Below are 107,439 nucleotides of genomic sequence, written 5' to 3' on the forward strand. Positions count from 1 at the left end.
TAATTGCCACGAAAGACAGAATACTCAGAGTTTTTGAATTTCAGAAGGTTTGGGTAGAGAGAAAGTTAAGTGCTGCCGGTTGTTTACAAATGAATACTTAATCACATTTTTGTGTATCAAAGCTATCTTAAGAGAATGTTTCCTTAATCTGGAAGAGCAAGCAATACTTTAAAATAAGAGTGCCAAAAACTGTAATTTTCCTCATTCATTTCGTCCCATGTTCCTAATTCTTGTTCAGTTTGAATCCAGCTTTTTAGTTTTGGAAATTCTTACCCATTTTAGTTTTAGGAGTTTAAAGATGTTAAATACCTGTATTTGTCATAAAGGTCCTTTTTAAAGTTTTTTGTTTTGTTTTGTTTGAGACAGAGACAGTGTGAGTTGGGAGGGGCAGAGAGAGAGAGAGAGAGAGAGAGATCGAGAGAGAGAGAGAGAGAGAGAGAGAATCCCAAGCAGGCTCCACGCTGCCAGCACAGAGCCTGATGTGGGGTTCAAACCTACAAACTATGAGATCATGACCTGAGCTGAAACCAAGCGTCCACGGCTTAACCAACTGAGCCACCCAGGCGCCCCCTAAAGGCCCTTTGTAAATCTCCTTGAAAATGAAACATGTTTTGTTAAGAGCATCAGAATAATTATAAATGACAAAATCTCAGAAATAGACATGGCGAGAGTTCATTATGATGCAATTGATGAGGTAATGCAGTTATTTCTGTGATACATAATACTTGAATAAATCAGAATGTCAAGTGAGGACCTTATACCAAAACACTAGAACTTTAGGAATCGCATATATATATGAGTAGTGACAACACTTACCCCTGCAATACAACCTAAGGTTTATCATTATTTGATGGTGCTTTTTCAAGTAACTTAGCATACCAATAAAAAGGCCTAATTGGTCCAAAACACTTCATTTACAATTTAAATCTTGGGAAGCTTGTTAAAACCTTGGTTAAAACCTTAGAAATTAAATAGGAGTACAGACCACTACAAAACTTAAAACTAAATTATTTATTCAATCAAGATGGCAATAAGAAATTGAGAAGGCAAATGTGTAGGGTTATATAGTTGTTAGCAAACCTAAGCTCCTTCAACACATCGAGAAGTTTTACTTAAGTAATCAAAGACCTGAAAGAGACAAAATATACGCTTTGGTGTTCCTGGCAGACAAAAGAGAAAGGACCTTTGTTTATGTTTTTCTTATCAGGACCAGCACAATCCAAGAAAACTTTGTATTTTGAATAGAGAGAAAAGCAGAATTTTAACCTTATACCGGGGTACTTTTAAAACCCATCCATTTCAGGGGCGCCTGGGTGGCACAGTCGGTTAAGCGTCTGACTTCAGCCAGGTCACGATCTCGCGGTCCGTGAGTTCGAGCCCCGCGTCGGGCTCTGGGCTGATGGCTCGGAGCCTGGAGCCTGTTTCCGATTCTGTGTCTCCCTCTCTCCCTGCCCCTCCCCCGTTCATGCTCTGTCTCTCTCTGTCCCAAAAATAAATAAAACGTTGAAAAAAAATTTTTTTTAAACCCATCCATTTCAACCTTAGTCCGTCCTGATCACACAGACAATTCCTTTCCAAAGATTTCCCTTCATGAACCTTCTACAACTTTCCTTTGGATTCAGATTTTGTCCCAAGCCATTGCGCTCCAACCAACCAGTCTCGTTTAGGACAAAATTACTTTCTTTTACTTTTAGTAAAAATGTATTTCCATTCCTTCTATCTTTCTCACACATCTCCTACTTTTTTACATACAAAGTTGCTTTCCTTATTTCCATCACTCTTAACTACATTTAGCAGAATTTTAACTCTTAGAAACCTTAGTCTCCAGTGAGAACTAAGTAGTAACCAGGTGTGAACTGTTACGCCAGAATTTTTTTTTTTTACACCAGAATTTTTTGATGGCAAATTTATGAGTTAAGCACAGAGCATGTTTTTCCAAAAGATCCAAATAGCCTTCGTTTCTCTACGATAAGAAGTAATAGTGCATATCTATGTTCAGTAATCAATGTTTTAGCACTCCATTTGATTTCAAAAAAGACCCAGATGTCCAACAAATTCAATCCCATTTATCATGCAAGCAAAACTTTAAAGTTTTAGTTTACCAAAGACTGGAAGGTATCTTAACAGTTACCCATGAAAACTTTGAGACAGACAAAATTAACCATTGTTTTAAGTCATCATTTTGCTCCCAAATTGGAACAGAGATAACATGAGCTTATTCGACCTTCAGCAAACCTAGATAGAATAAAAAGTGTTTTATTTAATGGTGATAAACAGGCCTATCTCAAACCAACAAACTTAAATTAGCTTAAACATCGAGTACATTCTGTGTCCACTTAAAAGTCAATCAATTTGGGGCGCCTGGGTGGCTCGGCCGGTTGAGCGTCCGACTCTTGGTTTGGGCTCAGGTCATGATCTCGTGGCTTCCTGGGCTCGAGCCCCGCAGCATCAGGCTGTGCTCTGACAGTGCGGAGCCTGCTTGGGATTCATTCTCTCTCTCTCTCTCTCTCTCTCTCTCTCTCTCTCTCTCTCTGCCCCTCCCCTTGTGCTGTCTCTGTCCTTCTCAAAATAAAATAAGTAAACTTAAAAAAAAAGTCGGGGCGCCTGGGTGGCTCAGTCAGTTAGGCATCCGACTTCAGCTCAGGCCATGGTCTCATGGCTTGTGGGTTCAAGCCCTGCATTGGGCTCTGTGCTGACAGCTCATAGCTTCAAGCTTGCTTCAGATTCTGTGTCTCCCTCTCTCTCTGCTCCTCCCCCACTCATCTCTGTCTCTCTCTCTCTCAAAAATAAATAAAAAACATTTTTAAAAAGTCAATTTGTTCCCCATTATTAGTTTTTACCTGGGATGCCAGCGGGGAGCCTGAAGTGGGCAGTCTAAGGGGGTGCCCTTTGCTCCTTGACACAGACAGTGGGAGAAGGAGCAAATAGTGCCTGAGACAGCGAGGAGGGTACAGAAACCAGTGACGGAGGCGGAACCCAAAGTGGTGCAGAACCAGAGGGGGAGGGGAAGGCAGGAGAGGCAGGCCAGGTGCCAGCAGAAGGCAGAGAAAAGAGGATTCCTGGTTCTAAACCTTGCAGCTTGGACAGAGGTGCAAACACCGTGTTTTATTTTCTGATTTTTTTTTTTTTCCACCAAAGTGGAAATATGGAGCCCATGTCAGGCCGGAGAAGACAGGAAATTTTCCCCCAAGCAAAGGGCGTTTTGGCAGCTGCTTGGGAATATTCCTTAAAGTCCCCGTCCTGAGGCAGTCTAAGCCACAGTTGGCTCCGATTATCATAGCCATTAACCCCGGGAAATGAATGAGGGAGAGGCCCTCAGATCCATTAGGAGGAACAGCGAGAAAAAGCCAGCGTCCCCTTTGTCAAGGATGGCCTGTGTTTCCTCCAGCGATGGGGTTCTACCAGGAGGAGGACTGTTTAGACATTTTTGTCAGGAGGGAGTTTACTAGCCAAACACATCTGGGCAAACGCATTCTGCAAGAGGCTCTTAAGTCCTTAAGATCCTGATTTAGAGCCGTGAAGGCCTGGACCTAGGCGGGGTACCTCCGCCCAATCGCCCTGTTTTCTGCAGAAGAGATCTGCTAGCTCTGTTTCAGGAGGTCAGTCCTTTCCTGAACTTTGTAATGCGAATTGTCTCCAGTGGGTTAAAAAGGCGTCCCAAGGGAGAGTCCTTGGGGACTGAAGAGAAGTTCCAAGCTCCTCCCAGAGAGAGAAGAGTAGAGAGGGTTTAGCACCACGAAAATCCCGCCCCCGACTCCTGGGTGGGGTCCCACGCACAGGCTATGTCAGAGGTTCCCGAGCTGTCAAAGTGACCCGAGGCGTCTTCCTACTACCTTACTACTTGGAGGCAGGTCTGCCCAAGGAAGGTGCCATAAAGGGCCCCTGTAGAAGGGATGCCCATGTCCCTCCGCTTCCGCATTGCATCCTCGGCTACAAACGGGGGCCAGGTGTATGGACCGAAATACTGTACCTTGAAAACCATGCCATAAAAGGCCATGCCTTGGTTTACCCAGACTTTGAAGAGCATGCCGTGAAGGCCATGCTTTAGTTTCTTGAAGAACTTGCCGTTTTTAACCCATGGAAAACACTAGAAAAGTTTTACAAGGGGGAGTTCCCCAATTTTGTAATTTAAGTAGTTAGTAGAGGACATTGACCGAAAACCGTAAAGACAGAAATATCATGATCTGAGTGACATTCCAACATATGTAGTCCTTACATCCAGCTTCCTAGGAAATGGTCCCCAGTTGGGTTTTAATTCAATCGGGTACTGGCTTCAGCCGGCCCCCAGTGGAGGTCCTGTGGCCAGAAGGGGCTAGACCAGAGATGTGGAGGGGATTGACTCAGACCAACGAAGGGGAAATTTCACACGGGAGTCTTAAGATGGGAAGCCATGCCAGTCACTTAGGTGGCTGCCCCCTGCCCGACACAGACAACTTTGTGTAAGGACAGGAATAAAGACAGGGCATCGAGTTTCTGGATCTTACTACCATTGTGGCCAAGGTCCTAACATCCAGCCAAAAGGCAGGCTTTCTCCTCCTGGTAGAATGGCCACAGGCTAGAGGATGGCAGCCTGAGCAACCCACAGGAAAGTGTCCCAATAAGGCCACGCTTCTCAAAAAAAGCCCCTGAAATGAGAGTCAAGGAGGAAGGAGAAAGCATACTCACCAAATTTGCCCCGAAGCACAGAGTCCAGATGAAAATGAAAAGATTCGAGGCCCCACATTCAGGCGCCAAATGGTGCAGTTTTGGGGCGATGATGGGGTGGTCTTGGGCAGCCGGGAGTACCTGAGGAATGTCACATGTGTCCCACCTGGGGAACATCTGGTACTCTTCCCTCAGCTTGCCTTATGCGCCCTCGTCAGCTCTACCACATTTTAGCCCGTATGGTTTCTCCGTCCACCCGTTAACAGACATCTGTTTGTTCCTAGCGTTTGGCCATTATTAGTAAAGCTCGTACAAGCATTTTTATGGACGTAAGTTCGCTTCTCTAGGGCAAATGCCTAGAAACGGAATGGTAGACTGCAGGTCATGTGTATGTTCTATTTTAGTAGATTGTGACCGTATTCCTAAATTGTTCCATTCCCACTAGCACTCTGGGAAAGTTCCAGTTACTCCCAATCCTTGCTTATACCTGGTGGTGTCAGTCTTTCTCAGCTATGTTTTGATTGGGGGATTTGGGGTGGTGGGGGAAAGAGAGGGGAGATAAGCTGGTGAAACATGATAATCCTGCCACCGAATTCCAATGTCCCTAAGCCCCTGACACAGTTAAACCTTCCTCCACAGTTCTCCAGGAAGGTCCTAGCCTTTCGTCTTTTTTTTTTTTTTAAGTTTATTTATTTATTTTGAGAGAGGGTATGAGTGTGAGCGGGGGAGGGGAAGAGACGGAGGCAATGAGAGAGAATCCCAAGCAGGCTCCGCACTGTCACCACAGAGCCCCAAGTGGGGCTTGAACCCATGAACTGTGAGATCATGCCCCGAGCCGCAATCAAACGTCAGATGCTCAACCAACCAAGCCACCCAGGGCGCCCCAGGTTCTAGCTTTTCAATTTCATTTAGTGTAAGCTGTCTTGGGGTCCATGTCCTAGACAACAAATTCAGAGCTGATGTTGCCAGGGGTGTAACTTCAGCCAAAAAGCCCAAAGGAGAGAAGCCAGTCAACGGAGAAGGAAGCTTTATATAATATGAGGTAGATATTTTAGGTGGTAAATATACCATAACACTTACTGAGCACCTCCCATGTGCCCAGCAGGGTGAGGCATGCAAAATCTAAGGGGGCACCAAAAACTGTCATCAAGATAAATAATGTAAAATGTTTTTTAATGTGTATTTATTTTTGAGAGAGAGAGACACACACACACACAGAGCACGAGCAGGGGAGGGGCAGAGAGAGAGGGAGATAGAATCCGAAGCAGGTTCCAGGCTCTGAGCTGTCAGCACAGAGCCTGATGCAGGACCTGTGAGATCATGACCTGAGCCCAAGTCGGATGCTTAACCGACTGAGCCACCCAGGTGCCCCAAGATAAACAATTTTAATGCGCTATTTTTTTTTCCCCATTTTTTCAAGTAATCTCTGCACCCAACATGGGGCTCGGAACTCATGACCCCGAGATCAAGAGTCACATGTTCCTCCCAACTGAGCCAGGCGACCTTTAATGCACCATTTTAAAATCAAAATTGGGGAGCACCTGGGTGGCTCAGTCGGTTGGGCGGCCGACTTCGGCTCAGGTCATGATCTCACAGTCTGTGAGTTCGAGCCCCGCGTCGGGTTCTGTGCTGACAGCTCAGAGCCTGGAGCCTGTTTCAGATTCTGTGTCTCCCTCTCTCTCTGCTCCTCCCCTGTTCATGCTCTATCTCTGTCTCAAAAATAAATAAATGTTAAAAAAAAATTTAAATAAATAAAATCAAAATTGGAGCACCTGGGTGGCTTAGTTGGTTAAACCAACTCTTAATTTCAGCCCAGGTCATGACCTCACAGCTGTGAGATAGAGCCCCATGTCAGGCTCCGCACTGCGTGTGGATCATGCTTATATTCTCTCCCTCTGTCTCTCCCTCTCTCCCTCTCTCTCTCTCTCTCTCTCTCTCTCTGTCTCTCCCTCTCTGCCCCTCCCCTGCTCACACACATGCTCTCTCTCTCTCAAAAAGAAAAACATTATTGCATTAAAGCATTGTGTATCTTGAATGTTGTCTCTGAAGCCAATGCCACACCCTCACCCTAGCTCCCACCCTGGTGCTCAGGCTTGTTCTGAGAAATCTAAGTGTATCGACTAACTGAATCCCCCACCTGGAGCAGATTAGTGCGTGTATTAGCGTATCCATTGTCAGGATGACAATGTGGGTGACCTGAGGTCCAGAGAGGGTTAGTCCCAGTCCCAAAGTCACACAGCTGGCAGGGATCCAAGCCCAAGCCATCTTCCTGCCTTAGACCTGGCCACCTCCTACAAAGGTGGAGAGGCCCACGCCAGGTAGTGTAGAAGCCCAGAGAAATCCTGGAGGTGCCCTAGGAAAGCAGTTTAGAGGCAAGCTTGGCATAATCAAATCATCTGAGGTGAGTTATCGAGGAGACAGCCAAAGCCAGTTGAGTCCTGTTGACAAGTGTGAAAATTAGAAAAGGGAAACCTCGGGGCGCCTGGGTGGCTCAGTCAGTTGGGCGTCCAACTTTGGCCCGGGTCGTGATCTCACCGTTTGTGAGTTCGAGCCCCGCATCGGGCTCCGTGCTGACAGCTCGGAGCCTGGAGCCTGCTTCGGATTCTGTGTCTCCCACTCTCTCTGCCCCTCCCCAGCTCATGCTTGCACTGTCTCTGTCAAAAATAAATAAACTTTAAAAAGGGAAAAAAGAAAAGGGAAACCTCACTACAACGGTGTTGGGAGGCCAGAAGGGGGAGCTCTCACACAATACAACTCCTTGTCAGCCCCTTCCGTTCTCAACTGGAAGAAGCTGGTACTTTACTGCCCAGCAGGAGGAAGATTTTCTTCTGAGCCAGCAACAGCCCAGCCAATGACTCAGCCAATGAAAAGCCACCACACTCTTTGAGGGATGTCCTGCTGGCTCAGTCCCTGAAGCACGGGGCTCTTGATCTTGGGGCTGTGAGTTCCAGCTGCACATTGGGTGTAGAGATTACTTAAAAAATTAGGGGTACTTGAGTGGCTCAGTCGGTTGGGCATCTGACCTCAGCTCAGGTCATGATCTCACTGTTGGTGGGTTCGAGCCCCACATGGGGCTCTGTGCTGACAGCTCAGAGCCTGGGGCCTGCTTCAGATTCTGGGTCTCCCTCTCTCTCTGCCCCTTCCCCACTCGCACTCTGTCTCTCTCTGTCTCTTGAAAATAAATAAATGTTAAAAAAAAGAAAAGAAAAAAGGTAAATTGTATGGTATGTGACTTTTATTTCAATAGAAAACAAAAAACATGTTGAGTGAAAGAATCCAGACATTAAAAATCCAGATATATAAAAAATACATTATAAAATGATCCCATGAGGTCTGAAGTTCAAGAACAGGCAAAATTAATCTATGTTGATAGAATTTCCATAAGGTTGCCTGGCCAAGGGAACGGTAAAATCCACGCAGCCGGGGAGCAGACTGGCTGGCAGAGGCAGGAATGTATATGCATATAAAAATTGACAGAGCGGGGCGCCTGGGTGGCTCAGTCGGTTGAGCGTCCGACTTCGGCTCAGGTCATGATCTCGCGGTCCGTGAGTTCAAGCCCCGCGTCGGGCTCTGGGCTGATGGCTCGGAGCCTGGAGCCTGTTTCAGATTCTGTGTCTCCCTCTCTCTCTGCCCCTCCCCCGTTCATGCTCTGTCTCTCTCTGTCTCAAAAATAAATAAACGTTAAAAAAAATTAAAAAAAATTCACAGAGCTGCACACCAAAGGATCTGTGTACTTGACCATATGTAAGTTGTGCCTCCATCAAAATAATTAACAATGAAAAATAAAAAGACATAGGGGCACCTGGGTGGCTCAGTCAGTTAAGCATCTGACTCTTGATTTTAGCTCAGGTCATGATCCCACGGGTTTGTGGGTTTGAGCCCCACATGGGGTTCCTCACGCTGACAGTGCGGAGCCTGCTTGGAATTCTCTCTCTCCCTCTCTGTCTCTCCTGCGCATGTGTTCTCTCTCAAAATAAATAAACTTAATTAAAAAAAATTTTTAAATAAAAAGACATACCTCATAGTTAAAATGGAGGTCACGTGTGTTTACCTTCCCACGTTCACTCCCCTCTCCCGCTACAGAAACAACAACCTAAAAAAAAAAGATACTGAACAATTACCGACCCCTTGCTCTGTGCTTTACAAGAATTAACTTGGGGCACCAGGGTGGCTCCGTCAGTTAAGCGCCTGACTTCCTTCCGCTCAGGTCACGGATCTCGCAGTTCAGTTTGTGAGTTTCAGCCCCATGTTGGGCTCTGCGCTGACAGCTGCAGAGCCTGCTTGGGATTCTCTGTCTCCCTCTCTCTCTGCCCCTGCCCTAATCGCTGTCTCTGGAAAATAAGTGAACACTAAAAAAACAAAAGAATGGACTCATTTAAGCTTCCCAGTAACCCTATGAAGCTGCGTGGATTATCATCCCCTTTTACAGACGAAGAAACTGAAGCACAGGGCAGTGAAGTCACTTGCTCAGAATTTTACTGTTGGTCTGGGGCACTGCCAGGATTTGAGCCCAGGGAGCCTCACTCACCTGAGCCAGGATGCCTGGCACACCACAGGACACTAGCCCCTATGTTTGTTACAAACTTGATTCATAGTTTCACTTTCTGTTCTTCAGTAACGGATATAAGCACTATCAAATTGTATCATTTTTTTTCTGCTTGCTTTTTTTTTTTTTTTTTTTTTAATTCCCCCTCCAACCCAATGGTTTTTTGAGTTTAGCCTTGTTGATACGTTTATTCTTTCTGGTGCCAGACGAATCTACTCCCCTCTCTTTTTCTGGCCCCTGCTGGAGGAGACTTGGTTTGCAAAGAGCCTTATCTTTTGAGAAACGATCCTTAGTCCCTCCCCTGCTAAGAATCCGTCAGTCGCTCCCACAATCCTCAGGGTCAAGCTTGAACTCCAGAGACGTGCTGGAACCCCTCCATCCCCACCATCTGCAGCATCTGGAGACTGCCCCCCACTTCAGGTTCGTCAGCGTGAAAAACTCCAGCCATACCCCATCATGCTCTGTTTGTTCAACCATCTGTTCACCCAGCAGCTACTTACTGAGCCCTTTCCACACGCTAGACACTGTTGTAGGAGCCAGGGACTCAGCAGAGGACAAGACAGACAATGATCCTTAGGGAGCTGACATCCTGGTTGAGACAGACAAGTAAAAAAAAAATAGAGTTGTATTTACTAAAATTTGCAAGGAAGAAAAATTGAGCTGTTTGAGGATAAGAATTTGGTAGAGATGGGGTGGGGCCTGTTTTAGGCAGAGATGCAATCAGGGAGGATTTCTCTAAGAAGGCAACATTTGAGGGGCGCCTGGGTGGCTCGGTCGGTTGAGCATCCGACTTCGGCTCAGGTCATGATCTCACGGTCCGTAAGTTCGAGCCCCGTGTCGGGCTCTGTGCTGACAGCTCAGAGTCTGGAGCCTGTTTCAGATTCTGGGTCTCCCTCTCTCTCTGCTCCTCCCCTGTTCATGCTCTGTCTCTCTCTGTCTCAAAAATAAATAAATGTTAAAAAAATTAAAAAAAAAAAAGAAGGCAACATTTGAGCGAAAATGGAAATGAAGTGAAGAAGAGAGAATGCGGAGAAGGGAAAGCATTGCAGGCAGAGAAGACAACAAGTACAAAGGCCCTGAGGTTGGAATAGGCGGGTTTTTTTTTTTTTTTGAGGAGCGGTGAGGAGGCCACATGGCCAGAGGGGCAGGAGCGAGGGGAGCAGAGTGGGAGATCGGGGGAGAAGTCAGGATGTGCCAGGTTCTCCCTCGCCCACCTCTAGGGCTTTGTCCTTGCTGTTCCTTCAATCAGACACCCTTTTCCTCTCTATCCACTTTGCAGTTTCCTAATTGGTCCCTCAATGTCAGCCCTTCTGCCTCTTCCACAGTAGTCCTGGGATACCTTTCTCCTGACACCCGACACCCTGTCCACTCACTCATTCGGCAAAGACTCATTGAGAATAGGCCAACTGCTGGGCAATTTCAGAGGAGTGACAGTTAAATAAAATAGGGCTGTATTTGATAATAAATACAACAGGGCTTGGAAAGGTCTCTCAAGGAGGTGGCATTTCAACAGAGACCTAAATGATCAGAAGAGGCCCGTCTTGGGGAGATATGATGAAAGGGCACTCCAGACACCGGCTAGTGCAAAGGCCCTGCAGTTGGAAGTAAAGTGAGAATATCTGAGGAACAGAGGGAAAGCCAGCGTTGTTGGATGGGGATGAGGGGAGTGGAGGAGGTACCTCTGGACAGGTGGGCAGAGGCCAAACAAGACTGCCTTGTAGACCAGGTGAGGGGCGGATGTGTTTCCTAAGGCCTCCAAAGAACCAGGAACAGGTTGTCCAGCAGGCAGAGGTGGGGAATGGGGTGTGATTTAGGGTTCCTGAGGCCCCGGAGAAGACTGGAGAGGGGCCAAGAGCAGCTGCGGGGACGTGCCAGTACAGTTATCGTATTCGATTGAGATTGCACAGTAAGTCCCTCGGTCTCCTTGTTTCAAGCCTGCATGCGACTCTGTTTACAGTGCCACCAAAGTCCCCAGCGGGCATCGATAAATACTCACTGAATAAATGAATGCTGGGAGTTTGGAGTAAGAATTTGGCAGGGTTCCCCAGCTCTATCCAGGGAGGGAGTCTGGGACCTGGCAGGCAGCAGAAAGCCCATCCCTGGACACAGTAGCCCAGTCCCTGAGCCAGCCTGGAGCCTAGCTTTGCCACATCCTCTCCATCTGTGAAATAGTTGGGCTGAAGAATTAGAAGAAGACAGGGCAAAGTCTATAGACATCCCAGCTCCAGAGCTGGGGACTTTCCTGACACCCCACACTGTGTCCACCCACTCTTTCCACAAAGATGGAGTGCACCTAGGCCAAATGCTGGGCAATTTCGGAGAGGAGTGACAGTTTAAATAAAGAAAACAGGGCCATGTTTATATATGACAGGGCATGGAAAGGTCTCTCAGAGGAGGTGACATTTAAATGGACACCTAAATGATCAGAAAAGCCTTGGGGAGATGTGTGCCTCAGTTTCCTCATCTGTAAATTGGGAGCAAAAGAACTACCTCAAAGCATTCTTTAAAAATTTTTTTTTTAATTTTTTTTTAACGTTTATTTATTTTTGAGACAGAGAGAGACAGAGCATGAACGGGGGAGGGTCAGAGAGAGAGGGAGACACAGAATCCGAAACAGGCTCCAGGCTCCGAGCCATCAGCACAGAGCCCGACGCGGGGCTTGAACTCACGAACCGCGAGATCGTGACCTGAGCCGAAGTCGGACGCTTAACCGACTAAGCCATCCAGGCGCCCCCCAAAAAAATTTTTTTTAAACAATATTTATTTGGGAGAGAGAGAAAGAGAGAGAGTGGGGGAGGGGCAGAGAGAGAGAGGGAGACACAGAATCCAAAGCAGGCTCCAGGATCCGAGCTGTCAGCACAGAGCCTGACATGGGGCTCAAATTCACAAACAGGGAGATCGTGACCTGAGCCGAATTGGGATGCTTAACCAAATGAGCCACCCAGGCGCCCCTCAAAACGCTCTTTAATTCAATTGACAAATGAACGAGGGACAGCCAGGAGGCTGGTATGGATGGACTAGTGCGCAAGGGGAAGAGATACAGGGAGAGAGAAAAAGGAAGGTGAAGGAGGTGAATCGTGTAGGGCCTGTGGTCTTTGGGTAGGACTTAGGCTTCTACTATAAAGACAGTGGGAGCCATGGAGGGATCTAGGCAGAGGAGGGAGGTGACCACACTCAGGTGTTCACAGGCGTTCTTAGACTGTTGTTTAGGCTGTGGTGGGGAAAATAGACTAGGAGGTAAAGGGTGGAGCTGGGAGACCTGAGAGGAGGCTACCGCGCTGGTCCAGATGAGCAATGAGACCGGACCAGGTAGGTGGGGGCCGAGGAAGGGGTGAGAAGTGGGCGGATTCTGGATCGGTGTCATTCTCCTCCTCTTCCTTCTTTTTCTTTCTCCGTTAAAACACCCCAAATTAAAAAAAAAAAAAAAAAAAGAGGAAAGAAAACATCTCTCCCTGGTCTCTAGGTAACCAAAGTATCCTCAGCCCTCGGCGTTTTGGCTGATCCCCGGAGGGCGCTAATGTTCAGGCTCAGTCGCCAGGGAGCGCTCCCCGCCCTGAGCCCCAAGGGACCAAGGTTTGGCTCACTCACCGGGTTTCCAAGGGAGTGCGGGGTCGGCCTCGAGCCAAGCTGCGCGCTCTAGAGACTCCAGAGACCCTGGAGAAGCTCCGAAGAGACCTCCACTCTCCTCCGCTTGGGCACGGGCCTGCTGCATTTATGGAACGCCACCTGCATGCAACAGCTCTGAAGAAGAGTACGGTCTACATTTTACAGCGGGGAAGATTGAGGCTCAGCAGCCACAGGATCCTTCGGGCCCACAGCGAGTCAGTTGTAACAACGGCAATAACATTAAGCATGACAGCCGCTAACATTTATTAAGCGCTTACTGTGTTCTCAACACTTGGCACGCACGGTCTCAATTTCATCAACACCGAGGGGTGGGTAGGGTAAATCCCACTTCACAGATGAGGCGCTCTTTGGACGTGGGGCTCCCCCAAGGCATGAGATGCTGGGATTTGAACCCAAATCTGTCCAGAGATTGTCTCCAGGCAAAGATGGTCCTTCCCAGCAGCCCCGAGCTTGCGAACGAGGGGGGAGATGAATTGTTTTTGTGTTTAGAGGGGTCCCGGGAGGCCCAAAGGCCTCTGCCAACCCCCGCCTTAACGTGGCTCAGTCTTTTCTTCGGGTTCCCGCGCGCTCAGATGGGGGACACCTGGGCAGGGTGAGGATGCAGAAAGAGGCAAGGGCGGGGGGAGCAGACGGGGTGAATTCGGCCGGGAAAGCGGACGGCCCTGCAGCGGAGACCCCGCAGCCCCGGGGGCCGCCGGGAGCCGCGCCCCCTCGGCCCCGCCCCCTCCCCGGGCGCCGACCTCGGCGGTCACGTGACCCGGCCCGGCGGCCGCTGGGGCCGGAGGGCGCGGCGCGCGGACGCGGCGGCCTGGCCAGGCGGGGCCCGAGCGGAGCAGGCCGGAGCGGGCCGCGCGCTGGCGGGGGCTCGCGCCGCGCCCGCCCCTTCCCCGCCCCGCGCGGGGCGCACGCGCGCTCCTCCTGTTGCCCCTCCCTCCGCGCGGGGACCCCTGGCGGGCGGCGCGAGGACATGGCCAGCGACGCCGTGCAGGTAGGCGCACCTGCGTCCGCAGCCGCCGGGCGGCCGGCCAGCGCTGGGGACCCCCCGCCCGCGCGTTGCCGGGGCTCCCCGGGGCCCGGGAGGCCAAGGTGGGGGCCTCCCGAGGGCCCGGCGCCCTCTCCCTGGGACGACACCGTGGAACCAGCACGGTCCCCCTTTCGGCAGGTGAAGGTACGCACCGAGGGGAACGGGGAGGTCCGGAAGGCCCCCGCCGCACCCCTAAGCTCCTCCCCTCCCTGAGCATTAGAAGGGGCGCGGCGGAGGCTCTCGTTCGAACGTCTGTGGCTGGCTGTGCGTCCCGGTGCCTGTCGCCCCCGTCACTCAACTAGGCACTCCCCCCCCCCCCCCCCCCCAGCATTCAGTTCCCGGCAGGTGCGGCTCCACCTGGGGCAGGTGCCTGGCGCAGTGGCCCGGAGGGGAGGAGGCCGTTCGGTCGGTGCCCCTCCCCCAGCACAACAAAGCTCTGGCGGCCCCCCGCCTCCAGACGGAGCTTTATGATGGTCCCGACGCCACCCAGATTGGCACCTGTTGGCGGAAGTGCCCGAGTCACCTCATTAGATTGAGGAATGGGGGATCCACATGGCCACCCTCAAGGCTGCCTGGTGGAACCTCATCCCCAGCTGGGGATTCTCTTGCACCTAGAACCCAACCTGGGCATGGGTGGCAGGGCTGGGTCACCCTTCCCGCACATGCAAACACACACAGATTGGCACCAACCTGCCACCCAGCCAGGTTCTCCATGTGCCACCTTGTGAATATCACAGCCTTGGACTCACCTTCCACATCTGTGACAAGCGAGGCCAGGGTGACTTCTGACTTTGGTTCAGAATCTGAGGCACATCCTGTGCCTCTGGCACCCTCGTTAGTGCCTCAAAATCCCTCTTTTGTCCTGTGGTTGCTGTGTAACTGGGTTTTCGTCTCCTTCTGCACCTGCCCCCATCCCCTCTGTGTCTCCCCCATGATCCCCTGTCCCCCACCCCAGTCCTGCTGATGGCCTGTCAGCCTTGCCGCGGAGCTGGGCGTATCTGGTGTTGCCGATCACATAAGGTCAGACCTTGGGGCCGGGGTGGGCCGGGGTTTCTGCCTCTACCCGCAGCCCTGGGAGGGCTGTGTAGGAACCCCCTGGCGCATGCATGCACTTGGCATGTAGCAAACACGACCTGAGAGGAGGCTGTGAGTCCTGGAATGAGGCTGGGCCTGTGCTGTGGTCCCCCCTGCCATCTCTTGCCCAGTTTCTTACCCCCTCCTGGTCACCCCTTTCTTGTGCCTGCTTGGGCCTGCCACCCTGTCACTGTCTGTCTGTCCCGACGTATGCCTGTCTGTCCTGTGTCCGGCAAACGGATGTCCTGTCCAGATTCCGGAAACGCCCAAAGCATTGAAATCTCCGGATGTGAGGGTCTAGGTCCCTGGCTGCTCTGGGAAGGCGGGGCAGGGTGGGAGGATTCTGGGAAGTGGACCCTCTGGACCTGGGTGTCCTGTGCCTTGGTGGGAGGCGGGGGAGCAGGGCTTCTCCAAGGCTGGGCCAGGCTTCTGATTCATGGGTTTGCCTTGCTGGCCCACAGGTGACCTCTGCCCTCTGGGTAGGAGTGAGTCACCCAAGGGAAGAGAACCCAGGAGGCTGGACCTCCCTCCCTCCTTCCCTCCCTGCTCTGCGTACTCTCAGGCCTCAGCTTCTGTTCCTCTGTGCCTGGGCTTTCCCCATTTGAGCTGGCCTGGATCTTCGCAGTACCCTGCTCTGCCTGCTAGGGATGGGATGGGGCTGGGTGGTGGGCGGGGACTGGTAGCCAGCCGGTAGTATTAGGTGAACTGGGGTTTAAATTCCAGGGCTGTCACTTTCTCACTGTATGTCCTGGATCCACTGCCTTTGCCTCTCTGAGCTGTGGTTTTGCCACCAGAAACAATGGGCCTAAAAGGGCATTCATTGTCCAAAGGGAGAGGTGTAGATGAGCCTGTGCTCTGCAGGTGGGGCTGCTGGGAAAGCCTTACTGGGGAACATGGTCAGCAGCCCAGGGTGTGAGTCTGTGTCCTTTAACGCAGGGTTTCTCAGTCTCAGCACTATTGACGTTTGGCGCTGAATCATTCTTTGAGGTGGGGGCTGCCCTGTGCAGGGAAGGATATGGAGCAGGCTCCCTGGTCTCAACCCAGTAGATGCCAGGAGCACACCCTCCCCACCCCCAGCTGGGACAACCCAGAATGTTTCTGGATGTCGCCCAACGCCCCTGGAGATGTGTGTGGGGATAACCCCCCGCCCCCCCATCTGCTGCTGTCATCTCTCTGAGCCTCAGTTTCCTCAGGATTAATGTGAGGGATGGGTAGGCTGGCGAGAGTGATACTCAGCTGCCTCCCTGGGGGCAGCTGCCCTCCAGGTTGGCTGGGAGCCAAGGAAGACTTTGCTCATCTGTGAAATGGGTTCTCCTGGTGGGGGTTCTCACATATTGCGAGGCCTGCCACTTAGCTGGTGATCAGATTCTGGGCACTCCCGTTTTAAATCCCAGCCCTTACTCCTGCTGGCTGTGGGACCTTGGGGACAAGTTATGTCACCACTCCAGGCCTCAGTTTCCTTGTCTTGAAATGGGGTGATAATAGCACCCCACTCGTGGACTCACATTAGTTGACCTAGGTGGAGCTTGTAATAACTGCTCTTATTATTAAGTCGTACTTGGCCTTCAGTGGGCTGCCGGTTTGTGGGTACCATCACCCCAGAGCTCCAGCACTGGCTTCTCATGATGTGGGTTTCAGGGAGGTGGCATGGCCGGGCCCTAGCTGTGGTCACAGCAATTGGCAACCAAATTGAGAGGAAGCCGGAAGTCGGGACAGCCTGCATCTGCAGGAAGGGGGCTGGCCCATAGAAGCACTCGTATATCGGGCATGTGCACATCAGCGTCCGTGGGGTAGGCACAGGGGTGTGCACACACTTGCCTGCCTGTGTTCCGTGTACACTCCTGTAGGTACATGAGAGGGTGTATACACCCCAGTCGGCCCCTGGAGCCTGTATACACCCAAGGGAGCTTGGTCTCCATGTCTACACTAATGGGCATGTGAGGTGCATGCACACCTTTGCAAGTCCTAGGACAAAGAGTGAGGGCCCTCCCTGGTTGTCTCCTGAGAAGCAGGCTTAGTCCTAGAGGAGGCGATGAGGAAAAGGTCCTCTACATGCCCCAGAGCCCCGGAGCTGGCCCCACGCAGGGGATGCTGGGAGCTGGCAGGAAAGAGGAAGTGGCGGTCAGGAGGCCCTAGCAGGGCTGAGGTTCAGGAAGAGGGCGGGGCCCTCAGCCCGGACCCAGGATGGCGCAGGCCAGTCCCCCTTTGGACCAGGAGCTGGAGGTGGGGGCTGGGGTTGGGGTGGGGGGCAAAGAGGACCCCAGTGACACCGGCCGGAGGCCCTGCCCTTGGGACCTCTTGATTTTGGACCAAGAGGAGGAGACGGGTCCCTAGCCTGGGAGTTTTCTGTTTTGAAGATGAAAATATGTGGGGCTTTTTGAGGCTCCCAGGCCAGGATAGAGGAGGAAGGAGCCGGGGCGCTGCTCTTTGGGGTCCAGGTGTAGAGGACGAGAGGAAGGGAGACAGGGCTTGTCCCAGGACCTCCCAGTTTGAGGACACAGCAGGGGAAAGATGGGGTTTGTCCCCAGGATGTCGTTTGGAAGGAGGGAAGAGGAGGCCTGCCCTTGGCACTTCCCAGTTTGAGGGCATCCCAGAGAGGAAAAGGGGCCTGCTCTCCAGATCTCAAGGCCATTTTTTTGGGGGGCGGGGGAGCGAAAGCAGAGGCCTGCCCTTGATACTTGTTTGAGGAGCAGCAGAGGGAAGATGGGGCCTGCCCTGGGGACCTAGTTTTAGGGACAGCAGAGGGGAGTTGGGGTCTACCCTTGGAACCTCCTAGTTTAGGGGGGCAGCAGAAGGGAGAAGGGGTCTGCCCTCCGGACCTTGTTTTGTGGGGGGGCAGTGGGAGGTAAGGCCTGAACCTGGGGACCTTCAAGTTGGGGGGGAACGCACTGGTGGGGTAATGGGGCCTGTGCTCCCGAATCCCAGTGCATAAGGAATAGATGAAAGGAGATAAGACTGTACTTACTTATGGGGCCCCCTAGTCCGAGGGGACAGAGAAGGAAGAAGGCCCTGCCCTTGGGACCTCACAGTTTGGGGGAATCGGGAAGCCGGGACAGGGCCTTGTCTCACCTCCCAGTTTGGGGTCTCAGAGTATGCGGAGCAGGCCGGGTCTCGGAAGTCCCAGGCCCAGCTGGCCACGTGCGGCGTGCACCGTGGGGTGGGGTCCCCCCTCCCCCCACTGACCACGCTCCGTCTCCTGCAGAGCGAGCCGCGCAGCTGGTCCCTGCTGGAGCAGCTGGGCCTGGCAGGTGCGGACCTGGCGGCCCCGGGGGTGCAGCAGCAGCTGGAGCTGGAGCGGGAGCGGCTGCGGAAAGAGATCCGCAAGGAGCTGAAGCTGAAGGAGGGCGCCGAGAACCTGCGGCGGGCCACCACCGACCTGGGCCGCAGCCTGGGCCCCGTGGAGCTGCTGCTGCGCGGCTCCTCGCGCCGCCTGGACCTGCTGCACCAGCAGCTGCAGGAGCTGCACGCCCACGTGGTGCTGCCCGACCCTGCGGCCGCCGCCCGAGGTGAGCTGGGGGCTTCTCCGGAGGGGGCGGGCCTGCGGGGGGTGGGGTGGGGGTGGGGGGCTCCGCTGCCAGGGGCCCGCCCCGGGTCTCCCAGAGCCAGGCTGGCCCGGTGTGCACGGAGCCCCGGGGAGACGCACCGGCGCGTGACAGCCTCCGGCCTTGGCCTCCGATCCCAACCAACACCCAAACCGGCCCCCAGGGCAGGGTCCTGCGCAGGCGCACCGCCACCCGACCCACACCGGGTCACGTGAATATCTGAAGACTCACACAGTTGTACCAACATCCGGACAACACCCAGAGATGCTTTAAAAATTTTCTTTAGTTTTTGTTTCTTTAAACAATTCTCGGGGCTCCTGGGTGGCTCAGTCAGTTAGGCTTCTGACTTGGGCTCAGGTCACGATCTCACAGTTCGTGAGTCGGAGCCCCGCGGTCGCTTGGGGCTCTGTGCTGACAGCTGGGAGCCTGGAGCCGCTTGGATCCTGTGTCTCCCTCTGTCTTTCTGTCCTTCCCCTGCTCGCACTCTCTCTCTCTCTCAAAAATAAACATAAATAAAATAAAATAAAATAAAAATTTATTTGTGGTCAGAAAACACACAACATAAAATTTATCGGTTTTTAAAAAAGCGTTATTTATTTGTTTTGAGAGAGAAACAGAGCCTGCGAGTGGGGGAGGGGCTGAGAAGAGAGGCAGGGAGAGGATCCCAAGCAGGCTCAGCACGGTCAGTGCAGATCCCAACACGGGGCTCGAACCCATGAGCCATGAGAGCATGACCTGAGCTGAAATCTAGAGTCAGACGCTTCACCGATTGAGCCACCCAGATGCCCCTAAAAGTTACCATTTTTAAGCATACAGTAGATTCACATTGTCGTGCAAGGCATTACAGAACTTTTTCTCTTGCAGCCAAAGACTTCTTCCACATCACATCAGTAGCCAGAGACCCTCACACACAGTCAACACCAGCACCCAGATGACACCCAAGGACCCAGGCATTATCATGCGAACACCCAGAAACTTCCATACCTCTGCCCAAAGAAGCACACACACAGTCACAGCCACACACAGACAGTATCTAGAGCCTCTTGCCCATGGTTACACCAACCCCCAGAGATTGACACACACAGCCGTCCAACCCTTACAGATGTACATTGTCCCGTCCACAGCTGGAGACATACACGCACAGTCAGACCAGGCCCGCAGACTCCCCTGACACCCGTACCCTGCCTCGGCCTGTCAGCAGCTGGGGACCGACGTTGTTATGGCAGTGCTCGGAGATAGCTCATCTAACACCCGGCGTCTCCTACGGTAGCATCTGCACCGAAATTCCCCCACCCCCACTCCCAAGTTACACCACCCTCCGGGACTCACACAGAGCCATGCCGGCATCTAGGGACACACGGGTCTGACTGTACCCACAGGCAGAGAGAGCCAGTGCAGGCACACCGGCTGGAGATCTGAATGCACCGTTGGGCCAACAGTTAGAAACGCGTGCATTGGGTCACCCCAGCACCCAGACCTCACGCCTGGCGTTTCGCCTAGGTACGGGAGCACGTGAGGAGACGCATACTCAGTCATGCCAACACCCTGTGGGCACAGACATAACCACACCTGAGCCCACAGACTCTCACACAGCTGCGTGAGGAGTGGGGGGCTTCTGTACATAGTTACACCAACACCAAGGACATATGTACACGTGGACGTTTGCCCACACTTGTTCACACCGGTCTCGTCCCAGTGCCGAGGGGGTTTCTCTGGGCAGGCCGGAGTGGAGGGACCTTCTGGGCCCTGGCCCCCTTTTCCTCTTTCCCCTGGCCTTGGGGGCAGAACCCAGGCTGGGCAAAAGGTGGATCCTCTCAGCTGGGCAAAGCCTCTTAGGCAGATGGAGGTGAGGGCCGTTGTGACTTTGTCCTCCCCCCCCCACCTCTTAGATGCCCCTCAGTCTCCTGGTGCAGGTAGCCAGGCCTGCTCGGCCACCAACCTGAGCCGTGTGGCTGGCCTGGAGAAGCAGCTGGCCATCGAGCTGAAGGTGAAGCAGGGGGCAGAAAACATGATCCAGACATACAGCAACGGCAGCACCAAGGTAGGGGCAGCATGCATGCGCACACCCCACGTGCGTGTGCACAACCCCCACGTGCGTGCACACCGGTGAGCAGATCCCAGGCTGGGGGGTGGGAACCGCCGTGCCACCTACGTCTATCTGCCCCGTGGGAGGCTGGGACCCTCTGGGTTGGGGACAGAGGGACTGATGGGGGACTTGGAGGCTGGACTGCGGTGTGAGCAGCTTGTAGGGGGCATCTGAGAAACAGGATGACCATCTGAGATGTCAGACACACGGCAGAGGCCGTGCCCCACGCTCAGTCACGCCAGAGACTCGAGGGATGTCCACATCTGGTGGTGTCACTGCTGGTGGCATCTCTGAAACGTACACACATGGTCAGGTCAATACTAACACCTGGAGACACACAGGGTCATGTCAACACTTGGGCACACGTCGGCACTGCCATAACATCTAGAGATGCAGCCATAATGACACTTGGAGACCCGTGGAGGAGGCCCACCACGGCCACCTCTAGACGTAGAGACCTACGCCATCACTTAATCCCCTAGGACACACGCACAGGCCAACAGGGCGCCTTGGACACACAGACCCACAGACCATTACATTCACACCCAGAGACTGGAGGTGTCACACAGATTGGAGGTATCACACCCAGTCCTGGTGTCCCTGGAGTCCCCTTACTGCAGCCTGTCAAACACACCCACCCAGCGACCCTTGGACTCACCCATGTGGCTGTAGTCAGGGCTATGCCCGCCTCAGGGAACACTCACCCACGTGTCTGCTGTGGTGACAGCTGACTCTAATACGGTGCGGCCCTGAGCCCCGCACACAGATGGGCTCCCTCAGTCCTCAGCCCCGTGGTAGTCGCTACTCCCCTCCCTGCAGGGGAGGAAACAGGCCCGGGAGGCTGAGTGGCTTGCCAGCAGTTACGTGTGTTGGGGGGCAGAGCCAGGATTCAGACGCCACGGGCCACATCTCCCCTCTCCTCCTGGGAGTGCGTGGATGCGCGTGCTGTCTACACATCGCCTCTGTGACACAGTCACCACAGCCCGCACGGGGTGCACGGAGGGCCTGTGGGCAGACCCCCGCTTGCCCAGCCTTCCCCTTACAGCCCGTCCCCACCTCCAGGACCGGAAGCTGCTGCTGACGGCCCAGCAGATGCTGCAGGACAGCAAGACCAAGATCGACATCATCCGAATGCAGCTTCGCCGGGCGGGCCAGCTGGAGAGCCAGGCAGCCCCCGATGATGCCCAAGGTGAGCCCCTCGCCCCGAGGCACACTAGCCCGCATCCCACCTTGCAAGAGCTCAGCTCCCGGCCCCGTCAGGGGACCCTTTCTGAGGCAGGGAGGTGGCTGTGGTTACTCACGGTATGACCGGAACCCATTCCTGACCGTCTCTGGGCCGGTTTCCCATTGTGTCCTACGTAGGGTCTGCCCTAGACCAGCTATTAGCAGACTACAGCCCGAGGACTAAATCTGCCACTGCCGTCTTATTTTTGTAAATAAAGTTTTACTGACACACAGCCATGTGCATTCGTTTACTATCTCGTGAGGCTGCTTTCGCTCCGCAGGAGCAGAGCTGAGCGGTGGCAACAGAGGCTGTGTGCTCCGCAGAGCTGAAAAGACGGACTCTCTGGCCCTTCGTGAAAAGAAATGGCGGACCCCCGGACTAGGTGGCCGCCTCGTCACGTTGGCCCCCGCTGTGTAGCACTGGGGGTGTCCACAGCGTGTGTCTGTGTCCACGAATGGGTCTGTGTGTGGATTCCCGGGGGTGACTTGAGCTGACTGCCAACCTGAATTTGTGACAGGGTCTTGATGTGTGCAGGGTGGTAGCTGGGTCTGCGCCACAGATGTGTGTCAGTATTAATGTGACATTGTGGGGACCAGGGTCCGTGTGTGTGTCCCGGTAGCCATGACAGTTTGTGTGTCCCCCGTGTAACAGTGTTAGCTGTTAGTGGGGATTAGAGTGTTCGGGCCGCTGGAACAGAATGCCGTAGACTAGGTGCCTCACAAACAACAGAGATCTGTTGCTCACAGTCCCGGAGGCCCAGAAGTCCAGGATCAAGGTGTCTCGTGAGAGCCCTCTTCTGGGTTCACAGACCGCTGCCTTCCTGCTGTGTGTGTCCTCCCATGGTGGAGGGGTGGAGGAGCTCTCTGAGGGCCTCTCTTAAGAGCCCACTGCTCCCATTCACGAGGGCTCCGTCCTCATGACCTAATCACTTGCCAAAGGCCCCACCTCCTAACACATAATACCATCACATTATGGGTTAGGTTTGTTTCTTTTCTTTTCTTTTCTTTTCTTTTTTTTTTTCTTTTCTTTTCTTTTCTTTTCTTTTCTTTTCCTTTCCTTTTTCTTTTCTTTTCTTTTCTTTTCTTTTCTTTTCTTTCTTTCTTTCTTTCTTTCTTTCTTTCTTTCTTTCTTTCTTTCTTTCTTTCTTTCTTTCTTTCTTTCTTTCTTTCTTTCTCCTCTCTCTCCCTTTCCCTTTTTCTTCCTTCCTTCCTTCCTTTCATTTTTATGAAAGACAGAGGCAGCTTGAGTGGGGAAGGAACAGAGAGAGAGGGAGAAAGAGAATCCCAAGCAGGCTCCGCACCGCCAGCACAGAGCCTGATGTGAGGCTTGAACCCATGAAACTGTAAGATGACGACCTGAGTCAAAACCAAGAGTTGGTTGCTCAATCAACTGAGCCGCCCAGGCACCCGGGGTAGGGTTTCAATATATGAATTTCAGGGGAACAGAAACATCCAGTCCATAGCAATGGGAATAGATAACTCAGATGACAGAGTGTGGGTGTCGTGTGTGTGTCTTTGAGGTAGGGGAGGTGTTAGTGTGATTGCTCATCTGTACTGGGAATACCTACATGGGCTCTCGGTGACAGTGAATGATGGTATGGTCATGTCCCTGTGCCTCTGGGTGGTATTGTAGCCTCGGGTAATGGTACGATCTTGTCCCTGTAAGTGTAAAAGCCCTGGTGACTCTCTGGACATGTGTGACAGCAGGCCTGGGGGCAAGAGTGCGGCTGTGTTTGTCAGACAGTGTGCCTGTGACTGCTATGTCTGTGTGGTTGGTGTCTGAGTGAGTGCCTGTGAGTGATAGCATGACTCTCTCTGAGTGCCAGGGTCTGAGTCTGGGTCAATATACAAGATAGTGGGACTGTCCTTGGAACCTACACCCATGGAGAGTGTGGTCTTGTGCCTCTGGTGACAGTGTGTCCTTATTGTGCCTGTCCCTGTGCCATTGGGTAACTGTGACCGTCCTTTATTGGGCCATGGCTGTGTCCCTACGACTTCATACTGGGTGTGATACCCAGTCTGTTTCCCTGCAACATTTGTGCCTGTGGGTATTGGTGATGCTGTCCTGCCTGTGTGACAGTGTGATGGCATTTCTTTGCCGTCCCTGTGCCTTACCCATGTGGCAGTGTGATTATGGTTCTCCCTGGGCTGGAGTTAGGGGGCCCCAGGGGTTTTGCCACAGTGTAAATGTGTCCCGTGAGGATGTTTGTGTCTTGTGATCATGTCTCTCTGCCCTGTGACAATATCCCTGTGTGGTGGTGTGGCTGAATCTTTGTGAGAGTGTGTTCTCTGCCTGTGGGTGACCGTGTGCCTACGCTGGTGACAAAGCAATAATGCCACTGTTCCCCTGTGAGTGACAGTGTGGCGATGTCTGTGTGACAGTGCCCTTGCTCTCCCAACTGCATTGTATTTCACCACGTGGATGGTCACATTCGTTTACCCAGACTCCTACTGGAAGAAACGGGGTTATTTCCGATCTTTTGCTCTTAGAAAGAAGGCTTCGGTGAGTAGCGATGTACGTATGTCAAGTGCAGAGGTGTTTCTATGGGATAAAGTTCCTGAACTGGGTTTGCTGGATCAAAGGGCCATTACATTTGCAATTTTGATAGGTGTGGGCAAACTGCCGACCTTGGAAGGCAGTTAGTAAAAGTTACTTTTTTTTTTTTTTTTTTTTTAAGTGTCCCTGGGCCTGTGTGATTATCTCCTTCTGGCTATCTTTTTTTTTTTTTTCTTCTGGCTATCTAAATGGCCACAGTGTCCCTGTGACCGTCCCTGGGATGCAAGGGGACCCTGCCAACACGTCTGTCCTTTAAGCCTTTGTTGATCGTGTCCCTGTGTACATGACTGTTCCTGTATGACAGCCTAACTCTGTCCCTGGGAAGGTGCCTGTGGGTGACCATGTTTGGATGAAAGAGTGATTGCATTTGGGTGGAAGTCTGACTGCCTGCAGGTGACAGCGCGACTGTGGCACCGTCACCCCTTGCTTGGGAAAAACCTGACGCATCTTGGCGGTGGTGCGTCTGTGGCCAGTGCCCGTTCCTGCGGACACCTGCGCATCCGGGGCTGGGGTGGTCGGACCTGGGTCCTAAGCTGGCCTCACCACCCGGCGTCCCACGCCCACAGGGAGTGCAGACCTGGGGTCCGTGGAGCTGCGCATTGAGGAGCTGAGGCACCACTTCCGAGTGGAGCACGCGGTGGCCGAGGGTGCCAAGAACGTGCTGCGCCTGCTCAGCGCCGCCAAGGCCCCGGACCGCAAGGCGGTCTGCGAGGTGAGGGGCGGGACTTTGGGGGGGCGGGGCCCCAGCGAAGGGGCGGGAATTGACCCCGTAGGGCCTCCTGCGGTGAGGCTTCAGCGAGGGGCGGGACCTTGGCCAGGGGTGGGGCCTCAGCCGGGGGTGGGGCCTCGTTTTCCCGGAGCCCAGGGGTAGGACCCAGGTGGTTTGAAGGCTAGGGCCAGGTAAGACTTAACCAGGCTTGGGGAGGCGCATGCCAGGCCCCACCCCTAGTCCCACTCTCTCCCTCCCATTACAGGCCCAGGAGAAGCTGACCGAGTCCAACCAGAAGCTGGGGCTGCTGCGGGAGGCTCTGGAGCGGCGACTCGGGGAGTTGCCCGCGGACCATCCGAAGGGGCGTCTGCTGCGCGAGGAGCTTGCTGTGGCCTCGTCGGCAGCCTTCAGTGCCCGCCTGGCGGGGCCCTTCCCTCCCACGCACTACAACACCCTGTGCAAGCCCGCGCCACTCACAGGTGGGTCCAGACCTCCCCCACCCAGACCCCGCCACCGCGGCTCTGTATCCTCGACTTCTCCCCAAGCCCTGAGAACCTCAACCTAGATCTCCGCTTTCCCCACGCCTGTACCCCATCCTACTTCATCCTCCATGCATCCCAGCTCTGTAGCCCGGGTCCCCACTTCCCTAGGCCCCACAGCTCAGTGCAGTCGACTTCCGGGCCCAGCTTGTCCTCTGATTCTGGACTCTTGCCCCCATGCCCACCATGTCCCCATCACTACCCCTTCTTACCCGGCCCTGTTTTTCCCTCCAGCCCATAGCCCCCCAGCCCAAGTCCCGCAACCCCTCATTCTCAGAACCCTCAGCCCTGAGTCTGCCCCCACCCTGCAAGGCCAGCTAGCTCCTCCCTCCCTAGACCCCTCAGCGGTTACTTCCCCCTTAGATCAGCCCTACCCTAGACCCCTGACCCCTTCTGGGACCTCTGGTCAGCTCCCTGAGTCCTACCCTCGACGCCCTAGTCCAATCTGGCTCCCATTGCCTCGTCGGCCCGTGCCCTAAACCCGTCTTCTGTCGATAACCCCCAGCATCCAGAGCCCCTCCCCAGCCTGGCCTACTCCAGCCTCAGCCCTGCCCCTTCTCCCATATTTCTCACTTGTGGGCATCCCTGCATCAGACCCCCTGCCCCACCCCCCGCCCCGGTTGTCCCTCACCGACTTCCACCTGTGTGCTGGCCACTTCTGGATATGCCCACTTCGCCTTTGGCCTGTGCCAGATATGGGCGCCTCCTGAGCCTACCCTCCCTCAGGGACCCTGGAGGTGCGTGTGGTAGGCTGCAGGGACCTTCCAGAGACCGTCCCCTGGAGCTCCTCACCCTCGGTGGGGGTGCCTGGCACCCCCGACAGCCGCACCACCTTCCTGAGCCGCCCAGCCCGGGGCCTTTACAGCCGAAGCGGAAGCCTCAGTGGCCGGGGCAGCCTCAAAGTGGAAGCCGAGAACACCAGTGAGTGGGCACTGAGCCTTGGAGGGATGAGATGGGGCGGGGATCCTGGGATGTCACACGCTTGTAACACTTTATTTATTTATTTTGAGAAAGAGACAGAGCATGAGCAGGGGAGGGGCAGAGAGAGAGGGAGACACAGAATCCGAAGCAGGCTCCAGGCTCTGAGCTGTCAGCACAGAGCCCGACGCGGGGCTCGACCCCATGAGCTGTGAGATCATGACCTGAGCCGAAGTCGGCGCCTAACCGACTAAGCCACCCAGGCGCCCCTAGAACTAGTACGTTACCTTCATTAGGGTGGATATTGTTTTAAGAAAAAAAAAAGAAAATACAAGTGCTGGGGAGGATGTAGAGAAACCGGAACCCTCGCGCACTACCGTTGGGACTATAAAGTGCTGCAGGCTCCGTGGAAAGCAGGATGGCAGGTCCTCAAAAAATTAAACATGGCATTACCGTATGACCAGCAACCCCTCTTCTGAGTACACACCCCAAAGAGTTGATCTGTGGACGCTCATGTCCACAGCGGCATTATTCCCGACAGCCAAGTTGTAGAAGCGACACAGGTGTCTGCTGACGGATGAACAGATAAGCAGAATGCGCTGTGTATGTGCCGCGGGGTGGTATTCCACCCCCAAAAAGCAGCCTCAATACTGACATGGGCTACAGCATCGGCGAACCTGAGGGCGTTAAGCTAAGTGAAACAAGCCCGTCACAAAAAGACACGTTCTGTACGATTCCACTTCTCTGAGGTGTCGAGACTAGTCCAGGTCACGGAAATGAAAGAAGGGTGGTTGCCAGTGGCTGGGCAGGAGGGGAGAGCAGAGAATTGTTGTTTCACGGGGACAGAGTTTCAGTAGAGGGAGACGAAAAACGTTCTGGAGATGGATGGTGGTGGTAGTCGCACAACAGTGTGAACGGAACGCTTCAAAGTGATTACAGAGATATATTTTATGTTACGTGAATTTTACCCCAGTTAAAAAAAAAAAAGGCATCCAAGAAAGTAGGTACAAAAGAAGAAGAATAATGGAGCAAACACCCATGATACCACCACCTAGGTCAAGTCAAGCAATAGAACTTTCTGGAAACCCCCCTTCCCTCTCCCCTCCCATTCTAGCCCCTTCCTCTGTCCAGAGGTAGCTACTCTCCTGACGTGTGGTTATCATTTCCCTGCTTTTCTTTGTAGTTTTAGCACCTATGTACACATCTCAAAACAACATAGTTTAAATTGCCTGGTGTTTGAACTTTACATACACAGAATCATACAGAACGTATTCCATGGTAATGGCTTCTTCCACTTAACATTGTTTGGGAGATTTAGCCATATCATAGCATGAAGCTATAGTTTATTCATTCATTTTAACTCCTGTTTAATAGCCTGTTGTCTTAGACTGAGCCGTAACAAACTGCTGGGGCTTTTTAAAGTAAAAAATAGTAAGAGTTGAATATCAGCTAATAAGACTATACTATAGTTTATATGTTAATTCTCCTCTTAATAGATATTTCTAGTCTGGGGCCAATGTAAGCGTTACATATGTGCATTTCCCAATGTAAACTGCATGCATTTTTTTAGGGTGAATTCTCAGGAGTACATTGCTGGAAGTTGCATATAGAGTAAAAGCGAATTTGGGTCCCTACCTCACACCATACACAGACATCAACTGGAAGTATATTAAACGCCTTAACGTGAAAGGCAGAACCATAAAGCTTTGTCACGATAGCACGGTGAACATGATGGGGGGAGGAGAGATTTCTTTACTAGGATAGGAGATATGATCCCCCCTACACACACCCCAAACATTTTCTGACACCCTCCCCCACCCCTCATTCCAGGCGAGGTTAGCACTGTGCTCAAGCTGGATAACACAGTGGTGGGGCAGACCTCCTGGAAGCCGTGTGGCCCCAACGCCTGGGACCAGAGCTTCACCCTGGAGCTGGAAAGGGTGAGCTAGGTGGGGGGGATGGCAGGGCCTGGAGGAGAAGGGTTCTGGACCTCAGGCACCCCAAGTGATGGCTCAATTCCTCTCCCTCAATTGAGGCCCGGGAACTGGAGTTGGCTGTGTTCTGGCGGGACCAACGGGGCCTGTGTGCCCTCAAATTCCTGAAGTTGGAGGATTTCTTGGACAACGAGAGGCATGAAGTGCAGCTGGACATGGAACCCCAGGGCTGCCTGGTGGCCGAGGTACAGCCCGACCCCTGAGCACGAGAAACTACTTTCCCACATGCTCCCACTGTCCAGAAGGGAAGAGAGGTTTGGGATTAATCTCTGAACCTTGATAGAAAAATGTATGTAATTAGTGACATCAGTGACACAACGTAAGCTGGGGTTGGTTTTGTTCTGAGGGGAAAAGATTGACCAAAAAAAAAAAAAATTGCAAAATTTTGCCAAGCCCGAAAAGAAAAGAAAAACCTGGTGATGTGTCAAGGAGATTGCTATCAGAGCCACAGCAGACTAGAGAGAAATCCCTTCTGCAGTGCTGTTAGGGTTAGGGTCTCAGTCGGGGTACCCCACCCTTGGTGCTGTGGCCAAGTGCGCCCCAGTGGGCCAGATCCTTCTCGGTTTGCGCGGTCGGGTGTTGAGCAGCACCCCTGGTTTGCACCCACAGGAAGCCAGCACCCACCCCCACCCCCAGTTGTGACAATCAAAGATGTCTCCAGACATTGCCAGTGTCCCCTGGGTGAGGGCCCGAGGTCTAATAAATGACATTCCTAGCTGACCCCTTGAGGTGTGAGCCACACCCTGTCCTAAGTGCTTTGCCGGCTTTAACTTGTTAATCCTCACAAAGACCCACTTCAACCCAGTTCAGAAGCGATCCTCCTTAGTCACATCTGAGCAGGGAGAAAACAGAGGCACCGAGTAGGAAAGCCCCTGGCCCTCTCATCAGCCAAAAGCTTCCTCAAAAGTGCTTTAAATGTGCCCCTGACACATATACATGTGCCCTGTGTGTGTGGGAATCCGTGCCTCGGTGTGGGAATTCTGCCGTGATCTCATAATCGAGGACCGCTGGTGGAAAAGAGCAGGGACCAGGGCTGACTCGAGCGGCAGGGCAGTGAAATTGTTCTTCCGTTAGGGAGACCGGCCAAAACCCAGCGGGTGGCTGGGTGGGTAGCGGGGGTGCGAATTCTGAAGCAGTCCTGCTCGCCCTCGAGGTCTACTTATAGCGTTCTGTTTTGTTTCTCTGCCTCCCCAAAAGCACCAGCCGATAGAACTTTCTACAGTTCTGTGGTCTATGAGCCTACAATAGTCGCATTGTGTGGTAGATGGAAATGCTGTATCCGAGCCCCGTCCAACACAGCAGCCGCCAGCCACGTGAAGCGTGGCTAGCCGGACCAGGGAACTCAAGTTTTAATGTTCCTTTACATTTTTCCTGAATTTAAATAGCCCTTCATGGCTAGTGGTGACCATATCGGACACGCATAAGGTCACACGGTTCTGTGACTTTTAGCGCCTTACTAGAAGATGCAACCAGAGTTGGGAGAATGGCGCCAGACCGGCGGCTCCCCCACATGGGTGGCACCGGCATCCCCTGGAGAGCTTGTTGACACATGGACTGCTGGGCCCCTCCCCCGTATTTCTGATTCAGTGGGTCCAGGTGGGGGGCCCAAGAATCTGCATTTCCGGCAGATTCCCCAGGTGATGCTGCTGGTCCGGGACCACACTTGGGGAATCAGGACACTCGAGGACGTAGGACCTTGCTGGAGCTGAGTGTGCGTCTTGTTGGGTCAGACCCCCCCCTCTGCACCCCTGGAGGAGGGTTTGGTTGCCTGCTTCTTGCCTTTCCAAGATGGGGTTTCAGGAGGTAGCCCTGCCAGGCCATGGATTGTTTTTTTAGCCCCTTGGTACCTTATAACTTCTTAATAATCTGTGTTTGGATATGGGGCCGCAGTGATCAGAACCCCCAAAACATATGGGTGTGCACACCTCCTCTCCTAAGGGCTTCCCCCTGTGCCTAGAGGTGGGGGCAGGTTCTCACCCACTGGCGCCTCTCCCCAGGTTACCTTCCGCAACCCTGTCATTGAGAGGATACCCCGGCTCCGAAGGCAGAAGAAAATTTTCTCCAAGCAACAAGGTGAGGAGGGGGTGAGCAAGGCAGAGGAGAGGCCAGGGGTCCCGGGAGTATCATGAAGGGTGACGCCTGCCCCCATCCCTCCAGGGAAAACATTTCAGCGCGCTAGGCAGATGAACATCGATGTTGCCACCTGGGTGCGGCTGCTTCGAAGGCTCATTCCCAATGCCACGGCCACGGGTACCTTCAGCCCTGGAGCCTCTCCGGGACCTGAGGCCCGGTCCACAGGGTAAGGAGGGAGGTCCCTGGGGTCTAGGCTGTCCCTGGTTGCTTGGCAGGGTGCTGGGTCCCAGACAAACCCTCCTCCCGTGTTCTACAGCGATATATCTGTGGAGAAGCTGAACCTTGGGGCTGACTTGGATAGTTTGCCCCAGAAGAGTCCTCTGGGCCCTCCTTCCAGCCCATCGAGCCTGGTGAGTATCCCACTCATTTCCCCCTGGGCCTGGCTCAGGCAGCTTCAAAGATTCCTCCTCCGGGCCTCTTTCCCAGCTCAAGGCCCAGAGACCACTGGGAACTTCCCTGGGTCACACACCTCTTCTAGAAGCAGGGTCCCACTCTCTATTCCTGAATAAAAACATGAGCTCAGGAGCCAGGCCACCTGGGTCCTTGTCCCTGCTCTGCTATTTATCAGCTGTGTGACCCACAGCAAGTTGTTTCGCCTTGCTCTGCTCTGTGCACTGGCCTGTAAACCAAGCACGTTTAAGACTCAAGTCAAGGACAGAAGTCAAGATAGAGGTTTTCTCTGGTTGTGGGGGGGAGGCGGTTATTGATAGGCGGGAGACACAAGGGAGCCCGTCAGGGTCATGGCGATGTTGTGGGTCTTAATCTCGGGCAGAGATCAGCACAGTTTTTCCATAAAGGGCCATTGCAGAAAGCAGCCACACATGATACATCCATACACCAACGGCGTGGCCGGATCCTGGCACAACCTCGCTGACGGACACTGAAGCTTGAATGTCATATCACTTCCACAGATCATAAAATGTCACTCTCCTTTTGATTCCGCCCCCCCCCCCCCCCTTTAAAAACGTCAAAGCTATTCTTAGCTCACAGATGGTGCAAAACATGATTTACCCACCCCCGGTCTGGGTGCCACGCACCCAGGTGGACACGTGTGTGTAAGAGCTGGCTCCCTTGAGTGCATTTTACACGTCGCCTAAAAAAAAGAAGAATAACATATGCTTCTGGGTTATATTTATAATAATAATATAATGACAGGCACCATGAGATGAGTTTGGCAAAACAAAATCCAAAAGTTTCATACCACCAAATGCTGGGCAGGAGGCGGGGGAACAGGCAGTCAGTGGGAGGCTCGCAAATTGTTGCACCTCGGGAGGGCATAGCCGGCTGAGCTAAAAATGGGACATCGTCTCGACCCAGGAGTTCCAATCCTGGACGTGCACACATGTGCGCATCCCGGAAGTTCACTGCGGCAGCTTTGTGTGGGCAGAAGTGAAAACGTCAGAGTCCGTTCGTAGGAGCCAGTGCTAAATAAATGACAGGTTGGAATAGTACGTGGCTGTGACATATGCGCAGTGGCGTAGAATAGCTTCTAAGACAGGTTGTCCGGTAGGAACGTCCGGATTAGGATATTGTCAGTCGTGGGAGCCAGGAAAATGGAGCCTCTACCATCAACGTTTGCTTGTAGAAAATCTATCTAGAAAGGCACTCAGGAAATCCTTCATGGTGGCTGGTTCCGGGGAGGGGGGCTGGGGCACGAGAGGCCGGTGTTTCCCACCACACACCTATCCGTCTGATTGGATTTTTACAGCCGTGTCTGCAGTGGAGGATGATGAACCGGTAGTAACATATTCCCGTTTGCAATATTGATCTTGACTCTTTCCAAAGTTCCATGCACACGTGGGGTAAAGAATTAAGTGGCTCCCAGGGCACCTACCCATCAAGGCAATAAGTAGGCAAAATGATAAAATGTATTTACAGCATGAAAAAAAGCAACGAAAGGGGACGGGGAGTATGTGTGTCTTGGGGAGGGGGGTTCTGTGAGTTGTCTGATATGCTGACCAGCTGACCATCTGCGAAGGTGACATCCCGATAAATGCCCGGAGGCAAGGGAGGAGCTGTGCAGATGCTGGTGGGGAAGAGAGGACTCCCCACCCTGGGTGGAGGGAATAGTCTGGGCAAAGGACTTGAGCTGGTGTGTGCACAGGACAGTGTGGCAGGAGGGGAGTGAGCATGGGGGCGAGCGGGAGGAGAGGCTACGTCAGAGAGGTGACTAGAGTGCAGTTATATTATGGGGTGCCTCTGACCCCCTGTCTCTGCTGCAGAGCTCCCCGATCCAGGAAGCTACCACTACTCCCGAGCTGCCTTCGGAGACCCAGGAGACCCCAGGCCCCGCCCTGTGCAGGTGACGCCCCTCCCCCACTCCCCACCTGCCACCCCTGCCTGCCATCCTTGTCCCCACCACTGTCTTCTCTCCGCAGCCCTCTGAGGAAGTCACCCCTGACCCTCGAGGATTTCAAATTCCTGGCGGTGCTGGGCCGGGGTCACTTTGGGAAGGTGAGGCAGGGGGCAAGGAGTTGAGGGAACTGGGGGTTCCCAGGCTGGCCACGAAGGTCCTCGCTGTCCACTGTGGTTCCAGGTGCTGCTCTCTGAGTTCCGGCCCAGCGGGGAGCTGTTCGCCATCAAGGCTTTGAAGAAAGGCGACATTGTGGCCCGAGATGAGGTGGAGAGGTGGGGAACCAGCTGGGGCCCTCTGAGAACCTTGGTCTCTTCTTCTGGGGAGTGGGAGACAGAGCAGTCCCCTCTTTGGAGCTGCTGTGACAGTGATTTATAACAGCCACTTATTACTAAGCCAGCACTTAAGATGTTAACAACTCTTAGAAAGTGCCCACCGTGCGCTTTATGTCCAGTAACTCATGACAGTCCTATGCGGTAAATATTACTGTTCCCCTTCTGCCGATAACACAGAGAGGTCGAGCAAGCTTCCCAAGGTCACAAAGCCAGTAAGCAGCAGGTCAGGGATTCAAACCTAGGGACTCGGACTCTTAAGCCTGCACTCCTTTTTTTTTTTTTTTTAAATGTTTGTTTCTTTATTTTGAGAGACATTGGGAGAGAAAGAGGGGAATTCCCAGCAGGCTCCACACTCAGTGTGAAGGCCCAATGCGAGGCTCGATCTCACGACCATGAGATCATGACCTGAGCAGAAATCAAGAGTCAGACGCTTAACTGACTGAGTCACCCAAGCACCCTTGAAGGCTGCACTCTTAATGGCACCATTACACTGCCCCTGCTTTGGGGTTAGGGCCCTGGGTCCAAATCCCACCTCTGCCACCAATTTGCTTAGAGGCCCGGGAGAAGTCACTTTGCTCTTCTGATCCCCAGCCTCCCCATGTATAAAAGGGGGGTAATGATGCCTTTCTTGCAGGGTTGTCAGGTAGATTAAGTGAGGGGATGCATCTAGAGCATTCTACACAGTATCTGCCCCCCCCCCCCCGTAAAAATGCCCGAGAGAGACCCTGATTGTCCCTAATCTTCCTGACATTTTTTTTTTTGTTAATCAGGAACCCAACTCAGACAGCCTTAAGCAAAAGAGGAATTTATTGCTCTGGATCAGAAAAGTGTAGGGGTGCGTTGCCTTCAGGCATGGCTGTATCCAGTTGCTCAGATGACGTCTCGCTGTCCTCTTTCCTCTTTGTGGGCTTTGCTTGCAGTCATTTCACTGGGGGCAGAGAGAGCCCCCTACCACAGCAATTTAAGGTTCATCTACCAGTTTTAGCCCTTCTTCCTTAATAATTCCAGCAGAAATCCTGAGGTTGAGCCCCACTAGCTTGGCTCGACCATTCCCGAACCAATTCCTGGCCAGGAAAATGGGGTGCTCCAATTAGCCCACCCTGGCTGTTCCCTAAAGGGATGTCTGGCGGGGCGGGGGGGGCGCTGTTACTAGGATGATAGATGGATTCTGGGTGCTTGTTTGGCCGCTGAGGTTCAGAAATATTAAGCAACTTGCCTCAGGCTGCACAGCCATTCGAGGCCCCCAGCAAATAGGTGATGGCTGAGGACTCCGGGGAGTGTGGGGCTTGGGGGTGGGGGGCTGCTGTGGTCTCTGACCCCTGCCTGCAACCCTGCCCAGCCTGATGTGCGAGAAGCGGATCTTGGCGGCGGTGACCAGAGCAGCACATCCCTTCCTGGTGAACCTGTTCGGCTGTTTCCAGACGCCAGAGCACGTGTGCTTCGTGATGGAGTACTCAGCCGGCGGGGATCTGATGCTGCACATCCACAGTGACGTGTTCTCTGAGCCCCGCGCTGTGTGAGCCCCCCGCCCCCGCCCCGCGCCCCGCCCCCGGAGAGGCTGTGGTGGCCCTCTTCCTACCCTCCACCCTTTGGCCCCTGCCTTCTTCCCCCAACCTCCTGGAGTTCTGGGGAGCTGGGGGGCTTTGGGGGACGTGAGAGCCGGGTTTCTGTGGCCTGCCTTCCTTGCCGGGAGGCCTGGCCCTGTCACACGAGCTTCTCTCTGCAGCTTTTATTCGGCCTGTGTGGTGCTGGGGCTGCAGTTCCTGCACGAACACAAGATCGTCTACAGGTGTGTGCCCGTGTGTGCGTGTGCTCCTGTACACACGCTCTGCCCGCGGGGGGCCCTCAGGCTTCAGGCAGGGCCCAGACCCCCACTCATCCCTCTTTACATCCCCCCAACCCATCACAGGGACCTGAAGTTGGACAATTTGCTCCTGGACACCGAGGGCTATGTCAAGATCGCAGACTTTGGCCTCTGCAAGGAGGGTGAGGGGCGGGGCTGGGATGTGAAGGGCTGGCCTTTGGGGATTAGACAGAGTGGGGAGGGAATGGAGTCCCCAACCCCACCTGGGCCGCCCCCAACCCTAACCCTGGGGCGGGGCTGACTGGCTAGGCCACCCCATGCTGGGCTGGGCTGGGCTACTGCTGGGACCCCCACCCGTAGCTGGGACCCCCCACCCGAAACCTCACGTGGCCCTACTGCCCCCAGGGATGGGCTATGGGGACCGGACCAGCACATTTTGTGGGACCCCGGAGTTCCTGGCACCTGAGGTGCTGACAGACACATCTTACACGAGGGCTGTGGACTGGTGGGGGCTGGGTGTGCTGCTCTACGAGATGCTGGTTGGAGAGGTGAGGCCCCAGGCTGCTCCCACCCTGCCTGACCCTGGGATCACACTGGGAACTGCTTAAGCCTGGGGGAGGGGGGGGAGGAGGGGGGAATGGGGAAAAGGGAGGAGCGGGGGAGAGGGGAGAGGGGGAGGGGGGAGCAGGGGAGGGCCGGTGGGGAATCATAGTGTGCCTCCATGTACTGTGTGATGGGGGCAGCTGGTTTTGCCTCCCTAGCCTCAATTTTTGCGTCTCTAAAATGGGGTAAAATGCTGCACATCCACAGTGACGTGTTCTCTGAGCCCCGCGCTGTGTGAGCCCCCCGCCCCCGCCCCGCGCCCCGCCCCCGGAGAGGCTGTGGTGGCCCTCTTCCTACCCTCCACCCTTTGGCCCCTGCCTTCTTCCCCCAACCTCCTGGAGTTCTGGGGAGCTGGGGGGCTTTGGGGGACGTGAGAGCCGGCTTACCTTCCCACATCAGTCAGCCCCCAGAAGTAGCTGGGAGTAGATGGCTCAGGTGGGGCTGGGAGGGGAGTGGCCAGAGGAGGGGCCTAATTCACCCTGGCTCTTCCTGTCCCCAGTCCCCGTTCCCAGGGGACGACGAGGAGGAGGTATTTGACAGCATAGTCAATGATGAGGTTCGCTACCCACGCTTCCTGTCGGCCGAAGCCATTGGCATCATGCGCAGGGTGAGGAGCCCCCGACTTGGGCCTCGGGAGGGGCTCTGGGGCCGGGACGGGGAGGACTGACACCTCTCCTCCCCCCAGCTGCTGCGGAGGAATCCAGAGCGGAGGTTGGGGTCCAGCGAGAGGGACGCAGAGGATGTGAAAAAGCAGCCCTTCTTTCGGGTAAGGTCCCCCCAAGTGCCTGGCCAACCCTCCCCCCACCAGAGACCTGGTCAACCTGGTCACCCTGTCCCCCAGGGCCTAGTCATTTCTCCCCTACCAAGACCTAGTCACTTCACCTCCAACATTGTCACCTCCGTCCCCCACCTCACTCCCACTGACCCTCCTACACGCACATCTGCGTGAACCCAGGCTTCCTCTCCCCCACCCCTGGGCTCCCCATGCTCACACTGTGATCCTTATTGGGCTGCCAGTAAGGATCACATTTTATCCCTCTATCTTATGACTCCTTATGTCAATCCCCCAGATGCAGGGCTGGTCAGGGCACAGGGGCTGGTCGCTCGGGCAGCCTGCTCCCCAGCCTCTCCTGCTGACTTCTGTCTCTCCTCCGCCCCTGCAGACACTGGGCTGGGACACTCTGCTGGCCCGGCGCTTGCCACCTCCCTTCGTGCCCACGCTGTCAGGCCGCACGGATGTCAGCAACTTCGATGAGGAATTCACAGGGGAGGCCCCCACGCTGAGCCCGCCCCGCGACGCGCGGCCCCTCACGGCCACTGAGCAGGCAGCCTTCCGGGACTTCGACTTCGTGGCCGGGGGCTGCTAGCCCTCTCCCCTGCCCCTGCCCCTGCCCTGACCAAGCTCTTAGTAGTTTTTAAAAAGGCCTTTGGGGTTTGCCCCACCCACGCATCCTCTGGCTCCTAATGTGTGCAGTAATGTTGGCATGGGGCGGGGGTAGGGGAGAGGGGTGTGCTTGGAAGCGGCCAGAGTTGTGGGGGGCAGATCCGATGGGTGGCCAGGGGCATAAAGAGTGACGGGGAGATGCCCTGAGTTTGCATGGGGCTCGCTTGATGAGGGTTAAGGGAAGGTGGGGACTCTGGGCTATTATAGTGGGGATCGTGCGTTGGCCGGGATGGGACAGACATGGCTCGGAGCTGTGTTTAGGGATTTTGGAGTTTGGAGGCCCTGATGGGGTGTGGATTGGGGGTAGGGCCTTGAGGATGTGTTGGGGGAGCTCAGGGTCACAATGAGAGAATTGTTGCTGGGGTCAGTCTGGGCGGTGGCAGGACAAAAAGCGCCCCTGGCGGCTCTGGGACGGCCAGCCGCTCTGCTCCAGACGGGAGCCCGGGCCCTCGGGCTGCGGCCGTGGCTTTCTGCGCATGCTCCGGCAGCTCTAACTCCGCGTCTGGCGTGTCTGCGCCTCTGCCTGGCAGGTCCCAGAACTGCACATCCCGAAGGTTCATGCGGCGCCTCTGTCACCCCCGCGCGGTCACAGGGGCGCTGCAGCCCCGACCGGACACATGCCCTGCGCATGTCCGCAACATGGCTTTATTCCCCCGAGGGCTCAGCGCTGCGGCCCCACCTGGGCCCGGCCCGGGATGGTCTGACTCAGCCGCTGGGGCTGTTGGCGCGCCTAGAGGTGGCTGAGGCTACTGTGCCTGGAGCTGCGCAGCGAGCTGGCCTCCCAGGCGCTCTTGGTTAGGCCCAGCCCTGCAGGGCTGCCCTTGGCGCCGGCCCTCGGGGGCAGGAGGCGAAGCAGTTGGCGCAGCACGGCCTGGCGCAGCAGGATGTACACCCAGGGGTCCAGGATCTGGTTCCACGAAGCGAGGCGCACAGCCAAAAACAGCGGCCGCTGCAGGGAGCCGGAGCCCCAGCCCCCGACAGCCAGCACCACTAACACCTGCGGGAGAAGCGGGTGTGAGCAGTGGGGCAGGTGTGAGAGAAGGGGGCTGGCCAAGGGTGGGGCTGGGATGGATGAAGCGTGGCTGGAAAGTAAGGGGGCTGTGAAGAGGAGCAGAGGCTCACCGGGAGGGTAAATGGGAGTCCTGGTGGGAAGGAGCTCCGGAAGGAGGGAGAAGGTGTGGCGGAAGCAAAGGCCTTCAGCGAGTGGCGGCTCGAGCAAAAAAAAAGGAGAGAAGTCCCAGGTATCCCGAAAGACAGGGGACCGAAGGGGGAGAGAAACGGGGCAGCGTGGTGACGGAAGGGGGCTGGGGAGGAGGCTCGAGTGGGTAGGGTGAACTGCAAAGACCCCAGGCAGGAGAAAGACAAGGGGACTGGGTGGAGGGGTGGGAGATGAGAGGGAGGGACGAAAGGGCGGGCTGCGTGACAGGTGGAGCCTCGAGGGGGTGGGACCGTGGTTGGAAAACGCAGAGAGAACCCAGGGATCCTAGGATGGAAAAGGGTGGGACGGATGGGGGGGAGGGGGGGAGACAGGAAGGAGCCCGGCCGGAGGGGCGTGTGCGCCCCTCACCAGCAGCGGGCTCCAGCAGATGCACGACACCGCCATGATGCCCACGAGCTGGCCCACCATCTCCACATCGTGAGCGCGGGCTCTGCGCGCTGAGCCGCGGCCCGGGGAGCCGCCGGCGGCCGAAGCTACGGACGAGGCGGACGAGGCGGAGGCCGAGCGGGGCGCGCGCGCCCCCCAGCGACGGCGGCTGTCGGGGCCGCTCGCCGGAGGACGCCGTCGAGAGCGGCGGCGCCAGCGGGCGCGCAGCAAGGCCAGGCCGCTGAGCGTGTTGCACACGAGCGCGGCGAGCAGAGCGGCCAGACCGAGGCCGGCGAAGAGGCCGGGGAGCAGCGCCTGGCGCCAGCCGCCCGCCGGGCCCAGGCCGATGAAGCACCACGTGCCCGGGTACTGCAGCTCGTAGCGGCCCACTCGCGCCAGCGGCAGCAGCGCCACCGCCAAAGCCACGGCGGCCAGCGCGGCCAGCGCCAGGCGCGCGCGAGCCGCCGAGACGCGCGCCGCGTGCAGTAGCGGCCGCGTGACGCCCACGCAGCGCTCCACGGCCATGCCGCAGCCCAGCAGCAGCGGGCACAGGCCGAAGAACACCATGCAGCCGCCCAGGAAGTGGCAGGCGCCGCCGGCCGGCGAGCGGCCCGCCGCGTACAGGCGCAGCACCAGGGCTCCGGGGATGACGTGGCCCGCCAGGTCGGTGGCCAGAAGGCTGGCGACGAACAGCAGGAAGGTGGCAGCCGAGCGGCGGCGCCGCAGGCGGCCCGCGGCCTGCGCCAGCAGCGCCAGCGCCAGCACGTTGGACACGGCGCCCAGCGTCATGGAGAAGATGGGCAGCGCCGGCGAGGCGCCCGCCCGCCCGGCCGGCGGCCCGGCCGACGCGTTGGGGGCCCCGGGCTCCGCACACATGGTCGCCTCGCCTGCCAGGCTCAGGTTGAGGGGCCCGCAGAGACTCATGTCAGGTGCCGGGGGTGGGGCTGGGGAGAGGAGAGGAGGGCACGGTGAGGCCGGCCAGGAGCGCAACGGCCATCCCAGGCCATCCCATCGTCAAGCTGAGCCTAGCGGGTGGCTGCCTCCACCTCAGATCGTCGGGACCCATTTGAGGCCACTGGCATTTTCCCGTCCACCTGCTGCCCGTGGCAACTCCAGGTGACCACGACTGCCCCATTCCCGACCCTTTCTCCTCCTCTGCCCCATCAGCCCGTCTCTTGCTCCCCGCCTGCTCTGTCCACCCCGGTTCCTCCGGCTCCAGCCTTCCTCCGGGTCCGTGTCCCCACCTCTGGGCCTCACAGATCCACCGCTGGCACCCACCTCCCGTTTTTACACCACGGCCAATTCCCGGCCTCTGGCTCTGTCCGATGCCCACTGACCCACTTCTGACCCCAGGGCCCACCTGCCCTCACTGCCCTTTCCTGACGATCACCAGGTCACCTTTGGTCCAGTCCCACGTTTGATGCTCACAGCCCCACCTCTGCCGCCAGGCGCACATCTCTCCCCACCGCGTTGTCCTTTTCCCCAAGGCCACGTCTCTGTCCCTACAGTCCCTGTCCCCCCACACTGCAACCTCAGAGACCTGTTACTGGGTCACCCTGGCCCTACCCCCGACCACAGCCGCCCGGATGCCCCACGGTGCCGTTCCTGCCAGCTCCACGTCCCTGCCCCAAAGGCCTCAAGGCGGACCCAGCACCACCCATCTCTGGATGCCCTGGTGGTGAGGGCTGAGAGGGCAGAACTGCCTGCTGGCCAGGTGGGAAGGGCGGATGGACAGATGGTAAGACGGACAGGGACAGACCGACGGGGCTGAGAGTCAAGAACATGGGACAGAGAGACTGAGGTAGCCACGGCCCCATCCTTCCAAGCCCCCCTCCCCCACCAGGGACACTCTTGCCCCCCTTTTCTTACCCACTCGGCTTGGGGCTCCAGGCCCCCATAGCCTGCTGCCGGCTGCACGCGCCGCCCCAGAGCTCTGCGCACCAGAGCTCTCCGGCAAGCAGGCAGGAAGGCAGGCCGCTCCCTCTCCCTCCCTCCTAGGGCGGCTCCTCAGCTCCTGGCCTCCTCCCGCTGCCCTCTCCGGCCTCCAGGGGCCTCTCCGACCACCCCATCTCCCCAGCTCAGCCATCCCATCTCGTGCCCGCAGGGAGCCTGGGGTGACAGTGACCTCTCTCTCTGCTCCTGGCAACGGGCAGCGGCCACTCAGAACCCCAGCTGCCCCACCAGGAAGGGGGCTCCCGGGGAGCTGGCCTGGTCCCCCATGACTCCCTCCCCCTGGCAGGGCGGGAATAGCCCTCTCCACCCTCCCCCCCCCCCCGCCCCCAGGCGCGGGCCTTTTGCCTGCCTCATTAATAAAGTGGATAAAATCTAAACACTGGAAAATGTGAGCATCGCCCAGGGCGGGCTGGGGCGGCTGCAGGGGGTGCCACTGCCTCCGTGGAGACGGCCAGGTTGTGGGGGCTAGCCCTGCTGGGAGGCAGCAACACCCTCCTGTCTTGCCAAAGCCTTCATGGATGCTGGGGCGGTGGGGGTGGGGGTGGGGGTGGCGGTGGCAGGCAATGCCTCGGCAGACCAGCTTGGATCAGGCCCAGCCTGGCCTGGAGACCCGCCCACTATTTACACAGGGGCTTAAAGCCCAAGCCAGGGCCAGCGGGCGAGTCATGGGAGGGGGAGTGGGGGAGGCTGAAGGCGGGCTGGGGAACCAAGATGCCTGGTGACCAGGGGACCATCTCCTGGGACTCACAAGTCCCAAGCCACCTGTGGACACATGACGGCGACCTCCCCTCCTGCCCTGAGAAGCAGGGGACACACACACACACACACACAGTCTCCCATCCTAAAACAACACAATCATACCCCTTAACACCCTGAGATCAGATACTGTCAACTCTGTCCCCAGCACAGCAGCAGCCACGTTCCTCAAAGCCTTGGGGTCACCTGTCGTCCTACCCGTGAACTCACTGAGACAGTGTCCCCCCCAGAGATGCCCCGACAGTCACTGGCTCAGACTTCTCCCAACGCGCTGAAACGCAGGCCCCTTAGCGCTGCGGGACCCAGTCTCAGCACTGAGACAGCCACAGTCTGTATCACCCGGAGACACCCCCTCACAGTCCGAGACGGGCCCACCGGTACACTGCATGCACCCAAGACACAATGGGTTGCACCTCCTGGACATCCTGGGATCTAGCTGGTCAACACCTACCCCGCAAACAGAAAAGCGCAGGGACACCCTCGCTCGCGGCCTCGGCCACGTCGAGACGCGCCTCCTCGGCCGCCCTCCACACAGAGGTGCCGCCAGTTACACCCACAGACACCCGGGAACACGGAGACAGTCACGTTCTTCCCTCAGCAGAGTCACAGACGGCCAACTCCCCGAGAGACACAGACGTACTCTCGAAACACGGAGGCGCGACCCAAGCTGTTTACCAGCACGGACACAGGGGGCACCCGTGGGTGTTGGGACCCCAACATCAGCCGTCTCCGTCCCACCCCAAGAACACAACTGCGGGCCGCGCGCACACCCCAGGCCCAGCCGGTCCTCCCAGCTGCCCTTTCCTGGGCAGGCCCCTCACCCTCTTGTTGGAAATAGGGATGGAAGAGGGGAGCGGGCTGAGCTCACACATTCCTGCCGGGACCTCTGGCCTGGCCCCCCTTGCTTCAATTCCTGCCCTTCCCTCCAGGTCTGGCCAGGGTCCCACCCCCCTTCCTCGATCCCCACTCAAATCCTTGAGGATGAAGTGGGTTGTCAAAACAAGCACGCGGGGTTTATGTCCAGTGCAAAACATGGTGCACCGTGGACGCCAGCGGACCCCACACGTCCAGAGCGGGCAGGAGCGGGGGCTCCGTCATGACTGCTCCCCTCGGTCTTGGGGGGCAGGGCTCCTGCCCACAGCATTTGCCCTGGCAGGCCTCCATCTTGGGCCCGCCATCTTTCTTTTCCCAAGCCAGGCTTCCACACCCCTCCGGGCCCTGGTGCTCCCCACGGCCCCGGGGCTGGGACGGGCTGTAGCCCACAGTCTTGCGCCCACGGCTCGCCTCAGGCTTGAGGTGGCGGGAGCTTCGTTCAAGAGGGAGCAAGACTTGAACCCCAGTAGGCCGAGAAGCTCCAGCCTTTGACAGGAAGCCTGGTGGCCCACGGCCAGAAACCTCGTCAGGCAGAACGGGTGTGGGGGGCGGGGGGAGGGTGGCCCAGGCAGGCTCCTAATTCAATTTGGAGCCTGAAGGGGATGGATTTCAGCTGCTACATTCTTTCCCAGCCTTGGCTCACCCCCTTCTCCCACCCCGAAGCCGCCACACAGGTCCAACGGCAGATAGATTCTTTATGTTCAAGACAGCAAATTCAGATACAAAAGCCCACCGCCATCCTCCCTCCTGCCCCTTCTGTCCGGGGCCCGGGCTGAGGGAGACACAGGGGGCAGGGGAGGGAGAGAGGTTGGGGGGTTCACAGCAGACTAGTATTTCAAATGCAGAGGTAACAGACTCCACAGCGAGGGGGTTCCTCTGGGGGGGGGGGGGCGCGGAGGGGGAGGGCGTTATTGCATTTGCTGAGGGGGGATGCCCCCCTTCTGCATTCCCTGCAGCAGGAAACTAGGGAGGTCACGACCCCCAAAACAGGCCCCAGGGAGACAGAGGGACCAGTTTGGCAGCTGATGCGGAAAGTGTTGCGGGCGGGGGTGGACGCCCAATCTGGCTGGTCCCTCCCCGCGCCCGGCCCGGCTGAGGTAGGTGGGGAACAGGGCAAGGGGGGACCGGGGACCCCACCCAGGGCGGGAGCTGGGGAGGGGTGGTACCGATTGGAGTGGGGCAGGGGCCTGGCGCCACCTCCACTCTGCATCATCCTCGGGCTGCTGAGCCAGGTCCAAGCCGGATGCTGGGGTCCAGGCCACGGTGTCCCTCCCATAGGGGGCTCCCACCAAGCGGAGCCAGGTCACTGAGAGGTCTGGAGGGAGGCCTAGAAGCGGCCAACCTTGGCATCCCCAATGGCACCCCAGACGTCAAAGACAAACTCATCAGGGAAGGCAAAGTCACCAAGCCGTTCGTCCAGGGCCTCCGCCAGCTCATCCGGGTTCCTCTTGTCCTTTCCGAGCTCCACCATGGTGGCCGCTGGACAAGGGTAGGGGGCGGAATGGAAGCACAGATGGCAGAGGTACCCAGGAGACACCCAGCCCCGCAGGACCTAGAAGCCCCTCCCCCAAACTCGCACCCATCCCCAGATCCAGGTGTCCCCACTCACCCAACTCCGTGTCCCGGATGCCCATGTAACTCTCCAGAAGGTCATCTACCTTCTCAATGGCCTTCTCCTCAAAGGCTGAGGGCTGGGGGGTGGGTAGGAGGGACAGCGACACCACAGTGATGTGAATACGTTTGCCATCGTACTTACTGAGTGCCGCACGATCTTTTCACCACTTCCTGTGTATTAAGCCACGGCTCATCCTCACCACAACCCTGGGTGTTATCGTCCCATTTTACACGCAAGGAAACTGAGGCCCACTTGCCCAGCAAAAGTCCCAGAGCTGGGATGTGGCAGAGGTAGATGATACATCTAGTGCTCCGAGGTCCTCAGCTAACAAAGGATGCGGCCACCTATGGGTACGCAGGGAAGGAGGGATCGGGCTGGGCTAGAGCACTCACCACATCCTCTACTGTGGCGGGGCCGCGGGATCTGAGCCGGAGGGTCCCTCGGCCAGTGCCCAGCTGGGGGCCAGAGCCAGGGCGGCCACCCCCTGAGCGTACGCTGATCATGTCTGTGGGAGGCAGGCGAGGGGTGAGTGAGGGTCGGGGAAGCCCAATCCCAGCATGCCCTGGGCAGGACCCCAGGCATCCTGGCCTCAGTTACCCTCTTCTACCTTCTCGAAGCTTCTGCAGGCTCTGGGGAGATGGGGCCTGAGGTGACCCCAGGAGGGCAGGACTCCCGACTCAGGCTTGGCATGGACTGGGGAGGGACAGCCAGGGGCTGAGAATGGAAAAGGCTGGAGGGGAGACAGAAGGGGGCCCTGTTCCCAGGGCAAGAGGGACAGGAAGGGGGTGGGGCCTGGGTCTTGAGCTGCTCTCCCCAAGGCCAAGGAGATATAGCTGCTGGGCCAAGGATCAGTCCTGTCTGCCGGGGGAAGCATTTGAGAGTCCCCCACCCCCAACCTCGGGGGCCTCAGGCCCATTCCAGAGAGTTAGTGAAGCCAGACGGAAAAGAGGGGGTACTGGCACAGGGCAGCCAACCCTGGCCTCTCCAGGCTGGGGGGGCTCGCCAGGGTTGGGGGCGCTTGGCTGGGCTAATGGTTCCGGGAAGCTGGGTGCGGGGGGGGGGGGGGGGGGGGGGGGGGGGGGGGGGGGGGGGGGGGGGGGGGGGGGGGGGGGGGGGGGGGGGGCAACTTCCTCCTTGCTCTGGCCCTCCGGGGCTGGGCAGAGAGCCAGCACCCCTCCCCAGGGCAGGGCGGGGCTACCCCTCCATTGCACCGCAGCTGGCTGGGTTTGGGCGCCACCTGCTGGTGGCTCCCTGCCACTGTAGCCTGAACCCAAGAGAATAGGGCGACGACAGGGGTTCCGGGGGGCAGCCCCCTCACCAAAAGCTTTGCGGGGCTCTGTGAGCTTCAGCGTGAAGGTGCGGCCTCGGGGTAACTCCTTGAGCAGACGGGCCACCTCGTAGTGGCGGCAGCCCAGCAGGCTCTGCCCGTTGATGGCCTCAATCATGTCCCCCACGCTGATGAGCTGGATGTGGTCGATCACGCTTCCCTCCTTAATGCGCTGTGGGGAAAGGAGCCGTGAGTCCCCTTGGCTCGGCCCTTGGGTCCTACGGCCAATCTTTACCCTTAGGACCCGGGTGTCCCCATCCACCCCAGGCACCTTGATGAAGGCATAGCCGGCCCCGTTGTCGGTAATGGTGAGTCCCAGCGCCTCCTCGGACTTGAACACCTCTACCTCCTTGCGCTGCCCCTTGATGTGGGCGAAGATGAAGTCCTCCAGTCCGATCTGGCCCCCCAAGAGTTTGTCCATGTCCACTTTGTGGGTGTTGAGGGTACAGAACATCACCTGCATGGGGGGAGACACTCAACCCTCACCTTCATCCCTCGCCCTTTGCTAACCATAACCCGGGGGGATAAAGGGAGCTGGGAAAGGGCTGGGGGTCCCCACCCCGGGGCCTGACCACCCCCAGACTGGCCTCCACTGGGATGCAGCTCTTCTAGAGCCAGATTTCTGTCCTAGCAAAAACTCTGTGCTGGTTCCAGGGCACAGAGCCTGACACACAGTGGGTGCTCAGTAAAGGGCTTGTGGAATGAATGAAGGGGCACAGAATACCCGCCACCCCTATCGAGACCCCTGCATCTACTTCCTGCTCAATCCCACCGCGGCCCTTCTTGTCCCCCTGCCTTCAGCCCCCCAAGTCCTTGGGGTCAGGCCTCCCAATGCATCCCAGAGAAACGAACCTCACATCTGACCGCCAGACCCCATAATCAACTGGGGCACAAGCCTCCCGATGCATCATGGGAAGGTAGCATCCAGCCCTGGCCATCCATCTCCGCAGTCCACTGGGGCACAGGCCTCCCAATGCTTAATGGGAACTCAGCACCCAGCCCTACTCTCCAGTTCCCCACAGTTTGCTGGGGTGCAGGCGCCCTAATGACTGATGGGAACTCAGCACCCAGTGTGACCCCACCAGTTCCTCCAGTAGGGAGCTGGTGTCGGCGTCTGCACCTTCAGCAACTGAGCCGCAGCTCATGGACAGGACGCACGCCCAGGCCTCAGCCCGCCGTCAGGGACCCTGGTGCCCGGCTCCCCGGTGGGTACCTCGGCAGCCGGCAGCCGGAAGGCCTCGGCGATCTTGCCATACAGCTCCTTGACGTTGGTGAAACCCTCGATGCGGCCAGTGGGACTGCCGTGGGCCAGCTGGGTGTGGAACACGAGGCGGGGCCGCAGGGCCGGGGGAGGGGGGGGCAACCCCATTTGGGGCCCCCCCGCCCCACCCCCACCCAGGGGCCCCGGCTCCCCCACGCCCAGCCCCCCACGGCCTGGCTCGGCCTCCTCATTCTCCACCAGAGGCGGCGCCTTTTTCCGCCGCCCCAGTCCCAGCGGCATGAGCGGTGAGCAGCAGGGGGCACACTCAGGAGACCTGCAGGGCGGGAAGGCGGGCTCAGGGCCTGGGCGGTGGCCTCGGGTCGCCCCTCCCCCACTAGGAGCACACTGCTGACCCGGTGAACAGACCGGCCTCGGCTCAAAACCCGGTCCAGCGTTTCTGTACCGGTTCAGAAGTAACCACAGCATATAACAGCTACTACGACCCCGTGCAAAGTGCTCTGTGACCTTACTTAACCCTCACACGACGTCGTGATATGGGGACAATGTTTTGCTACGAATACGCCCACTTAACGAGAAAGGGGAGGCTCAGAGCGGTTACGTTTCTCTTCATTCTTCTAGATATTTATTCGTTATTATTTTTTTAAAGTAGGTTTCACGCCGAGTGCGGAGCCCAACACGGGGCTTGAGCCCACGACCCTGAGGCCAAGACCTGAGCTGAAATCAAGAGGCAGAAGCGTCACTGACTGAGCCGCCCAGGTGCCTCCAGTTTCTCCGTCTTCTTCTACTGGTTGCAGTCACTGGTGCTGTGCACAGAAAGTTTCCGACTCTCCCTTCAAAGCACACGGCCAGGTGACATTTACTGACCTCCCCGTGACTGGGCAGGCATATGACTAGTGCTGGCCAATGAGCTGTGAGAGGAGGGGACACATGGCATTTCTGGGCGGAAGCATTTCAGTACTAGATCAAGAGCCCCCGGGGGTCTGCATCTCCCGGGCAGGGTGACCTGACACATTTGTCCAGGTGGCAGCGCCATCAGCCTGGCTCCGAGTGACAACGGACTACGACGAATGGAACCCCCTAATGAGCTGCAATGGAGACGTAGCAGGACTAAAAAAATAAACCTTTGTGGGATTCAGCCAGTAAGATTTTGGAGGTTGTCGGTTACTGTAGCAAAACTTGTCCTGATACACTTTCTTTCTTTCTCCTACTGCTATTCTCTCAGTTTCTCTCTCCCACCCTCCTTTCAAATAAGTATCTTTCGCATACTTACTATATGACATGCACCATTTTAGATACTGCCTTCAGTAAGATGACCAAGGTCCCTGACTAGGGGCACTGTATGCAGTTCCACAGGTTGTTCACTGTGCAAAAGCACCCGACCAAGGTGGCGAGTGGGACTGAAACTCAGCCTCTGCTCTGGCTCGTCGAGCTACGTGCCAAGCTGATGTGTTTGCTGGGAGGAAGGCCTGCCTCTTTCTAACTCTCTCCTGGGTGCCGTATACGCCAGCTGGGGTTCTGTTCACGCTTTTCCGAAGCATACAGTCCAGAGGAAATGCGCGGCGAGCAAGCCAATGTGTAAAAGCCTAGTATAATTTCTAAGGGTGCTATGAAGACAATAAAACAAGACAAGTGCTTCTACTGACAAAATCAAGGAAGGCCTCTCTGAGCAGGTGAAGCCGAACTTGAGACTCGAATGACAGGAAGAAGCCTCCATATAATGACGTGAGGCAAGACAGCTCCAGGCAGGGGGAACCGCCAGTGCAAAGGCCCTGAGATGGGGACACGCTTGGCATGTGTTTGAGGGACAGCAAGTGGGCCTGCACAGTTGGAACAGAGTGGTGAGGGGGACAGCAGGAGGAGGTGAGGGCAGGGAGGGATAGGGCAGAGCGGGCAGGGCCCTGAGGGCCCAGGCAGGACTTAGGCCTTCGCTCTGAGCAAGGGGGCAGCCGCGGGAGGGCTCTGAGCAGACTCGCAGACTCTGCTCACAGAGCAGCAAGGGGCCCGTGTAACTGGAACAGAGAGAGCGATGCGTGAAGGGGGGGGGGGGGGGCCGGGGATTAAAGAAGTGCTGGGCATAGGAGGGGTCGACCGTGCCGGCTTCCCAGAATGGGAAGGAGGTCAGGTTTCATTTTCAAGCCACGCACCCTAAGCCACAGAAGCCGCCCTAAGCCACAGAAGCCGGCAGCACTCTCGGGTCTGTCTGCCCCCCACGTGCAAAGTGGTTCCCTAGGCCACTCGCTCTCCCTGGGCCTCGGATGCCTGTTCTGCAGACGGGGACACTCACCTGGCCAGGCTGTGCTGAGGATCACATCATGCCAAACGATATTCTTCTGTGTAAAGGGGACTTCCCGCTCCCTCCCTTCAACTCTCCTCTTCCAGGGAGCCCTCCAGGATTCTGCCAAGCCCAGTGCGCTGCACTCACACCCACGCATCCGTTCATTCGCTCCCGCATGCATTCGTCTGCTCTCCACCGCCTCCTCTAGGGGCACCTGGTCCAGCCCCATCATCTCTCACCTACACTAGTGCGGTTGCCTCCTCCGAGTCTCCCGGCTTCTGCCCTCACCCTCCACGGTCTCCGGTCAACACGGCAGCCAGAATGATCCTGTAAAACACAAGTCCCGTCTCACCTCTGTCCTCCCTCCCGGAGCTCCCACCTCATTCACAGTAAAAGTCACCGTCCTCCCCTCCACCCACACGCCCCAAAAGACCTGCCCCCATCGCCTCCCTCCCCCCACCTTCTCCCGCTCTCCCCCTTGCTCGGTCCTCCCAGGCACACGGGCCCGGTCCCTGCCCCTCTAACACACCAGGTACAATCGAGTGTCCGAGCTTTTGCACTTGACTGCGCCCTGTGGCATCCACACAGAGACTGTCACACCTCTTTCAGGTGGGATGTAGATTTCATCCACTGTTCTCGTTCACTGTTTTGGGAAAGGGCAAGGCAGTCTGTCTGCCTTGCTCATCCCTATATTCTTAGCACAGAAAACAGTGCCCGGGGGTGTAGCAGGTGCTCAGTATGCATTTGTCGAATGAATGAAGGGATGGATGAAGGAATGATCCTAATAGTCATTAGCCCACCAGTCCCCGTGCCTGGCTCTGTAGTCCCTGCCCTCGAGGGGGTACTGTCTCCCCAGCAAACACGCAAGCCCCACCTCTGTGATCCTCGGCCCTCACTTCCCAGCATGGTGCTGGGTGCAGGGTAGGTGCTCCATCCGGCCACACAGACACGGAGTGTGTCTCCCTCACCTTTCATCGCAGTTTCGTTTTTACTCCCTTCATCATCAGTGATGCTGAACAACTGTTAACACGTTCATGAACTGGTTGGATTTGTCCTGTTGCAAACTGCCTGTTTAAGTCTTTGCCCGCTTTTAAAAATTGCATTCAGTTTGTTTTTTATCATAATGCCTATCTTTTTTCTTCTTGATTTGCGGGCACTCCTTAGACATTTCAAGTGACCGGTCTTTTTTTTTTTCTTTAATGTTTTTTTTAATGTTTTTATTTATTTTTGAGAGACAGAGAGTGACAGAGCACAAGCGGGGCAGGGGCAGAGAGAGAGGGAGACACAGAATCGGAAGCAGGCTCCAGGCTCTGAGCTGTCAGCGCACAGCCCGATGTGGGGCTCGAACTCATGAACCGTGAGATCACGACCTGAGCCGAAGTGGGACGCTTAACTGACCGAGCCACCCAGGCGCCCAAGAGACCAGCCTTTCATCGGTTATCCATCTATCTCCAGCACCCATCGCAGAAGGCGCTCACAGAACATTTGACAAAAAAGAAAATTCTGAATGAACCAAAACTTTTGCCTCGGGGTATGAAGGTATTTCATCACACTCAATGATGCTTAAACAAACAAAACCACCACGAATCCTCATCATCCCCTCCCCTGGTTCTCCTGCTGCTGCTCCTCATACATTTTAGCAGGAGGCTGAGAACATGAGTCTGGAACCTGGCTTTTCCACTTACTGGCTGTGTGACCCCGGGCAAGTGTCTTAACTTCTCTGAGCTCCAAGGAAATCACGCATGTGGGCGCACAATAAGGGTTCCGTAAAGGGTGATTTTTCCTACTGGTTCCATCTGTCCCACCATCTTTCAGTCAGTTGCTAAGATTCAAACTTCCCCCTTTTCCCAGGGCCCCCACATCCAGATCACCAGTTCCCAGCCTCCTCACTCTGCCTACGTTTGCTGCCCTGGTTCAGGCTAGTTTCCATGGCCTTACCTGTGAGGAGGGAATAGTGGTGGTGAAGAAAGTGAGTGATTAATGAAGTTGCCTTTCAGGCTACAAGAGGCAGGATGGCCTGGGTTCAGATCCCACCCCTGCCACTTACCAGCTGTGTGGCCGTGGGCAAGTCACTTCATGTGATGGGGCCTCAGTTTTCTCATCCGAAAAAATGGGCAGAATTCCTGTTTCTCAAGGTGCTTATGGGAGTCCAAAGAGATCACGCATACAACCTGATTAGCATTAACAAGCATTTTGCCTGACATTCAATTTAAGGAAACTGTTACTATGATTGTCATTATGATTATTGCCTCCTCCCCTGCCCTGCCCGGGAACATCCCAGTCCTCTCTGCCTGCCTGCCGAGGCCTATGCTAAGCCACCTCCTCTAGGCAGCCTCCCTGGCTTGCCCCAGCCTGTAGGAACCGCCCCTGTGGTCCAGACAGCTCAGGCCCATGAACTTAATTACACGTTGCCCTGGCAGAACTCTTGTCTTCCAGTCTTAGGCTGCTATTTAACTTCGTGTCTCTATTTTAAAATGTAAACCAGATCGCGTCACTACCCGGCTTCCAATTTTACAACAGGTTCCCACCTCACGGGAGAAAAGCTCTGAGCTCCTTAATATGAGCCACAGACCCCTGCGGAACGGCCACTGTGGCCTTATCCCGTGCCCCAGCCACACTATTCCAAGCTCGGTCTAGCCTCAGAGCCTTTGCCCTGGCCGTGCCCCCTGCCCGATCTTCCCATGGCTGCCTACTTTTTGTCATTCAGACCCTGTCTCTGAAGTCACCTCCTCCAAGAGCCCCCACCCCCACCCCCGCCTTGCCCAACAGATTCTACCAAGCCACCCCCTCATATTTTATTCATAGCACTTTTATTCATAGCACGGAGCACTTCTCCCGTCTGCAGGGATCTTTATTTCCTTGTTAACTTGGTTGTGTCCACGAGAATGACAGCTCCCACAGAGCTGGGAGTTTTGTCTTGTTCACTATTGTGTTCTCTGTCCCAACAACAGTGCCTGGCACATGGTAGGTGCTCAGTAAGTGTAGAATGAATGGATGTGCCTTATGCCCTCATCCCGCCTACTCTGAGCCCTCCTATCCTCGGAACGTGCCTGCCGTGGGGTTGCTAACGGCCACCCCCTCCCCACGTTCCCGGTCTCCCCTCAAACCTGAACATAGGGATGGAGGAAAAGAGCGTCAGCTTGGGCGCCAAGCACATTGGCTGGAATCCCAGCATTCCCACCCTCTCTTCCCTGGGAAGGGCCTGAAACTTAGCAACGCCACAACCACGCAGAAGTGCAGTGGGGGCAGCAGGAAGCAGGGGAGGGGGTTCCTGGGGGCTGACATAAACTGGGGGAGGGGGGGACACCACACCCAGCCTCCCCTTTCCAGTAGGATATTGCTTCGGAGAGGAGGAGGGAGGGGGAGGCCTCTGATTCAGTCTTGAAAAACCGGCTCCCGGGTGTTTCCGGGAGAACGCCTACTGCCCAGGGCCTCAGCCCAGGCTTCCCAGAGGGGCCCAGGGGGCAAAGGACCCCAACATCCAGGTCCCCTATGTCCCCCACAGACGTCACTCTCTTCTTTGGACCTTGGTATTCAGACCTTGCCTTTCCAGCTCAGGGGAGGCAAAGTAGGGCTGGTGTCTGGTGACCTCTTAGGGGGAAAGCAAAAACCAGCAGGTGTGGCCAGATGTGTATGCTTGGGGGCTGGGGATAGCAGCAAGCAGAGAGGCCACGGAGCCATGTGGTCTAGTGGCTGTGACTCCAGATCTGGACTCTGCAGCACGGGTTCGAGTTCCAGATCTGCCACTTACTAGCTAGCTGTGTCACCCTGGGCAAGTCACTCTACCTCCTGGGTCTGTTGCTTCACCTCTAAAAGAAGTAAGCGTACCTTCCATGAGGTGTTCAGACCCACTGATACGCATGGTAAATGCCTGACATGGAAGCGTTCAGCAAGTGCCAGCCAGGGTGATTTTCTTCATTATTATTGTCGGGACCTCGGTCTCCCCAGGTTCCTCTAGGCCCTGGAGGATGGGGACGAGGCCACCTCCAGGGAGATGCCCAGGCAGGGCTCACAAATACCGACCCCGCGCCTGTCCCTAACGGGAGGGGGATTGTCCAGAGGAGCGCAGGGGGCAGGGTGGCCTGTCGGCCCCGTTTGAGCGGCGGGAAGCGTCTGACCCTGCCCCCAGCGGAAAGACAGGCGCCCCTCTGGGAAGGGGCCTCGGGCATCCTGGCGCCCAACCTAGACTTCCAGCCATGTCCCTGGGGCCGGCCCCGCCCCGCTCGATCCGCCGGATCCCCGCGCGTCTGCGGCCCCGCAGGCCCGCGCTGGGGTCCCCGGAGCGGCCGCGCCGCGCCCCGCCCGCGGGGGGCACTCACCTGCGCCGCCGCCGCCGCCACCCTGCGCGCGCCCCGCTCGGCCCTCCGCAAACTCCGGGCCGGGCCTCTCCCGCAGCCGCGGCCAGGGGGGCGGGGCCGGCGCCCGCGCCCCGCCAATCAGAAGCGGCCGTCCGACGCTCGTGGCCAATCCGCGCCATGCCGCCCCGCCCCGGGTGGTTTCGACGGAAACATTCCAAAGGGATCCCTCCGCCTCGCCCGGCTCTTCCCGACCTACTCCCCCCGCGCCGCGGCGCAGTGGACCTTCCCACCCCGCCTAAGCCACGGCAGGCTGTACCACCGTAGGGCGCGGAGGGGGGACCTGAGGCTGGGCCCCTCCCAATCGCGGGGAAGGAAGGAGACGAGCAGCCAATGGGAAGCTGGGGCCCCTGGACCACGTGCTGGTGGCTGAGTGTCGGTCTGGGGTGTCCTGGGTGGTAAGGGGCGGGAGGGACTGGGGGCTGGTCATCAGGTGGCCGAGGCTGAGTTTCGCCAAGAGGTAAACTCCCCACGTCCGGAAAAGCTGACCCTTTAGGAGACCCGGGAGGGGGCCCAGGACAGCCCCCGATCCCCTCCTCCTCCCGGTCTGCCCCCGACCCGGCCCGGCCATCCTCGGAGCGGATAAAAGGGAGGCATTCATTCCAGGCCGGCGAGCGGGCGGAGGATCGAGATGAATAGGGAGGGTCCCGAGTGTCCCTGCTTCCTGGGATGGACAATGGACAAGGGCATTCATTCATTCATTCATTCACTCGTCAAATATTTAATGTGCTGCTGCTCCGTGCCAGGCTCTGGCCTACAGACACACCAACGGGGAAGCTGAGTGTGCTTCTGGTAGACGTAACAGCGCGTGCAGAAGGCCTGGAGGCCGGACAGAGAGATACAGCACATTTCAGGACAGTGCCGTATCCTAGGAGCTGGCAAAACCGGGGGAAACGGTGTAATGGAAGGGAAGACAAGGGAGAGATAGACTGTCTGCTTGTTGGTTAGGCCAGCGGATGTTTACTGAGCACGTAATAGGTGCTAGACTATAAGGGGTACCCAACCAGCCCAAGCCATTTCTCTTTCATGAGGCTGTCTCCTCCATCTCAGTGCTCCCCATCCACGCCCGGGTCCTGAGACTGGCACAGAGCAGGGTGACAGCACACATGTGTGAATCTCACCGTCGCCAGGTTTGGCTTGTAACCGAGAGTTCTCAGGCAGGAGGAGGTCCAAGAAACACAGACACGAACGCACCTCATGCAGACCAGGACGCTGAGTTCCCAGGACAGGTGAGATTTCCTTGTTCTGCTTCAAAGCCGGGGCCGCTGGGGCAGTTGGGGCTGGGCCAGGGGCTTGCTGTGTGTTCTGGGAATTGTAGTTCTTGGAGGCCCCTAACGGCTGCGACTCTGCTCAAGCTTCATTAAATAACTGGGTCTCTGCAGTGCCCAGGGTGAGTTGTTGCACATCCCAGCCCCGCCAGGGCCTACCGAGGGGAGAAGTGGAAGAGGAGAGTGTGGCCTGGGCTTAGCCACTGACGGCTTCGAGCGAGACCGGCCCCACCCAGCTGGCAAACACTGCCACTGCCGTGGCAACAGGCACAGCTATTGTCCTTCTCTTCCTGTTCTGCTGACCTCTGCCATCCCCACTGAGTGATCGGTTGCTGTGGCTGGGCCAGTGTCCTCTGTGGGACTGTACCCACTGCCCTGCTTGTGCCTGGCATCTGAGCTGCCTCCCACACACCTGAAGAGGACAGTATGTGAGGCCACGGGGACAGCAGAGTCCTGAGCAGAATCCACCTGGATCCACCTGTTGACTGATGAGGCGCCCAGGGAGGGGTGTGGGGGTTGTCCAAGGGCGCAGAGGTGGCCACCTCTTTACCCAGTGTTACAGCTCAAGAGGTTGGGGGGCCCAGCTGCTGAGGAGCTTAGACCTGAGCGCTACCTCTGCCCCTTTGGGGGGAGGAAAAAGTCTGGAGTGCCAGCTAAAATGTGCCGAAGGAAAGACTGAGTGAGAAAATCCCCATTTTGCAGCCAGTAGAGGAATAATTAATTCAGGCTAGGCTCCTCAGTGGGGGAGTAGATATTCACACAGTCTCAAAGGACCAGCCCACAAATTACTTGTTAATTACAGTGGGAAAAAGATACCTCAGAAAATTCACCATGGAGAAAGTTGGCAGTCACCACTTTAACCAAATGATCAAAATTAACATCATCAGGGATGGGACAGGCTGACCTCACATGCATCTTGCTGTGATGTACTGAGAAGGACACCTGCAAAGTACTTGGTCCTGTCCAAAGTGTTTACCTGAGTCTAATCATAAGGACACAACCAGATACTTCCCGATTAAGGGGCGTTCTGCCGGCAAACAAATAAACAAAAAAACCCAAACCAAAAACCAAAAACCAAAAGTGCCTGGACTCTTCAAACAGATCTATGTCATGAAAGGGAAAATCAATCTATTCATCGAATGAATGAAGGGGTGAATGCATGAAATGCCAGGAAACTGTTCTAGACTGAAGGAAACAAAGAGATGACAGCCAAAATCACTGTATAATCCTTGATTGGATCCTTGATAATTTTCTTTAAAAAAAAAAGGATGAAACAGCTACAAAAGATATTCTGGGGATAATCGAGGATATTTGAATGTGGGTGGATCTTAGATAATATCATATCCAGGTTAAATTTCCTGAATGAGGGCATTGCACCGTGGTTGGATAAAAGAATGTTCTTATATGCGGGAGAAACACACTGAATTCTTTAGTGGTATATTTGTGATGGTTGCGACTGTCAAATAGCTCAGAAGAAAATCATATGTGTATATATCTTATATACAACATCATAATATGTTATACATTAGTATTAGTATAGAGGAGGGGAGGAGAGAGAGTGTGAGCAAATGTGGCAAAATAGTAACAATTGTCGCTGAAGCCAGGAGAGTAAGCAAGCATATGGGTATTATTTATTTTTTTTTAATTTTTTTTAACGTTTTTATTTATTTTTGGGACAGAGAGAGACAGAGCATGAACGGGGGAGGGGCAGAGAGAGAGGGAGACACAGAATCGGAAACAGGCTCCAGGCTCCGAGCCATCAGCCCAGAGCCCGACTCACGGACCGCGAGATCGTGACCTGGCTGAAGTCCGACGCTTAACCGACTGTGCCACCCAGGCGCCCCAACATATGGGTATTATTTTACTGTTCTTGTGAGTTTTCTTTTTTTTTTCCATACATTTTTTTATTCTCTTTTTTTTTTAATTTTTTTTTTTAACATTTATTTATTTTTGAGACAGAGAGACAGAGCATGAACATGGGAAGGGCAGAGAGAGAGGGAGACACAGAATCTGAAACAGGGTCCAGGCTCTGAGCTGTCAGCACAGAGCCTGACGCGGGGCTCGAACTCACGGATCATGAGATCATGACCTGAGCCGAAGTCGGACGCTTAACCGACCAAGCCACCCAGGAGCCCCTATTCTCTATTTTTGAGAGAGAGAGAGAGAGACGGTGAGACAGAGCGCAGTGGGGAAGGAACAGAGAGAGAGGGAGGCACAGAATTCGAAGCAAGATCCAGGCTCTGAGCTGTCAGCACAGAACTCGACGTAGGGCTCAAAGTCATGAACCGCGAGATCGTGACCTGGCTGAAGTCGGACGCTTAACCGACTGTGCCACCCAGGCGCCCCAACATATGGGTATTATTTTACTGTTCTTGTGAGTTTTCTTTTTTTTTTCCATACATTTTTTTATTCTCTTTTTTTTTTAATTTTTTTTTTTAACATTTATTTATTTTTGAGACAGAGAGACAGAGCATGAACATGGGAAGGGCAGAGAGAGAGGGAGACACAGAATCTGAAACAGGGTCCAGGCTCTGAGCTGTCAGCACAGAGCCTGACGCGGGGCTCGAACTCACGGATCATGAGATCATGACCTGAGCCGAAGTCGGACGCTTAACCGACCAAGCCACCCAGGAGCCCCTATTCTCTATTTTTGAGAGAGAGAGAGAGACGGTGAGACAGAGCGCAGTGGGGAAGGAACAGAGAGAGAGGGAGGCACAGAATTCGAAGCAAGATCCAGGCTCTGAGCTGTCAGCACAGAACTCGACGTAGGGCTCAAAGTCATGAACCGCGAGATCGTGACCTGAGCCGAAGTCGGACACTTAACCGACTGAGCCACCCAAGCGCCCTAAGTTTTCTTTTTTTTTTTTAATGTTTGTTTTTGAGAGACAGAGAGAGAGAGAGCAAGTGGAGAGGGGCGGAGAGAGAGGGAGACACAGAATCTGAAGCAGGCTTCAGGCTCTCAGCTGTCAGCATAGAGCCCCACGTGGGGCTCAAACTCACAGACCATGAGATCATGACCTGAGCAAAGTCAGGTGTTTAACCTACTGAGCCACCCAGGCGCCCCAAGTTTTCTTTTTTTTAATGTTTATTTTTGAGAGAGAGAGTGAGTGGGGGAGGGGCAGAGAGAGAGAAAGAGAGAGAGGATCCGAAGCAGACTCCAGGCTCTGAGCTGTCAGCACAGAGCCTGATGCAGGGCTTGAACTCACGAGCCATGAGATCATGACCCAAGCCAAAGTCGGTCCGTCAACCGACTGAGCCATCCAGGGGCTCCTCTTTTATTTTTTTTAAGTTTATTTATTTATTTTGAGAGAGAGCAAAAGAGCGAGCAGGAGCAGGGGAGGGGCAGAAAGAAAGAAAGGTTGAGAGAGAGAGGATCCCAAGCAGGCTCCACACTGTCAGCGCAGAACCTGACTCGGGGCTTGAACTCACGAACCTCGAGATCATGACCTGAGCTGAAACCAAACATCGGATGCTAACCAACTGAGTCACCCAGGTGCCCCTTCTTGTGAGTTTTCTGTACCTTTGGAAATTTCAAAATAAACATTAGGGAAAAATACCCCCCAATTCCCTCCCATCTCTGGTCCAACACTGCCATGGGCTTAATGTGCACCTTTCTGTTTGTATGTTTCCTTGAAAATGTGCCTTGTTTTATGTGAGTATTCTATTACATTTGGCTTCTTACTTTCCTTTTCCAGTTAGCACTGTATTGCTTGCTTGCTTGTTTGCTTGTCTTGCAGTAGGACTTCAGTATACATCCGTGTTGTCAATCTCTTGCGTCTGTTTTCTTCTGATTTCTACTTGATGTTCCACAGATGCATCCCTCACGTCTTACGACTCTGTCCCCTGGGGATGGACATCAGGCAGCCTCCAGCTCCCAGCCACTGCAGCCTTGGACATGTCCCTTCAGAGACCTGTGTGGAAATCTCCCTAGGAGAGAGACCTGGTTGCAGAGATGCTGGATCACAGGGCACAGTCCGTTGCTGTGTGGCATCCTGGACTAGCTGCCCCCAGCCACACCTTCTGTCAGTGCAGAGGGTCCCCTGTACCCACCTCTCCACCAGCTGTTAGCTTTATCCAGCTTCTGATTTTTACCACTCTGACTCGATGTCAAGTGACGTCACCATTGCTATCTTTCACATTTCTCTGATTTCAGGTCACTTTGAGCATCTCCTCATTTGCTTGATCGCCTTCAGTTTCTCCTCTTTTGTAAATTGCCTGTTCATATTCTTTGCCCTGTTTGCACTTGGGTTGCCGTCTTTTACTCGTTGATTTGCATGTGCTCCTCATAGAATCTAGCTGTGCCCTGTCCCATCCGATCTGTCCTACATGAAATCTCTGCTCTCCACATGTAGGTATGAGCACTTGAAATACGGCAAATACAAATTGCGATGTGCCGTAAGTGTAAAATACACACCAGATTTCGGAAACTTAGTGCAAAGAAAAGATGTAAAAAGATGTAAAAGATGTAAAATATCTCATTAACTCATTTTTATTCTGTCTACGTTATAATAATAATAATAATGTGGATGTATTGGGCTGCATAAAATGAACTACTCAAATTACTTTCACCTATTTGTTTTTTATTATTTAAAATTTTTTTAATGTTTATTTTTGAGAGAGAGAGAGAGAGAGAGACAGCAGGAGCCTGGGAGGGGCATAGATAGGGAGACACAGAATCCGAAGCAGGCTCCAGGCTCTGAGCTGTCAGCACGGAGCCCGACGCGGTGCTTGGGCTCACAAACTGTGAGATCGTGACTGGAGCCGAAGTCGCACGCTTCACCTACTGAGCCACCCAGGTGCTCCTGAGCCGTGTAACTCTCTTAACAGCCCTGTGAGGTAGGTGCAGTATGAGGCATTGCGAACATATTCTCCCATTCTGCCATGTGATGATTCGTGTCACCATTATATCCTTTCTTGGAAGAAAATTCTCAGCTGCAATACAACAGGACTTACCCGCTTGTGGTTTCCACCCATGATGTTTCATTAAAGGGGCTCTTCTCTTAAGTCACAAAGTCATTCTTCTGTATTTTCTTCTATTCGCTCTATGGTTTTGCTTTGCTTTTGCTTCTATTCGTTCTATGTCTTTTATTCCATCTCTCGTCCACCTCAGGTTGTGGGGTAGGATACAGTCTTTTTTCTCTATCACCTCTACTGGTCGCCGGCTGTGTGGCCCCGGGCAAGCCCCTTCGCCCTGTGTGCCTCAGTCTCCTCCTCTCTAAAATGGGAATAATAATAGGACCCACCTCCTAAAGCTGTTATGATTACGTCAGAATAAAATGAGCTCTTCTGTGTCAAGTGCCTACAGTCGTGTTGGGCAGATAGTAAATGCTCAATGAACACCAGCTGCTATTACTAAATGGTGTTGTGGTCACAGAGATGACCTCAGTATGTCATGATAGAAACATGATAGAAATAGACACCTTTATTAAGCTCTTACTATGTACCAGGGTCTGTGCTGCCTCCTTTTCATGAATAATCCCACTGGATATCACCCCTATTCTACAGAGGAGGAGGCTGAGGCTCAGAGAGGGGCAGCCACTAGCTCGAAGTTGAACAGTGACTCATAGGTGTGGTGTTTTCAACCCCAAGATACCCCTCTGGGTGGGGGGGGGGGCCTGCTCTGAGCCATGGGGGACAGGGAGGACCAAGGAGGGACAATGCCCTGGCCACAGTGATCTTGGGAGTTTGATGGCCTGTGCTTGGGGTCCCCCTATCAGCCTGGCAGGCGTGGTCTCAGCGGGACGGGCCTGGAGGGGAAGCAAAGGAGGTGGCCCTTCCCAGGCTGGGTCCTCTGGCCCCAGGTCTCTCGGACTCTGCTCGAGCAGCTGCCTTTTGCTGCTGGATTGTAGGATGTCACGATAAAACCCTGAAGCAGCACTTTTCTGGAGGGCCAATGGGCAGCTCTCTTTTTCAAATGCATCGCTGGTGATTTCCCACCACCGCCTTGGCCCGTTGCCTCGTCCAGCCCCCCCAAGCAGCTGACTTGTGGCATCTCTCCCAGCTCCGTCCTCTCTCCATTCCCGGACCTACAACCCCAACAGCGGCCAGAGGGCGCCTGAGAGCTCATAAGTCAGGTCCTGTCCCCTCCTCTGCTGAAGCCCCCCCCCCAAAAAAAAGGCCATCTGCCCACAAAACACCCTTTGCTGAAGTAGCCCATCTGGAGTCAGGCCCAGTCATACTGATGTCCACCAATACCTTCCCAAGGAAAGCTAGGCCCCCACTGAGACAAAACACCCAGGGCCTCAGCCGGGACTTCCAGCAAAGGCAAACCAGGCCCTGTCCCTCCTGACTCAGACTCTCTCAACAGGCTTCTCTTCTGCCTCAGGCTTGTAGGCCTGCTTCAGCAGGGCTCTGGCACCCGGCCTGTCTCACCCAGGCCAGGCCCCACCCTACCCTGTCCTACCCTCTCTGTTCCAGGCACCCGAGGGCCTCACTCCTCAGCCCAGCCTTTGTCAGCTCACACCCCTTGCGTGCCTAAGAGACTCAAGGGGTGGGGGCTTCGGCTCCCTTGGCCCATCCTCGAGCTCTGACAGACTCCTGTCCCCTGGCCTGTTCCCCCAGGGCCAGGCCTCTTCCCTCCAAGCCCTACGGTCATGGGCAGTGCCTTGCCCAGTGTAGTGGGCTGAATGGTGGCCTCCCAAAGATACACCCTTGTCTCTGAAACTGTCAATGTGACCCAATCTGGAATAAGGAAGGGTCTTTGCAGAGGTAATTAAGTTAAGGATCTTGAGATGAGATCAGCCTGGATTAGGGCGGGCCCCTGAATCTAACAAGCGTCCTTATAAGAGACAGAAGAGAGAACCCAGAGACAGGCGGGGGAGGAGGGCCCCGGGAGGGGGAGGCAGGGACTGGGGCAGAGAGGCACAGGACGGATCTTCCTCCCAGCCTCCAGAAGGAACCAACCTTGCTCACACCTTGGTTTTGGACTTTTGGCCTCCCGTCCTGTGGAAGAATGAATTACCGTTGTTTCAAGCCACATAGTCTGTGGCACCTTGTTACGGCAGCCCCAGGAACCTAAAACTTCTGACTTGGTAAGGGTTCGGGAACGAACCCTCCCCTCCACCCCCCGCCGCTGGGTCTCTGAGTCTCCTAGGGCTTAGTGTTGACCTGCCACTTAGGAACTGTGCCTAATGACTAAGCCATGAATCACGAAGTGGGAAAAGGACCCCAGGAAAGAGGGGCTTTTCCTGGAGCCCAAGAGAACAGCCATTTCTACCAGGTGGGAGCTGGGGCAAGTGGGGCACGGGGGCGGGGACCCTTCCCAGGGCCGGGTTGTCTTTCCTCTGCACACGCCCTAACATCAGTGGTCACAGGATAGATGTGGCCAGTCCTCTTGTCTGAATCAGTTTGTCACTCAATTACTCATTTGACAAACGCTCAGAGGGCAGTTTCTGGGCCAGGCACTGCGGTGAGCACCGGTGATGGAAAGATTGTTAGGGCATGGTTTGTGACCTCCAGGAAACTAGGGTTGGCGGGGGGCGGGGGTGGGTGGTGGCAGGGGCTTGAGGCTCTTTCCTGAGGTTGTCTCTCCTCCCTTCATGAGGGAAGATGTCTGACCGAATAATCGTAGTTTGAGAACTCAGAAATCAGACGCCCCACCTCCACCCCTCCTCGGGCAAGTGTGGGATCAGCAGACCAGGGGAGCATGCTCAGGTCGGTGCGAGAGAGCATGATGAGCACATGTACTTTAAGAACTAGATTGTAATAGAAAACACAGATACTTATTGTTTGCGCTGTGCTCTTTTCAGACAAAAGGTTGGTGCGTTGAAGTTTCCAGAGTCTGATGATCTGTCTCAGGGACTCGAAGTTATACAATCAAATGACACGCCCCACCCTCCACCCGAACAGAGGAAAATTAAGACAAAGCAAAAACCAAAATGCTTGCAAGTTCCTACCTCACTCAGGAAACGCTGAAGTCCTCCCAGTGGCCCCAGGTCCTGCACCACTGCCTCGTCACCCCCTGCCCTCGCTTCCTCCCACTCACCCCTCACTTACTCTGCTCCAGCCTCACTGGGCTCCTGGCTGCCCCTTAAATATCTCAGACACGCCCCTGCCTCAGGGCCTTTGCACAGGCTGCTCCCTCTGCCTGGAACACCCTTCCCTCCATATCTACCCGAAGAAGTGACCTCCTTCAAGTCTTTGCTCAAATATCACCTTCTCGAGGAGGCGTTCGCTAACTGTGTTTAAAAAAAAAAATACCCCAAGGGGCACCTGGGTGGCTCAGTCGGTTGAGCGTCTGACTTCGGCTCAGGTCACGATCTCACAGCTCGTGAGTTTAAGCCCCACGTCGGGCTCTGTGCTGACAGCTCGGAGCCTGGAGCCTGCTTCGGATTCTGTGCCTCCCTCCCTCTGCCCCTAACCCACTTGCATTCTGTCTGTGTCTCTCTCAAAAATAAACATTAAAAAAAGTTTTAAAAATACCCCAAACTCTCTACCCCATGTTTCATATTTTCATCACTCTCCCCATTATCTAGTACATTAGTTTTATTTATTTATCCTTATTTTCTCCCCCCCCCCCCCCCCCGGCCGCGCCTCACACTCAACTGTTAGCTCTGCCAAAGGCAGGAAGTTTTGCTGGGTTTGTTCACTGCTGTGTCCCCAGCATTAAGCACAGGGGCTGGGTCCACAGTAGGTGGTCAATAAATGTTGATGGAATGAACAATACTTACGACGTGTCAGGTGCTATGCCGTGTACCTCAATAATTAATAACTAATAATAATATTTAAGGCGTGGGACATGGGGCGCCTGGCTGGCTCAGTCAGTAGAACATGGGACTCATAATCTCTGGGTCGTGAGTTCAAGCCCAATGTTGGGTGTAGAGCCTCCATAAAAAAAAAGAAAAAGAAAGAAAGAAAGAAAAGAAAAGAGAAAAGAAAAAAGAAAGAAAATTGAAGAAAAAGACGACCCGGGACAGGTTTTCAACTAAGTGCTTTAGAAATATTTGCTCATGTTAATTGCACACTTGCTCTGTGCCAGGTCTGTGGCACAGAGACCTCAGGGGTTAACTGAGTTTTGGCCTGGGGGCAGTAAGAAGGGAGAGCTAGCTGGGATCTTCCTGTTTTATAAGGGAGGAAACTGAGGCTTTGAGAGGTTTTGCCATTTTCTCACGGGAATGCAGCGAGCAGAACTTGAACTCAACACCCCCTTGAGTGTGCACAGAAGCCAAGTTCATAATTTCATGTGCTCTTCTTCCCTGCTGCATTAACTTACCCACTTTTCACTTGGAACGCTATGAAGTCTGTGCCTCGTTTGTGTCATTTTTTTAAAGGCCACTGAGACTCGGAGTGGTAAAGTCACGTGCCCAGGGATACACAACAGCAGAGTGACAGTTAGGATTCAAGGTGCTGCTCTGCTCTGGAGCCTCGTGCTCTGCATCTCTCGAGTGAGCTGGTTGTCACATTGAGATTGCAATGGGAGTGATCCTGCTTCAGGTACAGCTTCCTCAGGGTACGCTGAATGTCTCAGGGGATCCCCTGGCAAGTGGGTTCCTGGAGCTCAGCTGAGAGCACTCACTCCCAAAGGCTTTTGGGGTTTCCAGCTGTGGAATAAGAAACCTTCACATAATAACTGGCACACAGTGCTTATTCTTTTTATTTTTAATATTTATTCTTTGAGAGAAAGAGCAGGGGAGGGGCAGAGAGAGGAGGACGGAGGATCCGAAGCAAGCTCCTCACCAACAGCAGCGAGCGAGCCCGATGTGGGGCTTGAACTCACGAATCGCGAGAGCCAAAGTCTGACGCTCAAACGACTGAGCCACCCAGGCGTCCCTCATATGGTGCTTCTATGCTGGGTCCTGGTGTGTGTGTGTGTATGGGGGTGGGTGGATTATCTCCATATCCAGAAAACCCTTACAATCCTAGAAGAGGTACTGTTATTATGCCTGTTTTACAGTTGAAGAAACTGAGGCACAGAGAGGCTGAGTCACCTGACCAAGGTCACACAGCTAGCAAGTGGTTGTCCCGGACTCGAATCTGGAAGCAAGAACAATGGCTAGGGGAGAGGTAGGGGCCACTGAACACCGGTCTGGATCTTCACATCCAGCTAGGTAGTCCTGGCAGGATAAAGGCACACTCTAACAGGAATGAGGAAGCTCGCTATTTCCACCACACGTGAGGGGGAAAATGCAGAGTGCACAGTATATACCCTTTGTGTAAAAGGAAAAATTGATTTGTGCAGCGACTCAGGGAAGGTACCTGAGAAACTGGGGACATTCGTTGGGGGTGGACTTGAATAGCAGGGTGGAGGGGAGGATTTTCATTCTGTCCCCTCCAGAGTCTAGTACTGTGATTGATTACCTGGGCAAAAACAGACTGACATCTTAGAAATTATGCTTAAACAGCCTCTGGAGAGAATGCGCACACAAAAATCGTTTTTCTTTTTCTAAAGGGAAAGCTCTCATGATGCCGTGGCCAGTCTGTACAGGGACAGCAGCTGAGGGAACTGCAGGCCCGGAGGAGGGAGGGGAGTCCGCTTCTGTCCACAGGCCAAACGTGCATCTTGGGTTTTGCACTGTTTAAGTGATGTTAAAACATGACTGCTGGGCCGGTGGCTGAAGACGCAGCTCCACACGGACTGACACGGAAGTTCTGGAATGTGCTCAGAGTCCGCGTGGGAAAGAAGAAATCCCCTAAAGGGAAGCCAAGGAAGCGAGGGAGGAGTCTCTTGGGAGATACACCAAACCTCGGGACACACACACACACACACACACACACAGAGGCATGCGCCAGGCCCCCCATGGCAAAACAACGCAGTGTCAGAGGGGTCGGTTTTCTGTCCACCTGGGTCCTTTTTGTCCTTTTCACCACGAACACGTTCCTAAAGAATCCCACTGCCCCACCCACTGTGCTGGGTAGGTGATTTCTAGAAGTTCCCAGAACTGTGTGCACTTTGAGGTTTTGTGTGCTTTTGTGTCGGTGACTTTGACAGGAAGGTTGCAGGGACCTGCCACCTAATGGTGACAGGGGCACAGGGATGGCACTCCGGGGGAGGGGTGGCCTACGACCCAAGGCCAGGTCCAATTCCGCAGGAAGGGTCATCTTGGTGCCTGAGGTAGCTCAGTAAACATCTGTGACAAGCTCCCTTATGGCTCTGACAGTCAGGGTCGCCTCCCAACTGGGACGGCGTCCTCTGGGCTCACTGAGAGCCCCATCTTAGGTTTGGGGGGCAAGCCCTCTGATCTGTGCTGTCCAGCACTTGCCACTAGCTGTGTGTGGCTGCTGCCGAGCCCTGGAAATGTGATTGGAACAACGGAGAGGCTGAATGTATTTTGTTGCATCTTAAAGCAGTCCCATTTAAAGACGACCTAAAACATTCCCATTGCTTGCAGAAACTTCTCTTGGACAGCCCGGCCCCCATTCGCTCCCAGTGGTCACCTTTCAGTCGGAAGGGAAAGCCATTCCTTGACTGATTTTAAACGCTGTTTTTTTTTTTTTTTTTTTTTTTTTTTTCAACGTTTATTTATTTTTGGGACAGAGAGAGACAGAGCATGAACGGGGGAGGGGCAGAGAGAGAGGCAGACACAGAATCGGAAACAGGCTCCAGGCTCTGAGCCATCAGCCCAGAGCCTGACGCGGGGCTCGAACTCACGGACCGCGAGATCGTGACCTGGTTGAAGTCGGATGCTTAACCGACTGCGCCACCCAGGCACCCCTAAACGCTGTTTTTAAGACATCTCATAGCAAAGTAGCAATACCACTGTTTTAAGCCTCTGTAATTACTTACTGTGTAATAAAACCAGTTTTCTTTTAAAAAAAAGTTACAGGGGCGCCTGGGTGGCGCAGTCAGTTAAGCGTCCGACTTCAGCCAGGTCACGATCTCGCGGTCCGTGAGTTCGAGCCCCGCGTCGGGCTCTGGGCTGATGGCTCAGAGCCTGGAGCCTGTTTCCGATTCTGTGTCTCCCTCTCTCTCTGCCCCTTGCCCATTCATGCTCTGTCTCTCTCTGTCCCAAAAATAAATAAACGTTGAAAAAAAAAATTTAAAAAAAAAAAATAAATAAATAAAAATTTAAAAAAGTTACAAAGCAAAAGCAAAAGCAACTTCAGCGGCCTGCAAATGAAGCCAGGGCAGGAAATGTGTCTTCTCCAGGAGGAGCTCAGCCCTGGGCCGGAATTCGGGTCTGGTTTGGCCAGGGCCTGCCTGCCACTCTGCCTGTTCCAGCAAGAAAGGAGTGCACGGGGATCACAGGGCAGGCCCTACACCACCCCTTGGCCCCAGCCACCAGGCCCTGCCTGGAACACGGGAAAGTGAACTGCTTAACTCCAGCCCCAACCTTCACAAAACAGAGCTTCAAATCCATTGGGCTCTCTGGATGCCTGGATCGCGTCCATGTAGGTGGTGTGGACGGACGTTCTCTGCTCCCCATGTAGCCCTGGGAGACTTCTCTCCCTCTCGCAGGGGACTCCTGCCTCCCCCCTGACTGCATCTGAGGGACGCCCAGCCACCGCCCCAGCCCCAGCCAGCAAAGCCCTCAAACAGAGTCGCAGGACTGCCCCCCTGAGGTTTAGCATCGGTCTTTAATGCTGTCGTGCTGCACATTGACAAGTCACACGCTTTGGTCTCGTGCTGGCAGTGGCAGCTTACAATGAGTCCCAATGTCTGAGCACCAGACTGGCCTGCAGGGAACAGACACTTTGTTCCCTCCCTGCCCCCCTCCCCGATTCCCAAGGTTCCTTTGGAGTTCCATCATGGCCCGATACAGAAAGCAGCAGTTGCCGGGGGCCGGTTTCCTGTGAGTGCACACCAACGTTACACGGAATTATAAAAACATATTTACAAACGTTCCACAGTGCTCCTGTAATCAGAAGCAAAGACCCTTTTATCAAAAGGGATTATAGCCAGGGCTGTGCAAAATCAAAAGGATCAGATCCTTTTGAAAGAGTCCAGAGTCCGTTAAACACAAAATTACCCGGGTCGCCGGTAAGTCCCAGGTGTGCCTAAAGATTGCCTTACAGAAAAAAGAAAGAGTATGACCCCTAAGTGAGTGCACTTGGCCTCGGAGTCAGGGGTCGAGAGGGCCCCCAGCTCTGTCCAGGGCCCTAGGCCCTCCAGGGAGAAGCGTCTGTGCAGCTCATTCACACGAGGACGGCGCCCTTGGTCCTGCTGGAACGAGAGGTATTGCTTGTGGGTGCCGGCCAGGCAGTTTTGCAAAAACAGTCTAGGTCAGTTCTCAATTTGAGATGGCGAAAGAGAAAATAGGATTCTTCAGAGGAACAGCAAGACGTGGGAGACAAATACAGAATAAAACACGAACTGATCACACAACAAAAACTGAGGAGCGTACAGGGTCTGGGAACCGAGACGGCAGGCTGATACCAACTAATGGCCACCCAAGCAAAGGGCTACAGACGGATCAAGTCCAGCTGTGGGTCTGCCTCTCACCCACAGGCGGGGCCTGGAGGAGGGCGTGGGCCCATCCGAGGAGGGCTGCAGGACCCAGTGGGACAGACTGGAAGGCCTTTTCCTGCGGTCCCCACCACCTGCCGCCCTATCGCTGGAAAAACCACTTAAGTCTAGTGCACGACTTTGAAAGATTGTAATATATTCTCTGGAAAACATTCAGCAGTACGAAAGCCCTCCCTGGGCCCTCCCGCCCTCTCATGGGTCCACAACTGGTGGAACAGTCTGGAAATCCTTGAGCTCTGGAAAGGTCCCCGGTCAGTCCTTGGGAAACCCTGGTGACTATATCGGAAGAACCTGCTCCAGTACGGTTCTTGATGTCTGGGGGATCCTTTCAGGGAAGATCACTTCGAACTCAATAATGAGGTCCCCGCGTTTCTCGGGCGTTTTGGGGAGGGGGAGGCCTTCTCCAGGAACTTTTCGCCTCATGCCAGGCCTGATGACATCTTTGAACACGACGGGGATGGTCCTGCCGTCCAGAGTGGGTACGTTCACCGTGCAGCCACACAGAGCCTTGGGAGAGCAAAGAGAGAACGTTAGATGGAAGGCAGCTCAGGGCGCTCGACTCCTGCCCAGACGCTGTTTGATGTAGGATAAGCGCCACCAGGTCCCTATCGCTAAAACCAGGTCCCTGGATCCGTCTTGCCCTGTCCCCTGAGTGCTCAGAAGTATCTGTCATGAAGTCGAACGCTTCAAAAACCAACTGGCTTCCCCCCCCACCACCACCCTACTTAGCATCCTACCTCCCGAAGGCTGATCCTGGCTGGGTAAATGACGTCAGAGCCATCTCTCTTAAAGATATTGTGTGGCTTGTCCTTTAAAACAAAGACAATGTCAGCTGGAATGTTGTTGGAGGTCTGGTCGCCTTCCTTGGGGAAGGTGATTTTGGTCCCTTCTTTCCAGCCCCGCTTTACTTCGATGGTCAAGATCTTGTCTTCGTTGCGAATGCTCTTTCCATCGGGGTTCAGCCGCTTATGGGAGATTTTCATCTTCTTGGTACAGCCGCTATAGATCTCTTCAAGCGAGACCCTGAGGTCGTGTGTGACGGGGGATCTTGCTTCTTTCGGGTGGGCTCTTGGGCAGGACGGGAGCGGACAAAGTTCAGGTTGGTGAAGCCACCCATGCCCATGGGTAAGCCAGAGAACGGGTCGTCGATGTCCATGCCTTCCTCCCCATTCCGCTGCCCAAAAAAGTTGTCAAAGGGATTGCGGCCACCGAAGAACTCAGCGAACATGGCATGAGGGTCTCCGTGGAACGTGTAGCTGAAAGAGGTACCGTTAGCACCACCGCTGCTCCCGCCACTGGGGCCACCACCCTTTAGGCCTGAAAGGCAAAGTCAGAGGAAATCAGATGGTTGGCGGGGAGCCTCTCCCCCTCCAAGACCTTTCGCTAAGGGAAAAAAGCTTGGGAGCCATGGGGTGGGGGGGTGCGGCAAATTCTTTTAGCCTCCCTTCTCTGTCACAGAAGATCAAGGAAGAACCCTAAGCTTTCACCGCCCCTCCTCCAGGTACTTCAGGGTGCCAGGACAGTGGCAAGGGGCCCAAGCGCCCTCTCTGAGGGCCACCCAACTCCTGCCACTTCTTGACTGCCTATCCTCCCTGCCTGGAGGTGAAAACTTACAAAGAACCCATTAAGAGATCAGACGAAAAAGACATGATCCCGGGTCCACCTTCAGTAAGCGCTTCCTCTTAAAAATACTTTAGAGCTGGTCAAGTGTGAAGTGCAGAAGTGAAGGCAAAACAATAAACACAGCTTTTCAAAATCTCACACCCTGACACCAACTGTCACCATCCTTACATAAGAAGCCACTTCATTTCTTAAGACCCGGCGCAGAAGCCAGTCTGAGTCATCAACGGGCAACTGGACAACAAGAAAGCTTCCTCCTCCTGCCCGAAGAGGCCTACGCCGAGGAGGCCGGGCAGAGGCGGGCCCCGCCGCTCCCCGCACCTGGACTGCTCCGGCGCCCGCTGCCATCTACGTGCCTGGCACCAGGTTAGGTAAGCACTTTACAGGGATTACCTCACTCCGCCCTCACAGGGGCCCCGGAGCGAGGTCGGCGCTAATCGGCGCGCTCGTCGCAGGCTCGCGGCTCGCAGGTCGTGCCCGGCGCGCAGCCAGAGGCCCCGCCCTGCGCCCCTGGACGCCAGCGCCTGCCACCTCGGCCCAGGTGAGCCCCGGACCCCCGGGGCCCTAGCGCCACCGGCCCGGCTAAGGCTGTCCTCCTTGCCGCCCGCACCCGCACCCCCGGGGCCGCTCGGGGACGTGGGCGGAGGCGCCTAGGGAGGGGCAGCCCCAGACTTGCTAGAAGCTTCTGGGCAAGCACAGCGGCCAGGACTCCTCCTCCCATCGGGCGGCCGCCAATCCGAGGGCGGAGGCCCGCGTGGCCGGAGGGCGGGGGCTGCTCGCCCACCGGGACAGGGGCGTCCCCCGGGGACGCCGCAGCCTGGCCACCGAGCCTCGGTTTCCCCTTCAATCAAACGGCGGGGGCGCGCCCCTAGCCGCGCGCGCACGCACCTTCTTCCCCGTAGCGGTCGAAGATCTCGCGCTTGCGCGGGTCGCTGAGCACGTCGTAGGCCTCGGCGATCTCCTTGAACTTCTCCTCGGCGCCGGGCTCCTTGTTCTTGTCTGGGTGGTAGCGCAGCGCCTGGCGGCGGTAAGCCCGCTTGATTTCCTCGTCCGAAGCGCCGCGGGCCAGGCCCAGCGTCTGATAATAGTCCTTGCCCATAGCCCTCGCCTGCGGCCCGCCGCCCAGCTATCGCCGTACCCCGGCTTCGCCGCCGCCCCGTCCCGGACTCTATATACCCGTCCGGCGGAAGCTTCCAGAGCCCGCCAGCCCCCTCCAGAACCTTCCGCCCCGCCCCCTGCGCCGCTCCGACCAATCGCCGCCGCCCAGTCCGCGACGCGCGACATCCGGGGCGGGGCCACGCTGCCAACGGCCGCCCGCCCACGGCCACGCCCCTTCCCGCTACGCCCCCGGCAACGCATCCCGGCGGCGGCGCGCGCACCGAGCGAAGGAGGCCCCGCCCACTCTCTGCGGGGAGCCAATCGCGACCTACTTTGACTGCCTTTGCTGACCCGGCCTGCGGCGAGTCCCGTCCGAAGCCTGGGTCAATAGGTTACGACACTGCCCTCCGGCAAGGGGCAGGGCTGGAGGCGGCCACGCCCATCAGAGCTGCCCCGCCCTGCCCCAGGTGACAGTAGAGCTGGTCGCACACATCTCACCGGGCTCCGGGGGTGGGTTCCCCTCCGGGTGATTCTGAGCAAGTTGACTAATCTTTCCTTGCCGCAGGTTTCCCCCCCTACGCCGACTTATGTAACAGGGGAATAAAAACACCCACCGTTCTCTTGGCTGTGGGGAGAATGCAATTAGGAGCCCCAGGACTGTCCCTGTCCTCACCATAAAGCAGGGTGAGGCTCCAGGACCAAAGCTCACTTCTCCGGAGTAATCTTCCCTCCGGGGGAAAAAGGCTCCTCCTCGTGCCTTTCGCTTTACCTGCCATTGAAATCTGAAGTTATCTCGTTCTTTGACTTTTCGTGTTCAATTCACCTCCCTCCCGGCCTGCAGTTGTCAGTGCTGGGTCTCCAGTGCCTGGAACAGTATCTGGTGCCCGGTCACAGTGGACGCTCGTAAGTATTCCTGCCTGTTTCTAATGCATCTGCTTCATTTTTTTCCCCACTACATTTATGATTTGGGGGGACATGGACGTGTCATACACCCCACAGGGCCTCTGTTTCCTCCTCTGTGGGCAACATGATCCCCTTTGGCTCTGACAGTCTGGGGTGCCTGTGGTCAAAGACAGGGCTGATGGCGAAAGGAGGCTCAGAAAGGGGTACCACCTGAGAAGGCCGTAGGGAAAAAGCGGTCGGCAGTGATGGTGGCTGAGGCGGAATGTTCCTGGAAGAACTGCTTGGGAGGTCAGGGTGGTGTGCAGCTGGCTCTGGAGCCAGACAGCAGGTTTCATTTCCAGTTCCAGTATTTCCTGGCTGCACCATCTTGGGCTGGTTACTGAGCCATGTGGGGCCTCAGTTTCCTCATCTGTACAATGGGGGCAGCAGTTAATTGTACCCGCCTCACAGGGCTTTGAAACCGACATGAGTTGGGGCACCTGGGTGGCTCAGTGGGCTGAGTATCTGACTTCAGCTCAGGTCACGATCTCACAGTTCGTGAGTTCGAGTCCTGCGTTGGGCTCTGTGCTGACAGCTCAGAGCCTGGAGCCTGCTTCGGATTCTGTGTCTCCCTCTCTCTCTGCCCCTCCCCTGCTTGCTCTCTGTCTCTGTCTCTCTCAAAAATAAATAAACATGAAAAAAAGAAAGAAACAAATTGACATGAGTCAACATTTGTAAAGTGCCCAGGACAGACCCGGCACAGAGGAAGCACTATCAAAGGGGTGACTAACTGTCTTGTTGAATGATGGGCTGCTGAGCCACCCCCTTCCTGGCAGCGTCACAGCAAAAAGCTTCTAGAGACTTCCACCCCTGTGCAAGCTGAAACTCCTGAGAAGGAAGACCATGGCTTTCCGCTGCTTTCCAGCTGGGGGATTCCGGCCATCCTTGGCCACTCACTGACCCCACCAAGGGTAACTGTGTCAGTAAGGACTGGATTAGTACACACACTGGTCAATCCAGGAGGATGGATCTGGGCTGGGCACCCGTGAGTACACACAGCAGGGTCCTGAACCATCATAGGGGGGAAATAATTCAATTTTTCAAAAAGTTACATAAATAGCTGGAGAGTCATCACCAGGAAGGAAAATCCAGCGCTTGTGGGTTTCATGCTTACATGCTAGTATTTTATAGTATGAATTTAATTTATTAAAACAAAAATTTTTAACATTTATTTATTTTTGAGAGAGACAGAGACAGAATGCGAGTGGGTTAGGGGCAGAGGGGGAGGGAGACACAGAATCGAAAGCAGGCTCCAGGCTCTGAGTTGTCAACACAGAGCCCAACACGGGGCTTGAACTCACCAGCTGTGAGATCATGACCTGAGCCGAAGTCGGACGCTAAACCGACTGAGCCACCCAGGCGCCCCTAGTATGAATTTAGAGTTACAAATATGGCAGCCTCCAAAGGTCTTTACATGACTTTGGGTGTCTTTGTATTTGGGGGCAAACTTAGGGCTAGAGACTCCCTCTTCCTTGTGTGAGTCTGGGTCATGTTCAGGAATTTTTGTTTAACGCCAATATATGCAAAATAACCCCAACACCTCTCCTTAGGATTTTTTGACCTGGACACTCATTGGACACTTAAAAATGTTACTGGGAAAGTAGCCTCTGCAGAAACCTCAGCCGATCTTGAGCTCTCAACTCTGAGAAGATGGGGTGGTTAATTTTATGCATCAGTTTAGTTGGGCTATAGTACCCAGATGCTCAATTAAACAGTAATGTAAGTGTTGATGTGGTTAACATTTATAGTCAGTTGATTTAAGTATAGGAGATGACCCTGGATAATGTGGGTGAGCCTTGTCCCATCAGTTGAAAGGCTTTAAAAGCAAATAATACTTAGGTTTCCCTGAGGAAGAAGCATCAGCTCCTGGCCAAGAGTTTCTAGCCTGCTGGTCAGCCCTACAGATTTCAGACTTGCGTAGGTAGTGCCCACAATTGTGTAAACCAATGCCTTGAAATACATGTCTTATATATATATATTTTTTTGAAAAATTTCTTTAAATGTTTATTTTTGAGAGAGAGAGAGCAAGCACAAAGAGGGGAGGGGCAGAGAGCAAGGGAGACAGAATCTGAAGCAGGCTCCAGGCTCTGAGCTGTCAGCCCAGAGCCTGATGTGGGGCTGGAACTTGACCTGAGCCAATATGATGTCAGATGCTTAACTGACTGAGCCCCCCAGGCACCCCGAAATACATCTCTTCACACACACACACACACACACACACACACACACACACACACACACACATATATCCTGGTTCTGTTTCTTTGGGAGAACCCTTGCTGATATAGGAACAAAGCAGGTGAGCCTGGAGTCAGTCAGCCTCAGCTGAAATCTTGGACCCACTGTTTACTTATTTACTGACTGTGTGACCTTGTACAACTTGCTTGATCATTATAGGTGTGTTTCCTATAAAATGGAGGTAAGAGTGAGATCTTACCTCCCAGGGTTGCTATAAGGATGAAATTGAGAGGGGCCAGGAAATAAACATTATAACGGCTGTTCTATTGACATGGCCTTACTATGTGCCAAGCCAGCTCCAAATGCTCCATAACTCATTTAATCTTTGCAATAATCCAATGGGGTTGGCCTAATATTACCTGCACGTTGCAGTGGAAAAACTGAGGCTCTGAGAGGTCATGTCACTTGCCTGCAGTCACCCAGTGACTGAAATGCTGAAGTATAAAGTGTTCAGCACACTCAATGTTTATAGGTAAGCCCTCAGCTTGTGTAAAATGTGATTCAGATGATGACAAAGCCTTAATTTTTAAGGAATGCATCACCACTTTTTCAACATTGCTTCTCTTCGTTAAAAAGACCTTCAAAAGCACTACCACCATATGAGCCAACAGTCTCACCCCTAGTGGAATACCCATGTGAAATAAAAACCCAAGTTCCCATAAAATCCCACGAGCGAATGTTTATCAAAGCTTGATGTGTAATTATCAACAGCCATCAAAACCTAAATTTCCTGGGCGCCTGGGTGGCACAGTCGGTTGAGCGTCCGACTTCAGCCAGGTCACGATCTCGCGGTCCGTGAGTTCGAGCCCCGCGTCGGGCTCTGGGCTGATGGCCCAGAGCCTGGAGCCTGTTTCCGATTCTGTGTCTCCCTCTCTCTCTGTCCCTCCCCCGTTCATGCTCTGTCTCTCTCTGCCCCAAAAATAAATAAACGTTGAAAAAAAAATTAAAAAAAAAAACCTAAATTTCCTTCAGTGGGAGAATGGATACATAAACTGTGGTCGAGCCACATGATGGAATGCTATTCAGCCATTAAAAAGGACCGAGCTATTGGTACAGACAACACGGCAGATGAATCTCAAATGCCTTATGTTAGTCAAAGGAGCCAGATTCAAAAGACCGTTTGAACCCTACTGCTGTGATGCCGTTTTATAAGGCATTCTGGGAAAGGTACAAGTATTGGGGCAGAAAGCAGATCAGTGGCTTCCAGGGGCTGGGATTTGCTACAAAGGGATACGGGGGAATTTGGGAGGGGGGGGGGTGATGGAAAATTTTCTACATCTTGAGTGTGATGATGGTGACACAGCTGCATATATTCTGAGCTGTACCCTCTAAAAGGTAAATTCTACTGTATGTAAATGATAGCTGAATAAAAAGACAAAAAATTCTATGGACTTAAGGCAAGATGGGTAGGACTTTGGAAGCCTCTCTCTGGGATTCCTGACACAATGGCAAGTTGCTAACCTGCCTTGGCTTGTCTGCTCTAGGATTCACCTGTCCCACAACTCTGAACCAGCTCCATCGCATACGCCAAAACAAGCCAAGCCAGGTTCCCAGAGAAATCAAGATCCTACCTACTTGCATGTGGGAAATACAAAAGGAGCCTGTGAGATAGACAGACACACCAGAGTTTCATCATCCAAATGACCCTGGGTTCCAGCAGATCTGAGATCAAAGGAGCCCTCGCTCATCCTTCAGTGCTGCCACTGCGCCAGGCTTTTCTGCAATTTCCCCTTTGGAAATCGCCTGAAGGGGCTTGTCATAGTTGGCTCAGCAAACGTGAACTGTGACTGTTGCGAATTAGCCACTGTGCTGGGGATGCTGGGGACAGAAGGAGGGTCTAGCTGTCCCTAACTGACAGGCACAGTGAGAGCCTCAGTAGAGTATCGTGAATGGTTCGAACAAAGTGGCCAGTCTTCATTCTGAAGGTGGATATTATTTCTGACAGCCTGGTTAGTGGAAGCCAGATGAGGCCAATAAGGGGTCCTTGCATCTGCAATATCCATTTAAAAAAAAAAAAAAGGAGGAATTCTTCTTTCTGGGCTAGATCCTGCCTTTTTATGAGCTTCTTGTGGATGAAAAGAGGGTGGAAATTATTTGTGTGCCCTTGCTGGCACACGATATCGTAGGATCACAGAATGATTTTGTGCCCTTTGAGTGAGTATAAGGCTCAGGAAAGTAGTCTCAAAAGGTACATTCCAGGATGTTCTGAGTCCGTAGGAATGTACATGGACTCTCTCCAAAATGACATCTGTTTGGACCCCACACACCTTATTGGCTGCAATGCAGCCTGACAGAAGACACACGGACCCAGCCCACATTAGAGAAGCTGGAAATTGACGGGCAAAGTAGCAAAACGTGGCTAGATTTTAGCAGTTCAAATGTGCCCCTCAGCGCTGCACCATTAAGATGTTTCAAGTAACTCAACTTGGTAGGGTTTTAACTTTTGGTTTCTAGGTGATTACTCCTCTTGTCCCCCCTCAGTGAGGGCAGGGAGTGAAGGCTGTCAGGACACAAAGGATTTCAAGATACTGTGAGCCCTCAGTTGCCAATCGAGAAAGATCTGTGTTTTTGAAAGCACAATTATAAAACATTTAGGTTTTCACCTCTTTTGCCCAGATAGACCTGGGCGAAAAACATCGTGTGTTTCTGAAGACCACAACGTTGGCTTCCTTCACTGGGAGTCACTGGTCCCCGAAAGCTGTAGCTTCAGAAGTTTCCAGAACCGAACCTGGATGACTAAGCGCTAAGCACTGACTCACCTTGCCCCACCCTGCTCCCCGGTGAATCAGTGATCTACCTTTGAGGACTTCTCACCACTGTCTCTGATGTCAGGCTTGTAAATTCCAAAGGGTTCAACGGTTGATGAAGGCTCAGGGGCAGGGTCCGGAACCAGGAGAAAGGAGAGAAGGTAGGTGAGGGCGTGTGCCAGGTGCTACTCACTCCTTACCCTGTCCTGTAATCTTGCGTGGTGTGTGTGTGTGTGTGTGTGTGTGTGTGTGTGTGTGTGTGCACGCGCTTGTGTGTGCGTGTATGAGGTGGTGCCCAACTTTCCCAGCCTGCTCATGACAAAGGAGCAAAAGCATGGCATAACCCCAGACCAGCATTGTCCAGTAAAGGCACAACTACCAGCCACAAATGCAAGCCAGGTCTGTGATTCTAAATGTTCCAACAGGCATGTTGAAAAAGGTAAAGAGGAACAGGGGAACTTAATTTTAATAATCTATTTTAATCCAATATATCCAAAATACTATCATTTCAACTTGTAATTAACATTAAAGGTTATTAGTGAGATTTTTATTTTACATTCTCTTCAATACTAAGTCTTTGAAGTCAGTGTGTGTTTTACATTTACAACACATCTCAGTTTGCACCAACCAGCCACATTTCAAGGGCTCACTAGCTACATGTGACCAGTGGTGACCATGCTGGACAGCACAGGTGGACAAGTGTGGGCCCTCCGCCTATGGGGCCGGACAAGGTGGGGCGGTGGGGCTTGCATTGAAAAGGGCAGTGAAGGCATTCCCCCCTCCGATTCATGACAGATGGGGGGGGGTCCCCTGGCTGGAGAGGCTTCTCCATCCAGGAGCCCAAGCACACGCCCCCAGCTCCTATCCCTTTCAGGTTGCTCCCCTTTACCCAGGGGGCTGCCCACCTGGGAGTTCACAGCCGCGCCTCCAGCCAGGCGGATGATGCTCCCCCTGTCACTCAACTTTTTGCTCCCGCCCCCAGCTTTATGGTAACCGTTGCTTCCCTCGGTTTCCACAGCGACGCCACCGAGAGGCGGGCAAGGGGCGCGCGGCGCCGAGGCCTTATTTTGATTGGTGGGTGGCCAAGCACCTTTTAGCGCTTCCCTGTGTCCCGCAAGCTGATTGGCCAGCCTCGTGGCGAGAGCTGCTAGTCCTCTCTCAAGACCTGCCCCCGCGGGGCGGGGTCGAAGGTGAGCGCCCCGCGCGCTGATTGGCTGTAGGGGCGCTCGTGGCAGGGAGGGGCGGGGCGGACGCGGAACCGATGTTAGTCTCGCGCGGCGGTCGCGAGCGCGTGAGGGAGTCTGTTCCTTGTTGCGCGCAGGTAGGCAGCAGCGGCAGCAGGATTAGTAGGGGTCGTGTGAAGAAGCCATGAAACACTATGAGGTAAGGAACGAGGGAACCGGGACCTAGCGGCCGCCGCAGACTCATTCGTTTTTCTTCTTCGTGGGACCATGGGACCCCCCCTTTCTGGTCCTGTGCCCCAAAGGGCGAGCGGGACGGCGCAGGCGCAGTGGGCGCGCGTCGTGTCCCGGGGCCACTCGTAAATCGCACCGCGCATGTGCAGGGGGGGTATTTCTAATTCTGCAACCTAGGCTGTTGTGGGGTTGCCTTTTCTTGGGGTCTCTGCAGGATGTGGGAAACTTGCAGGTTCCTTGCAGCTCCCCCAGCGGGCCGGGGCAGACTTGGCAGGAGAGGAACAAAGGTGTGGGACCCTGGCTCCCGATCCGAGGGTGTCTTGCTTAAGTGTTTCACTATGCTACCTTCGGTTTAGGAAAGGGCTTTGCAGTCAGCCTCTGGCACGATCTTTGGACCCCTTCCCTCGTCCGGGACGTCCGCGAGGAGATTAGGCGGTGAGGGAGGTGCAGTTCCAGGCCTGGCTCCCGGCGAGTAGCAAAGCTGATCTTGCTTTTTGGTAATCTAAGAGATCGTCTCAGTCAATCCTTGCGTGTCACCTGGGAGAAATCTCACGCCCACAGCCATTCTTGAAGCCTAGGTCCCCTGACTCCTAACTTGGGCTGCTGCTTCCCTTAAAACGAAGTCTGATGCGCTTATCGATCTAGCTGATAATAGAATATTAATAATTTAATTATTTGATCAGTACTGACTTTCAGATAACATTAAATAATAAACTAATTTATTCTTAAAACGCATAATAACTTAGCATGTGATTACTCTTGTGCTATGAGATTATGTTCTCTTGTTTTTTATCCTCATAGGCCTATGAGGTTGGGGACTATTATTATTCCCATTTTTACAGATGAAGAAATAGTCTCAGAGATGTCAAATGACTTGCCCAACCCCCCCCCCCCCCCCCCCCGAGGGTTAATGCAGAACAGAGAGAGAAACTCAGGACTTGGGTCTTAGTTGCCAGCCCCTAGGCCATGCTGGTCCCCAAATGAAAACTAGCAGGTAGAGATGTCTTTTTTTTTTTTTTCTTTCTCCTCAGTTTAAAAAATTGGCAAAATTGTGGCAAAATGCACATAACATAAAATTTATCATGTAACCATTTGTAAGTGGCATTAAGTACATTTACATTATTGTGCACCCATCACCACCCTCCATCTCCAGAACTCTTTTCTTTTGAATTTATAAAACTGAAACTCTGTCCGCATTGAACACTAACTCCCTGTTCCCCATTCTGTCCAGCCCCTAGCAACCGCCATTCTATTTTCCGTCTCTATGAATTTGACTACGTTAGGTACTTCACATATAAGTGAAAGGAGAGATTTTTTGTGTTTTTTTTTTTTTTTTAATTAAAAAAAAAAAACACCTTTTTTTAACGTTTATTTATTATTGAGAGGCAGAGACACAGCATGAGAGGGGCAGAGACAGGGGGAGATAGAGAATCTGAAGCAGGCTCCAGGATCCAGCGGTCAGCACAGAGCCCAACGCGGGGCTCGAAATCACGAACCGAGAGATCATGATCTGAGCCAAAGTCAAGACACTGAACTAACTGAGCCACCCAGGCGCCCTGAGATTTCTTGTTTTTATTCTCGGGTTGCATCTGAGCCACCCAGGCGCCCCCGAGATTATTCTCGGGTTGCATACATACCATTACCTGTGTCTGCCCCCTTTATTGTTATTATTATTTTGCTAATTATTTAAAAAAAAATTTTTTTTTTCAACGTTTATTTATTTTTGGGACAGAGAGAGACATAGCGTGAACAGGGGAGGGGCAGAGAGAGAGGGAGACACAGAATCGGAAACAGGCTCCAGGCTCTGAGCCATCAGCCCAGAGCCCGACGCGGGGCTCGAACTCCCGGACCACGAGATCGTGACCTGGCTGAAGTCGGACGCTTAACCGACTGCGCTACCCAAGCGCCCCGCTAATTATTTTTTTTAATTTGAAACCTGGAAGTCCTCGCTCATTTTTGACACAGTACCAGGAATGAGGAGGTAGGATTCAACGATCTCTCATGCCCCATTCAACTTTATGATTATAGAATAAAGTTCTAATAAGGTTTTCCCTCTCAAACCCTCTTATACTCCGGGAGAAAAAGCCACAGTTTGAAAGATGCGGGAAGGAAGATCCAAATGGCATTTTGCAAAATGGAGTTTTAGTTTCCTTAGTTAGCAGTCAGATAAAGTAGGCCTCTGAGGACCCTTGGGGTGAGCACATTTGTTCCAGAAACGGTGCAGGCTGAGGCCTGTGGCTTGCACTGGAGAACGTGCTCTACCTTATGGAAATAAGTCTTTTTCCTGCCAGAAGGAAGCGGGGAGCTTCAAACCCACTGTTCAAAGTGATCTTGGAGGGAGAAAAATTATTTTGCTGTGTTCTCTATTCTCATTTTCTGCTAACATTTGCCAAGTACCCTCCAAGGTGATAGCTACACTTTCCGTGTGGGAGGATCCCTTGTCTCCCAGCAAGCAGAATAGTTTTACTCCAAGTGTCTGTTGCAGAACAGTAAAAATAGCACGGATGCTACTTCCACTCCCATTTAACAAACTTTGAGTAAAGGTTTCGGTTATCTTCATCAAAGAATATATTTCTATTTGAAACTAAGCCCATCCTTCACCCCCAAGTGAGCCCCTGTCCACCGAGGGGTTCACCTCCCTCAAAAGACCTTTGTGGCTCCGAGAGAGACCTCGAGATAATGAAGTGGAGTTTACAAACGATAGAAGTGATGTTCAGAAAAATGTGATCTGCGTGGAGTGTCACACAGGGCGCTGATGGAGGCTGAGGTCTGATGTCATGGCGGTTGGGATTCCAGCTGGAGGGGAGATTTGTTGCCGTTTCAGTAACAGTTTACCATCACTGCCAGTGTCCCCTCTGTGATCTGGGAGGAAGAAGTATCCCTTCAGTGGACTAGTTGAGATGAAGCAGATAGAACGGGTCCCCTTTGGGTCCTGGCTGAAGCTGGTTTCTTGGAAGGCAAAGGAGGCCTTGGGATTGTCTTGGGGTCGGATGGATCAGGGTTGATAAGAGAGCTGCTTATCTTACGCTACAGGATTCTTTCCTTTTCTTTTCTTCTCTTTTTTCTTTTCCTTCCTTCCTTCCTTCCATATTTTTTTTATTGCTGTTTTTGCCATTGCAGATGAGAGCTCAAAGTAATGATCCCAGGCGTAACTGGAAAAACAGCTCTTGTGTCTTGTAAATGAGTCTGTTAATTCCCAGGAAGATCAGTGCCTCTCAGTCTTCTGAGCCCTTCACTGCCCGTCACTGCCCGTCACTGCCCGTTTCCTCTAGATGGGTACCTGGAGACAAGGAAGCCTCATCCTCTTGGGGTCCCCACTGCCCTTATGTAGGATCTTCCACCCCCCCGCCCCCCAAAAAGGGTAGCTCTGTTGGTGCTTATTTAAAAAAAAAATTTTTTTTTTTAACTTTTATTTATTTTTGAGACAGAGAGAGACAGAGCATGAACGGGGGAGGGGCAGAGAGAGAGGGAGACAGAGAATCGGAAACAGGCTCCAGGCTCCGAGCCATCAGCCCAGAGCCTGACTCGGGGCTCGAACTCACGGACCGCGAGATCGTGACCTGGCTGAAGTCGGCCGCTTAACCGACTGAGCCACCCAGGCGCCCCTGTTGGTGCTTATTTTGCGAATAATCCTAGACCAACACAGTACCTTGCCTCAGGCAAGTTTTGCTTCCACTAACGCCACAGGAATAAGCATGTGAAAGTTCTGGAAGGTAGAGTTCTGGTCAAATGGCAGTTGTTTAGAGCCAGGAAACTGGGCTGGAAGGCAAAAATTAAGGAGAAAGTAGACCCATGGTTAATGGTGTCTTAAGTGTGTGGGCTTTGGGCAGGGGTGGGGCTGAATCCTGGTTCTGCCACTCAGTACATAACTGTGTCACTGACCAGAGCAGCTTGATTAACTACTTTGAGCCTTTCTGTGACTGCTCATTGGGGACAAATGCAACCTGCAAAGGCAAAGGTCAGTATGAAAGAACATTAGGAAGTTGATGGAAATATATCATCAGAGGGTGCTACAGGTAGCCCTGGTTCATTCATTTTAACTGTTGTGCACAGTTCCATTTTATGAAAAAAAAAATCTACTTTGGTTTCCCAGTCCTTTCGTAAATCTCCAGATATCCTGTTGAGTGGAAAAAAGCAAGCTGCAAAAGATTCTATGTATTTCAAAAAGTACCAAATGAGAGAGATTTATCTGTACTGCTACTGGATATGTACATAATAAGTGGATATGTTGTGATTAGAGGTTAGAAGTATGTGGGAATCACACAGTTAGAGGAACTGTTGCTTGGGGAGAGGGAGTGGGGAGAAAAGGGGTGTGGAAGGCTTTCAGCTATGTCTGTTTTATTAAAAAAAAAAAAGGAATCTGATGTAAATAATTCTTAAATCTGGGAGGTGGGATCTTGGGTGTCTGCTGGGTTTTTTTTATACTTTTTTCTTCTGAATTCTTGTGGCCTTTTGGAATAGGTGAGGGATATTTTGGGTTTCTCTGACTGTTGAGCCCGTTTTATGTGTGGGTCTCCGACTTTCGTACCTTAAATGTGGCGCCTGTTTGCAGAAAGGTATTGGTGTTCTGAAATGGGGACTGCTTGACCTCTTCACTCTCACACCCTTCTGCGTGCTGCATCGAAAGAAAAGGCCTTCCAAAAATGTCTTTGGGACTGGTTTTGCATTTGCAGACAGGCTGGGATGCTGGTTGTGATCCCCTCTTCTTGGGCCAGATAATCAATCCTGCTGGATTAATAGCAGGGACAGGTCACATTTATTGTATCTGTCCGAAAACCTGAGAGGTGGGTCCTCTTTGCTCACATTTGTGGATAAGGAACACGAGGCTCAGGTGAAGGAACTTGCCCAACTTACCCAAGGTCATGTTGTGGCAGAGAGGGGATCCAGACTCAGGTCTGTCTGATTGCCCATCCGTAGAAGAGGAATGGGGGGGGGGGCACCAACAAGCACAGGTGATCGGGTGGGCACGAGTATTACTTCTACTTTGCACATAAGGAAACTGAGGCTCAGAGAAGCAAATTAAGTTGCGGAAGGTCACAGAGTCAGGAAGCCGTGTAGCTGGGCTTGAGCCCTGGGTTTGCGCCTTTCCAGTTTCTGTCCCTGCTGATGCTTCCAAAGGCTGCTGGTGGCCAGGCTGTGCTGTGCAACGCCGCGCCATTGTTCTGAGGACAAAGCGTCCCTGGAGGGAGAGTGGGAGAGGCTCTGTGGGTCGGTATGGAGTGCTGGCCGAGGGTCTCTCTTGGCCCTAAAATCGGATGGGCTGTCCCTCGGAGTTCTAGAGGGGGGAGCCGGATTGGGATTGGCAGGACGGGAAAGCCGCCGTGAGGTTTAAAGACCTTCCTTGTGTTGGTGTGCCTTGGCCCAAGAGCCTTGGGTCGGGTTGAGTGGGAAGGGCGGGGCTTAAGTCTGGCAGGTGGGGCCGAGGCGGGGAGGGCGGGGCCTAGGCAGCGGAGGTGGGGCCGAGGCGGGGAGGGCGGGGCCTAGGCAGGAGAGGTGGGGCCTAGGCGGGGAGGGCGGGGCTGAGGCTGGGAGGTGAGTGGGAGGATCGGAGTGGTGGGCGGGGTGGGCCTAGGTGAGCCTGGGTGGGACCCGGGAGCTCCTTCGGAGCCGCGCAGAGCCTCTTGAATAACCGGTTCCTGAGGAGAGGTAAGTGGCGAGTGGACAGACAGCCCTGAGTGGGGACTGTGCTAGGCAGGGACTCAGCCCTTGAGTTTGGTTGGCAGTCCGTGCGCTCTCACCGACAGATTTGGCCAGACCTTGGGCTGGGTGGCGGTGGCAGCAGAGGATGTTTTAATACCTGGGGACAGCCAGGGAATCCTCCTCCTCAGAACGCCTCTACCAGCTTGGTACTCACTCTGAGCGCTTTTAGCTGATAACTCATTTAATCCTGGTAACGAACCCATGGGGTAGGGACCGTTCTTCTCTCTGTTTGACAGATGGGGAAACTGGGGCACAGAGGAGTGAAGCGACGGGCCCTTAGTCCCTCAGCGAGTGGCAGAGCCAGGATTCTGGTGGGCCCCGGGGGGCTTCACTGTGGGTGGGCCCGGGCGGTTGTGCGTTGAGGGGGGGATGTCTTTGGAGGCCACCGGCTCTGCCCTTGGGACAGACAGTTCTCCCTGCTTGAGCTTCGGTTTTCTCTCCCATGAATCCAGGGTAAGGACACCTGTCTCGGAGGGCCGCTGGGGAGTGTGACGTGTCCAGCACACTTCCTGGCCCGCAGTCGGGGTACAGAGCGTTAGGTGGTTCAGGACAAATCATTGGACAGATCGGGAGAGCCACATCGGTCAGGTCTCAGAAATGCTTTCTGCACGTGGCCTCTCTTGAAAGCCTTACGACTTGCCAGTGAACCGGGCCACGGAGGCCTCCTTCACGGAAGCTGCTGGAGATGGGTTCATGCTAAATGGTATGCCCAGAAGAGGGAGGAAGCAGCCGGTGGCCAGTCTTGATACACTGTCACACACGGTGGAGGTCACATTTGGGGACGACCTCTTTCCCTGGGCCAAGTGGAAGCACAGTCAGAACCCACTTTTCGGACTTAGTGGGACAGAGAGCCGTCCCAGGAAGTGGGTGCTTCGGGTGGGTCTGCCCATCTGATGGCCGTCGAACCTGCTCCCTCGGAAGCCGGGCAGCTTCTGGCATGTTCCGCACCCTGCAGCGGCTGCAGGGGCTTCTCCCGTGTAAATGGGAGGATCTTAGCACCCGGGCCTCAGAACCGTCTCTCGGGCTCCTCGTCGTCCTCTGTCCCCTGCCTTCCTCACCCTCTACACTTCTGTCTTTCGTCTCCTCAAACACCCGCAGCCCCATTCCAGCCCTGAGCATCTGCCTGTTTCCTCAGCCAGAAGGCTCTTCCTCTGTGTTTCCCCGGCCGCTACTTACTGAGAGCTCAGCTTCCACGTCCTGCAGAGAGAGGCCTTCCTGGACCATCTTACCTGGAGGATGACCCCCGCCCCACCCCCTGGCACCCTGCTCCCGTCCATCGGGCCCACCTTGGGCCGTGGTTGCATTTTCACTTGGGTTCTACACGGTCAGACTGTGAGCTTGGTGACGGCAGGAAGGGACTCTGTGTCTTGTCCCTGCAGTTTCCCTGGTGCCTAGCCGGCGCCTCCTTACTGACTGACGAGATGCACGAATGCGTCTTCTCCTGGTGGTCAGGCTCCCGGGGCGCAGAGGGGCTAGTGTGGGGCTGCTGCAGGGACCTGGCTGAGAACTGCATCTCCCGCGTTGGGCCGAGTCAGTCCTTACTGATCGTGACCCAGGGAAGCTGGCTTCTTACGGCCCGTTGTCCGCGAGCCCCGGGTCCAGCACTGCCGCGGCCAGCCAGCCTGTTCCGCATCATCCTCTCCTCCCCTCCCCATGCTTGGGCCTCACCACGAGCTGCCAGCTCCGCGCCTGGGCCTGTCCCCGGCCACACGGGATGCTTGCGGGTCGTCCTGGTCTGAGCGGTCTCCTGTCGTGGGCCTCCACTTATCTGTTTCCTTCTGCCATTTATTCATTCGTTCATTCGCTCCAGTGCATTTCTCTGTGCCTGTCACTCTCCAGGAAGACGGACTAACCGCAGCCTCTGCCCTCCAGGTCTTTTCATCGAGCCGAGGCCCTAAAGGGAAGGTTTTCAGGGAAGGGGAGGGGACAGCTTGTGCAGAGGCCGGGAAGCCTGACTTTGTGGATGGCCCATGTCGAGTGATGAGGCCGACTGGCCAGAGGCCTGTGGACTTTATCCTGAGGGTGATGAAGTCCCTTCTCTGTTGATTTTGCCTAAAAGGTCAACTTTAAGAGGGCGGTTTATTTTTTAAGTCCTGGGGGGGGGAGGGGTCCTCGCGTTCTGCTGTGTGTTGCATAAATGGGCAGAGTAGTTGTTCCTTATTACTGACTGGTGGGTGTGGATGGTGTTTGGGGCTCCCCCCCGCTCCCCCGACCGCCACCGCCCCGCCAGTCTCGTGGTTAGTTAGAGATGGGCCACGAGCCTTTCCCAGCTCTCTGAGGGATAAAGAGCCTCTCAGTAGGTCACGGTGACTGGCAGGCTGGCACGGCCCTGGCCCTGTCCCTGCTCGAACCAGGCTCTTATGTAAGCAGAGTCCCCAGGCCATTCAGTTGGCCCCACAGACTGCAGGGTTTGTGCCATTGTCCGGGTCTTTCTGAACTCTGTTTTTCCTTTTTAAAGGGACCAGGGAGCATTGGCCGGGGCCATGCCAATTTTGTGGTGGGGCCCGTGGGAACAGTGCCTGTCCTCAGGGTGAGGGCGGGCTGGCTGAGTTTGGGGGAGGGCGGTTTCGCACTGGCACTGCGGCATCCTGGAACATCAGGAGGCAGGTCACAGACCCGGAGCCTCCACTCTTGGGGGAAGCTGTTCCCCAGGACCCCTCAAGAGTCTGACTCGGGAGAAGGGTGGGTCAGTGGGAGGAGGGAAGGTTGGGGAAACATACTCTTTGTGGGGAGTGAGGGGAGTATCAGAATTCTTGGGGAGATACGTGTAGTCCGAAACAGTATGTTATGGAATATTATTTCCACCAGAGAATAAAGTCTAACAGAATCTCCTGGCTGGGGATGGGGATCCATCGACCATCCACCATCCACCCCAGGGCTGGGTTGAGTCGTGCAACCCCTGTGCTAATACCAGTGTTTCAGGAGAGATGGCTTTGTCCTTCCTGTCTGGGAATCCCGTCATTCAGGGCTCAGCATGAATGTCACCTCCTCTTGAGAGGTTCCCCCCACCCTGATCCACTCAGGCCACACTCGCCACCTGTCGCCTCTCCTGTTTTAGTTCTCTGCACAGCACTTAGCACCTTCTGATAGTTTGTGTCTTTGAGCTCCTCGCTCGTAAGCCCTGGCCCCTGGCGGAACAGGCGATCATGTGCACATCTGTTAGAGACACTGGCTTGCAGAGCAAGGCACCGGGCACGCTCAGGCAGTTAGCCGCATCGCTGATGCCCCCCCCCGCCAAAGACACTGCAATCGGATGAGGAGGAAGGACCCTCACATGGTTGTGGGGTACACGGCTGCCCCTCGGGGCTGGCAGTCCTGACCCTGAGCTCCTGTCTTTCCGTCATGAAGCTGGTCACGGCTCATCTTTGGGCACTTTGGAGTTTGGCCCTCCCCCTCCCCCCCACTTTTTGACCCAAAAGTTACCTGAACTCTGAGTTTTCATGTGCGGATGAGGTGGGGATCCCGTGGGTAGTGCTAAGCCACGATCACCAGACCCTAAGAATGTTTCCTGCCAGGCCCCTCCAGGCGTGGTCTGAGGAGTGGGCCTGGGAACTGCATCTTCTGCCACATTCCGGCTCACCTGGGGTGTCGTGGACGCCACATGGAAGTGAACTCATTGCCAGCCTCCCCGGCTGGGCCTGGGAACGAGCATCATGGGGAGAGAAGGCACGGGGAAGCACGTGCATGTAAAACTCTCGGTTCCTTTTCCCTCGCTTCATTTTGCTGTCGACCAGAGGGGCTGAGCGGAGCCAGAGAGGCCTGCGGGGCTCAGGGTGCTGCTCACAGGTAATGCTGCAGGTGGGAAGACAGCCAAGGGCATCTTCCTGGACCCCTCTGTCAACGGCGAGAGCCACCTCTTAATTCACCTCTCCCTTTAAAGATGCAGGGAGGCCTGTTAAACCTTCCAGAAGCCCTGCCCTCCTCTGCCGAAATCCTCTTAACTTGTTAGTGTTCTCCTTCTATCCCAGAATGCAGTTTTCACCTTAAGTTGGGCTGTGTCTTATGATTGATATATATACATGTCATGTTTATGTAGAAAGTTCTCCACTCCCCGACCCCCCCCCCCCCCCCCCCCCCCCCCACACACACACACACAAATTGGCAGCTTGGTCTCAATCAGTGGTGTCTCAGGATCCAGGAACTAGAGTGTCTTTTTTACCACTTGTCACCTCTGCCCTAGTCCAAGCCCCACTGAGGTCTCTGGCCTGGGTTGTTTTTGAGACTCACTGCTGTGTCTGCTTCCATGCTTGTTCCCACCAGTGGCAGCGGGAGGGCTCTTTCTCAAAACCAAAGCAGGTGGTGGCACTCCAGTGACTTCCCAAAGTGCTGGTCTGGGCCTCCGTGCACTCTAGCCTCCTCAGCTGCTCAAGTCCATTCTGTTCCTGCTGGATGTTCCAGAGCACTGCCAAACTCACTGCTGCCTCAGGGCCTTTGCACTTCCCACAGGGAGCCTCAGGCCGGTCCACCCTTTGGCTTCTTTCTGGCTATGGCTCAGATAATACTTCCTTAGAGTGGCTTTCCCTGACCACTTCCTCTGGTGCTCTGGGTCCCCTGCCAGGCTCTCTTCACAGCACCTGGTATGTCCCAACCTCATGTTACGTGATAGGTGCTTTGCCCGCGTTCCCCTTGAGTGTGAACAGGACCAGTCGAGGAGCATAGCCTCTCTCAGCTGTGCTCACCATTCTGTCCCAGCACTGGGAACACTGCCCAGCACACTACTGTCACACATAGGTCTCTCTATTCATCAAGCCCAGCCCCTAGCAAGGGCCCAGCACGTCGAGGGGCTCGGTAAGCACTTCCCGAGAGAATGAACGGGAACTTCTCAGTCAGCAGAACAGGCTTGTGAAGGTTCCACGTCGCCCCTGGCCCCCCCACCTTATGTGGTCTCTCAGTGAGCTGGAGCTCTCCGTGGGGCCGTTTAGTGGGCATTTCACACTTAATAATGTCCCGACCTGAGCTCCAGACTGCCCTCAAACTGCGTGTCCCCCCTCCAGTTAACGGCACTTCCCGCCTTCTCATCACCCAGCCCCGAGGCTCTGGCTCTGCTTGTTCTCTCATGTGTCCAAGTCAGCGAACCCTGCAGCTCAGCCTTCACTGTAGAGCTGGAATGCGGCCACTTGTCATCAGCCCCCCACCATCACCGGGCCCAGGCCAGGGGTCAGCAGGCTTTATCCGTGAAGGGCCAGACGGGAAATACTGTGGGCTTGGTGGGCCATACAGCCCCTGTGACATCTTCTCAACTCGATAGTTGTAAAAAAAAAAAAAACAACAAAGCAGCCGTAGATGATACATTAACAGTCAGTGAGCCATGGGCTTGTCCCTGTGATACAGCTTTGTGGATCCTGAAGTTTGAATTTCACGTCATGTCCTTGTGCTGCGCAATAGGCTTCTGATTTTTTCCCCAACCATTGAAAAGTATAAGGACGAATTTAGTTTGTACAGAAACAGGCGGTGGACCAGAATTGGCCTCTGGGCCATAGTTGGCCGGCCCTTGGGTCTAAGACATCTTTTATCCTGACAGAATTATTCCCGTAGCTTCTTACTCGGCTCCCTGCTTCCACTCTTTCTCCCCTGTAGTCCAGATGGGTCCTTTAGGAACTTGTCAGGTCATATCCCTGCTCTGCCCAGAATCCTCCAGGGTTCTCACCTCACTTGGAATAGAAGCCAGGGGCGCCTGGGTGGCTCCGTCAGTTGAGCATCCGACTTCAGCTCAGGTCACGACGTCACAGTCAGTGTTTGAGCCCCGTGTCGGACTCTGTGCTGAAAGCTCGGAGCCTGGAGCCTGCTTCGGATTCTGTGTCTCCCTCTCTCCCTGCCCCTCCCCTGCTCACACTCTGTCTTTCTCTCTCTCAAAAATAAACATTAAAAAAAAAGGGGGGGGGGAATAGAAGCCATAATCTTCATCTGGAGGGTGAGACCCTGCACAACCTGTTACCTCCCCCCAGCCCCCTCCTTGCTCACTCTCTCCAGCCACACAGTCCTCTGCACTGTTGCTTGAACACACCAAGAATGCTGAACCTCAGGGCCTTTGCACAGGCCATTTCTCTGCCTGGATGCTTTCCCCAGATTTCTCAACAGATCTTTCCTCCACTGCATTCAGGGCTTGTCCCAAGGTCTCCTCCGGAGGCCTTTCTTGACCAGTTTGTATAAAACTGCACACCCCCTCTTCACCTTCCACTCTCTGTCCCCTTTCCCTGCTCTGCTTTTCCTATGGCACATGACATCTTCTAATGTTATGTGCAACTTTATTTGATGGTCTTTGTCCCCCCCCCCCCCCCCCGCTAAAATGTCAGCTGCGCATGGGCAAAGATTTCTGTCTCTCTTTCCAGAGCTGAATTCCCAGAGCCTTTAACAGTGCCTGGCATGTAGCAGTTAGTAGATGTTCAATCAGTATTTATGTGGTGAACGAATGAGCCTCAGTTTCCTCATCTGTAAAAGGGGATCAATAGTAAAAGGTAATTTGTGTTGAGAATGTGCCTCTGTGTCTGGCACCTTGTGAGCATGTGGGAGGTGTTAGCTGTTGCTGTGTATGAAGCTGGCCATGGGGGTCCCAGAGCAGGCGATTCCGGAAGTTTCTGGGGTGAACTAACCTGCCTGCCGCACTGGGCCAGATGTGCTGGACACAGGTGGGGGGTCATCCTGGATGGGCTCCTCCTGCTGCTCCCATCAGCCTGTGTTTGCAGGGCTCAGTGTCTCCTGCCTCTTCCAGCTTCTTGGCCTGATGGCACCTTCCTGCTCAGAGATGCAGAGACCAGACACGGTCACTACCCTTGATCTGGCCAGGGGGTGCCGGGGTGCAGATCTGGGCCATCCCCCAAGGGTCTGGGGCCGGGGACAGCCCTGGAGGAAGAGCATTCAGTTCTAAGGAGCAAATATAGACGGGGTCTTGCCACTGGAGCTCGTAGCCGGGTGCTGTTGGGCTGGTGACTTGTGTTCCTCAGCCTCAGCCTCCTTGTCTGTAAAATGGGGTAACAGTGCCAATCTAGTAGGATCAGTGTGAGCTGGTGGTGGCTGGGTACTCAGGACTCACACCCTGCAGGGGGCAGGGCAAGGAAGGGGTGGGTTGCACCTGCAGGGAATGGTTGAGGCCCCACTGGGAGGGGTTTTGGGCTTCCAGAGACAGCCTGGGTCGAGGTGGCTGTTCCCATCTGTCACCTGGGAGCTTTTGAAGCTGTGGGCGCCGGCTCCCCCTTCAGAGACCCCGGTCCCCCGCCTAGGCTGCCCAGTCCAGGGCTCTTCAGCGGAGTCACATTAGCAGGCAGGGTTCGGGACCACGGGTGGGACTTCTGCCACGTGTGCCACGAGAACCCTGTCTGTTAGGTCTTCTTTCAAATGTTCCCATCGACCAGAGGGAGACGCTGAGGCTCAGGCTGGGAGACTGGGCTGACTCTGGCCTCTGCTGAGGCACTGCCGTGGGGACTCCCTCCACCCCTCCCCCTGGGGCCTGACAGGAAACCGTGCAGGAAGTGTTAAGACAGCCGCTGAGCCTGCCTGGACACCTCTGTGTGGTGTCAGGAGGTGACGGGTCTTTCTCCCTTGGGACCCTGAGTGTACTGGGGCCACGGGAGCCTGAGGCCTGCGAGGAGTGGGCTCAGTCCCTGGGCTCCCTGGTAGTGACATGTTCTGCAGAGTCTGGACCTTCCAAGACGAGTGTGCTGGAGTTGGAGCATCGGGAGGGAAGGGGGTACCTTCCAGATGATCAGATCCCGGGGCCCCTTCCACCTTTTTTCCCCCGTTGGCATCTAACCCCACTCTTCGGAGTGGTGGTGGTGGTGTGGCCGGGGCTGTGGGCCCAAGCGGGAGCGTCGGCGCTGGCCGCGGCACTTCCTGGCTGTGTGCCCTGGGTGAGGGCCCCCTTGTTTCTGAGCTGCATAACTGGGATCACAGTCCTTAGCTTACAGGCCCCGGTGAGGCTAGGTGAGTTAGGCAGGCGAAGGTCTCAGCATGGCCCTTGGCACGAGGTAAGCATCCGACAGATATTTCTTGGGGAGGCGCTTCCCAGTGGCACAGGCCCCAGGGGCAGCCCTGCTCTGGGTGGGACAGCGCCCTCTGGAGTCCCGGAAGGTGCAGCCTGTGCCAGCGCAGGGAGGTGCGGGGGCTGTGGGTGCCAGTGGGCAGCTGGTCAACGGGCCCGAGACCCAGAGTCCCCGCTGTGTTGGTTTGGTGTCCCCTTCAGGTTGTGCTCTGTGTGGTTGCTGCCACCAACCTGGGGTCACCTGAGCACCTGAAGAATGTTCTCCAGGACGCCGCTGGGGTGTATGGGGCTCCTCCAGCGTCTCCTGGCCCCCATCCCAGAGCCCAGGGACATTGGCACTCAGACCCTGGCTCTTGTTGTCTGGCCAGTGGGGGCAGGAGGTGGGAACTGGCTGGTTGAGGGCCTGGAAGTGGGTGGTCAGCGTCTCCCCGCCCTTGCCAGCCTTGGTGACGTTCTGCCCCCGTGGTGGCACGTCGGGGAGGCTGGTGCAAGTGCGCTGGGCACCTCAGAGAAATGGGGTCACGAGCTGAGGCCACTGGGGAAGGAGGTATTTCTGGCGGAGCAGGTGCGGCCTGTGCTGGCCTCCTGGCAGCTGAGCCCAAGGTCTTTTCAGCCACCCTGGCGCGAGCGGTGTGACTTCGATATTTCTGGAAAGTGGAAGGGAAAGGGAGCAGCAAGTGCTGAGTCGCGGAGTCCAGGCGAACGTGCCCGAGCCTCTGCATCTGTGAAGCGGGTGAGCCGGCCGGGTGCTGTGCCGCTCGCGGCCAGGCCTCCCTCCTCTGGGTGCGGCAGCTCTTATGCCCCGAGCGGGGGCCCGTGGGGGCCGCGAGGGCCTGGGCCAGCCGGCGGAAGGACCTGTCAAGGTCTTTGCATCTTTGTCTGGAGTCCCAGGTTGCCCTGAGCAGGGCTTGCACCCACAGCGGGCCTCTCGTGCCCCAGGCCCAGGAGAAGACGTCACCACCAGGGCGCACACGTCCCTCACAAGGTGGCCTAGTTGCAGGGCCCTTTCCTGGCCGGCAGACCCACGTGGGGTCTCAGAGAGCCCGCCGGAGGCTGGGTGTGCTGCTTGTGCAGTCTCTGCGCAGGGCCTCCCCAGAGCCTGCGCCGGCTGGGGGTGTGGCCCCAGAGGCCTGTGTGGGCGGGGCGGGGCGGGGGGGGGGGGGGGTGTTGCTGGCCTTTCTCCGCACACACGAGCGCGCGTCTGGGCTCAGGTGTTTCTGTGTGACCCGGGAGCGTCCCTCACCCTTTGGAACACGGCTTCCTTATCTGAGAAGTGGAGCCAAGAGCTCCTGCCCTCTCGGCTGCTGGGCAGGTGAAAGGGGAGGACGAGGAGAGGGGCCTGGGAAGCCGCCGCAGCTCCAGGCCTGCTGTTTTCCACGCGTGCCCATTGGGCGGGTCCGCCTGAGGATGCACAGAGGTTCCAGGGGCATCGTCGGGAGCTGGTGAGGGTGACCTGGAATCCGGGCCGACCCTCGGGCCTGTGCCTACCCCTTGTCCCAAGGGGCCCTGGGATGTGGACTCCACCGCGAGGCCACGGAGGCTTGTTGGCGGATGGGAGGGGCCTGGAGAGCACTGGGCCCGGCGGTGATTATGAGGATGGGGGGACACTGAGGCTCGAGAGGGGCCCGGGCCCCCGGCTTGCAGGCCTCGTGGGCGCTGGTGCCCGGGCCCCTGTGTGCCGCGCCCGCCTGGCAGCTCCTGCAGGTGCAGCAGATGCAAGCGTGGCTCTTCACACCTGGGCTCAGGTGGTGCCTACTCCCCCTGCTGCCTTTTTTCTGGCGCTCCTTCCTCCTGGGGCTCAGGTCGGACCCCCCGGGCCCCCCAGACCATCATCAGCAGATCCCGTGGTCCTGCCCTTAGTCTGTCCAGAATGCCACCACGTTCCACTCCTCCGTGGCCACCTCCCTGTTCCGTCTGCATTGTTGTCCTGGTCTCCCAGTTCCCAGGGGAACCTGCCCACTTCCCTTGGGGTAAGAGCCAGAGCCCTCACCTGTGCCGTCTGCCTGCTCTGTGCTGGCCACCTGGGCCTTCTGCTCCTCAGAGCCGCTGAGCGCATCCAGCCACAGGGCCCTTGTACTTGGCCTTCCCTCTGCCTAGTGTGCACACTTGTTGCCTGGCGTCTCACTGGCCTTTGCCCGGATGCCCCCCGCTCAGGGAGGCTTTCCCTGACCACTGTCCCGAAAATGGCCTTCCTTCCCACCCCGGACTCCCCCGCCCAGTTCTGTTTTTCTCCACGACGCTTGGTGACAGACGGGTCGCTGTTGTCCCCCGCCTCGCCCCCGTCCCCCTCCCCTACAGCACGCACAGGGTGGGGTGCGGTCCTGAAGGCTGGGATGGGTCTTGTTCACTGCACTGCCTGAGATGGGGGAGGAGGGGAGGCGGGAGCGGGCGAGGGGCCGAAAGAGGGAACGTGGGGCAGTGGCTCCCGAGGCCTCTTGGCTGGTAAGTGGCGGAGCCCGAGCCAGTACTCGCTCTTGGTCCTGCACTGGCATTTTCTGCCTGACAGGGGTCTTCGTCCTCCCGCAGTTGGGAGTGGAGTCCACGGCCACAAGGGGGCAGTGGAGCGCAGGGCAGCCGCCGCAGCCTGGCAGCGAACCGTAGTAGGGACTTCGCTGCAGCCCCGCCCCTCCCACCCACACGTGTCTTGCTATTGTTAGGGTTCGGGCGCATTGTCACCGGCTGGTTGGAGCGGCTGGATGGAGCGTTACCACATCACCTCCCTGACCTTGGTGTCTTCACGGCCAGGATTTGGGGAGAAAGGGCCTGGCTGTACTGCCAGTACTGTTTTGCCAGTGTTGGTCTGATGATAGTTAACTCCATGCAGGATCTCTTCTAGGCTGGGTGTGTTTATCTCCTGTTTTTGGGTGTCATTATCTCTGTAAATCTTACGGTAATTCTGCGAGATGGCAGGTGGGGGCAGCCCACATTATAGATGAAAAAACGGAGGCTCAGAGAGGTTGAGTAACTTGTCCAGGGCCACACAGCCAGGAAGTAGGTGAGTCTTCTTGACCTTAGAGCCTAGGTAATGTGCACACAGCCGAGGAGGCCCTTGAGCCCTCCTTGTGTGGGGACCACGGGGCCTGTGGTAGTGCCTCTGAGGGCCCAGGCTCCATAGAGCCGGTCAGCATGGAGCCCCTCTTCTGTGTTGGGCTTTTGCTGGTGCAGAAAGTCAACAAGCTTTCCCTGGAGTTGGGAGCTGGCTTGGTCCCTGGCCCTTTCCCCCAGTGAGTGGTGCTCCAGAGCCTGGGAGGAGGGTCTGGCTGCCAGAATGCTGGGCCTCACAGGGTCACAGGAGCCTGGCGGGCATGTGTGGGGGCCTCACAGAGGCTTCCCTGGCACTAGGTCCCTGGCCCAGGGTACGGAGAACTCCAGGCAGCAGCTTCCACCCTGCCGCCACCCTGGGGTTGGGCGAGGTGGGCAGGGCCCCCTGGGGTGTGGTGAAGGGAAAGGCCTGGGCTCAGAGGCCAGTGGTGGGGCCTTGGGCAAGCCCAGGTGCCTCATGCAGGTGCTTGCGGAGCACAGCTCCTTGTTGGGGAGGTCTGTGTGCTGGGAAATGGTCAAGAACGGGGCAGTCCTTGTCCTTGGGAGCTGGTATCTGGGAGTTGCTATTTTAAGTTGGGAAGGACCTCACCGAGCATTTGTCTGAAGACCCAAGGAGGTGAAGGGAGGAGCCCTGAGGGGTCTGGGGGAGAGTGGTCCAGGCAGTGGGAACAGCATGTGCAAAGGCCCTGAGCCTCTCCTACAGATGCATAACTGCTCTGCTTTCCCACTGCTCTGGTGTTTCTCATCTACTAGGTGGGGTTCACCCCTGGAGCCTTGCTCTGGGCGCCGACACTAGCTCAGAACGGTGCTCAGAAAACAGCACCCCTGTTTCCACTGTGACTACCTTGATCAGCAGCTTCTTTGTTTCCATGAAGACCAGGAAGGCCGTGGGCCCTGCTGCTCAGCAGTGGCTCTGGGTGTTCCCCTCCAAGCTGGGGAAGGCTGCAGCCTGACCCCCGCCCCTCTTTCAGGGTGGCCTGTGGCCCCATCCTTGGTCCTGCCCCCTCCCCCAACCCCCATGCCCTGACCTCGTGGTGCCACGAGTTGCTGTTGGCCGGATCCTGGAATCTCAGGCGCCTGGGTGAGAATTCCTCCCGGGCTAGTGGAACTGTCATCGCAGAGCCGTGCTCCCGTGTCCCAGGCCAGGGTGTCCGCCCCGTCCTTGTCCTCTGTATCCGTTGTGCCGGAGCCTGCTGTGCCACACCCCTGAGCTATGGTCCACGGCTGGGACCTCCGGCCAGTGACCCCCTTCCCAGCCCTTCACCTGCCTCCAGCTCCCTTAGGAGGGCTGACCTCTCCTCCCTTCCCCAGGCCTGTCTTCTCCCCAGGGATGGGGCCTGGGCCTGCTGCCTACCCTTCTGTGCTCAGGAACCCTGCCTAAGGGCTGTGCTTGGCAGCTGCCTGCACCGTCTGACCTGGCGTAGGCCTACCCTGGGTCCCCACCCTAGGCTGGCATCAGGCTTGGGCAGGCGACACAGAGAGAGAGAGAGAGAGACAGACAGACAGACAGAGAGACAGAGAGACAGGGCATGGGAGGTATGCTCAGCACAGAGCAGGGGCTGGGGTCGCAGCGGGGTGGGGAGGGGTGCAGTGGGTGGGTAAGCTGAGGGGCTGAAAAATGGGAAGCATATGACCATGTCCCCTCTGTTTAGGCCCTCAGTGTTGGGAGGTGGATGGGGGTGGGGTACCCTTGCTGCTCCCTGCCCTGGGGCATTTTCTTTTGATGGGTAATTGGGGCCTGCTTCTTAGCACATCCCCCCCCCCCCCCCCCCCGCTTAAAAATAATTTATTGAAATGCAGTTCGCATCAAATGAACCATTAAAAATGAATAGTGCAGTGGCATTTGGTAGAGTCACAGTGTTGTCTGCCCCACTGCAGCCACCACCTCGTTTTAGTTTTAGAATGTTTCCGTCACCCCTAAAAGATACCAGGTTCCCATCAGGCAACATTCCCCATCTCCCCTCCACAGCCCCCTGGCAACCCAGTCTTTCTGGCTCTTTGGGTTTGCCGATTCTGAACACTTTACATAATATGGTGAGTCTTTGTGTCTGGCCTCTTTTACTTAGCATAACTTTCTTTCTTTCTTTCTTTCTCTTTCTTTCTTTCTTTCTTTCTTTCTTTCTTTCTTTCTTTCTTTCTTTCTTTCTTTCCTTCCTTCCTTCCTTCCTTCCTTCCTTCCTTCCTTCCTTTCCTTCCTTTCTTTCCTTTCTTCCACCTAGCATAAACTTTTATTTCACTTTTCAGTTTGCAGTAATTATAAAATCGTACAGAGAGGTCCTGGGTCCTACATTCCCCTCACTCCTCAGGGCCTCTGAGACCTCTCTCAGCATGAAAGCTGCTGGGTCCTGGGATGAGGGGGTGAGAAGTGGGAAATGACCGACCCAGCCCCAGATCCAGCCGCGGCAGCCCTGAGCTGAGGCAACCCCCACCCCAGTGGGCTGGGCCCCAGGGTGCTGCCCGGAGGGCCAGGCTTACCTCTGTGAGGGCGCGGGCTCCCGTCCTCCAGCTTGGGACTGACCCCGGCGCGGCCGCTGGGAGTGTGCCCCTCGCCCGGCCACCCCTCCTGCCCCCCAGCTTCCTCTCCGGCAGCCAGTCGGGGCCCCCGACTCTCCCCGGACCCTGGTCTGGTGCCCAGGCTGGGGGAGAGGGGTAGGATTTCAGCCCTCCCCCAGCAGCTGGCCGGCAGGGAGAGGGGCTGCTTATATTTTAAGCTATTGAGTGGCTCAGCAGGAACTTGGAGGCCTCCTCTCCCAGTGGGCCTGGTGCTGCCTTCCTGCCCCACACGGGCTCTGAAGGCATGTGGGCACCGCCCTGCTGGGACCCAGGAACTATTAATATACCTGCAGCCACAGGGCAGGCCCTATGCCTGCCCACAGCCCTGCTATTCTAGCCCTTTCTGGCACGTTCCAAGTGTGCCCCTTCCCTCTCCAAGTCCCCTGGGTGGGACCAGACACCCTGGGCGGTATGACCAGCTTCTTTTCTGTTCCCATCTGTTTGGCCCGTGGCTCAGAGGGGCTTGGTAGGCTGTCCCCCAAGGCCACACGGCCGGCAGTCCCCAGCAGGCTCACTCCGGTGCAGCACCAACAGGCAGCATGGGCCAGGGCTTCTGGGTGTTGGGCCCTCTCGTGTCCCTGATGTGGCGTGGGCGTAGCATACGTGGGCAAACAGGCCTGCAGGCTGCCAGGATCTGCACCCAGGCCTGTGCCCTTCCCACCGGGCCTCCTCACGCCCAGCCTCGTGGCCCCAGGTTTTGGGGCACTTCCTGTCAGGCCCCATGCTGGTGCTCCACTCACATTGTCTCATGACCCCTTATAACCCTTTGAGGCCCACGCCTTCCTACCTGCCTCCTGGACGAGGCTCAGAGAGAAGTGAGGGGCTGGTCACGGGCGACCTCGTGGCATGGCCAGACTCAGTCCCCACATCTTCCGTGTTGTTGGGGGATGTGTGAGGGGATCCCTTTCCCTCTAGGGGGTGCTGGTTGCGGTGGACCATCTGCCGGGCTGTGGGTGGCCGGCCTTGCCCTCAGAGAGCCCTGGCTGGGGCCCTGCCCTGGGGTTTCTTGGGAGCACCTGGGCCCATGGGAGCACCTGGGCCTTTGGGGATCCACTGGCCACTGCTGGGCCTCCCTCCAGCTTCAGCAGTTCACATGCTCACGGCCCCTCCTGGGGCCTTCTCTGACCTGCTTGGGATGGGTGGGCCAGACCCCCACCCCCACCCCCCGGGGGGCTCTCTCCCTCCCAACTCTGCCCACTGCTCTGCCACTGTCTGGGGGCGGCTCTGGGAGAAGGGTGGGGTTGGGGGTGGCCAGGCTTTGGGCTTTGTGGGCTCAGGGCCTAGGCAAGGGCACTGTGTTGGGCTGACGTGGTGGGAAGACTGCCCCAGAGGTGGCCTTGGACAGGCCCGGGTGGACCTAGTGAGAAATGAGTGGAGAAGGGAGGTCAGGGAGGCAGGGGCCGGGGCCAGGGCCTCATCCATCCAGGCTGGGGATGCTAGCTGGAAACTTCTCCGTTTCCTGACCCTTTCCACACTTAGAGAGAGGCTCTCTGCACCAATAACTTCGGAATCTGTCACCTCCCTGGGAACACAAATGCACAAGGAAAATAATCCGCAGTGTCTCTTACAGCTCAGAAGGGAAGTGGATGATCTGTCTCTGGGATTCTCAAAATAGCTGGGATTTCTCCAAGCGCCGTGAGCCCTGTGGGCCTGAGCCGGCCGAGGCTTGGGCCGCCCTCGGCCTCTCTCGCCCTCCTCCCGAGGCCCGCCCCGCCCTGCACTGGGCCAGGCGGGAGGTGCCTCCCTGCCTGCCTCCGAGGGTCTCCCTGCCCCCAGTGCTGTCCAGGCGCTGTGTCCACTCAAAAGCCTCAGTTTTGGGGGACCCAGCCCCCAGGGGTCGCCCCCAGGAGGTCTGTGGCATGGCTCCTAGGGGGCTCGGTCTGGGGCAGTTTTATATTTAGCTGGGCCGTGGCTGTGGGGCACTCGGGTTACATCTGCACAGAAGGTGGCGGTGCCAGGGCAGGCGCGGGCTCCTCTCCAGCACCGCGGCAGAATTTGATCGCGCCCGCCCGGCCCAGAGCCGCTCCGCCTGGGGAGGTCCGAGGTGGGGGCTGACGGCCGGCAGCCGGGGCCGCTGGCCGCAGCGGGCAGAGCAGGGCAGCATGGACCTGAACATGGGCATGGTGGCCCGGGAGGCCGGCCCGGGCCCGGGCCCCGGCCTCGGCCTCAACGGCCTCCCCCGAATCGCCCCCGCCAAGACCAAAAAACCTAAAAAGGCCGTCCTCTTTTTCGAGGTGGAGATTCTGGACGCGAAGACGCGAGAGAAGCTGTGCTTCCTGGACAAGGTACGACCGTGGCGTCGGCGGCCCTGGGCCAAGGACACGGAGTCTGGGCCCGTTACTTCCTGGGGATCCTGGTTCTGAGGAGGCAGACTCCTTGCGTCCCCCCAACCTGTGTCCTGACACCCCACCTACTCCTCGGGCGGATGAGGGGTACCGTCCCCGGGCCTGCCCCTGCCGGCATGGGGTGGGGTGGGCAGCGCTGGCCCTTGGGTGTGGCCAGGAGCGGGCCCCCTGGTGGGAGGAGGTGAGGCAACCTCTGTGGACCCTGCAGGGCTTTGGGGCCTGGGAAGAAGGTGGGGGTTCTGAGAGCTGCCCCCTGCAGACGCCAGGCAGGGGGGAAGGGGCTCCCACCCCAGTGAGTTCTGGCCCTGACCGAGGGCCGTCACTGCGGGCAGCTGTGTGGGGGTGAGCACAGGCAGGGAAGCAGGCCCAGCTTCGCAGGCTCATACCGTCTCCACTCTGGGGGGGGCCGTTGCTGTGCTGTTCAGCCATGTAGGTAGGGGGGCCTGAACTCCGGCCTTCCCACTCCCATGGCAGCGGCCCAGGCCCCCTGTCCGACCCCCCTCACCAGGAGGGGTCCTGACTAGGCTCCCCTACCCCCGACTTCTTTGCGGCCTCTGCTTCCCCCAGGTGGAGCCCCATGCCACCATTGCCGAGATCAAGAACCTCTTCACCAAGACCCGTAAGTCCAGGGCCCAGCTGTGCCACCCCTGTGACCTCTGGGCAGGGGCCTCTGGGTGGGACCCTGTCCTGTACACCTGTCCTCCCAGGTCCTGCAGAGATGCCCCCAGTGTGGCCCAGGCTTCTCTTGGCTTGCCTGGGGCAGATGTCCCTGCGTGGCCTTCAGCAGGAATGTCGTTGCCGGGCCTTCGGAAGGATAACATCCCTCTCCTGCCTGGGTTGTTCCCGGCTGGGTCCTAGCACGGGCCTCAGAGGCCTTGTCCTGGGGCTGGAGGAGCCGTGGGGTCCCTGGGCTCCACCATGCTGTGCGCTGTGATGCCCTGCTCTCCCCGCAGATCCACAGTGGTACCCTGCCCGCCAGTCCCTCCGCCTGGACCCCAGTGAGTACAGCTGTCTGCTCGGCCGCCCCTAGGCTCCTGGGTGGCAGTGGGCGAAGTCCTGGGCAGCTCTGAGCCCCGGCCTGGTCTCTCTGCAGAGGGCAAGTCCCTGAAGGATGAGGACGTCCTGCAGAAGCTGCCTGTGGGCACCACGGCCACACTCTACTTCCGGGACCTGGGGGCCCAGATCAGCTGGGTGACGGTGAGCCGCAGCCCTGTCCGTGGCCTCCTTTCCCAGCAGCCACACTGGGGTGACTCACCTGCTCCCCGTACCCCCAGGTCTTCCTGACCGAGTACGCAGGGCCCCTTTTCATCTACCTGCTCTTCTACTTCCGGGTGCCCTTCATCTACGGCCACAAGTATGACTTCACGTCCAGCCGGCACACGGTGGTGCAGTGAGTGGGGCCAGGGGGAGGGGCGGTGGGGGGGGGGGCCTGCTGGACCTGCCCCAGCTGAGCCTGCCCCGCCCCTCCCCCCCCAGCCTCGCCTGCATCTGCCACTCATTCCACTACATCAAGCGTCTGCTGGAGACGCTCTTCGTGCACCGCTTCTCCCACGGCACCATGCCCCTGCGCAACATCTTCAAGGTGAGCGCCCCGGGGTGTGTCCAGCCAGACCCTGGCCGCCTCCCGGCCCCACCCACCTGGACCCCGTGCCCAGACCCCGCCCGTCCCTGGCCCCACCCACTGCCGCCCGACTCACCGCAGCCCCGCTCCCTTTCAGAACTGCACCTACTACTGGGGCTTCGCCGCTTGGATGGCCTATTACATTAACCACCCTCTCTACACACCGCCCAGTAAGTGGCCTTGGACCCTGCCCCTCCCCACCCCCCCTGGGCTCTCCCCTCACAGGCCACCCCTCTGCTTCCTCTTCAGCCTATGGAGCTCAGCAGGTGAAACTGGCCCTCGCCATCTTCGTGGTAAGCAGGCTGGGGAGGAGGGGTCTGGGGTGGGGAGTCTGGGGGCTCCCGGCTGACCCTGCTGCTCTGACAGATCTGCCAGCTTGGCAACTTTTCCATCCACATGGCCCTGCGGGACCTGCGGCCAGCTGGTGAGTGGCCTGCCCCAGGCGAGGGGGTGGGGGTCGGGCCGGGTGAGGGGGTCTCACTTGCCCCTCCTGTCCTGCCCTGCAGGGTCCAAGACCAGGAAGATCCCATACCCCACCAAGAACCCCTTCACCTGGCTCTTCCTGCTGGTGTCCTGCCCCAACTATACGTACGAGGTGCGGCTCTGCCCCGCTCTCCTCCCCTCTCCCTCCTGGGGCTGGGGTCCCACACGGAGGGACCGGCCCCTGATAGGGGTCCCTGGCTCACCAGCTGCCTTGGCAGTTTGTAGCGTCTGGAGACGGAAAAGCTGGCCTTTCTGGGAGTTGGGAGGTGTGCAAGGCCAGGCTCGCAGCCACAAGGAAGCGGGGGGCGCCTTCATCAGGTCATCCTGTCTACTCGAGGCCCCTCTGGCATCGGCATTTGGATAGTAAGGGTTGGGGGGAGGTGGGCGAGGCCTCCATGGAGCGGCCGGCACTGCCCTGTCCTGCCCACCCTGACCCCTGACCCCTCTCCCCACAGGTGGGATCCTGGATTGGCTTTGCCATCATGACACAGTGTCTCCCAGGTGAACCTGCTGCTCCTCCCTCCTCCCCCCCCCCCCGGCCCCCGGCCCAGGCTCTGCGGCCCCCCTGACGCCCCTGCTCTGCCCCACAGTGGCCCTCTTCTCCCTGGTGGGCTTCACTCAGATGACCATCTGGGCCAAGGGCAAGCACCGCAGCTACCTGAAGGAGTTCCGGGACTACCCGCCTCTGCGCATGCCCATCATCCCCTTCCTGCTCTGAGCCGCCGCCGGCTCCCAGGCTCCACCAAGCCAGGCTCTTCCTCTGTCCCAGCAGCATTCCGGGGGAGGAGGGGGGGCCACCACTGTCCGGCGCTTGGAATAAAACCTGCCTGCCCCTGCCAGACTTGGGCTCAGGCTCCGCGTGTTTCTTTCAGGGGAGGGGGGTGAGGGCGGGGTTGGGGAGCCAGCACACCACAGGAGGAGGCAGGGTTCGGGCTGAGGGGCCCGGAGGCTTTTATTTATCGACTGGTCCACAGGGTGGGGGCGGGTCCGCTACAGGGCTACCTCGGGGGCCACCTCGCCGGGCCCCTGGCCTTGGGCCACGTCTGCCGCCCGCTGCTCCCGCCGCTTCTTCCGCTGGAGCAGCCTCCGTTCCCGCTCAAACTCCTTCATGCGCATCACGTAGCTGCGAGCAGAGCACGTGAACGGGTGTCAGGGCCCCTGGCCAGGTCCTCCCAAGCCCCAGGAGGTGGAAGGGCCCGGAATGGGCGTCCCACGGCTTTCTGGGAGGTCTCTGAGTAGGACAGACCTACCGGCGTGTGGCTGGCTGCTTTGTCTGGGGTCTGCCGAGCAGGTGCTGGCTGGTTGACAGCGAGCCCTGGGGCGGAAGCTGGGCCTCCCACCAGGAAGCCTGGCCTGGCCATTCCTCCAGGTGGCCTCGAGACCACCCGTCCACCCAGCAGGCCCCTTGAGAGTCCTCCTTCCACCAAGGTGGGGCCGGGCCAGGGCTGGGGCGTGGGCTGGGCTGGGGTGCAGGGTTGAGGTCAGGCCAGGGGCTGGGGCTGAGGCCAGGGTTTGGGCCGGGGCCGGGGGCTCACTCGAGGTGCTCGCAGTGGTCCCAGTCGTGCTGCTCGTGCTTGCAGGCCAGGAAGTTGGGGAAGCTGTCACGCTTGCACTTGAGCAGCCGGATGAGGTAGTGGGCGCAGTAGTCTCGCTGCTGGAGCACCAGCTGCGCGTCATTCATCTGCTGCTGTGTGGCCACCATCTCTGCAAGGAGCGGGTGGGCTCGTCGGGGTCTCACTGCTAGACACCCGTCCCCACCATCACACCTGATTCCAGGCGGACCCAGCGGGCAACGTGCAGCTGGCGGCCACGGATCAGGGTCCGTCTCTTCCCTTCACCCCGGGGCACCTCGACGTCTGTGCTGGATCCTCACCTCCCTTTCCTGGGTCTCCTTCCCCCCTCCCCCCCCCCCCCAACCCTGGGCTCACTCTCTGGACAGGCCCACCCTGCAGGGCCCACGCTCAGAAACACTTTCTCCCAGCGCGTCCCTCTGCGGGGCGCACCCCGGCGTGGGGCGTGTTGCCTGGCAGACCCGGACCCCAGCTTTGCCCTCTGGGCCGGCCTCTGCTTCCTCCGCTAAGAAATGGAGTAACGGTCCCCCGCCCCGAGTCCACAGTGAGTGCTGCCTGAGCGAACACATGGGAAGTGCCCAGGCTCGTGACTCAGAGCTGAACACTAGCTCCAGGGTCCCGGTGGGTGAATCCCCTTTCGAGGGGCCCAGTGGGGCTGTTAGGAACTGGCCACATACCCCAGCCTGTACCCACCGTGCCTGATGACCTGCGTTCCTTTCTCGGCCTCCAAGAGGGCTCAGGGCAGCACGGGCGCCCAGGACCCAGCCTGCCGGCACCCTCAGGCGCCACCTCCGCTCCCCTCGACATCTTTCTCGGTCCGGCTCCTTCCCATCAGCACCAAAAGGCGTCCCCGGCAATCTCGCGCTCTTCCCCTGGCTGGCTTCCCTCCCCTCTGCCTGTCTCTCCGGCCCAGGCCCTCCTCCTGCCCCTGCACCCCACTCTCTTCCAGCTTCCACACCCCACCCCAGCACTGCTCACACGGGGCTCTCACCAGGGCCTCCCAAGATGCCAGGACCCCGTGCGTGTGTGCTTCCTCTCGAACCTCATCCCCACAGCTCCCTGGGGACCACCCCCTCTTCACGTCCCCTCCCGCTCCGCGGCTGCCCAAACATTAAATGTTGGTTTCCAGAGAATCCTTGCTAGGAGCCCTCTGCGCATTCCAATCGGCGGCTTCGATCGCTACTCCCCGGGGATGAGCCCCAACCTGCTCCCCCCACTCCCTTCATCTGAGCCCCAGGCGGGGGTATCCACCTGCTGGCTTCCACGGCAACGCGGTGCACCCGGGGCTCCGGCATCATCCCTCAGCAGCCAGGATTTACAGAGCGCCTACCATGTGCCGGGTGTTGGGGGTACAGTAGGAACCATGCCAGACAGGGACGCAGGCCCTTGAAGGCAGACGCAGACCACACAGATAGAACTACAGCGTTGCAGAATGTCTGGCAACGGTCTGGAGTAGGGAGAACAGTAAAGCAAGGGAGGGAGGGGCGGGGTTGGGGGCTGCGTCACAGCTTTATGTGGAGGGGTCCCTCAGGACTGGCATCCGAAGGTGAGGGAGTGAGTCACACACACACCTGGGGGAAGAGCACTGCCAGCCGTGGAACAGCAGGTGCAAAGGCCCTGGGGTTCAGGATGCCCCAGGGATCAGCCTGAGCATGCCGTCAGAGCTGGAGGCAGGGGCCCGCTTGGTGGGGGCGGGGAGGGTGTCACAAACTCTTTCAGACCTGATGAGTGGGAGATGCCATACAGGTAGTGCACCTGTGAGCCCAGAGTTCAGGGTCCAGGCCCGGCCGGAGATGAAAACTTGGGAGCATCACAAGGCATGTGAAACGGGGGGTCTAGCAGACACACGCCCAGGGATGGGTGGGAGTGAGTGGAGACAGAAGGCCCAAGCAGCGAGGCACCTCAACAGTCACAAGACAGGGACGTGGGCAAGAATCCTGAGGGAGCATCAGTGAGGTGGGTGGGCGTGTGGGGGCCCGGGTGATGAGGGGTTTCCAGGAAGCGGTAGTGATCAACTTGGAGGTGACTGCGGTGGGTCGGTGAGAAGTGACAACTGACAACGGGGTCCAGTGGTACGCGTGGTGTGGGGGTGGGAGGGAAGCGGGACAGCAGCCCCTTCAGTGAGGTGGCGGGGAGACCGCTGGAGGAGATTTTGAAACGGCAGGAGCAACAGCGTGTTTGCACGTTGACGGGGAAACCAATGCTGCGAGAGGGGAGAGAACGGCTGGGGCAGCCCCTCTGATAGGTGAGGGGGCACAAAAGGGTTCCTCTGGAGCTGGGGTGGGTGGGTGTGTGTGTGCTTAGCTAGAGCAGGGGCAGATCGTGCACAGTAACAGGAGAGAAGGCCAAGGCCCAGGGACGCAGGGAGGCCAGGTGAGCTCTTCTGGTTGCTTCTGGCTCGTTGACGGGTGGATGTAAAGTGACCAGCCGACGGAAGTGGGAGGGAGGTGGGAGAAGGTGCCAGAGTCACAGAGAAGGTGGGGGACAGTGGTCTAGGAAGGCACAAGGGCGACCCGAGTGCCAGGGAATATGGTGGGAAAACCAGTAACATGAAGGGTCCGCCGAGGGGAGCAAAGGGGAGACCAGTCACCGAGGTTGGGGGTTTCTCTCCCGTGATACTCAGCTGCACCTCCTGCCAGGAGGGAGAGCCGAGTTTCAGCAGGTCAGTGGAGCACGGGCCCGTGGGATTATGGGCAACGCGAGGGGCGATGGGCAGTGGATCAGGAGGTGGGGGGACTGATGGACTGCAGGACTCTCAGGATTTGGGGCACCGGAGGCGTCCGCCTCCTGGTTCTCTCGAACCCAGACCTCTCTGCACACCACCGGCTTCGGTCGCCCTGCCTGTGGCCCGCCCAGCAGCCAGCACAACCTTTTGACAAAGCAAATCTGGTCAGAAGCACTGACCCTCCCCTCTCCTTGTATGTCATCTGGCCGATTCCTACGTATCCCTCTCAGATCTCGCCTCCAGCCACCGACTCCTGGGAGCCTGCCTTGATATCCCCCAGGGGCGGCGCCCGAGATAATGCCTGGCTCCGCTGTCTCTCCCACGGGGCTGGGGCTCTCTTTAGTCACTGCCTGATGTATGCGCGGTGCCCGACCCGAGACCTGGCCAGGTTGGCCCTCGATGTGCTTGACATTACTCATTAAAAAAAAGAGAGAAGCAACGAGCGGGACAGCATGTGCGGCGCGAGCCCCCCCTTTCGCTTTGTGTACACCCCCAAACAGCAGCGATATCTGGATAGAGGTACGGTGGACACGGGCCTTCCGTGATAAGCCCTCCCCTGGCTCCCCAGTGATTCCGGGACTGAGCTCAGCTCCGCCCGCCTCATTAGCCCCCCGACTGTCACTCTCGCCCCCGGGCTTTTCGCTCACACCGTGACTTCTGCCTGGGATGCCTCCACACTCAGGCAGGCTCACGCGTGTCCTCCGCACTCTTCCGGGCCGAGACCAGGCCTGAGCCCAGACATAGAACGAGAAGCCCGAACCCAACCCCGGGGACCCCGGGATTCGGGGGTTCGCGCCCCGAGCCCGCCGGCCGCGCCTGCGCACTGGGCCTCACCGCGCTCCTTGCGCCCCGGGAAGCCGTAGTCGGGGGGGAAGGTGGGCATCCGCTGGGGGTCGGGTTCCCCCGACGGATCGGTCACATAGCGCCGGGCGAGATGCGCCCCCATGGCTGCAGTAGCCGCAGGTTCCTGCAGCCGCCGGGGTCACCTCGCTCCTACCCGGAAGCACTGCTCCTTCGCCAGCCACGGCTTCCGGGTTGTGCAGGCCGCAGCCGGGATCAGGGAGATGAACGACTCCGGAGGCCTTCCGTTTTCTCTGGCTCCACCTGGCGGTCAGGCGGAGACAGCACAGGCGCAGCGCGTCCTTTCTAGGGATCAGGTGGATTCCAGAAGGGGGGCTTCCTGCTTCTGGAAACCAGTGGGGCAGGCGATGAGGGACAGTGGGGCCAGGGGCCAGGGGCCTTTCCCTCCCCTCCCCGGGCGCCTCTGGTCTCCCGGGGCTAGAGCATAAATGAAAGTTATTTTTCATAGTATACAGTATTTCCCCCCAAAAACGTTTTTCCTCTAGAACTTTTGACTTTGTCTTAAAAACAAAACGAAATAAAAACAAAACCCTGCACAGTACTGGTAATATAATTAGCAAACATCAAAAGTTTAAATACAGTTATTCACAATCAATATTTTAATTGATTAAATTGAATTCAAATAATCAGATAAAGTTATTTGTAAATAAAAGTATTTAAAACTGACATTTTAAATAAATCCCATTGGATGCTTTTGTAAAAATAAAATAAGATGC

The 107,439-nt window shown here is 56.1% G+C and overlaps 6 protein-coding genes and 2 long non-coding RNA genes across 21 annotated transcripts; 3 read left to right on the top strand and 5 right to left on the bottom strand.

The window, feature by feature from the left end:
• Positions 1–9,306: 9,306 nt before the first annotated feature.
• LOC122486989 lies at positions 9,307–13,539 on the bottom strand. The gene is made up of 2 exons (XR_006298290.1): positions 12,779–13,539; positions 9,307–9,779 (listed from the first exon to the last, which is right to left on the bottom strand). It is a non-coding gene; the product is annotated as an uncharacterized LOC122486989 (long non-coding RNA).
• A 72-nt stretch (positions 13,540–13,611) lies between these two features.
• Positions 13,612–37,162, top strand: PKN1 (protein kinase N1). 3 transcript variants are annotated; one of them, XM_043586820.1, is made up of 22 exons: positions 13,612–13,805; positions 18,118–18,421; positions 20,347–20,498; positions 21,606–21,732; positions 24,891–25,036; positions 25,299–25,512; positions 26,299–26,493; positions 28,321–28,430; positions 28,526–28,669; positions 30,482–30,557; positions 30,642–30,783; positions 30,874–30,967; positions 32,840–32,919; positions 32,996–33,071; positions 33,154–33,245; positions 34,645–34,821; positions 35,032–35,094; positions 35,215–35,291; positions 35,515–35,657; positions 36,212–36,319; positions 36,398–36,478; positions 36,876–37,162. In XM_043586820.1, the coding sequence occupies exons 1-22, from the start codon at positions 13,785–13,787 to the stop codon at positions 37,077–37,079; spliced, it is 2,826 nt and encodes a 941-aa protein (XP_043442755.1). In that variant the 5' UTR covers positions 13,612–13,784; the 3' UTR covers positions 37,080–37,162. The 3 variants fall into 3 exon arrangements, with proteins under 3 accessions (XP_043442755.1, XP_043442753.1, XP_043442754.1); XM_043586818.1 differs by lacking the exon at positions 13,612–13,805 and adding an exon at positions 14,790–14,861; XM_043586819.1 differs by lacking the exon at positions 13,612–13,805 and adding an exon at positions 17,037–17,138.
• Positions 37,163–37,785: 623 nt separating this feature from the next.
• Positions 37,786–42,934, bottom strand: PTGER1 (prostaglandin E receptor 1). The gene is made up of 3 exons (XM_043586826.1): positions 40,611–42,934; positions 38,724–39,685; positions 37,786–38,153 (listed from the first exon to the last, which is right to left on the bottom strand). Exons 1-3 carry the CDS (start codon positions 40,825–40,827, stop codon positions 37,887–37,889), a joined length of 1,446 nt encoding a protein of 481 aa, XP_043442761.1. The 5' UTR covers positions 40,828–42,934; the 3' UTR covers positions 37,786–37,886.
• A 64-nt stretch (positions 42,935–42,998) lies between these two features.
• On the bottom strand, positions 42,999–54,339 carry GIPC1 (GIPC PDZ domain containing family member 1). 5 transcript variants are annotated; one of them, XM_043586823.1, is made up of 9 exons: positions 53,082–53,186; positions 50,810–50,900; positions 49,002–49,089; positions 46,479–46,800; positions 45,537–45,722; positions 45,257–45,437; positions 44,331–44,443; positions 43,933–44,014; positions 42,999–43,802 (listed from the first exon to the last, which is right to left on the bottom strand). In XM_043586823.1, exons 4-9 carry the CDS (start codon positions 46,764–46,766, stop codon positions 43,651–43,653), a joined length of 1,002 nt encoding a protein of 333 aa, XP_043442758.1. In that variant the 5' UTR covers positions 46,767–46,800; positions 49,002–49,089; positions 50,810–50,900; positions 53,082–53,186; the 3' UTR covers positions 42,999–43,650. The 5 variants fall into 5 exon arrangements, with proteins under 5 accessions (XP_043442758.1, XP_043442759.1, XP_043442757.1 ...); XM_043586824.1 differs by having other exon boundaries at positions 49,006–49,089; positions 50,810–50,933; positions 53,082–53,125; XM_043586822.1 differs by having other exon boundaries at positions 50,810–50,933; positions 53,082–53,125.
• LOC122486994 lies at positions 53,302–59,680 on the top strand. Its single transcript, XR_006298291.1, has 3 exons — positions 53,302–53,577; positions 54,168–54,346; positions 58,198–59,680. It is a non-coding gene; the product is annotated as an uncharacterized LOC122486994 (long non-coding RNA).
• A 7,199-nt stretch (positions 59,681–66,879) lies between these two features.
• DNAJB1 (DnaJ heat shock protein family (Hsp40) member B1) lies at positions 66,880–70,593 on the bottom strand. Its single transcript, XM_043586836.1, is given in 4 exon segments — positions 66,880–68,294; positions 68,525–68,826; positions 68,829–69,104; positions 70,296–70,593. Coding segments are annotated over 4 exon segments (1,020 nt in total). The 5' UTR covers positions 70,507–70,593; the 3' UTR covers positions 66,880–68,063.
• A 7,074-nt stretch (positions 70,594–77,667) lies between these two features.
• On the top strand, positions 77,668–102,466 carry TECR (trans-2,3-enoyl-CoA reductase). Of its 8 annotated transcripts, none has more exons than XM_043586835.1 (13): positions 77,668–77,815; positions 99,352–99,402; positions 100,030–100,081; positions 100,416–100,460; positions 100,556–100,659; positions 100,737–100,852; positions 100,939–101,044; positions 101,181–101,253; positions 101,333–101,376; positions 101,450–101,507; positions 101,590–101,678; positions 102,022–102,067; positions 102,157–102,412. In XM_043586835.1, exons 1-13 carry the CDS (start codon positions 77,801–77,803, stop codon positions 102,282–102,284), a joined length of 927 nt encoding a protein of 308 aa, XP_043442770.1. In that variant the 5' UTR covers positions 77,668–77,800; the 3' UTR covers positions 102,285–102,412. The 8 variants fall into 8 exon arrangements, with proteins under 8 accessions (XP_043442770.1, XP_043442766.1, XP_043442767.1 ...); XM_043586827.1 differs by lacking the exon at positions 77,668–77,815 and adding an exon at positions 91,791–92,255; XM_043586829.1 differs by lacking the exon at positions 77,668–77,815 and adding an exon at positions 98,689–98,967.
• Positions 102,467–102,497: 31 nt separating this feature from the next.
• Positions 102,498–106,883, bottom strand: NDUFB7 (NADH:ubiquinone oxidoreductase subunit B7). Its single transcript, XM_043586837.1, has 3 exons — positions 106,697–106,883; positions 103,102–103,270; positions 102,498–102,689 (listed from the first exon to the last, which is right to left on the bottom strand). Exons 1-3 carry the CDS (start codon positions 106,806–106,808, stop codon positions 102,557–102,559), a joined length of 414 nt encoding a protein of 137 aa, XP_043442772.1. The 5' UTR covers positions 106,809–106,883; the 3' UTR covers positions 102,498–102,556.
• Between the last annotated feature and the right edge of the window lie 556 nt (positions 106,884–107,439).

Source organism: Prionailurus bengalensis, chromosome A2, assembly GCF_016509475.1.
Source record: "Prionailurus bengalensis isolate Pbe53 chromosome A2, Fcat_Pben_1.1_paternal_pri, whole genome shotgun sequence".
In the NCBI taxonomy this organism is placed as follows: Eukaryota; Metazoa; Chordata; class Mammalia; order Carnivora; family Felidae; genus Prionailurus; species Prionailurus bengalensis.

Bases quoted from the DNA above. Each gene is read 5' to 3' on its own strand.
- GIPC1 (XM_043586825.1), bottom strand. From the start codon at position 46,766: ATGCCGCTGGGACTGGGGCGGCGGAAAAAGGCGCCGCCTCTGGTGGAG. The intron at 45,438-45,536 runs GTGCCTGGGGTG...CTTTCCCCACAG, and splicing joins CCGGCTATGCCTTCATCAAG to CGCATTAAGGAGGGAAGCGT. The intron at 43,803-43,932 runs GTGAGTGGGGAC...ACCCTTGTCCAG, and splicing joins CATCCGGGACACGGAGTTGG to CGGCCACCATGGTGGAGCTC.
- PTGER1 (XM_043586826.1), bottom strand. From the start codon at position 40,827: ATGGCTGAGCTGGGGAGATGGGGTGGTCGGAGAGGCCCCTGGAGGCCG. The intron at 39,686-40,610 runs GTAAGAAAAGGG...TCCTCTCCCCAG, and splicing joins TGGAGCCCCAAGCCGAGTGG to CCCCACCCCCGGCACCTGAC. The intron at 38,154-38,723 runs GTGAGGGGCGCA...CTTCTCCCGCAG, and splicing joins TCTGCTGGAGCCCGCTGCTG to GTGTTAGTGGTGCTGGCTGT.
- TECR (XM_043586827.1), top strand. From the start codon at position 91,806: ATGGGGCTCCTCCAGCGTCTCCTGGCCCCCATCCCAGAGCCCAGGGAC. The intron at 101,377-101,449 runs GTAAGCAGGCTG...CTGCTCTGACAG, and splicing joins TGGCCCTCGCCATCTTCGTG to ATCTGCCAGCTTGGCAACTT. The intron at 101,679-102,021 runs GTGCGGCTCTGC...CTCTCCCCACAG, and splicing joins GCCCCAACTATACGTACGAG to GTGGGATCCTGGATTGGCTT.
- NDUFB7 (XM_043586837.1), bottom strand. From the start codon at position 106,808: ATGGGGGCGCATCTCGCCCGGCGCTATGTGACCGATCCGTCGGGGGAA. The intron at 103,271-106,696 runs GTGAGGCCCAGT...CGCTCCTTGCAG, and splicing joins CCCGGGGCGCAAGGAGCGCG to AGATGGTGGCCACACAGCAG. The intron at 102,690-103,101 runs GTGAGCCCCCGG...CTCTGCTCGCAG, and splicing joins GACCACTGCGAGCACCTCGA to CTACGTGATGCGCATGAAGG.
- PKN1 (XM_043586818.1), top strand. From the start codon at position 14,805: ATGGCCTGTCAGCCTTGCCGCGGAGCTGGGCGTATCTGGTGTTGCCGA. The intron at 25,037-25,298 runs GTGAGGGGCGGG...CTCCCATTACAG, and splicing joins ACCGCAAGGCGGTCTGCGAG to GCCCAGGAGAAGCTGACCGA. The intron at 35,658-36,211 runs GTGAGGCCCCAG...TCCTGTCCCCAG, and splicing joins ACGAGATGCTGGTTGGAGAG to TCCCCGTTCCCAGGGGACGA.